Source organism: Girardinichthys multiradiatus, chromosome 3 (genome assembly GCF_021462225.1).
Source record: "Girardinichthys multiradiatus isolate DD_20200921_A chromosome 3, DD_fGirMul_XY1, whole genome shotgun sequence".
NCBI classification, from domain to species: domain Eukaryota; kingdom Metazoa; phylum Chordata; class Actinopteri; order Cyprinodontiformes; family Goodeidae; genus Girardinichthys; species Girardinichthys multiradiatus.
This window is the reverse complement of record NC_061796.1, coordinates 48,176,482-48,310,872: the sequence shown is the minus strand read 5'-3', so window position 1 is coordinate 48,310,872 and position 134,391 is coordinate 48,176,482. Positions and strand designations below refer to the sequence as shown.

Genomic DNA, 134,391 nt, shown 5'->3' with positions numbered 1-134,391 from the left:
GTCAGACATGTACTGTCATGGTGTCAGATATGTACTGGTCATGGTGTCAGATATGTACTGGTCATGGTGTCAGAAATGTACTGGTCATGGTGTCAATATGTAACTGGTCAATGGTTCAGATATGTACTGGTTATGGTGTCAGATATGTACTGGTTCATGGTGTCAGACATGTACTGGTTCATGGTGTCGAATGTACTGGGTCATGGTGTCAGAGATGTAACTGGTATGGGTTCAGACATGTACTGGTCATGGGTGTCAGACATGTACTGGTTATGGGTCAGACATGTACTGGTCATGGTGTCAGATATGTACTGTTTATGGTGTCAGATATGTACTGGTCATGGTGTCAGACATGTACTGGTTATGGTGTCAGACATGTACTGGTCATGGTGTCAGACATGTACTGGGTCAGGGTGTCAGATATGTACTGGTCATGGTGTCAGACATGTACTGGTCATGGTGTCGAGCATGTACTGGTCATGGTGTCAGATATGTACTGGTTATGGTGTCAGATATGTACTGGTCATGGTGTCAGATATGTACTGGTCATGGTGAGGGTCAGATATGTACTGGTCATGGTGAGGGTCAGGTATGTACTGGTCATGGTGAGGGTCATACATGTACTGGTCATGGTGTCAGACATGTACTGGTCATGGTGTCTGATATGTACTGGTCATGGTGTCAGATATGTACTGGTTATGGTGTCAGATATGTACTGGTTATGGTGTCAGATATGTACTGGTTATGGTGTCAGATATGTACTGGTCATGGTGTCAGACATGTACTGGTTATGGTGTCAGATATGTACTGGTTATGGTGTCAGATATGTACTGGTTATGGTGTCAGATATGTACTGGTTATGGTGTCAGATATGTACTGGTCATGGTGTCAGATATGTACTGGTTATGGTGTCAGATATGTACTGGTCATGGTGTCAGATATGTACTGGTCATGGTGTCAGATATGAACTGGTCATGGTGTCAGATATGTACTGGTCATATATTTATGGTACATGGGTCAGACATTGTACTGGTATGGTTTCGTCATGTACTGGTTATGGTGTCCGATATGTCCTGGTTATGGTGTCAGATATGGTACTGGTCAATGGTTCAGATATGTACTGGTCATGGTGTCAGATATGAAAATCTTGTCATGGTGTCAGATATGTATGGCATTGGGTCGATTATTACTGGTCATGTGTCAGACATGTACTTGTATGGGCTCAGATAGTCTGGTATGGTGTCAGATATTATGGTTATGTTGCAGACTGTACTGGTCATGTGTCAGATCGTACTGTGTCATGGTTGGTGCAGATATGTACGGTCATGTTGTCAGACATGTACTGGTTATGGTTGCAGATATGTATGGTTATTGGTGTCAGATATGTACTGGTCATGGTGTCAGAATTGTATGGTTATGGTGTCAGACTATGTACTGGTTATGGTGTCAGAAATGTACTGGTCATGGTGTCAGACATGTACTGGTCATGGTGTCAGATATGTACTGGTTATGGTGTCAGATATGTACTGGTTATGGTGTCAGATATGTACTGGTTATGGTGTCAGATATGTACTGGTCATGGTGTCAGATATGTACTGGTTATGGTGTCAGATATGTACTGGTTATGGTGTCAGATATGTACTGGTCATGGTGTCAGATATGTACTGGTCTGGTGTCAGATATGTACTGGTCATGGTGTCAGATATGTACTGGTCATGTGTCAGATATGTACCTGGTCATGGTGTCAGATATGTACTGGTTATGTGTCAGATATGTACTGGTTATGGTGTCAGACTATGTCCTGGTCATGGTGTCAGATATGTATGGTCATGGTGTCAGAATGTACTGGTCATGGTGTCAGATATGCTACTGGTTCTGGTGTCAGATATGTACTGGTCATGGTGTAGATATGTACTGGTCATGGTGTCAGATATGTAACTGGTCATGGTGTCAGCATGATACTGGTCATGGTGTCAGACATGTACTGGTTATGGTGTCAGATATGTACTGGTCATGGTGTCAGATATGTACTGGTTATGGTGTCAGATATGTACTGGTCATGGTGTCAGATATGTACTGGTCATGGTGTCAGATATGTACTGGTCATGGTGTCAGATATGTACTGGTCATGGTGTCAGATATGTACTGGTCATGGTGTCAGATATGTACTGGTATGGTGTCAGATATGTACTGGTCATGGTGTCAGATATGTACTGGTTATGGTGTCAGATATGTACTGGTTCTGGTGTCAGATATGTATGGTCATGGTGTCAGATATGTACTGGTCATGGTGTCAGATATGTACTGGTCATGGTGTCAGATATGTACTGGTCATGGTGTCAGATATGTACTGGTCATGGTGTCAGATATGTACTGGTCATGGTGTCAGATATGTACTGGTCATGGTGTCAGATATGTACTGGTCATGGTGTCAGATATGTACTGGTTATGGTGTCAGATATGTACTGGTTATGGTGTCAGATATGTACTGGTCATGGTGTCAGATATGTACTGGTTATGGTGTCAGATATGTACTGGTCATGGTGTCAGATATGTACTGGTCATGGTGTCAGACATGTACTGGTCATGGTGTCAGATATGTACTGGTTATGGTGTCAGATATGTACTGGTTATGGTGTCAGATATGTACTGGTCATGGTGTCAGATATGTACTGGTTATGGTGTCAGATATGTACTGGTTATGGTGTCAGATATGTACTGGTCATGGTGTCAGATATGTACTGGTCATGGTGTCAGACATGTACTGGTCATGGTGTTCAGATATGTACTGGTCATGGTGTCAGATATGTACTGGTCATGGTGTCAGATATGTACTGGTCATGGTGTCAGATATGTACTGGTCATGGTGTCAGATATGTACTGGTCATGGTGTCAGATATGTACTGGTTATGGTGTCAGACATGTACTGGTCATGGTGTCAGATATGTACTGGTCATGGTGTCAGATATGTACTGGTCATGGTGTCAGACATGTACTGGTCATGGTGTCAGATATGTACTGGTCATGGTGTCAGATATGTACTGGTCATGGTGTCAGATATGTACTGGTCATGGTGTCAGATATGTACTGGTTATGGTGTCAGATATGTACTGGTCATGGTGTCAGATATGTACTGGTCATGGTGTCAGATATGTACTGGTCATGGTGTCAGACATGTACTGGTCATGGTGTCAGATATGTACTGGTCATGGTGTCAGATATGTACTGGTCATGGTGTCAGATATGTACTGGTCATGGTGTCAGATATGTACTGGTCATGGTGTCAGATATGTACTGGTCATGGTGTCAGATATGTACTGGTCATGGTGTCAGATATGTACTGGTCATGGTGTCAGACATGTACTGGTTATGGTGTCAGATATGTACTGGTCATGGTGTCAGATATGTACTGGTTATGGTGTCAGACATGTACTGGTTATGGTGTCAGATATGTACTGGTCATGGTGTCAGATATGAACTGGTCATGGTGTCAGATATGTACTGGTCATGGTGTCAGATATGTACTGGTCATGGTGTCAGATATGTACTGGTCATGGTGTCAGATATGAACTGGTCATGGTGTCAGATATGTACTGGTTATGGTGTCAGATATGTACTGGTCATGGTGTCAGATATGTACTGGTCATGGTGTCAGATATGTACTGGTTATGGTGTCAGATATGTACTGGTCATGGTGTCAGATATGTACTGGTTATGGTGTCAGATATGTACTGGTCATGGTGTCAGATATGTACTGGTCATGGTGTCAGATATGTACTGGTCATGGTGTCAGACATGTACTGGTTATGGTGTCAGATATGTACTGGTTATGGTGTCAGATATGTACTGGTTATGGTGTCAGATATGTACTGGTTATGGTGTCAGATATGTACTGGTCATGGTGTCAGATATGTACTGGTCATGGTGTCAGACATGTACTGGTTATGGTGTCAGATATGTACTGGTTATGGTGTCAGATATGTACTGGTTATGGTGTCAGATATGTACTGGTTATGGTGTCAGATATGTACTGGTCATGGTGTCAGATATGTACTGGTCATGGTGTCAGACATGTACTGGTTATGGTGTCAGATATGTACTGGTTATGGTGTCAGATATGTACTGGTTATGGTGTCAGATATGTACTGGTTATGGTGTCAGATATGTACTGGTCATGGTGTCAGATATGTACTGGTTATGGTGTCAGATATGTACTGGTCATGGTGTCAGATATGAACTGGTCATGGTGTCAGATATGTACTGGTCATGGTGTCAGATATGAACTGGTCTGGTGTCAGATATGTACTGGTCATGGTGTCAGATATGAACTGGTCATGGTGTCAGATATGTACTGGTTATGGTGTCAGATATGTACTGGTCATGGTGTCAGATATGTACTGGTCATGGTGTCAGATATGTACTGGTCATGGTGTCAGACATGTACTGGTTATGGTGTCAGATATGTACTGGTTATGGTGTCAGATATGTACTGGTTATGGTGTCAGATATGTACTGGTTATGGTGTCAGATATGTACTGGTCATGGTGTCAGATATGTACTGGTTATGGTGTCAGATATGTACTGGTCATGGTGTCAGATATGAACTGGTCATGGTGTCAGATATGTACTGGTCATGGTGTCAGATATGAACTGGTCATGGTGTCAGATATGTACTGGTCATGGTGTCAGATATGAACTGGTCATGGTGTCAGATATGTACTGGTCATGGTGTCAGATATGTACTGGTCATGGTGTCAGATATGAACTGGTCATGGTGTCAGATATGTACTGGTCATGGTGTCAGATATGAACTGGTCATGGTGTCAGATATGTACTGGTCATGGTGTCAGATATGTACTGGTTATGGTGTCAGATATGTACTGGTCATGGTGTCAGATATGTACTGGTTATGGTGTCAGACATGTACTGGTCATGGTGTCAGACATGTACTGGTCATGGTGTCAGACATGTACTGGTTATGGTGTCAGATATGTACTGGTTATGGTGTCAGATATGTACTGGTTATGGTGTCAGATATGTACTGGTTATGGTGTCAGATATGTACTGGTTATGGTGTCAGATATGTACTGGTTATGGTGTCAGATATGTACTGGTCATGGTGTCAGATATGTACTGGTCATGGTGTCAGACATGTACTGGTCATGGTGTCAGATATGTACTGGTCATGGTGTCAGACATGTACTGGTCATGGTGTCAGATATGTACTGGTCATGGTGTCAGATATGTACTGGTCATGGTGTCAGATATGTACTGGTCATGGTGTCAGATATGTACTGGTTATGGTGTCAGATATGTACTGGTTATGGTGTCAGATATGTACTGGTTATGGTGTCAGATATGTACTGGTTATGGTGTCAGACATGTACTGGTCATGGTGAGGGTCAGGTATGTACTGTTCATGGTGAGGGTCAGACATGTACTGGTAATGGTACCTGTACGTGTGCCTGTTATGTGATTTTACTTCAAATCTAAACTTTAAGGGATGTTTCCAGAAACTATTTTCCCTCTGAAGGCTATTTAGGGTCAGGATGTGGTTTTGGATTGGATCCCAGCATGCAGACAGGCAGGAAGTAGAACAGAGAGTAGAATGGTTTAAATGAATGAAAGTGACAACTTACAGCCAGGCTTACAGCAAACATGGGCAGGCTTGGCATAGCATGAACAGAAAGTATTCACCTGTGATGAGTGAATGAAACTGACTCTATGTGTATGGTAAAAGTAGAAAGTAGGAAACAGAAATACTAGGACTTAAACTGACCAAGGGAAATGTTTTTACAGATAATACTAACTAACTAAAATGCACCATGAACAGGACACAAGAATAAAATAAGGCAATTAACGTTTAAGAGAATATGACAACCAGCGGAGGCAGGACTCATATCATGAAAGGTATATTCAGTCATATGGAGAGAAACTTCACGTTTGCAAAATATTGAAACCTTCAATGATGGAAAAACTGGAACAGGAAATGAACAAAAAATTGCTTAAATTAGAATAAATGAACTTGAATGAATTATGAAACCAACACCACTGGAAGGTTTTTACATTTTAAGATACTGAAGTACAAGAAATCATACTTCAGTTTTGACAAATAATGATTGTTTGAGATGCACAGTTACTCTCCATATTTCTAAGATAAAATAGTTTACTTGTTTTCTGTAGAAATGTAATTTTAATAAATGATTTGCTTCAGAAGGGAAGATATTTAAGCCAAAATTGCATCCTAGTAACAGAGCAATGTTACTAGGATGTTTTTCAGTGATTACATTGTTGACTGTGTGAACGAACAGTTATAAATTATCTTTAATTTTCTTTAGTGTAAAATACTGCGGTGACATTAGACGTGGCTCTTTACAGAACACGTGTCTTAGACTATCAGTAAACTCTATGAGCTGTTTAGCAAAGTTTATGTAACTTGGATTTAATGTTTAAGTTTAATAATAATCTCGAACTGCCTCCCTTGGAAACAAAGAGGAGTTCTTGTTTATCTGCCGTCTTGACAAGTTCCAGACGCTGGAGAGGCAACAAACCTTCACTTTCCTGACACAGCACAGATTTCCAGGGTCCTGTATGTTTTTGCACCCTGTATATAGATGCATAAGGATTAATCACTTGGATTAGAAGTTAATATTTATCTTTTAATCAGAGACGATGTGTAGAACAACGTCCATCTGCCAACTCTGGCAGGTGAGAAGAGGTGTCACAATAATTCAAATGTTAATACAGAAGCAATGGTTAAAGGAAGTTAGGATTATGAAGATAAAACAATATTCAAAGTCCAATAATACAGAATGTATACAATGTAAATTATATGCATAAACACGAGTACAGATCTCGAGAGCAATTAATGATCAAATAACTGAATAATTGATTTGTTTAAGATTTCTTTGTGTAGTTCTTAGTGATTTGTAAAATCAATTGGAATTGATTCCATTCTTTATGGACTTGAAGAGAAGTTTTCCTGAGAGGCAGGATTAGGATTAGGGTTGCTATATTCCCCTCTAGTGAGTTTAATTTCTGCTCATGTATTTTGTTTTCTGTGATTCCTGAACTTGGGCTGCAGTGTGAAGACTATCACTGAGTGGGACTGTTAAAGATGGACATTAAGGGAATACTGAGAAAAGGTGATTCCATCGATATCCACTTCAAATATTTTACTTCAGTTACGATTATGATCCGAACAGTGTACATGATGTTCTGTTCAAAGGTTCAGTGTTGCAACTAAGAGGAGATCATTTTAAGGGTTTAACTGTCATTTTGTTGTTTTTTCCAGTTTCTGTTCATTTAGGAAGGTAAGATGAATGTATGTGATTTCTGTTTCTTTGATCAGGTAAGTTTCTTTATAAAAGACAGATCTGTTTGTTATGTTGGCCTGGGTTAGGTAGTCTGAGTTACACTGCTTTGCTGCTGAGAATTTAACTGATGTTTTTAATTTCATGATATAACCTCAAGTTTTATTTATTTTGTTTAAATCTTTGGATGTTGTCATCTCTAAGCAGGCCCGGTTCTAGGCATGCATATATGAGGACTAGGCAGAGGTGTGAAGGGGGCATCATCATGTTTATTGTTGTTGTTGATTAGTCTTTTCTTTATGGGATTGGGGTGTAGTGTCAGGTTTAAACAACCTAACAATACGTATAACAACACAAAAAGAAGAGAGAGACAAAGTATTAGTTATTTTACTCGCTTTGCAAGGAGAACAGTCAGAGATATGTTCAGTTACAAGTCTCCCAACCGCTCTGAAACCCATCTAACCGCTTCCTCTTTTTATTGTCTTTGGGGGGTCCCTAGTTAACAAGAACATTAATCTCTAAAGGATGGAAAAACAACAGCTGCATCGTAAACAAGTCATAAACATCTTTATCCATTAAAAACACATTTCCACAGTCCTCTTTCAGCTTCCAGGGTCAGTTGCCTTTTGTTCAGTGCACTCAGCCTTCATCTTTATGACCTCCTCAACTGGACTGCTTCCTTCTCTGCAAGCTCAGCTCCATTTATGATCTTTGCCTGCAGACAACTCATCAGATCATTTACTCACATACATCTTGAATGATTATAAGATCAAATAGTTATGTTAAAAAATAGGAGAAACTATAAGACAAATCTTTATTCAATTATTCCAACATGTAGTGCTGTGCAAGTTGCCAGACTGCACTGGTTTTCCCCCAGTTGGGCTTTTTTTGAACATGTTTGGGCTGCTTTTCAAGACATTTGGAGGGTTTTTAGAAATTATTCCTGGGAAAATTATATCAAAATTGTTCTCATTGGTAAAAACCTCCACATTTCAACATGTTGTGTCTTTTTCCTCATATCAATAGTTCATTTATTTTGAAAAAGAGAATCTGTTGAACTTGACATCATCAATCAGTGATGGTCATTGGTTCATCAGCTGTCACTGTGAAATTATATTGGTCAAATGTTAACGTCCAAAATGCTGTTAATAGTTCATCTAATATAGACCTTTACTTTAAGCAACTTGATGTTGAGAGACGGCTTCATGCTGAAGGGGAAAATACAAAAGATATGCAGAACAGCACCACATCCCAATTGGACCTGGTGCTGGTCAGAACATGCATGGGCATGTTTGGAGGCAGGTACTCAAGCCAAAAATAATAAATTGCCAAATTTATTTATAAAATTAAAATAAAAAACAGGATATATTTATGCTTTTATAGCCTCACTTTTCTTGACATTTGGTGCAAAATGTGTAAATGAAATAAATCAATAGAGATTGAATCTGGAGAGAAAACAGTAAACATTATTTGACTGTTTTCAGACAGAGTTGCAACATTACATTAATAATAAACCATCACCAATATCAATATATCTCATCACACTTTCATGGAGCTCAGCTTAAGACCTGCCTTTCATTTCAAATCTCAAACCTACTTTAGGTAGTTAATGTTAACACCAGCTCTATTATTATGCTAATCAAACAGACAGCTAAGTCACATTTTCCAAGTGTAGATAAGGATGTGTTTCCATGTGGAAAAGACTGAAGAGTTATTTCAGACAAGCACATAGGCCAGTTCAGAAACAGTCTGGATGGGAATAATCATATCGGGTCAACTTGACATTAGAGTCCAGAGTGACAGAACCTTTACGTAAGTTTCAAAATGAGAGTAGATTGGCTGGAATTTTCACATAAACACAAATGATATGACTTTGTATAAATACACACTTATTCGAATAACATGTTGGGATTCCTGGGGATACTTTGGTGACATGTATCCAGTGTTGTGAATAAAGGACCCTTGTGTTGGTTGAGAGGAAAGAACCATTTGTCTTTTTATCCTTTTATGCAAGAATATTTTGTGCCACTGCCTTGTCCGACATGATAAACATGAAATACTTTATGCAGGCTTCCAACAAAGTTCTAAATCCTGATGAACCCAACCAGTTAGATAGACTACAAGCAGGTCTTGAAGATATAAAAACTTGGATGACTTTAAAATTTCTGTTTCTAAATTCAGACAAGACAGAAGTTGTCATCTTTGGACCGGAGTCTTTAAAAAAGAAACTGCTTAGTCAATCACTTAACCTGGATGGCATTAAATTGACCTCCAGTAATAAAGTAAAAAACCTTGGTGTTAACTTTGACTAGGACATGTCATTTAAATCCCATATTAAACAGGTTTCTAGGATTTCCTTCTTTCATCTCCGAAACATTGCCAGAATTAGAAATATCCTATCCAGGAGTGACGCTGAAAAACTAGTCCATGCATTTGTTACTTCAAGGCTGGACTATTGTAATTCTTTACTATCAGGATGTCCACAAAATGCAGTTAAAAGCCTTCAGCTGATTCAAAATGCTGCAGCAAGAGTTCTGATGAAAATTAAAAAGAGAGATCATATTTCTCCTATTTTAGCTTCCCTTCATTGGCTCCCTGTTAAATCCAGAATATAATTTAAAATTATCCTCCTCACATATAAAGCCCTTAATGATCTAGCTCCATCATACATCAGAGATCTGATTGGTCCATATGTTCCTAACAGAGCACTTTGTTCTCAGACTGCAGGTTTACTGGTGGTTCCTAGAGTCTCTAGAAGTAGAATGGGAGGCAGATCCTTTAGTTATCAGGTTCCTCTCCTGTGGAACCAGCTCCCAGTTTTAGTCCGTGAGGCAGACACCCTGTCTACTTTTAAGGCTAGGCTTAAAACTTTCCTTTTTGATAAAGCTTATAGTTAGAGTGGCTTAGTTTATCAAGGAGGGAGCCTTCCTCCCTCCCTGTTGGATGGAATAAGGGGGAGTCAGGTTTAGCCTAAACCGGCTCAGTTATGGTTGAGGTCCAAACACACCCTCCATTTCTGCTACCTGTATGACCCCTTCTCTTTTCCAATGGTTATAATCAGTCTGACAGAGAGAGGTATCCCAGTCATTGTGGTTTTTGGTAGAACAATGACCATCAGTGGGACCCTTTGTGAGGTTCCTTGAGACGACATTGTTGTAAACTTTTTATCCAATTTGAATAAATAACTGAATCTGACTGAACTGTTCAATGATTACGATTAATTAGAATGTATGAACCTGACTGTTGTGAATTGGTGTTATATAAATAAAATTAATTGAATTAAATGTCAAAACTCCAACATCTCCCTGCATATTCTATATTTTTTGAACCAGAAAAATAAATGGTAAAATTTTCTACAAAGGCTTTAAATATGGAACCTGTAAAAATGACGGACGGATGGAACTTTCAGATTATGGAATACAGAACAAGGTCAGAAAATTAAAAAAATATTTTCCCATTGCTGTAATTAAAGTTTTTCTGATGAGGCTCAGATAAAAAAGGTGGAATCAGCCTTTAATTTCTAAAACACACACCTGTACAAGTCTAACTGTACCTGCAGACATCAGACATCCAACATCAGACATCCATCAACAGACATCCGACATCAGACATCCAACATCCAACATCAGACATCCAACATCCAACATCAGACATCCAACATCAGACATCCAACATCCGACATCAGACATCCAACATCCGACATCCGACATCAGACATCCAACATCAGACATCCATCAACAGACATCCAACATCCGACATCAGACATCCAACATCAGACATCCAACATCCGACATCAGACATCCAACATCCGACATCCAACATCAGACATCCAACATCAGACATCCAACATCCGACATCAGACATCCAACATCCGACATCCGACATCAGACATCCAACATCAGACATCCATCAACAGACATCCAACATCCGACATCAGACATCCATCAACAGACATCCAACATCAGACATCCAACATCCGACATCCATCAACAGACATCCAACTTCAGACATCCAACATCCGACATCCATCAACAGACATCCAACTTCAGACATCCAACATCAGACATCCAACAACAGACATCCAACATAATACATCCAACAGACATCCATCAACAGACATCCAACTTCAGACATCCAACATCCGACATCCATCAACAGACATCCAACTTCAGACATCCAACATCAGACATCCAACAACAGACATCCAACATAATACATCCAACAGACATCCATCAACAGACATCCCACATCAGACATCCAACATCCGACATCCATCAACAGACATCCAACTTCAGACATCCAACATCAGACATCCAACATCAGACATCCCACATCAGACATCCAACATCAGACATCCAACATCCGACATCCATCAACAGATATCCAACTTCAGACATCCAACATCAGACATCCAACATCAGACATCCAACTTCAGACATCCAACATCAGACATCCAACATCAGACATCCCACATCAGACATCCAACATCAGACATCCAACATCAGACATCCAACATCAGACATCCAACATCCGACATCCATCAACAGACATCCAACATCAGACATCCAACATCAGACATCCAACATCCGACATCCAACATCAGACATCAGACATCCAACATCCGACATCCATCAACAGACATCCAACATCAGACATCCAACATCAGACATCCAACATCCGACATCCAACATCAGACATCCGACATCCAACATCAGACATCCGACATCCATCAACAGACATCCATCAACAGACATCCAACATCCGACATCCAACATCAGACATCCGACATCCAACATCAGACATCCGACATCCATCAACAGACATCCAACATCAGACATCCAACATCGGACATCCAACAACAGACATCCAACATCAGACATCCAACTTCAGACATCCATCAATAGACATCCAACATCAGATATCCAACTTCAGACATCCATCAACAGACATCCAACATCAGACATCCGACATCCATCAACAGACATCCAACATCAGACATCCAACATCAGACATCCATCAACAGACATCCAACATCAGATATCCAACTTCAGACATCCATCAACAGACATCCAACATCAGACATCCGACATCCATCAACAGACATCCAACATCAGACATCCAACATCAGACATCCATCAACAGACATCCAACATCAGACATCCAACATCAGACATCCGACATCCAACATCAGACATCCGACATCCATCAACAGACATCCAACATCAGACATCCAACATCAGACATCCAACATCAGACATCCGACATCCAACATCAGACATCCGACATCCATCAACAGACATCCAACATCAGACATCCATCAACAGACATCCAACAACAGACATCCAACATCAGACATCCAACTTCAGACATCCATCAATAGACATCCAACATCAGATATCCAACTTCAGACATCCATCAACAGACATCCAACATCAGACATCCGACATCCATCAACAGACATCCAACATCAGACATCCAACATCAGACATCCATCAACAGACATCCAACATCAGACATCCAACATCAGACATCCGACATCCATCAACAGACATCCAACATCAGACATCCAACATCCGACATCCATCAACAGACATCCAACAAGAAATATCCATCATGACTGTTTGGTAAAGAATCGGACATCAGAATGAATCATGATCGGTTCTGATTCTTTTATTAGAGTTTCTGCAGCAGCACATTACCTATGTTCTTAGTGTTCTGGTTTCAGTATGAGCCACATGGCAACAGAACCTGTCAGAAAGTTTGGACATAATTCTACTCAGTTTCAGGTTTTAGGACGTGATGCTCAGACTGTGAGTTCTAAAGTCTGGTCTGGGTCCTAAATCTTTTTCTTTTTGATGGTGTTTCAGTTAGTAACTCAACTGGAGCAGTTCAGTTCCTGACCCGTGAGCACAGATGGATCAGTACCAGCTGTTTGAAACCAAGAAGATGAAATACTGTTTCTAGCAGGGTGACCAGAGCAGGTCAGTATTGGTAAGGATTGTTACACCTCTCCATCAGCAGGGGTGTGCATCTTCATCACCAGTGCTGTACAGACAGAACCAAAGGGGGCGCTGTTGTTTTCACTAAAACACATTCCTGACTGATCCTGATCCATTTACAAGAATATTTTTTATCGAATCCAACATTTCAGAGCTGATTTACAGAAACGCTTTTATTTCCTTCAAACATTAAAATGTGAACAGATGATCTGCGGATAAACCTGCTTTCATTAAAATAGCACCTGATCCGAGGACACACAGGAGAACCGGGACAGTGAGTCTGTGGTAACGGTCTAACGGGAGGCCCTGAAGGGTCACACAGAGTATTTTCCAACTAAAGTTCCCAAAACCTTTAAAGAACTACACAGTTCCAGCAAAGATCCGTTTGTTCTAAGTTGCTGTTTGGAAGCTGCAGGTTTGGATTGAAGTTCTTCTGGATTTCTGATCCTACAATTAAAACATTTCTCTGATCCAGTCAGATGGCTTGATCTGAACAGCAATGATGGAAAAAAATGGGAACTGTAGCTGAAATGCTTTGGGTTAAAGTTTCTGAAAGTTGTGTTGAAGGTTTCTGCTGATTCTGGATTAAAAAGCAGCTGAAGCCTGAACAGAATCCGGATGAATCCAGACTCCGGACCAAGATCATCCCTTCTCTTAATGAGGTTCGCTCACCAGCTCTGTATTTATCCTCGGATCAGTTTGAACATGAAATGACTTGTTATGACAATTGTTCCACTTTTCAGAGTTGGTTGGGTTTTCCTACAGACGCATTTCAGATGATGAACTGATGAAGATATTCCGGAATGTAAAGGAGTCTGTTCCTCTTTCATAATCTCTGATGGCTTCAGCAGGTTAGACCTCAGACTTCCTGAGATCCACCAGGAGAAATCTGGTATCATTCATCAACTGTGAAATGCTCCGTACTGATGAGGAGGCAGAATTTCCGATGACTGCGTTTGTCCTCATGTTGGGAATGCAAACAGGAATAATCTGGGTTGGAAGGATGAGCAAACTGCTGATGATAAATACAGATTGGTGAACAAAGGTCTTTAGGTCTTCACAAACCAAACGATTTCCTTTTGCAGATCAGAGGGAACTTTTGTTGAAAAACCTGGAAAAACCTCCTCAGTGTGACCCTTCAGGGGCTCTGTAGTCCAAGTTTAAAAAGAAAACGCCTCCTGCTGGTGACAGGAAGTCCCGCAGTTTCCTCTCCAGCTGTGACCTCCATCCTCCTCATCATGTCTGCGTCAGACACAACTTTTCGCACTCCTCTCTCGTCTGGAAGCGGTTGGCGTTCCCTTCGCATCCACCGTACCAGAACTGGCTGCACTTGTTCTGAACGATGTCAAAGAACCACTTCGTGGTGTACTCCTGGCAGCGGCCAGGGTCCTGATGGAGGAGACAGGCGTCTGCATGAAGAGACCGACAGTTAGAGGTGAAAGAGCACAATGTCATGGTTTAAATGTCTCTGCAGTCTGATTCTGAGGAACATGGAGCGATAGACTGGGCTGCAGATTGAGAGAGGCCACCATGAATGATCCATCACTCTTCTAATTCAGTATGAACCTCAGAACATCTCAACTTAACATTCACACACCAGTAGGAGCTGAAGCCTCTGGGGTTTCTGGACAAAATGACAGACTAGATGGTTTCTGTTAAGGATCTGTAAGAGAGAACCTGTCAGGATCATGAGGACCTCCTCTACCTTTTATACCTGCAGCTCTAAACACCTGTAGCTGTTCCTGGTGTCTGATGGATCATCTGTTTGAAACATGGAAGCTAAGGTCGGTTTGGAGCTCAGAGTGAAATGATCACCTTTAGAGAAGACAGTGATCTCCGTCTGCAGCCTCATGCTGGGTTCTGTGAGAGACAAAACTGTCACTAATGGTCAGATCTCGTCAGAACATCTAAACATCTCACAGCAGCAATAGTAACTTCTACATAATCTGAAGAGCAGCTTCAGAGTCAAACATCTGAGCTGTGCAAACATTGAAGAGAGAAGCTGGTCATGTTGAAGCTGTGAAGATGCCACAGAGAGGAGAGGCAGCCTGAGCTCAGCTTCATGCAGACTTGTTTGTGGAAGCAGAAAGGAGGAAATATTGCAGCTTCACATTAAGATTCCTGTGGAGACATGAAAACTTCAGCTGATGTTCTTCTCAGGTTGTTGAACCTCTACCATCTTCTCTAAGCTTTCAGCTCTCCCTCACACAAATGTTTCAGAAACTTCAGCTTCACTGTGTGTCATGTTGTTTCAGATGCTGATTCATTACAGCTCAATGAGTTTAAACCCATTTTCTCTGTATCTCAGCCCAATCTGATGATGTAACCTTCTGTGAGTACAGTCACATGATCAGCTCAGGTGAAACTGTGAAACAGTCCAACAGTCTGATCAGCAGACTGATGCTATACCAGAGGAGCAGATAAGCTGAGATCAATGTGTTCTGGTGTCATCAGTGGTTGCCTCCAAAGCAAAGCTACAGGAGCATCGAAACAGCCTCACATGCAACTGAGAACTGCAGATGAACGAGATCTTCAAGCTCAGAGGTTCAGCTGTAGAGAAGATGCTTCAAGACATCCAGGAGGATCCAGAAATCAGAACCATCTCTTCCTGAGGAGGGCACTACAGAGTCATGTTGCCACCAGGGCAGAGCTTGCTGAACATTAGCAGCAGGTGGGTTTGACTGAATCTGACAGTACGGTGAGGAGACTTTTAGACAAGAAGGGCAGCAAATCCAAGACAGACTGAGATCCTGCAAAAAGTTATTTTCTCTAAAAATATCTGCCTTTGATTGTTTGGAACATCTGGAGAACATGAAAATGTTGGACATGTGGTCAGGAAACTCCACAGATCTGAAACCCATCTGAGAACCTGTGGTCAGTTTTCAAAAAGCAGGTAGAGAAACAGAAGCCAACAAACTGGACAAAGAAGGCAAGAATGGGTCACCACCAGTCAGGATCTGTTCCAGAGGTTCATATCCAGCAGGTCAGAGAAAACTCCAGGGAAGAAGAAGAATGAAGAATATTGACTCTAAACTGAAATTTTATAGATATAGATTTCAAAAGTCAGACAAAACTGTTAAAAGTTTTTATTGTACCTCATAGCCGAGCCATAAAACAGAACATTTCTGTCACTGGTGACACGTTTGGCTGCAGAACCTGCTGAGGAACTTAAGATGTTTATGTTTTGGTACATGCGTCCACCTCAGAACCAAAACCGGTAGCTTCTGTTATCTGACTGTTGGACAAGAGAGTGCTCAAGGTGTTACACAGACACACATTAAAGCTGAGACAGATCAAGGGTTGGAGTGGGTCGGTGAAGGGTCAGACTGGGACTTACTCTGGACGCCACATGTCTGGAAACATTCATGTTCCGTGCTAAAGCGGTTGGCGTTGCCGCCACGCCAAGAGAAGGCATGCAGCGATGGTTTTGTCAAAGAACCACACTTGGACATAGTCAGTACACTGGAAACCAAAATCAATATCCAGCTGACAGCGAGCTGCAAGCAGAACACACACATTTACTGACCAGAACACACACACAGACACACACAGACTGCAGCTCCACAGAGAACACGTGCAGCTAAACACACAAGACGATGACATGCATAAAGTGAATCACAGAGGACATCTTGAGTCTGCTGCCGAGAAGAAGGACTCTAACTGATATACAGCACTTAATAAAACACAGAACTGATGAGCTGCTGGTCCTGTCTTTGTACTGAATATGTGTTTGGACTGGGCTGTGTGTTGCTACCCTTCAGGTCCAGTCCCAGCTCCCGTGTCTGACTGTCTCCTCTGCCCGGAGTCTGGATGATGTCCAGCAGGTCCGTCTGAATCTGACCCTCTGTCTGCTCCTGAAACGTCTCCTCCTTAGTCTGTCCGGCATCAGCAAGCACCCTGGAGACAACAACATCTGGGTTCACCACCAGGAACTAGAGATCCCTTATCTTAGAGAAGATAGACGAGTTTTTCTTAGACCTCGGTTGCTTTTTCAGTTCACCCAGTTTAAATGATAAAAGTCACGTCTTTATAAAAAAGTCCTACTTTCCGTCCAACTGTCCTATCTTTAGGATTTCTGGTAGCTGGTTGGTCGACCACCTCTCACTTGACCCTAACTGAACTAATCCTTGGACCAGTCAGCAGATCCAATCTGGACCGATTCCTCAGTTTGGATGTGTTTAATGTCCTGTTTGTCAGGAGGATACGGTTAGTTTGTTTTGGGCATGTTTCTTTAGCATTAATCAATGTCCCCAACACTATGTCTGAGCCTTACCCTCTCAGCCACCAAACATCTTCAACAGGTGTGGGCATCAAGGCCAGTTGGCATGAATGCATCAGACCAGCTTCAGATTGACCCAGCAGGGTTATGTAGGATCTTTTCCCCTTTTATGTGGAGACCCATTCAGCCATCGTAGATATTGTCCCATTTATAATAAAATTACCTCTTTATCTAATTGGTGATAAAGTCTGAGGGACACAGAAATCTCCCTGATCTTTAATGTGGGACAAAAGTTCCTTTCACAGAACACTTCAAGGCGCCTTTTAGCTGTTTCCATGTGGTTTGTTGAATTATCGATGCAGCGAGGGGGGTTAGTCCACCCGCCTGTGTTACAGTCCTGACTCGCCCAGTGAGGCAGTCACAGCATCAGCTGACTGGTGCAGGGGTAGGCCGGCTTCGCATGTCGAGTGAGTGATATGGTGATGCTGTGTTGTTTGTGCGACTGGTCAGCTGCAAGATTGAAAAGAGTAAACGGGACTGGGAAATCATTTCTACCAGGAACAGTAAGAAGGTCAGATAAATAAATTAAATTTGAATCTTTTTCTGGGATAAGCCATGGAGAAGACAAAGACTGAACTACACAAAGAGAACTAAAGGCTGGTAAAAACTCTGGCTCCGAGAATGCACTGGATTAACCTGTTTTTATGACAGTTCCTAGGAGGGTAGAGTCACAGCTGGAATCCCAATGATGTCATAGAGCATTTTTCTCTCTTTGCCAGCACCTCTACACAGGCTTCAATGGGGAGAACATGCGCCTGAACATCTTCATCAGGAGTAAAAGACTGCGTCTTGGAAGAAACTGTGGATCCAAAATAAAGTACAGGCTGCTTCTTGTGTATCCAGTGACCATATGGCTGCTGAAAAAAAGACTAGCTGTCTGAGCTTCTGCAGAAAGAATCTGAGCCAAAGATTCTCCAAAATGAGACAGGTTGTCTCTACTTTGGAAGCAACTTTTTCTTCTACTGCCCTGAAGAAACCCAAGCAGACGCTTGCTCCAGTCGCTAGACAGAGAGCAACCATCCTGTCTCCTCTGTTCCTCGAACCTGCTGAACTCAACGTGCGCTCCTGTCCATCAGAATGGGTCACAGTAAGAGGTTGCGTCTGGGCAGAGAAAATGGGCATAGGGTTAAATATTGTTCATTTCATTCTGTTTTGCTTTGTTTGGGGTGCTTAACTGCTTGAGTGCTAACAAGCCACTGAGCTCAGGGGTACAAATGTGTTCTGGTTTATGCTTTAAGGTTGCGACAAACTTCATTTCAGTGAGTTGTTTAAACATTGATAGTCCGGTAACATGATCATTTTCCATTTAATGGGTGTTTTCCCTTCATCTCCTCTCACTAACCTGCATTAAATATGCCCTCCTTTGCCTTATAAACGTGCTAAATCATGTTTGTTATCTCAGCTGCTAAAGCTCCGCTAATGTGAAGCCACCATTGGTTCTGCTGCGTTTACGAGCAACTCGTTCAGTTTGCGCTGCGATCAGCCGACACGCCGCCAGCGCTCATTCACACATTATTATTTGTATTAATGGGACTTAGAGGTACATGTGGGTTGCTATATTTTCTTTGTTGTTTGCTGAGCTGCTAATTCCAGATAAGACGTCGCCATGCCCACCGTGCGTCCGCTAAATTGTGAATCCATAAAGTTTTTCACCGCCATCTTGGTGGTCCATCATTCCATTCAATCAGTCACTGTAATGGGTAGTTAACTCTTCAGTAAGAATCAATTGTACATCATGTTATTGATTTCTGGTTCAGCAAACGATTTAAAAACATTATTTCATTAAAATCCTATTTTGTTTTTCATTTCTGCTCTGCATTGTGACCCGGTTGTTTGAACACAGAAAACTGTTGTTTCCTGTTAGCTTCAAAGCTAATTGGACCTAATTCCCAGTTCCTCAAACCAACCCTTGGTTCTTAAACACATTAACACTGAACTGTGATGTCACTGCATCAATTTATTGGTTTCACTTTTATGTTTTGTTGACCGTAGTATTTTACGTGGAAGTCGGATTACAGGAAGAAACACCAAACAGCCCAGCTCCACCGTTATGGCTCAGCTGATTCAAATGCCGGTGACCCACATCCAAAAAGGTAAAGTAAGGTAAGGTAAGTTTATTTATCTAGCGCTTTTCAGTAACGAGACACTCAAAGCGCTGTACATACAATTACAATGCAATCACAAAGAAAATAAACAGATACAGACACAGAAAAACAAATCAAATGATACTACAATCCTTCTAAGAAATCTAAAAATCTATGAATCCTTCTGAGAAATCTAAAATCTCTGGCCAACATTACAATGATTCAGATAACATTAATAATCCTTTGGGTTTTACTGGTAAGAGCTGGTTCTAAACCAATCTTTCTAAAGAGGCAATTATATCATAAAGTCCTCTATGTAGAGGAAAGCATCTTGTGCTAAGAGAGAATGATCCTTGGGTTCGCTGGTATAATGCAGTTGTAGTCCCATAACAACAGTCATTTGCATCCATTGAAATTTAAGCAATCACTGAGTTCTAACTACGGAAGCTGAGTCACTGGTGTGAAAACAGCTTTTGTTAAAATTTTTAAGAAACTGGTATTATTTTCCTTTCACTAGTAAATCTAAAAATCAATGAAAAGGAGAAGAAATGAAATCCACATTTAGGTTAAAAAAAAGGAGCATAGGAAAGCAACACACATAAGCAAAGATTTTGCAGGGGCATGGTGGACTTGTGAGGGTGCCAATATTTAAGTATGATCATGTGTGCAAAGAATTAGACGGTAAACACTGACAAAGGTGCCATTGTCCTTGAAAAAGAGATGGAAGTTTTATCAAACGTCCATACAGTTCAGTCCAGAGATGAGGGGGTTGCTGGGGCAGAGCGTCGTGTTTACAGAACATCCAGGAGAAATGTGTTGATAAGAAGTCTGTGAAGGCCATCTCGGGGCGCCTGAATTAGACAAACAATAAATGTTTTGGTTCAGGCCGGCTGTGATTTTCCGACTGCCTTCAAAGTCTTACTGGCATTCTCAATTTCAAATCCAAAAAGCCAAGTTTCTGGTACTTTCAATAGATCCTGAGCAAACAACTTTCTCCAAGATTAAATCATATCACCTTTGAGTCCGGGAAACGCACCCAGCCTGCGATTCTGTTCAAGGATCGCGTCCATCTTGCGATTCTGCTCTCTTAACATATCAGTCTGAGTGCTGAGAGCTCTAAAGATCCCTTCAAACATCCCAGGCAGCTTTGGAGTGCTTTGAACAGCTGCCGATGTTTTACAAATCTTTCGATAAGCCAGGTAACCGCCAACTCCAAAAAGCAGAAATCCTGTTATCAGAAATCCAATTATGTACAAATCTTCCACGTCCTCGACTGACATTGTTGTCAGGCACACAATCTTCCACTGCTGCCAGGAATTCATTGCGTATCCGGAGAAGAACGGAGAAGAACGTCCCGTCTGGACAAGAGACACAACCCCCGCACCAGGTACAAGATGCGCTTCACCGCTCCAGCCACCCGCGACCACAGACCGACGCCAAGGCCGGGGGTTAGAGCGACAGAAGAAAGCATCAGAGAAAGGCCACCAAAGATAAAGACTGGGAACCCCACCCCCGGAAGTGCCCCAGCATGCCGGTGGCACACAATCCTGCACGGCATGCCCCGCCGTACCAAGCAGGCTGTCCGGACAGCACCTCCACCAAAGCGAAGCCACATCCCAATCACCGCCACACACTGCCCGGCCAAGAGCCCCGCTGCCAGAGCCCCCTCCCACTCGATGGACTGAACACCGAAGCCAGGAACCGAGATCTGAAAAAATCAACGCCAGCCCTGGCACCAATCAACCCCAAGGCCAGACTCCAAAACATCAGCTTTAAATGAACCTAAACTGTGTTTGTTGGCATTTCTGCCGATTCTTACTCAGTAAAGGAGGTCTGTCCTTGTTCCTGACCACCAAGCTCTTCACAGCTCTCTCTCAGGGAAGCAGGAGGATACGAGTTTATTCCCTCTGGAACACATTCATGGGAAACTCATCAGGACATGGATCACACCTGATTATTAGTGATGAAGTCATGCTTGCAGTAAGTGCACATAGAGCAGATTTTTTTAATCTATAGATTTAATCACTGATTCTGTTTTTAACAGGAAAAAAATTAAGAAGATAATTAGCGTAAAAACAAAATGCAGTAGAAAAACATAAGGATATAATAAAAACAGCTCTTGTTTGGGTTGTTCAGCAGCAAACATCAGCTCCATCAGAGTAACATCAGCCAACTGATGCTGTAGCAGATCCACAGATCTGAGTGTTTCCTCCTGTGACCACATGATCTTACTGTTGAGGACGGAGAGGAAGACTCTGAAGAAGCGCTGAACGTAGCCCTGCTCCTCAGCCTTCAGCTGGCTGACATGGATCAGGTGCTGATGGACAGGTGGACCAGCCAGCTCCTCCACTTGCGTCTGATTGTACCGATCTCCGACTGCCACCACAAACATGGCCACACCTTCACACTTGGCCTTCAGGGAGATGTAGTGCAGCTTGGCCCGGTCCCTGTAGGCTGTCTGGGTGGCCACCACGGTCAGCAGAGCCCTCCTTTTGCGCGCCTGGCCAGTCTTCAGCAGCACCTCGTTCAAGGTGAAGTCCAGTGTTCGACCCAGAATGGAGGTACCGCTCTGCTGCTTCATTTTCTGCATCAGATGTGTCTTCATCAGATCCTGGTTCTGGTAGGTCTGCAGGTTAAACTCCACCTTAGCAGTCTGAGTTTCACTCTGCTGGACCACAGCAACTCTAGCCTGGTTTCCAGGTCTGCGGGGCTGAGAGCTTACAGCCAGCTGCTCCACCACAGAACCCAGCAGCTGCTTAGCACCAACATATTCATCTGCCTGCATCTCCCGGGAGCCGTCCAGAACCATAACAAGGTCCACGTCTGCTTGCTGAGGCAGTGCCGGGTCCTGGATGAAGGAGCACTCCTCTGAACGTCTGCAGGGGTCTGAAAAAGAGGCAGAAAACGTGATGCTGGATTTACTTAGAAGCTGGATCTAACCAGACAGTTTCCATATGCATGATATATTAGTGAATCTCACTACTTTACCAATAAAGGCAAATCCAGAACTTAGGAACAGAAAAGTTCTGATCCAGTCCTCATTTCTATGTATTTTCTTTCATATGAATCTTTTTTTTCCATGAGTCTTTTCTGTAATTTTATAAAAGGGTCTTGATCAGTAGCTTTCCATGTTTTCTGAGGGTTTTTCAGAGTTTATATTTGGACCCTGACTGCTTGTTTATTCAGTTTTCATCCAGTCTTGTAGAGAAATTAGATTGAGACTGACAATTTGGTTTCTGGTTTAAAACAGGATCAAGCTCAAGGTTCTGTTTTGTACCGTGGCAGATTGCACAATTCTTGATCTTCCTCAGGTCAGTAGCCAGGTTGTCCTGCCTTGTCAATGCCATGAAGATAGAGTTACCTGAGTCATCGACCTGTGAGAAAACAGCTACTGTCAGAGCTCTGAGGGACAAATCAGAAAGAATCACGTTGCGCAAACAGAATTGCATCGTCTGCAGATAGAGTCACATCAGCTCATAACAGAATCTACGGTGGCCAGGAGGTGCAAACCAACATTCCAAAATCTGAAACACTTTTACGAAGCCTGAGATAAATTTAATTCAATTCAATTCAGTTTTATTTATATAGCACCAATTCACAACACATGTCGTCTCAAGGTTCTTCACAACAGTCAGGTTCATACATTCCAATTAATCGTAACCATTGAACAGTTCAGTCAGATTCAGTTATTTATTCAAATTGGATAAAAAGTTTTTCTATCTAAGGAAACCCAGCAGATTGCATCCAGTCAGTGACTAGCAGCATTCACTCCTCCTGGATGAGCATGTAGAGACAGTGGACAGTCACTGGTGTTGACTTTGCAGCAATCCCTCATACTGAGCATGCATGTAGCGACAGTGGAGAGGAAAAACTCCCTTTTAACAGGAAGAAACCTCCAGCAGAACCAGAACCAGGCTCAGTGTGAGCGGCCATCTGCCACGACCGACTGGAGGTTTGAGAGAACAGAGCAGAGACACAAAGAGAACAAAGAAGCACTGATCCAGGAGTACTTTCTATGGGAAGGAAAAGTAAATGTTAATGGATGTCGCTCCTTTAGTCGTTTCATCTAGAAAGAAAGAACAGATAAACTCTGAGCCAGTTTTCAAGGTTAGAGTCTGAAAGAGAGAACATAGAGTTAGTCACAGTAGAAGCTCAGTCAGTAGCCATGTCTAGGAGAGAGAAAGGGTTAAACACTGAAAGACAGGGCCATGTGGATCATCTGTAGAAGGTGAGCATTAAGTTGTTGCCAGCAGAAGCTTGGATGATGCTGCTCTCCAGAAAGGTGTCACAGGTAGACACAGAGTCAGGCCAGGTGTACAGTGCCTTGCGAAGGTACTCGCCCCCCTTGAACTTTTCAACCTCTTGCCACATTTCAGGCTTCAAACATAAAGATATAAAAGTCTAATTTTTTGTGAAGAATCAATAACAAGTGGGACACAATCTTGAAGTGGAATGAAATTTATTGGATGTGTCAAACTTTTTTTAACAAATAAAAAACTGAAAAGTGGGGCGTGCAATATTATTGCGTTAATACTTTGTAGCGCCACCCTTTGCTGCAATTACAGCTGCAAGTCTCTTGGGGTTTGTCTCCATCAGTTTTCACATCGAGAGACTGAAATTCTTGTCCATTCTTCTTTGTAAAACAGCTGGAGCTCAGTGAGGTTGGATGGAGAGCGTTCATGAACATCAGTCTTCAGCTCTTTCCACAGATTCTCGATTGGATTCAGGTCTGGACTTTGACTTGGCCATTCCAACACCTGGATACGTTTATTTGTGAACCATTCTATTGTAGATTTGGCTTTATGTTTTGGATCATTGTCTTGTTGGAAGATAAATCTCCGTCCCAGTCTCAGGTCTCTTGCAGACTCCAACAGGTTTTCTTCCAGAATGGTCCTGTATTTGGACCCATCCATCTTTCCATCAATTTTGACCATCTTCCCTGTCCCTGCTGATGAAAAGCAGGCCCAAACCATGATGCTGCCACCACCATGTTTGACAGTGGGGATGGTGTGTTCAGGGTGATGAGCTGTGTTGCTTTTACGCCAAACATATCGTTTTGCATTGTGGCCAAACAGTTGGATTTTGGTTTCATCTGACCAGAGCACCTTCTTCCACATGTTTGGTGTGTCTCCCAGGTGGCTTGTGGCAAACTTTAAACGAGATTTTTTATGGATATCTTTGAGAAATGGCTTTCTTCTTGCCACTCTTCCATAAAGGCCAGATTTGTGGAGTGTACGACTGATTGTTGTCCTATGGACAGACTCTCCCACCTCAGCTGTAGATCTCTGCAGTTCATCCAGAGTGATCATGGACCTCTTGGCTGCATCTCTGATCAGTCTTCTCCTTGTTTGAGATGAAAGTTTAGAGGGACGGCCGGGTCTTGGTAGATTTGCAGTGGTCTGATACTCCTTCCATTTCAATATGATTGTTTGCACAGTGCTCCTTAGGATGTTTAAAGCTTGGGAAATCTTTTTGTATCCAAATCCAGCTTTAAACTTCTCCACAACAGTATCTTGGACCTGCCTGGTGTGTTCCTTGGTCTTCATGATGCTCTCTGTGCTTTGAACAGAACCCTGAGACTATCACAGAGCAGGTGCATTTATACGGAGACTTGATTACACACAGGTGGATTCTATTCATCATCATCAGTCATTTGGGACAACATTGGATCATTCAGAGATCCTCACTGAACTTCTGGACTGAGTTTGCTGCACTGAAAGTAAAGAGGCCGAATAATATTGCACGCCCCACTTTTCAGTTTTTTATTTGTTAAAAAAGTTCGACACATCCAATAAATGTAATTCCACTTCACGATTGTGTCCCACTTGTTGTTGATTCTTCACAAAAAATTATAATTTTATATCTTTATGTTTGAAGCCTGAAATGTGGCAAGAGGTTGAAAAGTTCAAGGGGGGCGAATACTTTCGCGAGGCACTGTAGCTTCTAGGAAGAGAAAAGAGAGGACATAAAGTTAGAAGCTGAAATAACAGCAAATTACAAAACAAAACAAAACACAAAAACACATGTACAAATAGCAACAAAAAAAAAAATCTAATGGAAAAGGAATGTACCAACTCCGAGGCTGACCCGGAAGTGATAACGGGAGCACTCATGGCGACCCAAGATGGACAGCAATCGAGTGGCGTTTTGCCCGTTTTGTGGCACACATATGAGTAGATTAACGCAGTTTTGTTTTTTGTGTGGTTGGTTCTTAGAATCTGAGACAAAGCAAGCTCAATTCATGGCAGTGGCAAATAGAAATGGTTCTTCCACCACCAGTGGTGCAACAGGGTGTCAGCTTTAAAAGATGCTGCCACGGCGGCTACCTCTGTTTTTGTGTTAACCAATGCTGATTATCGGCAAACAGGATGGCATTATAGTTATTAGCTATTGACTGATAGTCAGTAATTACTTTCAAATAATGATGTCATTATTCATCATTATTTAATAAACAGTGTTAGACCCATAATATAAGGTGGCTATATTTACTTGAGGTGGAAACCATGTCCTAAATAACATTATGTGGATGTATAACAGATAATGAAGAGACATTCCACAAACAGTCGGTTTTTTATAGAGCATGAATGGTTACTGTGATGTTACTCACAGAAAACAAAATCAATTAGTTAAAAACACGCTGGCACTCTGTAGAGTCCCTGGCCATGAGGGTGCCAGACCAGCTGTAAAAGCCTTTAAGACGCTGCTACGGCGGCTGCCTTGGTTTTGCTGCAGTCAAGGCAGCCTCAACTTCGAAAATAATGGTCAAATCAGCCTTGATGCAGTTTTGTTGTGCGTGAAAACATGAAAAACCGCAGTGGCGCTTGCTGAGAAATCAATAAGTTTTAAATGAACTGACTCGTGGTGGATGATGTCATTCTTGCTCTTATTTTAATTAGATTTTTTAAGTCCATCTGTGAATATGTAGATATAGAATTTTTTATTTTTGTCACTGTTTTATGTGGGAATTTGTGTGTTCATTATTTGAGAATGTCCTTTTATATTCCCTAAGCTTCCACACTTAATAAAACAAAATAGTTTCCAGTGACCAGTCTCACTTCAGGATGACAGAAGAACACCTCCAGATGTCACTCATCAAATTTCACCTACATCTGAAGTGGAATTTCAAAATTAAAGACCTTAAAAAGTAGACATTTTACGTTTATTTTCCCTAGGTTTCTGTGTTTATTGCAACAAATAAAGTGATTACTCTTAGTTCATGATGACAAGAGAACACTTCCAGATTCCACTCATCGAATTTCATCGAGATCTGAAGTGGAATTTTAAAATAAAAGCCCGTCAATGTTAGACATTTCTCATCTATCTTTTACGAAGTTGCCGAATACATTCATGATATTATCTTTAATTGTCCAATCATTTCTGATCTCTTAGTCATCCTTAAAACATATTTCAAGTGCTATCTGCAACTGCCACACGTATTGCCGTCCAGAAAACGGATCACCATGAGCGCTCCTGTTATCATGTCCGGGTCAGACTCGGAGTTGGTACATTCCCTTTCTGGTGGATTTTGCCAAATGTAAATTTGTTTTGGGACTTGTAAAAGTGTTTTGCATGTTGTTAAATTGTTTTCTGAAATCTTAATTTGTCTTAAGGTCCAAAAAAAGTGTTTCAGACTTCGTAATGTTGGTTTATGCCTCCCGGCCACCATAAGAATCACATTGTCTGCCAATGAATAACTTCACCCTGCTTTAAAGTTTCTGTCATAAACAAAGATATATAATTCTAACTCTGACTGTGATCAGAAAAGTCTTCTTGGATAATGTCGCATTCAACAGGTTTAGGAAAAAATCTTTGACTACTATTAGCAAATAAACCTCAATGCAGCAGAGACCAGAACTGACCAGATGTTTAAATAGCCTAGCCAATTGTTGGTTGGATCACTGAGTGCTGAGACCTACCTCTATGGAACTTCGAATCTCAGGAGCTCTGCTCAGAGAAATAACTGCTGGGACGATGTTCAGGGCTCGGTATTCCATTACAGCGGTCACAATGTCATTAACCTCCTCTGAACGCCCGCTAGAAAAGAAAACTGCCACCTTCCTCAGCATCGTTCCAGCTCGCACATGTTTGAAGACATTCTGACCCACGAAGCGCATTGAAGCACCTAAGAGCGGCTTGTTGGACGTCCTCTCCAAGGCAATATTTTGTACTGCTTCTTTCAGCTGGGCCTTCCGGCGGTAGTCCTGGAAGCGGATCAGGTATTTGGTGTAGCTGCTGAATCCCACCACGGCGACACGGGCACCTCTTGGACAGTTGCTCTCTGCAATGTTGATGTCCTCCAGCAGAGACAGGAGGGCGGAACGCTGCCTCTCGAAGGCACTTGGAGTCACACCATCAGACATATCCAGACCAAAGACCAGCTCTGTGGGATATGCCGGGCACTCTGAGTGACCTTAAAATCAGCGAAGAAGAATTTGAGTTTAGCAGAACTGAAAGAAAGAAAATTATGAAGGAATTTGTCCAGCCATGATTAATTTCTTTAATTAGGACTGAAGCACATTTATCACTTCAGTAGCTTTACACTTTTAGTTCTGTTGTCATCATGATTTTACTTTGACTGCTCCTCCATAGGTCAACTTTCTTGTGATCAGCTCGGAAAGTCTAGCATGCCCAATTTGTTAAATGCATCAAAACTAAGAAATCCCACCGTGTCCAGTCTATCTATGAATTAAGCAGCAGAATGTATCGTCATGCTCTTCTTCTGAAGAACTCATATAAAGGTTTGAAGCTGATGCTGTGATGCCAAAATGGCCAAACATCTAGTAACGTCCCTTTCTTTGAAACTTTATTTTGAATTTTTCTGCAGGAACAAACAGTAGAGGGTTAGGGCATACACAAAGGAAAAGATGCATTATGTTTAACAAGTAACACTTTCATTTCTGTTGGACTAATTAAGACCATGCAGCTCATTTTCATGTTTTATTAAATTAGAACTCTGAATACGTCAAAATCAACAGGTCAGAACCAGAAATCGTTACCAGCCAGACTCTAAATAAATAAAGTGTTGCTGTTCAACCAGCCAAGCAGGGATTCTGTGTTGTGGCTGTAAGCACCCAGATTCAACACATGCTGCACAGTTTCCCTCCTCTTCCCTGCAGATGCTCTGCCTCTTATGAAGTCAGGAGGGACCAGCAGCAGGTTTGTGACCGTCTGAGTGGAGATACGTACCAATGGAGCAAGCTGTGAGGAAAGAAGAGATCAGCTGCACGTTTTATGTCCTGATGTGCTTTGAGGAATCTCTGGAGGAGCTGTGAACTTACCACAGTTGTCTCTGATGTAGGTGACCAGCTGACACTCCTGACAGAACAGACAGCAGGTGTGAATAGTGGCTGCAGCTTTAGACAGAACCAGGTAAGAACATTTCTCAGGTGGACTTACAGTCATAGACTTGAATCCAGGAGGACCTCGGAGACCCTACAGAGATCCAAACAGAGACGATCATAACATTTTCTTTATTTGATTTTGTTTGTCATGTTTGTGCGAAAACCTTTCAGCTTAATCTCTCATGTCCTGTTCGTTTACTGGTAATTAATGAGAATATTGGTAACATTTGTACAGAACTTCACCTTTTTTGAACCTCAAAGTTGATGTGGTTCAATTGTTGATCTGAAGCTTCCTTGTTATTATCTAATAACTTCTTGTCTCTCCGTGTCAAACAGGGATGGAAAACATTTCATATCTGTCAGACTTTTACATATAAATGAAATCTACTGCTGTCGCTGTGGAGGAGTTCTGGTCCACTTTTCTGTCTAATGTTGCTTAAGGTTCCTGCTCTGCTCTCTGAAGGACCCACCACAGCATTTCAGTCAAGCCGAGATCTGGACTTGATACTTCTGGTTTTCTGTCATTCTGTTTTAGATCTGCTGCTGTGTTTGGGATCATGGTTCTGTTGATGACACAGTTTGTCAGAGTCTGGGTCTGTGTGTGTTTGGTGTACTTGTCTGCATAACCATCCAGTGTTTCACAGTTGGTGCTGGAGCTCTCAGGTGCTCTGGATGACAGGTGTCTCCTATCTGCTGATTGCTTGGAGGAGTACTTAAGCGGGACGCTGCCAGCATTTCGACGCCAGAGTGTTTGGCTTAGTGGTAACAAGCTCAGCTTCTATTGATTTTTCCGCTTCGTTCATTTAAGGATTGTGCCTTAAAGTCTGCATTTTTTCATGCCTTAGACAAGGTTCTAAAGTATGAGTTAGCTCTGGTTGAACCTCCCACATTGGATGAAGTATTTTCTTTGGCCACAAGAGTGGATAACAGAATAAGGGACAGAAGGAGAACCAGAACAGAATGGTCTAGTAATAGACCACAGACTAACTTTTCACCCATTGCTAAACCCTTTCAGCCCTTAGCTACTGGGTCAGAACCTATGTTGAACCCTGCCAAAAGACAGGGTCCGCTAACCATGAAGGGGGGGTTGGCGGACCATTCTTTAAATAGTGAAGCCCCTAGACTCAGCTTGCCAGCAACTATCATAGTTAACCAACAAACTTTGACTATGTTCGCCTTGGTCGATTCTGGAAGTGAACAGAATTTAATTGACTCAGGATTAGTACGCAAAGCCAGAATTGAAATAGAACCACTTGCTTCCCTGCGATCTGCATTAGCCCTTGATGGACAGGTTTTACAGCGAATTACAGATCAGACTAAACCCATTGACCTTTTGTTATCAGGAAACCATGGAGAGAAGATATCCTTTTTTGTATTTCCAGTATCACAGGGCTCCTTGGTCTTAGGTTGTGAAAACATAATACTCATCTTGATTGGTTGGAGGGTCGCGTTGAATCTTGGTTCATTAGTTGCCACTCATCTTGCCTCCAGTCAGCGTTCGTTCCGAGCTTTTCAGAACAGAGTAGTGAGGAGAACGAGGACATTGATCTATCACATGTACCCCCAGAATATCATGACCTCAAGGGAGTCTTTAGTAAGAACAAGGCTTTGTCCTTACCACCCCATAGGCCTTATGACTGCGCTATCGACCTCCTCCCTGGCGCCCCCTTACCATCTAACAGACTATATAATATCTCTCGTCCCGAACAGAAATCAATGGAGAATTATATTAATGAGTCCTCATCTGCAGGAATAATCCGACCATCTTCTTCACCTCTTGGGGCCGGATTTTTCTTTGTAGGGAAAAAGGTTGGGTCATTAAGACACTGTATTGACTATAGGGGTCTTAATCAAATCACTGTCAAAAACAAGTATCCTCTTCCACTACTTTCCTCAGCTTTTGAACCGGTTCATGGTGCCACAGTATTTACTAAACTAGATCTGAGAAATGCTTACCATCTTGTTAGGATCCGCCATGGGGATGAGTGGAAGACGGCCTTCAAGACTCCACTCGGTCACTTTGAATACCTGGTCATGCCATTTGGTCTATGCAATGCTCCTGCTGTCTTCCAGGCCCTTGTTAACGATGTGGTTAGAGATTTTCTGAACATTTTTGTTTTTGTATATCTAGATGACATTTTGATCTACTCAAAGGACATTGAGGAGCATCGTCGCCATGTTCGCCAAGTACTTCAACGTCTTCTAGAAAACCGCCTCTTTGTGAAGGGTGAAAAATGTGAGTTTCACCAAACCTCTGTCACCTTTTTAGGATACATTCTCGAGGGTGGACAGGTACAATCTGAGCCCGAGAAGATTAAGGCAGTCTTGGAGTGGCCTGTACCGGACACCCGCAAAGCATTACAGAGATTCCTCGGATTTGCAAACTTTTACAGACACTTCATAAGAAATTACAGTCAGACAGCTGCACCTCTTACTGCCTTAACCTCTTCAAAGGTTTAATTTTCATGGCCACCTGAGGCTGAAGAAGCATTCCAGGCACTAAAGAGGAAGCTCTCACAAGCTCCCATCTTAATTCACCCTGACTCTTCAAAACAATTTATTTTAGAGGTTGATGTCTCTGATATTGGGGTTGGGGCAGTGTTATCGCAGAATTCAGAGGATGGGAGACTACATCCTTGTGCTTTCTTTTCACACAGACTGAACAACGCAGAGAGAAATTATGACATTGGAGATAGAAAACTATTAGCTATTAAGTTAGCTCTTGAGGAATGGCGTCACTGGCTTGAGGGCGCGGAACATGCAGTTCAAGTCTGGACGGACCATAAGAACTTGGCTTACATACAGTCAGCTAAAAGATTGAACCCACGTCAGTCCCGGTGGTCTTTGTTCTTTTTACATTTTGATCTTTATATTTCTTTCAGACCTGGACCTAAGAACACTAAACCTGATGCACTCTCCAGACAGTTTGCAGTAGATGATTCAATAAAGGAGCCAGTTGGACGGTCGGGGCACTTAGGTGGGAGATGGAAGACATAATCCACAGAGCACAACAACAGGAACCCGACCCTGGCACAGGACCCCCAAATCGTACCTATGTCCCACTTCAGGTTCGTCATAGACTCATTGATTGGTTGCACACAGCTAAGTTTTCTGCTCATCCCGGAGTTAGCAGGACAATAGCTCTCATACAGAGAAGAGTTTGGAGGCCTTCAGTTCATAAGGATGTTAAACACTTTGTTCAAGCTAGTTCCACATGTGCCAGAACGAAAACCAGCAATCAACCACCCGCTGGTCTCCTCCAACCACTCAACATTCCTGGTCGTCCCTGGTCGCATATCGCTTTGGACTTTGTTTCCGGTTTACCCTTATCTTCAGGTATGACTACAATTCACTAAGACATGCCATCTCATCCCACTCAGGAAACTTCTGTCAGCTCTGCAAACAGCCAAACTTCTCACCAAACATGTTTTTCGTTTGCATGGAATACCACATACTAGCTGCCTTTGTTTTCTGCCGATGAGACAGACATCACGGATCCCTCGGTCCACCATCACATCCGACGCTGCAAATCCATATGGAACTTCACCATCCAAACCCTCCAATGAACGGCAGAACAGAAAAAATTATTCGCTGATCGACGACGCCGACCTGCCCCGGAATATCTGCCCGGCCAAAAGGTTTGGTTATCAGCACGTGATGTACCACTGAAGTCTATGTCCTGAAAGCTTTCAACTCGTTTCATCGGACCTGATGAGATTGAGACAGTGATCAGTCCCTCAGCGGTTCGTCTCCGTCTACCTGCAAGCCTTCGCATAGATCCTACGTTTCATGTATCACAGATAAAGCCTTGGATCCCTGGTGCTGCAACTTCTTCTGGGCCGCCAGGCGGCGGCTATTGAGGGGGGGATGATGTCAGAGTCTGAGTCCGTGTGTGTTAGTGTATGTGCTGGTGTGTGTGTGTGTTTGGTGTACTTGTCTGCATAACCATTCAGTGTTCCAGTTGGTGCTGGACTTCTCAGGTGCGCTGGATGACAGGTGTCTCCTATCTGCTGATTGCTTGGAGGAGTACAGCATTTCGACGCCAAAGTGTTTGGCTTAGTGGTAACAAGCTCAGCTTCTACTGATTTTTCCGCTTCGTTCATGTGCTTCTAGTAACTTTGTATTTTGCTCCCTCGCAGGTTTTTACTTGAGGCTTTGTTTACTTTGCTGAGTTCTGACTTCGTTCCAGAGTTTCTCTGAACATCTGGATAATCAACTACTGAGTTTCGGATCTACCTTCTTGTGGATTTCTCTCACTACTGTCTGAACCTTTTGGACATGGACCAAGCTGGCGGCTTCCCGTTTCCTTCAACTCCAGGACCAAGGCATAAGCGTACCCTGTTCCATCCTCCATCACAAGCATCGGCACCTGAGCTCCATTTGGTTGGCACCAAGACCACAACTAAAAGACAACTGAACGATCTCTCTTCGCAAGTTAAGACACTGGATCTCTGTACCCCTGGTGGTTCAAGCTACAGCAAATTAGTAAGCCATTTCTCAGATCTAAGTAATCAGTTGCTTCATATTATTTGTTTGTTCACCAGTCCATTCTTCTTCCTTCCCGTACAGTTGGTGTTTCCAGTCCTCGTCCCTGATTACGTTGCTGACAATAAACCCGTAAAACGTTTACTTCTGAGTGTTCTCTGTATGTGGATCAAAACTGTACTGAAAATGACACAGTTTGAACAGAGCTTCAGCTGGTGGACAGATGGGCTCATCTTTGATTCCAGAATACTTTGGTATACAGAGGACATCACGGTCCACTCAATGACTGCAAGGTGCCCGGGTCCTGTGGCTCCAAATCATTATCCGTCCTGCACTAAGCCTCACATCTGTTTAAAGGTGCTGATCTGCTGTGTTTGGTTTCCTCCATCATGGTTATGTTCATTATGGTCAAACATCTGTAATTTGGGACAGAGGACATTGTCCTAGGATTCAACCCTCAGTGTTTTTCTAATTATCCTGTAATGGCCTTTAACCTTTAACCTGCTAACTGAGGCCAGTAACCAGCTGACAAATCTAGATTTTTTTTTTCTGGAAATCAAATATTTCTTCAGACTTTTCAACCTCTGGATATTCTCTCTCTCCACAGGACACAATTCACCATGAAGGTCTGCTGGGTTTAAATTAATTTGCACACTCACTCTGTGTCCTGAATATCCCGGTTCTCCAGGCACTCCAGATTCTCCTGCCAGGCCTGAGTTCCCCTGCATCAATGCAAACACAAAAATCACAGACCTCCTAGCAGAGGAAAACCTTTTATTCTGAAGTCCTAATGGGACAGAACTCACCGCCCGACCTCTGTTCCCTTTGCTTCCAGGTTCACCTTTTGGTCCCTGCAGCCCGTCCTCCCCCTGCAGAGAAAAAACCTTTTGTTAACATTTCCAAACATCATCAGGAAGCAGTCGGAGTATCTTTGAACACATCTCATCCTGACAGAGAGCAGCTGCTGCAGGATTTGACAGGAAACTGAACAATAATCCATACATCCAAGGAAAGGTTTCCATCCACATACACCACAGGGAAATAAATAAAGCTGACTGGAACCAAAAGATTCCCAACTGCTAAGGATGTTGGGTCACAGCTGTTGCACATCAGACAACTGAAGGTGAGTAACCCTAACCCTGAGCTCCAGTCTATGTTAAAATGTTCCAAACTAAATCGGATTCTCTAGTTCACAGAAGAACCTATTTCAGAATCACCTGAATGGTTCTAAAATCCTGGTTTCTTTCTAGCAAACTGTTATTGTTAATCAAAGAGTGGGAGCCTGGAAGTGAATTAATAAGGAAAAAGACTGGATAAAAATTCACAACAGGACTGGAGGTCAGAAGAGTTCAGATCAATCAGCCTCCAATACTGATAGTTTTGGTATTGGATCGGATGCCAGGCTGAGGCTGATCCAGACCTTCGACTCCATGGTCCTGTGCTGCCGAGGACCATTTTTACAAATGTTACTCAGTACGTTTAAACCTGCAGCCATATTGTTCTTGGCCAGTCAGATGTTAACATATACATAGTAGTTCCATATGCACTACCTGGCCACTTTATTAGGGACAGGATCATCCCCTTTTACCTGCAGAACCGCTGTCATTCTTTGTGGCATGGTGTTAACAATGTGTCAGAGACATGCCTCAGAGAGGTTGGTCCATATTGACAGGTTAGCATCATACACGTAGTTCTTGACTGAAGTCTGATAATTGAAGCATTTTTGTCTGGACAGCTGCTGCTAACTAAAACGTTCTCTGTTTCAGTCCATTCTCTGTGAACCCACGAGATGGTTGCAGCATCAACACCTTCAAATGCATTGAGCTGCTGTCATGTGATTCCCTCTCTGTGTTAATATGCAATTAATCTGCTGAACCTATTGCAATAGCAAAAACATTAAGAATGCTCGTACATTATTTGCCACGGTCGACAGGTTGTAACTGTAGCATCTGAACTCCACTCTACCAGGGCCTTCTGTTAGGACTTGCGAGCTCTGGTGTGTCGTGGCGCGTGTCAGGCTCTGGTGTGTCGTGGCGCGTGTCAGACTCTGGTGTGTCGTGGCGCGTGTCAGGCTCTGGTGTGTCGTGGCGCGTGTCAGACTCTGGTGTGTCGTGGCGCGTGTCAGGCTCTGGTGTGTCGTGGCGCGTGTCAGACTCTGGTGTGTCGTGGCGCGTGTCAGGCTCTGGTGTGTCGTGGCGCGTGTCAGGCTCTGGTGTGTCGTGGCGCGTGTCAGACTCTGGTGTGTCGTGGCGCGTGTCAGACTCTGGTGTGTCGTGGCGCGTGTCAGACTCTGGTGTGTCGTGGCGCGTGTCAGGCTCTGGTGTGTCGTGGCGCGTGTCAGGCTCTGGTGTGTCGTGGCGCGTGTCAGACTCTGGTGTGTCGTGGCGCGTGTCAGGCTCTGGTGTGTCGTGGCGCGTGTCAGGGTCTGGTGTGTCGTGGCGCGTGTCAGACTCTGGTGTGTCGTGGCGCGTGTCAGGCTCTGGTGTGTCGTGGCGCGTGTCAGACTCTGGTGTGTCGTGGCGCGTGTCAGGCTCTGGTGTGTCGTGGCGCGTGTCAGGCTCTGGTGTGTCGTGGCGCGTGTCAGGCTCTGGTGTGTCGTGGCGCGTGTCAGACTCTGGTGTGTCGTGGCGCGTGTCAGACTCTGGTGTGTCGTGGCGCGTGTCAGACTCTGGTGTGTCGTGGCGCGTGTCAGACTCTGGTGTGTCGTGGCGCGTGTCAGGCTCTGGTGTGTCGTGGCGCGTGTCAGACTCTGGTGTGTCGTGGCGCGTGTCAGGCTCTGGTGTGTCGTGGCGCGTGTCAGGGTCTGGTGTGTCGTGGCGCGTGTCAGACTCTGGTGTGTCGTGGCGCGTGTCAGGCTCTGGTGTGTCGTGGCGCGTGTCAGACTCTGGTGTGTCGTGGCGCGTGTCAGGCTCTGGTGTGTCGTGGCGCGTGTCAGGCTCTGGTGTGTCGTGGCGCGTGTCAGGCTCTGGTGTGTCGTGGCGCGTGTCAGACTCTGGTGTGTCGTGGCGCGTGTCAGACTCTGGTGTGTCGTGGCGCGTGTCAGGGTCTGGTGTGTCATGGTGTGCGTCAGGCTCTACAAAATCAGTCATAAAGTCTGGTGCATAGTCAGTGAAAGTCAAAGAGTCAGTCCGTATTTCCAGTAGCACCCCCAAGAGGAAACTGAGCAGGTGCTCTGGACCAGGTCGTGGAAGCAGCCCGACCACGGGCTCCACCGGAACTAGGCGAGGTTCAGATGACCCTGAAGAGGCCAGCTGTGGCTGTTGTGGCTTGGCTGCATGCTGTGGATCAGGATACTTGGGGCTCTGTGCTGCTTTTACGGCCACCAGAAGAGGGTCGAAGGGACCTCCAGCAGAAAGAGGAGCTGGAGCGTCGAGCCATCCCTCCGCAATGAATTCGGCCTGAAGAACAGAGTGCACCAGGTCCAGATCCTCTGGGTGATCCATTAGATGGAGCATGAATCCACAGCAACGATTCTTCATGGACTTCCTCTTCATTTCCTCCAGCCCGGCTTGAACCCAACTCGGGGCTGGAGGCTGCACCGGCGGCTGGAGAACTGCAGAGGGCGCTGAGTGACCATCACCCAACTCAGGGGAAAACAGCTGCGAGGAAACCATGGCTGGCGGACCCTCCGTGGACGGGTAGGAGGCGTCCACCCGGAAATCCCCAATGGCGACTGCTTTGTGGCGACGACGTCGGCGGCGTGAGGAGGTGGCCGAGACTGTCGGAGGTAAACTGGAGCGCTTCCGACCTGGTATGAGAAATGGCTGATTCCAGCCTCCTCCATTTCCTGGAGCAACAAGGGCGAAGGTAATATCTCCACCTCTTCACCATGCAGTTTCCTCAATTCCTCCTCCTGCTGTCGTATCCATGTTTTCAGCTCTTTAGCTCTGTCTGCTTGGTCCTTTTGGCTGGTTCCTTCTGTCACGTTGTGGTTTTGGATTGGACCAAAGTGCAGACAAGAGCTCAGCAGACAAATCTACTCTGCAGAACCAGAACCAGAACCAAACATGGAGAAGCAGCTTTTAGTTCTTATGCTCCACTAATCTGGAAAAAAACTCCCAGAAAACTGTAAAAGCGCTGAAACCCTAAGTTGCTTTAAATCAAGATTAAAAACTTATTTGTTTAGCGTGGCCTTTGACTGGGCCATCTAAACATTATTAGTTAAGTTTTCAGTCCAACTTTCCTTTCATTTTCTTGTCAATCATTCTATTCTCTTTATTTTATTCTTTTTTAATTACCTCTGTTGTTTGATTTTATCATTTGATTTGTTTTTCTGTGTCTGTATCTGTGTATATTTTCATTGTAATTGTATGTACAGCGCTTTGAGTGTCTCGTTGCTGAAAAGCGCTACATAAATAAACTTACCTTACCTCACTGAAGGATGCTGTTTTTCTTACCCTGTTGTTAGGATCCAGGGCTAATTAGAGGAGCACTGAAGAAATCTACCCCACAGAAAGCAACTCTTTGTAGGGAGGATACATTAAATAAAACAGACTAAACTTACAGGACACAAAGGAACCAGTAGTAACAAGACAGCAGGTTTAACAGAACCTATACAACTGTAAAGGAAGCATATCATGCTGTCACCAGGGCTGCTGTGGGACTTTCTAACCACTCTCTGGTCCATCTTATCCAGACCTACAGGCAGAAATTAAAAGCTTCCAAACCTGTGGTTCAGACTGTTAAGAAGTGGACTGATGAGTCAAACCACATGTTACAAACCTGCTTTGACTGCACAGATGGACTGTTTTTGAAACTTCAGCCACTGATTTAAACCAACTTACTGAGGTGGTGACATCATACATCAGTTTCTGTGAGGACATGTGTGTGCAGAGCAAGACCTTCTGCACATACAGTAACAATAAACCTTGGTTCACTTCTCATCTGAGGCAGCTGCGCAGGGATAAGGAAGAGGCTCACAGCAGTGTGGACCGGGCCCTGTATGTGCAGACCAGGGACAAACTGACCAAGGAGATGAAAGCAGCGAAGAGAAGCTAGAGAACAGCTTCTTGCTGCTTGAAATGGTTTGAAAAACCTGACTGCCTACAGGAGACCTTCCCCCAACCCTGAGCAGAATCCTCACCTGGTAAATCAGGTGAATGGCTTCTACTGCAGTTATGAAAAGCAGCAGTTCAACCCTTAACCCAACTCCTCCACATCTCATTCAGACACTAATTCTCTCCATACACCAACCAACCCCTACCTTCAGACCCCCTGCCTGCACTAAGGATCTCAGAGGAAGATGTAAACAGGCTCTTTCAGCGCCTGAAAACAAAGAAGGCCTCAGGACCTGATGATGTCTCCCCATCATGCCTGAGAGCCTGCGCCGACCAACTGGCCCCAATCTTCACTGAGATCTTCAACAAGTCTCTGGAGCTGTGTGAGGTTCCCTCCTGCTTCAAATGCTCCACCATCATCCCAGAACCCAAGAACCCCACCATCACAGGACTAAATGACTACAGGCCTGTCGCCCTGACATCTGTGGTCATGAAATCCTTTGAGCTTCTGGTGTTGAAGAACCTGAAGGACATCACAGGCCCCCTGAGGGACCTCCTGCAGTTGGTGGGCAAACAGGTCGGCAGATGATGCAGTTAACCTGGGACTACTCTTCATCCTGCAACACCTCAACCACCCAGGAATGTACGCCAGGACTTCAGCTCCACCTTCAACACCATCAACCCAGACATCCTCCACCAGAAGCTCATCCAGCTCAAAGGTGTGTTCTCTCCCCACTCCTCTTCTCCCTCTATACTAATGACTGGACCTCAGCGGACTCGTTCGTGAAACTCCTTAAGTTTGCAGATGACACCACTGTCATTGGACTGATCCAGGACGGTGATGAGTCTGCATACAGACAGGAGGTGGATCGGCTGGTCCACTGGTGCGGTCAGAACTACCTTGAACTTAACCCACTCAAGACTGAAGAGATGATGGTAGACTTTCGGAGAACACCACCCCCATACACCCCCCTCACCATCCTCAACAACACTGTATCGGCCGTGGATCACTTCAGGTTCTTAGGAACCACCATCTCTGAGGACCTGAGATGGTCTTCACACATAGACACTGTTCAGAAGAAGGTCCAGCAGAGACTGTACTTCCTGAGGCAACTCAAGAAGTTCAACCTTCCACAGGAGCTGCTGGTCATCTTCTACACTGCCATCATTCAGTCTGTCTTGTCTTCATCCATCTCAGTCTAGTTTGGATCATCCACAAAACAGGACAGGTCCAGACTGCAACGAATAATCAGGTCTGCAGAGAGAATAATCAGAGCTGACCTTCCCTCCATCCAGGACTTATACAGGTCAAGGGTCAAGAAAAGAGCTGCTAACATCTCTGCAGACCCCACACACCCTGCACATAAACTGTTCAGAGCTTTACCTTCAGGTGGCGCTACAGAGCACTGTTCACTAAAACCAGCCGCCACAGAGACAGTTTCTTCCTCCAGGATGTTTCTCTGATGAACTCTTGACAGTCAGAGGTCCAGAACAACACCAAAAAACTTGGACTGATCTCATGTTATATTCTATTGGAAAGTCAGTTGTGTTTATATGTACATTTAAAAAGATATTATTTATTATTGAGAGCAAAGTGGACCAGAGTCAAATTCCTTGTTGGCAATAAAGCTGATTCTGATTCTGGATAAATAGACGACCCGACAATGAGGGAATAGAGAACAGAGACTTAAATACAACAAAAATCAGGTGAGTGCAAACAAACACAAAACAGGTGCAGATCATGACAGTAGTAACTTCTGGATGGACCCTGGTCTAAAGGTAGAGTTTTGTGGTGGGAGGATGTGAAGCAGTTCATATTTTCTATTATCTTTCATTAGAACAGAGTGATCTGTGTTATTTATCAAATAAAACATTTAAACCCAGTCACTCATGTTAAATATCAGTGTTTACCTGCAAATATATGAAGAAAATGTTTTAATCTCAATGAAAACATTGATAAACTGAACTAAAAGAAGATCAGACCTCTGCTTCCAACATCTGTGGAGGCTGAGGGAAGAAAAACCATTTCAAGGATTTAAATGTTTTATGATGGTTTTATGTCCGAGATACAAATAAAACTCTTCATATCTGAAGTTATAATGAAGCAGACGTCAGCTGCATTATTACAAACTTCATCTGACTTTAAAGTGATTTTAATTGAGTTTCAGGTGGAGCTGCTGTGAAATAATGAGGTGTCTACAGATCACCAGGTTGTAATCTTGACTGCAGCTTTATTCTCTATTCTTCTCGCTCCACAAGCAAGTAAACATATCACCCTTTAAAGTTTGTCAAGAGTTGGAGGACATATGTTATAAAGTTTCTGCTGTGACAGAACATCCGTCTCTCCTCGGCAGAAACTCAACAGTTGGGATCTGTGACAATCCTTGGCCTGTAATCCATAACTGATACGAAATAATCTGAGATTAATGCTGTATTGGTCTGTTTTAATCCTAATCTGGACTGTGTTCTGGGAGAAGATCTTTGTCCTCAGATCACTGAAGGTGAAGCAGCAACGCTCCTACAGGAGAACGACCTCCAGGCTTGAAGTCCACAGTGGAAACACCACAGCTGATGCATGGCATAAATCACAAGATTCCATGAAATTAAGTTCAGAGAGAAGAACCTTCTGGGTCACACAGTCCAAGTTCGCCTTTCCAGAGTCTTCTGGATGCAAGTCCTCCCTCCGATCCTTTCACCAACATAATTTCCTCCTTAAAGGTAAAGTCACACCACCCTTCACCCATGCGTCTGACACCAGCCAGCATTAACACACCACAAAGACCAGTGAACAGATGTTCCTCCACAAGTTGGATCAGAACATGGCTGCCTGCTCAGAACATCAGAGAGAATCAAGCAGCTCTTCTCCACATGCAGGCAAGCACTGCAGCAGCCCATCAGGTGTGTAGTTGACTCATGCTGCCTTCTTCAACAACAGAAACAATACAAATATTCTGAAGCAAAATAGCTGAGAGAACATAGCAGAACATCAGCAGATATTTCAATCCAGGTATCAGCACCAGATTAAAGCCAGTGATGTTTAATCTGGTTTAATCTGATCTGAGGTCAGTGGAAACAGACTCACCATTAGACCAGGATAACCAGGGAATCCAGGGTCTCCCTGTACAAACACAAACATTATCTTATTCATCTAAGCTGAAATAAAATCAGATTTTCAAAGTGATGAAACAATCAGAGCTCCTGATCTCTCTAGGATCAGCCCTACCTTTGCACCTTGAGATCCTGCAGGTCCGATACCATCTCTGCCATCCTGACCCTGAAACAGAACTCTGTCAGAACCAGAACCATATTTGCATCATCCAGTTTAAACAAGCAGGCGTCTCATACCGGCGCTCCTCTGGGTCCCTGTGGTCCTGGAGCTCCTGGAACACCTGGATCTCCTGGTTGGCCCTTGAACAGCAGCAACAGCTTGTTATTCATTTAGTTTGATAAGATCATCTCTGATCCATTACACTGGCTGCAGATTCTGAACAGCCGACATATCACTGATCCATTCTGGGGTCAACAGCAGCTGAACCACTGAAATGGTGTCAGGCACCTTTGATCCAATCGCTCCGCGACGTCCAACAGGTCCCGATTCTCCCATTGGTCCTGGTGCGCCCTGCAGGAAACCACAAGTAGCAGAATCAGAGCAGGTGACTGCTCTCTGATTTCGGAGAGTCCCTGAATGCGTCATTAAGAGTCATAGAGGAGGAAACAGCAGTGAGTTAGCTTGTTGGTCCACATCTGCAGACTGATCCTCTTAGTTCTTGATGACATATTTAGGAAAACATTTTTATGTTCTGAATCAAATGTTAAGAGACATTAAAACAGTGGGGCCCAAAGGGGCCCCTTGTGGAGTCCCCTGTTCTTTTTGGGGTGCATATTAATAACATTCTACAAGTGGTCAGAGGAGAACTGGGCAGAACTCTAAACAACACAGTGCAGGATGATGCACCTCAGTGAAGGTACCACTTAGATGATCCAACCACTGAGCGTCATCTGAGCCCACAGAGCTGATGTGTCTACCAGGCATCCTCTGGGCCTGCTGACCTTCACTCCCAGATGCAGATGCTTCAGCCCTCTGTTGGCTGTTCTAGACATGCAGGCTCCAAGTCAGTCATTGCATCATGATCTCTGCATTTCAGTAAACCCTTCTTCTACCTGCAGCCTTTATGTTGACCTGAACTACAGAACATCTGCCGCTGTCTCATCTTCTACATCATGCAGATCCCTGTTTAACTCAGTGACTAATTAGTTCACTGGTCTCTAGTAAAGAGACCAGTGTTCTCCAGGATTTATGATGCAATTAAAGGCAGAAAACAAGCAGACACATTCTGTAGTGTTGACAGCATGATGAAGATCTGGTGACTGAAAGGTCTCCTGAAGTTCACAGAGGAACATGGAGTGGAAATTCCCATTTCTGTTCCAACTCGCAAATCTTTGGAAATATTTTAAACATAAAGTCAAGATTAATAATATAAAATATTTTTGATCTTATTCTCATGTTTGCAGAGTTTGTTGTTTAGATAATTATTGTTTTGACCGATGATGGGCATCATTATTTATGAATAAAAAGAAATCATGACAACAAAAAATTCAAATAAAGCAACATAAAATAAAACAAGAAGATCGTTTTAATTTCTGCCTGGATTCATTCAAAGTGAAGTAAGGAATGTTTAATGAGAGCAGCATGAATACATTTACTTGTTGAGTGTTTTTAAGAAGCTGAGGAAGAAGAAATTATAAAGTCAAAACAAAAAGCATGTTAGTTTAAAGTCTCTTTATGAAAGTGAGAGGAAATATCCCAGCTGACCTGGGGTCCGGGAAGACCAAGGGCTCCTCTCGGTCCTGGTGGACCTTGGACCCCTCCGGGACCCTGCAGAGACAATAGCAATATTACAGAAGCTCACCTTCCAGGTCTCACTCTGAGCACTCTGAACAGTTTTGAAAAGTATCTTTCTTTTCAGGAAATGTGTCAGAAACACTAATTTGTAGTCCTGTGTAAAAGAAAAGTTTGTAAAATTAGATCTTAGCCTAAGAAGCAACATCTGCAGAACCTGGTTGACTTAAAAGTTCTAAAACTGGGCAGTTCTCAGCACACCAGGACTGCTTCAGTGGATAAAACATATAAAAGATGCTACTGGCTGAGAGTTGCTGAATGGCTGCGTTCGCACCTGAGGACCGGAAGCACCTTGGATACCTTGTAGTCCTGGAGAACCACGGGGTCCAGTTGAGCCCTGCAGGAACACAAGCAGTTTTAAATGGGTTTCCTGGTGTTTAAAGCAGCATCGATGACACTGAGTGTTGGTTTTATTACCTTTTCACCTGGATCTCCTCTTCTTCCAGTCTGACCCTGCACAGCAGAGATGTTGGAAGAAGAACTGATGACCTCATGTCAATTTACAGCTTCATGATGTTTCTAATTTCTTATTTTACAGAGCTGGACCAATCAGGAAGAAGGAACTAATGTGACTGGATTAAATATGGATGGATGGATGATGGATGGATGGATGGATGGATGATGGATGGATGGATGATGGATGGATGATAGATGGATGATGGATGGATGGATGATGGATGGATGATGGATGGATGGATGGATGGATGGATGGATGGATGATGGATGGATGGATGGATGGATGATGGATGGATGGATGATGGATGGATGGATGATGGATGGATGATGGATGGATGATGGATGGATGGATGATGGATGGATGATGGATGGATGGATGATGGATGGATGGATGGATGGATGGATGGATGGATGATGGATGGATGGATGAATGGATGATGGATGGATGGATGATGGATGGATGGATGATGGATGGATGATGGATGGATGGATGATGGATGGATGGATGGATGGATGATGGATGGATGATGGATGGATGGATGATGGATGGATGATGGATGGATGGATGGATGATAGATGGATGGATGATGGATGGATGGATGATGGATGGATGATAGATGGATGGATGGATGATGGATGGATGGATGATGGATGGATGATAGATGGATGGATAGATGGATGGATGGATGATGGATGGATGGATAGATGGATGGATGGATGATGGATGGATGGATGGATGGATGATGGATGGATGGATGGATGGATGATGGATGGATGGATGGATGATGGATGGATGATGGATGGATGGATGGATGGATGATGGATGGATGGATGATGGATGGATGATGGATGGATGGATGATGGATGGATGATGGATGGACGATGGATGGATGATGGATGGATGGATGATGGATGGATGGATGATGGATGGATGGATGGATGGATGGATGATGGATGGATGGATGATGGATGGATGGATGAATGGATGATGGATGGATGGATGATGGATGGATGGATGATGGATGGATGATGGATGGATGGATGATGGATGGATGGATGGATGGATGATGGATGGATGATGGATGGATGGATGATGGATGGATGATGGATGGATGGATGGATGATAGATGGATGGATGGATGGATGGATGGATGGATGGATGGATGATGGATGGATGATGGATGGATGGATGATGGATGGATGATGGATGGATGGATGGATGATAGATGGATGGATGATGGATGGATGGATGATGGATGGATGGATGATGGATGGATGATAGATGGATGGATGGATGATGGATGGATGGATGGATGGATGATGGATGGATGATAGATGGATGGATGGATGATGGATGGATGATAGATGGATGGATGGATGATAGATGGATGGATGATGGATGGATGGATGATGGATGGATGGATGATGGATGGATGATAGATGGATGGATGGATGATAGATGGATGGATGGATGGATGGATGGATGATAGATGGATGGATGGATGATGGATGGATGATAGATGGATGGATGGATGATGGATGGATGGATGATAGATGGATGGATGATGGATGGATGGATGATAGATGGATGGATGGATGATGGATGGATGATAGATGGATGGATGGATGATGGATGGATGATAGATGGATGGATGGATAGATGGATGGATGATGGATGGATGGATGATGGATGGATGGATGATAGATGGATGGATGGATCCAGATTAAAAAGTTTGACATCAGAAGGAAACAACAGGAGTGAGCAGGTGTCGGGGGAGTTCTGACCAATAGAAAGGTTTTTAAAGTTTTAAAACATCCATGAAACAAATGATGATCCTGTTTTGATTTTCCAACATTATTCCACCAGATTTCACAATTGAAATGACTTGTTTTAAATCTCCTTTTTATTCAAGAATTCATAATATGTCTGAGATTTTGTTGCTAGAAAATAGAGCAGAATTTTTCAAATAAACCAGTAAATGTGGTCCGGAACTGATGGCTTCAGTTTCTCACAGTTACACTGGACTTCAGACGAGGAGCCTTTAAATACTGGTGGAGAAAATGTTTGGATCAGAACCTGGAGACTATTCCATAGACTTCAGCTGCATTGTATCCAACACACTGCAAACTGGAGCAGCTCAACTGCTCATAGTTGCTATAATTAAAAAAGAAACATTTAAAAGATGGAACATTTCACAGGATTATTAGAAATTTCAACAAAAAAATGATCTTTTAGCTACACTTCTGTCAAACATGATGGCATTTTCCAGCTGAGGACCAGACGGTGCTGCAGAACTAGCAGAACTAAACCAAGTCTCACCGGGTTGCCAATATCGCCGCTCTCTCCTCGCGGTCCATCCGGTCCTGCAGGCCCCTGTTGGTTCAAACACAAAACACAGACTCTCTGGACTTAAATGACCCGGAAACATCAGAATGAACAGTTTTGTTCTGGTTCTGCATCAGGGCTGTAAGTCTCCATATGGACAGTTTATCCATCAAAGGTATTTTCTACTTTTCAGACACTTCAGGCCTAAACTCAGCGGGACGAGCTTCCTTTGGCTTTTGAGTCAGGACTCATTTAAGAAGAACTATTTATTCAACTGGTTTTTCCTTGAAGATCTCTTTGAGTGTTATTATATTTTGTATGATTTCATATGTGTCTTTTGGATCATGTTTTACAGACCATGTCTTTGGTTTTTATTGGGGAAAGAAGCTTTCAATGATTTCCTCTTAAACTTTGTAGTTTGAGGTTATTCTCTCACTGTTCTGCTGAGTTTAATAAACTTTATTTAATCAACTTTATTTAATCAACTTTATTTAATCAACTTTATTAAATAAACTTTATTTAATAAACTTTATGTAATAAACTTTATTTAATAAACTTTATTTAATAAACTTTATTTAATCAACTTTATTTAATCAACTTTATGTAATAAACTTTATTTAATAAACTTTATTTAATAAACTTTATTTAATCAACTTTATTTAATCAACTTTATTTAATCAACTTTATTTAATCAACTTTATTTAATAAACTTTATTTAATCAACTTTATTTAATAAACTTTATTTAATCAACTTTATTTAATAAACTTTATTTAATAAACTTTATTTAATCAACTTTATTTAATAAACTTTATTTAATAAATTTATTTAATAAACTTTATTTAATCAACTTTATTTAATAAACTTTATTTAATCAACTTTATTTAATAAACTTTATTTAATAAACTTTATTTAATCAACTTTATTTAATCAACTTTATTTAATAAACTTTATTTAATCAACTTTATTTAATCAACTTTATTTAATCAACTTTATTTAATCAACTTTATTTAATCAACTTTTTTTAATAAATTTATTTAATCAACTTTATTTAATAAACTTTATTTAATCAACTTTATGTAATAAACTTTATTTAATAAATTTATTTAATAAACTTTATTTAATCAACTTTATTTAATAAACTTTATTTAATCAACTTTATTTAATAAACTTTATTTAATCAACTTTATTTAATAAACTTTATTTAATCAACTTTATTTAATAAACTTTATTTAATCAACTTTATTTAATCAACTTTATTTAATCAACTTTATTTAATAAACTTTATTTAATAAATTTATTTAATAAACTTTATTTAATAAACTTTATTTAATCAACTTTATTTAATAAACTTTATTTAATAAATTTATTTAATAAACTTTATTTAATCAACTTTATTTAATAAACTTTATTTAATCAACTTTATTTAATCAACTTTATTTAATCAACTTTATTTAATAAACTTTATTTAATCAACTTTATTTAATCAACTTTATTTAATCAACTTTTTTTAATAAATTTATTTAATAAACTTTATTTAATAAACTTTATTTAATCAACTTTATTTAATCAACTTTATTTAATAAACTTTATTTAATCAACTTTATTTAATCAACTTTATTTAATAAACTTTATTTAATAAACTTTATTTAATAAACTTTATTTAATCAACTTTATTTAATCAACTTTATTTAATCAACTTTATTTAATCAACTTTATTTAATAAACTTTATTTAATCAACTTTATTTAATCAACTTTATTTAATCAACTTTATTTAATCAACTTTATTTAATCAACTTTTTTTAATAAATTTATTTAATCAACTTTATTTAATAAACTTTATTTAATCAACTTTATGTAATAAACTTTATTTAATAAATTTATTTAATAAACTTTATTTAATCAACTTTATTTAATAAACTTTATTTAATCAACTTTATTTAATAAACTTTATTTAATCAACTTTATTTAATAAACTTTATTAAATAAACTTTATTTAATCAACTTTATTTAATCAACTTTATTTAATCAACTTTATTTAATCAACTTTATTTAATAAACTTTATTTAATAAATTTATTTAATAAACTTTATTTAATAAACTTTATTTAATCAACTTTATTTAATAAACTTTATTTAATCAACTTTATTTAATCAACTTTATTTAATCAACTTTATTTAATAAACTTTATTTAATCAACTTTATTTAATCAACTTTATTTAATCAACTTTTTTTAATAAATTTATTTAATAAACTTTATTTAATAAACTTTATTTAATCAACTTTATTTAATCAACTTTATTTAATAAACTTTATTTAATCAACTTTATTTAATCAACTTTATTTAATAAACTTTATTTAATAAACTTTATTTAATAAACTTTATTTAATAAACTTTATTTAATCAACTTTATTTAATCAACTTTATTTAATAAACTTTATTTAATCAACTTTATTTAATAAACTTTATTTAATAAACTTTATTTAATAAACTTTATTTAATCAACTTTATTTAATCAACTTTATTTAATCAACTTTATTTAATCAACTTTATTTAATAAACTTTATTTAATAAACTTTATTTAATAAACTTTATTTAATCAACTTTATTTAATCAACTTGATTTAATCAACTTGATTTAATCAACTTTATTTAATAAACTTTATTTAATAAACTTTATTTGGGACTGGTGCAGCAGTGGCGTGGGGAAAGACGTGACCAGAGATATGGAGGCCACGGATGCAGAGGTTCTGGGTTCGAGTCCCTCTTGCCCCTCTATCTCCACCCCATTTCCTGTCAGTCCACTTTCAAAATAGAGGCCACTAAAATGAAAAAACTTTATTTGAGCCTCAATGAAACGCTTCAGTTTCCTTCAGGCATTTACTGCTGTGTTTTATGGTGTCTTCCTGTTTTTTACCATTCTGTGTAACATGGTTCTGTTAGGATTCTTCGGGTTTTGGTCTGAGACAGGTGCTAAATAAATATGTATCTGCACACAGATATTTCTCTGCAGAGACAATAATCTTCTTCATTAATTGGATGAATATCCTCTTTCTTCAGCTGACTCACCTGGTTACATAATGGAGGGGGAATAAAACATTTTACTGTAATTATATTTATCCTCGTTAGCTTTAAACTGATGGCTCACAGCCTTGATCTCAACATCTGAACCGCTTGGTGTCTGTTACCTGTAAACCTGGGTTCCCCGCTTGTCCTTTGGCTCCTGGAGACGTGTTATCAGTGCCTGGTTCACCCTGTAACATGGAACAGATGTTGGACTCATGTGAAGTAAGTTTGGTTAAACACTGTAAATCACTGAATCAATGACTTTATTCTCTCAGTTAAAGCTGCTGGTTTTCTTCAGGTTCTCCTGCTTCCAGGAACATTTATACCAAGGTAACAGGTTGTCTGATGATCTGCTCCTCATCCTATAACTGAGAGACCACCAAGAACATCTTTCCTACAGTGAAGCATGGTGGTGGAAGCAACATACTGTGGGCCTGGTGAATGAATCGGTTAAATGCAGGAAAGAGAAATGAGTGTGGGATGGATGTTTTCTCTTGATAAAGACATTTATTCTGAACATGTTGCTAACGTTGCTTCTCCTACATGAACTTCTCCTGCTTCATCATCGGAAGGAAGATTTTTTCCTTAAAAAACCACCAAAACTCAAAAATTCCAGAGGCGCCAAATTTAAAGAAACATAAGGAGTCTTGCATGTAATCTTTAGATAAACTGGTTCTGAAGTTTCTTTTTCCTACCTTCTTTAACAATCAAATTGGATTTGGGATGTTGCACCAGGAAATGCATCGTTATTTCAGTGTTCCAGAAAGATCTCAACATCTGCTGCTGGTTTACTCCCTGCACATCCGGTCTGTTCAGCTGGATCCCTTCGTGTTTTAACTGGCTGCTTCTTTACGGAAAAATAAAACCAATAAAGACAGAAGCTGATGTCTGGTTTCTTTAAAGGATTTTTAGGCTCTGAAGCTCTGAAAATGTATCAGTCACACTGAGTTCTGGAATGTTTCTAGAAAGATTCCTGGTGAGTTCCAGGAAGGTTCCAGGAAAATTCCAGGTGAACTCCAGAAAAGTGAGTTCTGGATCCTGTAAGTCGAGGGGTAGTATATTATGGGGTGCTACTAAACATCTGTATTTTGTCTTCTCTAACCACACAGGATGCTTTGTTATATTTTCTTATTCTCATCTTTCTGATTTTACACATTTATATGAATTATTGCATAGAATTATGGTTACATATTTATCTCATCATTGTGTTAGAAGAGTCCAGTTAGTCTGACTCTAACCAGCTCCTCAGGTGGATCTGCCTTCTGATTGGACGGTTTGTAATGGAGTTGTCACTGGGAGAAGATTAGAGTTTAACTTTCTATCTTCGGAGTCCCACAGGGAGTTGTGTTTGGCAGCTGGAAAAGTTTCACGGGATGAGGGAGTTAAATTAAAACCACTGAAAGCTGAAAATATTCTGGACTGTCGCTTGACTCCATCTTCATGCTGCTTCAATTCAGGTTTTAAACTCACCGGATCTCCTCTCAGTCCTCGCTGTCCTTTCAGTCCCAGTTCCCCTCTGATTCCCGGGGTACCCTGTGGATGACAGGGTCAGAGGTCAGTGCCTCCAGATTGACTGAGACCCACCAATCTGAAGGTGAAACACCAAACAGCAGCTCCTCTGATCCAATCAGAGGAACCGAGCAGTTTCAGGTCTCCAGATGAATTATCAAGTGTATTTAATGAGTTATAAGTTGTTGGTTCCAGGCTGGTTCCTCCAGCAGGAAGCCTGTCTGATAACTTCAGTTTCACTGCTTCATTTCTTTGTTTTCAGTGTTTCAGAATCAGAGATCTGTGTTGAACAGTTTAGAAGTTATTAGGATGAACTTATTCCATAAAACCCGATCGGTTCTGGTGGAGGAGATGCTCTCGTTACTGAACTTCTCCTGGGATCAGTAGATACCTTCTGCTTCTTCTGTTGTCATGAGTCCATTTTTATATGAACATAATTTTTCCTGGTTTCTAACATTTTAAAGGTAATTAACTTTAACATTTTGAGCCTTAGCTTCAATTGGAGGAGCTGAATGAAGGAAATGAGGTGTTCAGATGCAATCTGATCCAAACAGAGATAAATTCTGATCAGGGAAGAGTTTACCGGGTTTCCTGGTTGTCCACTTTCTCCTCGAGCTCCACCTTTTCCCGTCTCTCCCTGCAAACAGAAGCAGAAAACCGTTTTAGCCTGAAGAAATCCCTCCAATCAGCTCGTTTCCTGATTTAATCAGAGATGAAAACCAGAACAGAGGACGACTGTATTTATGATCCGCGAGAGGCACCACCCATGATCCGGCTGTTGTCCTCTCAGTGTCTTCGTTTCTCCTCAGAGATCATTCAGACAGGTGACCACGCCTCAGCATGTTACATCTGATCCACACGCCCAGCTAACAGAATGAGTTCTGAAGATTTCCACACAGAAAACTGAAGTCTCTTTTGGAACCAACTGGGCTTTCAAACCTGACTGAGAAGCTGAATTTTTTGTTTTTATTGCATTGAAAACAGCTCATAAAACCTTATTGTTTTACAATAAACACATTGAGGATACACTTTCAGTGTTTAACCCTTTCTCTCTCCTAGACATGGCTACTGACTGAGCTTCTACTGTAACTAACTCTATGTTCTCTCTTTCAGACTCTAACCTTGAAAACTGTCTCAGAGTTTATCTGTTCTTTCTTTCTAGGTGAAACGACTAAAGGAGCTACATCCATTAACATTTACTTTTCCTTCCCATAGAAAGTACTCCTGGATCAGTGCTTCTTTGTTCTCTTTGTGTCTCTGCTCTGTTCTCTCAAACCTCCAGTCGGTCGTGGCAGATGGCCGCTCACACTGAGCCTGGTTCTGGTTCTGCTGGAGGTTTCTTCCTGTTAAAAGGGAGTTTTTCCTCTCCACTGTCGCTACATGCATGCTCAGTATGAGGGATTGCTGCAAAGTCAACACCAGTGACTGTCCACTGTCTCTACATGCTCATCCAGGAGGAGTGAATGCTGCAAGTCACTGACTGGATGCAATCTGCTGGGTTTCCTTAGATAGAAAAACTTTTTATCCAATTTGAATAAATAACTGAATCTGACTGAACTGTTCAATGGTTACGATTAATTGGAATGTATGAACCTGACTGTTGTGAAGAACCTTGAGACGACATGTGTTGTGAATTGGTGCTATATAAATAAACTGAATTGAAAGGAATTGAACTTGGTGGGAATAGTTGTAGGTATGATATGATTAATAATCTAATAATTAACCTTCTACTACTTCCTGTTGTCTTCTATGTCATCTATAAAATTTCTCTGTTGCTGACAGATGTGGTGTCAAAGTGTCTGGACAGAGACGTTTGCCTCTGATCAGGCTGTAAATTGAACATTTACTGTCAGAGTATATGTGTGAGCTGGGACATGGATACAGTGCTGCAGATTGTTTATGCTGCCTGTAGTCCTTTTTCTTAACAGTAAGGGTCACTGTGGATAAATTCCACGCAGCAGGAAGGACAGCAGAATAAAACATCTAGAAAGTTAATCAAAGTCCACATTCTGAAGTTATCAGCGGCGGTTTTTAAAGACGTCGCTGATCTCAGGTGTCTTTATGTCTCCTTGGAGGTACCAGCTCCCTGCTGCAGGTGTTAAATCATTTTCAGGAATCTCAGTTATGTTCACAAACTGAGAGAACATCAGGAAACCCTGAAGAGGACCAAGAATTGGACCTACATGCTTCTGTCATCTCAACAACCCTGAATAACAGCTCTGAGGTTCTGTTCTGTTCTGTCATCTGGGTTTGGTTTCCCTTCCCAACAGTATTAGTGGCCCCCATGTAACCAGCCCTGACTAAACGCCTCTGATCCAGAGCAGAACGTTCTGTCTTCAGATGTAACGGCCTATTTCAAGTGATTAAAAGCTGATTCATTGAAGTAATGACTGATAACTGACCTGTTTTCTCATTTAAAACTGAAAACGTAAGAAAATGTTAAGGTCATGCTGCCGCAGACCTGCTTCTCTGGTCCAGATCCAATGTGAGCCTAAAAGTTCTTGAGATGACCTGAAATGTTTGACTCTCTCAGCATCTGCAGATCCCACAGAACCTTGATGCTGCTGCTGTGAGGTGTGATGTTGGTACCTGTTCTCCGTCTACTCCATTCAGTCCATCCTCTCCATCTTCACCCTGCAGCATTAGAACCACAGTCCTCTAATGAGACTTTGTCTGGATTGAAATGTTTATCCAAACATTCCTGAGTCCGTGCAGCTCATCCTATCGCCTCCGACATTCCAGCTGCTCTGAGTCACTCACCCTGTTTCCACGAAGACCTCGTCCACCCTGCAGAGACAAGCAGCTGCAACAGTCAGTTCTGTCAGGGTTTACAGAGATGAAAACTCAGAAGACTGAACTGAGATCTGTTGTACCTTCTGTCCTCTGAGTCCAGGACAGCCTTGGACTCCCGGAGGTCCGCCGGGCCCAGAAGGACCTCTTTCACCCTGCAGAGACAGAGCTGATTCAGTCCTGGTCATGTCCATGCAGGCAGCATGTTAGCCTCCACATGTGGGAACTTAGAGGTTCTGTGAAGATTCTTCTAGCTCCAACATTGGCTCAGCAGGTTTGGACCAAATATAAAAGCTGAGAGCGATTTTAACCCGCAGCTCACCAAGTTCGGTCTCTGTTGGACACTCTGGGTTACAGGGGACTTAAATGCAGCAATATTTAGATTCATATGGACTCTTTGTTTGAGAAGAAGAATGAAGAAACATGATGAGACCAGATGAGCAGAGAAGAGACAAAAGTGACAAAAAAGACTAGAAGAATCCTGATGAGATGGGACACATCAAGAAAAGACAAGACAATCAGGAATAAATAGGCAGGAGATAAGATGAGACAAGAAGAAAAGAGAAAGGATGAGTTCGGCCAAAAAAAAAAAGATACAAGTCAGGCTGAGATGAGCTGAAACGTGATGGGACATGAAAAAAGAGACAGGAGAAGACAGCTGGACAGATCAGAGTGTAAAGCTGAATTTAAAAGAGAATAAATGAGAGTAAAAAGGTTGAAAGTGACTCACAGCGACACCTTCCTCTCCTGGGAAGCCTGGGTACCCCTTCTGTCCCTGAACGCCCTGGTTCATGAAGACACACCACAGAGTTAGAGACAGAAATGTCCATTGCAGCTCACAGAAGACAGAAAGCTTCATGTCTCTACGTGTAGTACCTGCATCCTCTAATAATACACACGTTACAGTTTATCACCATTCAGCACAGAAATGTTCATCCTCAGCAGGAAGCTAACAAACAGAAGAGCCACTGCAGCTAAATCAGTGTTATAAATCCAAGATGGTCACACTACAGCATGTTCGGACTTTCTATACAATTTCCATTTCACTAAACAGACAGACAGACACTTTAAAACGTCTGAAACCACAGACTGCAGGGCTGTAACAGGGATCAAAACTTCCACCCACCAGTTTATGGTCTAAACATCAACCGTCCACAACATTACCAGGACCGGTCCTCCACCTCAGCACTGGTCCAACTATCTCATGCATCTACAAGCATCTTCTGTGTCTGACTGCGGATGTTTTAGTGACTGCCTGATAAGGTTATTGCTCCACTCATGATGCCACCACTTCTGCTCTCTGGTGGTTGTTTTAGACATTGAGTCGGATCTCTGACATCCGCATGGCTGTTCCTTTGTTCCTGACAGTGAAGGATTTATAAAATGTGAAGATAAATAATCCACTGGATCTACATTTTGTTTCTGAGTTTCTCGTCATTTGAATGAAAATGTTTCCAGAAGCAAAAGGCTGAGGAACTTTCTATTCCTGGGAATTTTCTCAGTAAACTTCAGGGTTATCTGCTAACTCTTTGCAGTGCAGCTGCAGGTTTGAATCATCAGGACAAACATTCCTATTTCAGAAACTGTGATTCCTCTCATGTTTAGGGAGGAGATGTTTCCCTCTCTGTGTGTATTAGTAAGTGTTTATCCCTGGAATGCAAGAAATCTGTCCTGCTTCTCTTTGAAATATAAACTGCAGGTTTCTGTTTAGATGTTTCTGACACACATTAAGTCTGGAGTTCAAACGTGTGCAGACCAGTCACCTTTGACCCTGGGGGGCCCCGAGAGCCACGGATTCCTTCTGGTCCTGAACATTTGCACATGACGTTGCAGCACTCTCTGTCCGACACCAAGTCCTGCAGAAGGGACAGGAAACAACACACAGGTTGTGATTCAGATCAGAAGAAGTGGTTTCATATCTAAGTCATGAGGCATGAAAAATAAAAACAGACGTCTGCCGATTTTATTCGTTTAAATTCATATTTAAATCTTCCCGTAACACATAGAATCTGCATCTTGTTGGTAACAAATACAAAGTCAAATTATTTGCAATGTTTTTAAAAACCTCTATTAGAAGATTTCTGAAGAGGAGTTCTCTGACTGTTTCAGGGATTAAAATGAAGCTTTTTTTTTTTTTTTTGGATTCCTAACTGGAGTCATTCAACAGCTGCTGCACCAATATAGGTTCTCTTCAACTGTGAGAGACGGAATCTGATTTTTAAGTAATTAATCAGCATTTTATTGCATGACATCAGTATTTGATCCCCTACCAATCAGTAAGAATCCCGGCTCTTTCAGGCCTGTTGGTTCTTCTTTACGAAGTTCTCCTGTTCTCCACTTATTACCTGGATTAACTGCACCTGTTTGAACTCATTATCTGGATAAAAGACACTTGTCCACACACTCAATCAATCTCCAACCTCTCCACCATGACCAAGACCAGAGAGCTGTGTGAGGACATCAGGGATAAAATAGTAGATCTGCACCAGGCTGAGATGGGCTACAGGAAAATAGCCAAGCAGTTTGGTGAGAAGGTAAGAACTGTTGGAGCAATGATAAGAAAATGGAAGAAGTTCAAGATGACGGTCATTCTCCTTAAGTCTGGGGTTCCATGCAAGATCACACCTCATGGGACATCAATGATCATGAAGAAGGTGAGGAATCAGCCCAGAACTACATGGCAGGACCTAGTCAATGACCTGAAGGGAGTTGGGACCACAGTCTCAAAGAAGACCATCAGTAACACACTAACACATTAGCATGTCCAAGCTTAAAATTACATAAAATCACACAATATCAGCAGTCTGCAGAAAAGGCTGTTCACCCTGCTGATAGCTTCAGTAGGCTATGGTCTAAGGTGGTGTGGAAGGAGCTGAACTGAATGGAGAAAATCTAATGCTTCATATCTATGGCCTCTCTTTGGAAACTTTTCCAGACATGTTCCACTGAGAAGAGCCCCAGACGAGGAGCCAGAACTCTCTTGAGAAGCTACTTGTCTCTTCTGGTTTAAGAAGACCTTGAGATCCTTCAGGACAAACTGTGTGAAGTCATAATGAAAAGCTCCTGATCATCATGGCTCTGTGGGGATTTCTGTTCTTCTCGTTGACTCCTTTGGTTGTTCCAGGAATGAACTTTCTCATCCTGAGTTATTGGAACTCCCAGAGACATGTCTATGAGTTGCAACAATGTGTTTATCTGCCAGGGAGAGCCAACCCAACATCAAAGCCAACATCTCCACCTGCAGACCTTTTGTTTAAGAAACTATTAAAGCAAAAGCTGGGCAGATGGAGCTGGCGAGGGGTTCTGCAAGAGTTTAACTGGTCAAGGATGACACCCACCTCTGTTTCTTGGTTTCTCTGGTGTTTTGTCTTTGCCAATGGATGCTTGGTGAAAAATCATTAATGTTTTCTAAAGTAAATGAGACCCTGAGGGTTTTTCCTTATCTGATTCACAGCAATAAGACACACGAGGAGAGGAAAACATTTTGCTGCCTCTTCATCCAGCTGTGGTCTGCTAGAGTAACCTTGATACATTGGGTACAGGTGTTGGATCAGAGGCCAAAATAACGCTTATTTACATCATCTTCTGTGGATTTGTTGCAGCAGCTCTTGGCTGGAGAAGATGTAGCAAAATCTTGCCTTTATTAGTGATCTGCAGGAGAAAATGTTTGTTTTCCTCAACCACAGCTGCTGATCTGTCAAGAAGAGATGAACATTTGAATGTAGATCACAGAAAGACCAGAAAGGCGGGATCACAGGTTTAAAACTGAACATACTTTGTTTTTTTTAGCCACTCTTTTATTTTAACATTTACAGTTATTTTAGAGGGCTGCGTGGAGGAGCTGTTGTCATTCCTGCTGTCTTGAGTTTGATCTCTAGTTGTGGATTTTCTATGTGTTTTTCTCAGGTTCTCTTTGTGAACTTGAGATTCTTCTGAATGTCAGATAATGTACCCTCAAACAGAACAAAATGGATCAGGAATGGACTAAGGTTTGAGGTGTTCATTTGGCCTCCAGGTTCCCCTGATCTCATTCCATCCGAGTATCTGTGGGATGTGCTGGAGAAACAATTGCATGGAAGCCCCAGCCCACAACCTGCAGGACATAATCCAAAGTGCTGAAGTAGAAGACAATTGGACATGTTCTCATCAGAGAGGAGTAAAAGAAGCCATCTATGTTAAAGATAAACCAACACAAATCAGATGAGGTGAACTCAGGTTTCATCTTTCAACATTTACAATCCAGCCTAGACTCATCGTGGTTTTACATCAAGATTTGTTACCAGAACAAATCACATGACATTGTTAGGGACATGTTTGGACCTTCAAGTGACAATGACCCAAACACTGAACTGAATAAAAGGCCAGTGACTCATGTGATCATAACAGCCCTATGAGTGACCTTAACGACCCTATTAGTGGGCTTAACAGTCCCAATAGTAACCTTAATGGTGCCATTAGTGGCTTCAGTATCTCTATTGGTGACTTTAATGGCCGTCTTAGTGTAATTATTCTGACCATAATTTATGAGGTTCTTCCTTTTGCAGAAGAAGCCCGGCATCATCAATCCATCAGACTCCACTTAAGGCACAGATGGACCCCTGACCACAAGGAAACATTATTTTCCAAACCCTTGGAATGCCGGTTGCCTGGCAGGATCAGGGCCTGGATGTAATGTTTCCTTTGTAAGGAAAATGCATTCGAGGACTCATTGTATGAGCTGCTAAATAGCTTCTCCTATTGACTTGTTTGGCTTAGTTTATTGGATTGAATTTAAATTTCAAGAAACAATTAAAGAATAGATTCATTTGACCAACAGGGGCCTCGGGATTGCGTGGAAAAAATGTACACAACCCCAACGTGCTGGTCACCAGCTTGGTCACACACTACTGTGGGAGACCATCACATTCTTCAACCAGCATTTGTTTCAAGTCAGTCCATGGGGTTCTGTTGGTCAGTCTCTGACATGACAGCAGCCCCAAGCTGATCCTACAAGTGTCTAATGGGGCTGAGGTCAAGACTGCAGGCGGACCACTGTTGGGACCATACAGCCATGGATTTCGACACCAAAACTCCAGTACATACTTTTCTGGAACTTTTCAAAATAAAGTGCATTAACCTTCTTCCGGCACAGCCAGAAAAGGGGATAACTGCCGACTTCCTGCGGTGCCATTACCCAAATAAAAGCCCCCACCTTTCCACAAGTCTTTCTCTTCCACGCAGCCTTCCAGAGGTACCGGATAGGAGAGGAAAGCGCGCTGATAAATTCAACTGGATCCAAAGCCATACGATCATCGATCATATGCAAAGTTAAGTAGAATGAAATACTGTCTGTGTATCCGGTATTTTCATTCATGAACGGGAAAATTAAGGTGTAAGAGTTGCTTACCTTTTCTCTCCGAAGCCCCGCAGAAGCAAAACTGTGTCGCAGAGAAGCTGTTTCTACAAGCAAAGTCTGAAGGACGGACTACGGCCTGCACCACCGTGTTACGGTAACGGAACAGCCGCCCAGTTCTCCGGACCTAACGCTATTGTTCACGGAGCGAACGCAGAGGTTAGCTGAAAGCCAACCGCTTGTTGACTGTGGACGTTTATCCGAACTTCATCGCCCTTGGACAACATTCCCTCACCATGGTCAGAGGTTAGGTTTGGGCAGATTAACAGATATGTTTAGGATGAAATGATCTAAACGTTTTCATGTTATGAAGTTTGTTTTGTGGAACTCGGCTATCTTTGTGCTAGCATGCTACCTGTAGCATGCTACCTGTAGCATGCTACCTGTAGCATGCTACCTGTAGCATGCTACCTGTAGCACACAGGCCGGTTCGTGTTCTTTGTACAGTTAAGATAAACTTTATTTAAAGGGTGGTTTTAAACGGAACATTGCTCATAACGCGCCGTCCGCGCTTATGCATTTTAACCCTTTTATTAACCTGATATTTTAAAGGTGTGTTTGATTCTGTTGCTAAGCTATTAGCTTCTTTGTTAGCCCAACGGCTAACCGGTAAGAACACGTGTGCTAGCATTAAGGCTAGTCGACAGAAAGGTTGTTGGTTTTCAAGCTAGTGAATAATAGTCCCTGAACATCATTTACTAAAGTTGATAACTAAGTAAACATCATTAAGCCCCATTTCTCCAGAAAGATTTGGCTCTTTTCTAAAATATTCCCTTAATAATATTTATTTAAATATTTTAACAACTAAAGGCAGCTAATGAGACACCGTTGAGAAATAGTCATCCAGAAGGTTGGTTTTATTCAGCAGATCATTATTTAAAACATTATTTTATTAAAATAATATTTTATCTGATCTTACATTATGAATGGTTGTCTAAACGTTGCTGATTATTGTCTAAGTTAGTTCTAAGACTAACTTAACTTCATTTCCAGATTCTTCAAGATAATCCTTGGTTCTCAAACATAAACATTGCATGGTAATGTTGCATCACTCTTTTGGTCATAATTATCAATCATCTTTAATCAACTTGTTTATATTGTACATAGTCCATTAGTCTTCATTATTCTTTAATTCTGCTTGGTAGTTTAGTTGGATTGTTTTAGCAAAGTAAAGAGTTTGTTGATTGAAATATGTTTGACTTTGAGTTGACTTATTTTTGTTAATAAATTCTTGTATTTTAATAAATTGTGTGAATTTATTCCATATATGTGCAGAGTTTATGCTGTTCAATAATGTCAGAGCTCGTCTCATACCTTTCTATTTTGTCCTAATACCATCGCCTTACTGGGCTGGTATTCACAGGACAACCCTTAACAGACCCAAATATTATTTGATAAAATATTAAAGTATTAATATTAAATAATATTCTCAGATTCATATTTACAACACCACTCCACCCTCTCCACTCCTGCAGGTTGTTTCTGGAAGTTAGACATATTGTAGGACAGAGTTTAAACCCTAAGAGTGGAGATAAGGGATTGACGCTGGTTTCATGATCTCATCTTGCTTTCTCTCTACTTTTAGATTGCAACCAATGATAGGTTTGGTTTTTTCAGTGCGCGAGATGCTGCTCCAGACCATCAAACTTCCTCCACCAAAAAGTTTCTGTGCTCAATCCATAGATGCATCTTCCTTACAAATGTGGCTCCATTCAAGGTAAATAAGCATAGTTTCCAATATTAGATTTATTGCCACGAAACATTGTTTCAACAGAGAAGAAAATCTACCAAACAGAAATGATCTCATGTTTTGCTAAATATAGACAGAAGATGATTCATTAAGGTCAGATAAAAGCTGCTCTCCAGCCTAAATATGGATGTTTTCACTATAAATGCTAATGTGCTGGAGTGTTTTGTTGTGAACTGCGTCACCTTCAGTCACGGTAAAACATGGACAACTTACGATCTGTTTGAGGATGGTGTTGCCGATGCTCGGCATGCCGATGCTCAGAGGAAGTTTGTATCCGAACCCTCGGCCGAACTCGACCATGTGCAGCTGAGCGGCGTTACGAACACCCTCCAGAGCGACAATGAGCAGAGAGCTGATCCCTGCAAACAAATGTACAGATAATTCATTTCCAGTTTAAGTATTACCATGGCAACGGCGTCATTATTCTGTGTCCATGTGTACCAGACTGCCGCAGCTTCTCGGATTCGTTCTCCAGAGTCATGACATCTTCATCAAGCCCATCTGAAAAGATCACCAGCACCTGGGGGAAGATGTTGGTCAAAGGTTAGACCACCTTCATGAGGAAGAAAAACTACTCATCTGCAAACTCAGTTACTGTTACTGCTAGCAGTCACTCTGTGGTGAGGGATTTGGGTTTTATTCTGGAATTTTCTCTCAAGTTAGGTAAAAAGATGAGTGCTGTTAAGTCAAACATTTTCCAACAGTGACTAATTGCTAAAGCAAAGCCTTATTAGTCTTTTAGTGAACTCAGGAAGGTTATTCATGCTTTTATCACCTCTTATCTGGACTGTTGTAACTCTTCATGCGGCAGGCTAGATCAATCATCCCTGCAGCATTCACTAATAGTTCAGGACACTAATAGTGCAGCTCGTCTTTTAATACTTTTCTAATTGTTGTTTTGCCTCACTTATCTCACAGTTTGACAACCATGGATGTAGAAACCTCCAGTCCAGGTTTGATTAGTCCACACTGTGTTATAAAAAACATAAATATAAAAAAGATGTCATAAATCTCAAACTGTGCATCAGAATCAGAAAAGCTTTATTGCCAAGTACGTTTTTGGACATACAAGGAATTTGTTTTGGCGCAGTCGGTGCAATACAATACAAATTAAACAGTATAAACATATCTACAATATAATATAAATATATGTGCACAGTTTTAAGTGAGTGAGAGTAAATATAGAGCAGTATAAGATGCAAGAGCAATACAACAGTGCAGGTGATCATTGTGCAAGTAAAGCAGGAGTCCAAGCTGAGCGTTAATGTAACGCATAGAGTTACAGGTTACAGGTGTCCTGTCAGCAAAAACAGGGGGGGTGTCAGGGTGGTTTCTGGGCTTTGTTAACCAGGCTGGTGGCAGATGGGAAAAAACAGTTCTTGTGGCGTGAGGTTGTGGTCCTGATGGACCGCAGCCTCCTGCCAGAGGGGAGAGTCTCAAAGAGTCTGTGACCGGGGTGGGAGGGATCAGCCAGAATCTTCCCTGCCCGCTTCAGGGTCCTGGAGGTGGACAGTTCCTGGAGCGACAGTAGACTGCAGCCAATCACCTTCTCAGCAGACCGAATGACACGCTGCAGCCTGCCCTTATCCTTGGCTGTAGCAGCGGCGTACCAGATGGTGATGGAGGAGGTGAGGATGGACTCAATGATGGCTGTGTAGAAGTGCACCATCATAGTCTTTGGCAGGTTGAATTTCTTCAGCTGCCGCAGGAAGAACATCCTCTGCTGGGCTTTCTTGATGAGGGAGCTGATGTTTGGCTCCCACTTGAGATCCTGGGAGATGATGGTTCCCAGGAAGCGGAAAGATTCCACAGTGTCAATTGTGGAGTCACAGAGGGTGATGGGGGCAGGTGGGGCTGGGTTCTGCCTGAAGTCCACAACCATCTCCACTGTCTTTAGAGCGTTGAGCTCAAGGTTGTTCTGGACTGCACCAGTCCAAGAGATGGTCCACCTCCCATCTGTACGCAGACTCAGTCACCATCAGAGATGAGTCCGATCAGGGTGGTGTCGTCCGCAAACTTCAGAAGCTTGACAGACTGGTGACTGGAGGTGCAGCTGTTGGTGTACAGGGAGAAGAGCAGAGGAGAGAGAACACAGCCTTGGGGGGAACCGGTGCTGATGGTCAGGGAGTCAGAGACGTGCTTCCCCAGCCTCACGCGCTGCTTCCTGTCAGACAGGAAGTCAGTGATCCACCTACAGGTGGAGTCGGGCACACTCAGCTGGGAGAGCTTCTCCTGTAGCAGAACTGGGACGATGGTGTTGAAGGCAGAGCTGAAATCCACAAACAGGATCCTGGCGTAGGCTCCTGTGGAGTCCAGGTGCCGGAGGATGAAGTGAAGGGCTAGGTTGACTGCATCATCTACAGACCTGTTGGCTCTGTAGGCAAACTGCAGGGGGTCCAGGAGGGGGTCGGTGATGTCTTTTAGGTGTGAGAGCACAAGGCGCTCAAAGGACTTCATCACCACAGAGGTCAGGGCGACGGGTCTGAAGTCATTAAGCCCTGTGGTCCTTGGTTTCTTGGGAACAGGGACGATGGTGGAAGACTTGAAGCAGGCTGGCACATGACATGTCTCCAGTGAGGTGTTAAAAATGTCTGAAGACTGGAGACAGCTCCGGGTACCATCACAGAAGACCGTTTTAAAGCAAAATGAATTAATGAATGCTCAGTGCAATTTTCTGTTTCAGGGTTTTAGGTTTTACACAAGTGTAAAAACTGTGAATAGCTCTTTAGTTTATCAACCAGAAGAAGCTTCAAAGTAGATGCTAATTATAGCTTCGTTAGAGGCTAACGGTTAGCTAATTGCTGTACTCTCATCGTGTTGATTTATTTTTCCTCACAAAAACCTGGCTGCAGCAAGAGAATTACATTACTATAAATGAGTCAATTCCTACTAATTATAATAATTTTCACATTCCTCGAAATACTGGGCGAGGAGGAGGAGTAGCAACCATCTTTCAGTCCGATTTATTGATTAGTACCAGACCAATCAATAGCTACAACTCTTTTGAATATTTAATCCTTAGTTTTCCTCATCCAAATTGTAAAGCACTAAAACCTCTTCTGTTTGTTGTTTTGTACCGTTGAGAATTAAAATCATGTACATTCTTGCTATTAGTTTAGTTTGCATGTGGGAACATTAAACTGAGATTTAACATGTGTGAGCCTTGAGGAGAGATCACAGATCACAACAGGGGTCAGGATGGCACAAGGGTGAAATAGGTTAGAAAGGTCTCAACAGCTGCAAGCAGTAAAAGCTGGCTGTAGGGACAATAAAGCAATAAATGTCAACTTTTAGGCCTGGTATAGATGCCACAAGGGAGCTGGGCTGATTTACATCACCAGACTGTAAAAGGGGAAGTCAGTCAGTAAGCTTTGAAGTCAACAGTATAAAGATGTTCTGGAACTTGTAATGACAGAGACATCTGGGTAAAGACAGCCATGCTTTGCTGAAATCTGCGATCTCTCTCCGTAAGGGCCTTTATGTAATTTTCCTTCATTGTGTTATTCTGTATGTATTCATTTTGCATTAGAAATCATTGGACTTATTATCTTCCAAATTAAACTTGCGTTAATCTTAATTTCCTGCTCTTCATCTGTTCTTTCTCACGACATCCGGACTGAGGAGAGGTTGAGGCCGCAATAATATCATTGATAGCATTATTTTGACTCAACAATTTGGTGCCGTGACCCGGATGTCGTGAGCATAACCGAAGGAGATCGCATCATCAGCGGGGACGAAGGTAAGTGGTTTTTACTTGGCTGTTTCCCCGCTGTATGATGTGATGAACCTGAGGTGTATTTAAAGGGCCACGCTGAGGCGGTTTAGAAAAGCAGTTAGGATAAAAAACTGTGCCCCAGAGCTGGTCGCTTCTACCGGACGCGGAGTTGCGGATCGTGCTCAGAGTTCCACACTTGGGATTTTGGGCTCACCCAAAACGTGGATATAGTTTAGTTGGGGACGTTTGGACTTAGGAACGGGTTGGCTCACCTGGAGGTTTGAGCTCACCTCAAACAGGATGCAGTTATAGGACGGTTTGCCCCGCCAGAGTCGAGAGCGACAAAACGTGTGGCTGTTGAGGTACGGAGTAACTTATTTGGTCAGGATCTAAATGTTACACTCAGTTAACTGAGAATCTTTCTCTTTGTTGCTGGTAACTGTAGGGTTTAAACTGTCTGCTTTGCTTTCTTTTATTTCTCTTTTCTCTCCTTGCTGTGCACAGTGTGTGTGTGTGTGTGTGAGAGTTTGGCTGCGAGTGAGACGTGACATCATCACATGAGCTGTGTGTGAACTTTTGAGGAAACAATTATTGTGATTCGAACACTGGTTGGTTTTGTGCTGCAGTTATCAAATAGTAACATGGAGGAGTATTATAGGGTGTTTGAGGATATTGACAGGGGTCATGGTTGGAAACTTCTTGCAGAACAAATAGATGAATTGTAGCATATTTGGATTAATCATAAAGATTCACACGACATTAATAAAGTGAAAGAATGTCTGGAAAATGCTGTCAAAGTGAAGGGAAAAACGTATAACCAGGCGCATAGTTAGACCTGGGCAGGCTTCTTGATAAAAGACATTTAGAAATATAAAAAAAAAATGCAGCCACAAAATGATATTGGACTTCATATTTTTATTTAAAAACAATCAGCTTTTTAAATTGTGTTCCATATAATCACGTCCCGCTCCACAATAACCTGACAATGAGGTAAAAGGAGAAGACAAAAAATAGTTATTTGCGAACTTGCGGCTCATTTCAGAGCAACTGCGGAGCCAACCGAAGAGTGGGAGGCTGGTGTGTTCAGGAACAGGTGGAAGCAGAGCGGTATAACCCAGATGAAGATAGTGATAAAACCTAAATGCTAACTCGGAATGGGCTAAAACTTTTGTCAGCAAAATTCAGATTAAGTTCTTTTCTAAATACTTCAAAATGTGTCATTATTTGTTTCAGTTATTCATTATTTTTCTTCCGTCCTAAACTCTTTCTCCTTGTCTTTCATTCAGCTTCTAACAAAAATAAACAGTACAATTATTGCAAACCTTTTATGTTCACAATAATTTACATTCAGTCTAAAACCAGCCGAGACAGAGAACTGGTACAATATGTCCTATATTATTTTAATGTTAAATTATCTATAAATTGTCAGAGGGTGTGTTGAATAAGGGCAAATATGCATGAAATGTGGAGGACAAGGCAGAAAGAAATCAGAAGCGTTTAATGCAGCTGCTTGTGTGACAAGGAACTAAACACAGACACCGAGGTGTCGCCTTCACCACCGTACATCCACCCTAATAATCCATTTACTGAGGCCATGATTAGAAGAGTTAGATTATGAGCTGGTATAACTTTAGCACTGGGAGATTTCAGACACCTTTTGGGTCGCAGCACTACATGTAGTAATCTCTAGGTTATTGAGAAGGCGGCCCGCACCTCATTAATGCAACGCAACACCTTATTTTACTGTAGCTGGAGATGTGTGACATGTTCCCATCTAGAATTCAGACACCGTGCTTTAATTTTTCTGAGACGGGCGAACACGTGTTGTTTCTTTATGAGGCGATAGAAACTTGTATCAAACAGATAGTGACTCGATGGAGTTCAATATTTTAGACAAACTGTGATGGATGGAAGACCTGAAGGAAAACAATGTGAGGAAACCCAGATTTAGGAAGGTTTGGTCACGCAAGGTGGGACAGACATTTGGTACACCACATGCAGAACAAATTGGATAATGGCTCCTGTTACATCTCTGCCCACTTCAGCAGCTCGGGGTAAAACCTCCTAGATCCTAACAATGTATATCAACTGGTTCCACCTATCTAGTGGGAGTCACACTCATATAGTCCTTATGGCCGGGCCAGTGGTGGACCGTTTGGAAAGAGGGCCGGACGAAGGAGTGGACAGGGAGGAGCTGGTTCCTCCTACCTAGTATGTGGGCAGACGGATCATGGACCGCAGCTGCCCTCAGCGCTATGGGGCACGTCCAGAAGGAGCTCCTCCATCCTTGCATCAACCTCCTCTGACACAACAAGCTCCTGTCACCACACAATGCATCAATCATACCACAGTGACACACCCCCCAGAGAGGTCCAGACAACGGGAAAAAGGCAGAACCCATTGTTCCAGTGGAATTAAAGGGACACATTGCTATTTCTTGTGAACACTGAAGCCATGTTTTCCACGTTGAACATTCCTCCGTCCAATAAAATGTCTTCTCTGATGGGATGAAACAGACTCTGGCTGTATTTACACCTCTTCACACTATGGTTGGAAAACAAAAACTGTTGCATACATTTGTTGTTTCGCCTGACACACCTGTGAATCTACTCGGCAGAAACATTTTGATTGCAGTGGGAGCTACAATACTATGTTCCATGGATGGGTTGGTTGTGACTTTTCCAGATGGAACCTGAAGCACATCAGTATTTACTGCAGTCTGTAGAGGAGCCTTGTGTGGACATTTATCAGGGCTTCATTGAGCCTGAAACCCCTTCTGGTGCTGGGGTGAGGACCCTGGATTTGGGCCCTGGCTCCTTTCAGCCCAATACCTGCTCGGCCACATGTGACTTTGTTTTATGGCAGAAATGAGAAACAGATTGGTTTCAGGAACACTTTGAGGAATATTTAGAAGGAAAATATGGACCATTTCCTCTAAAACATTTGTGAAATGTCTGATGAAGCTGTATCTCACATATCTCTAACCTTGCACTCAAGTCATCAGACTAAAGAAGAAGGAGTTGTAACACAATTTACTGCTGTCTCAGTCCTTTCTGTCTCTGCCTCCACTAACATTCACTGTGTTGATGTTATTGACTCTGCCGTTTTAGAACATCATCAGCTATCTAGATAACACGGCAGAGAATTAACTGATCACTTTCTGACTGAGGCTGTTAATCCAGTTGTCCACCACATGTCTTCCCCATCTGGAGAAACCAGTACCCACACTCTTCTGCTGCAGAGGCTGGAATTGCTGACACCATTGAGGGGCTGTTAAAAGCAGGCAGGTCAGAACCCTGCCAGTCTGACTGGAACACCCCCATTTTGCCTGAAAAAAGGAAAGTTATAGGTAACTGCAAAATGGCTCACGATTTAAGATAAATTAATAGATCTGACAGCTGACTAGCTGAACACTACAGGGATGTCTTCTCGTTCACTCATAAGAATCAGCAACTGAGAGACACCAGGTTGCCTCAAGAATTTGCTTGATTGCCGGGTCAGGTTCTCAAACAGCAGCTCCAGGACTGCATGTTGCCAGCGGAGGTGGTTTCTGATTACAGCCCGAACAGCAACCGCGTTTATTGAAGCTACCAACTCTATTTTACATCTTGCAAAAAAAAAAAAAAGGTATTGAAGTGAGTAAAATGAAAAACAGATTGAAGAATACAGGTTACTTTTTAGGATTTCAATAACAGGAACCCATATTTTTTCTGCACAAAAATCTTTACATCATACCAAACAAAGATTTGTTATCATTTTTGGGTTAGACTGCCAATAGCAGAAACTATGTCCCTGAGTACACTGGTTTGACAGCACCACTGAGTCTTGGTAAAAAATCTTAATGCATCAATGAATTGGAACACAGACGCGAGGAATCATTCATTTAGTTTAAACAGCTGCAATAGTTTGCTGCATAATTGCTCTTTCAGGATTACTGTCTGCCTTTTTTATTTAGATGTTTCTGTAACAACAATGTTGTTGCAGAAAAGGGGGATATAGAGGTGATTCAGTGTGTTAGCTGTATGCTAGATCATATGGAAAAAGACATGTTGATATGAAACAATAGTTGAGAAGTGGATTTGTGACTGCAGCACAGAAGCCAATCAAACATGAAAATTAAATGAGATTTATGGCTCAAGCCTTGTTGTTACCAAATTGAAGCTGCATGCATAACCTGCTGCTTTTTAGGCAAGTGTTGAAGCTGAGACCTTTGAACATCTAAACTTGGAAAAAATCAAACAATATCACAAAAGGGGTTCTCCACTTGAGGAACTTACTGTGTGGAAGAGAAAAAGCCGTGGTGATAAAAGTTGTGAAGCCACCAAACATGAGAGAACACATTTCGGAAGAGGCTCATGGAACATCACATGTAGGTATTTTGCAGGTGCCTATCAATCCAGAACAATGGTGGCACCCATATTTAAAAGATATGCTGAGAGAGAAGATCAGGAACTGTTCTATTTGCGGACAATTTAATCCAAAACCTACTATGCATCCATTTCCAGGTAAGTTTAAAAACTACACCGAAGGAGATCATGGTATCCACAGCGAGAGCATATAGATACAGGTTGGTCTGTGTGGATGGATATTCAGGATGGCCTGAGGCATGGCCCACAAGAAAGGAAGACAGTAAGTATGTGGTAAAATGTTTAATTAATCATTATATTCCCAGACATGGCTTCCCAGAAAAGATAAGATCTGATAATGGAACTCATTTCAGGAGCAAAGATCTGCAACAGGTAGAACAAATGTTGGGACTAAAACATGCTTTTGGTAGAGTATATCATCCTCAGTCAAAGGGCAAGGTTGAAAGAGTGAACCAAACATTGAAAACAAAATTGGCTAAAATCTGTGCACAGACTAAATTAAATTGAGTGGATGCTTTGCCAGTTGCTTTAATGTCTGTCAGGATGTCTGTTAATCAGTCCACAGGTTACACCCCACATGAACTCCAGACTGGGAGACCGGGACCAGCAAAGCAGATACCAGGACAAACAGGTGAATCTACACAATTATCTTGTAACACTTTCTTTAATGAGTTGCAGACTCTAGTGGCAGAATTTTCCAGAGAACCTGAGGTTTCTTCCTGTTAAAAGGGAGTTTTTCCTCTCCACTGTCGCTACATGCATGCTCAGTATGAGGTATTGCTGCAAAGTCAACACCAGTGACTGTCCACTGTCTCTACATGCTCATCCAGGAGGAGTGAATGCTGCAAGTCACTGACTGGATGCAATCTGCTGGGTTTCCTTAGATAGAAAAACTTTTTATCCAATTTGAATAAATAACTGAATCTGACTGAACTGTTCAATAGTTACGATTAATTGGAATGTATGAACCTGACTGTTGTGAAGAACCTTGAGATGACATGTGTTGTGAATTGGCGCTATATAAATAAAACTGAATTGAATTGAATTTAGAAATCGTTTGTATCTCATTTGACACTATCAACTTTTCTTTGTTCCACTGAGTTTCCAAACTGCAACCAAACAAACATTTTGAGAAATAGTGGAGGTTTCTTCAAAGCACCTGTAGCCGATAAGGACCTATTAGCTGACTGCATCATACAGACACAACTCAACAACAACCTCCTGCCTTCCTTCAAAATAGGAGCCTCAAATATAGAGACGTGTAAAGCACACTCCATCAGCCATTAAAACATCAGCCAATGTCTGTAACAGTAATTCTGACCCAGATTGATAGGCACCAACAAATTATCTGTATAATGATAACAGTTGTTGCGTCAACAAACTATTTGGAGAGCAAGAACAAGACGGACTCACTCAAGGCAGAGATGAAGTAATGTTGTATCCCCACAAAGGATGGTGTAAGTTCTCACCCACAGACTCCACCCTTCACCTTTTAAACAAATCTTTGTTTTCTATCGTATAAAACATGTTTGGTGATCGATGCCTCCTCTCTGGGATATTGTGTGTACCTTAGCATGTGCAGTTGGTACAACAGAGACGGGGCCATTGTGCAACCAAACCCTGAACCTCCATTAAATTCCTATTGCAGAGAAGTAGTTTGTGGTCTGTCTCACATAAAGGAACACGCAGAGAGCTTTTTAACTCAACAGACTGAAACAGCAAACAAATACATGTTGCTTTGCAAGACAGACTTCTCTCTGACCAGACATATTGTGAAGTTTTATCATCACAAATCTTCTCCAAGATCTCGTTAAAGCCCTGGTCCCCAAACAGAACCGAGTCCCCTAGGAAAAGGATTAGGAGGTCTCCAGTGTCGCTGACTCACCTTTACACCTGCTCTGGACTCAGCCCTGAACTTCTCCTCGAAGGATCTCAGCAGGGCCGTGTTGAAGTAAGTGGGCTCCCCCAAACTGGAAGTCATGACCTTTCTCACCACGTCCTCGTTGTATCCCTCAAAGTTGAAGTCGTACAAAATCCGTCCCTCCCTACCCACCAGTCGGTAGGCCAAGTTGGGCGTGATGGGTGTGTTGGTGCAGCAAAGACGTGGCACTGAAGAAAGGTAGTGGACAATCTCTGGCAGGAAGACCTGGAGCTTGTTTTGGCTGCTGACTAAAGTCTCACCACTTCTTTGAGAGATATCAAACCCTATGGCGATGTCGATGGTGCAGTCTGCAGTAAAATACAGTTCATGTTTACTTCTGCTGCACAAACATTAATGGAAAATAAAACAGAGGTTCAGATTGAACGTGTAACTCACCAGTTGGATCTAAGGGAGGTTTGGACTTGCATATGGTGTTCACTACCTTTTGTTTGATGGCATCCAAGCTGCCAAAGTTCTGCACGGTGAACAGCTTCCTGGGATCACCAGTGATCTGCAGCAGCTCCAGGTCATGGACATCACCAATGCCAATGGCAAACATCTCAATTCCCAAAGCTCTGAGACGATCAGCTGGATCCTCCACGTCATCCTGTGAATCTCCGTCCGTGATCAGTACCAGATTCTGTGAGATTCCTGAAGATCTACGGCTGCCACGAGAAGCCTCAAAATATTCCCCGATGGAGTCCAGAGCCAGTCCAATGTTGGTGCCTCCACCCACCTGCCTCATGTTGAAGATGTGGCTAGATACCTCCTTCTCCTGGTAGAACTGGTTGAGGTAAAACTCATGCTGGAAAGAGCTGCTGAACTGGGCGAGTCCAACGCGAACCAAATCCTTGCTGACTTTAAAGCTGTTCACCAGTGCAATGGTGAAGTTCTTCATGACGGAGTAGTCAGTGGTGTAAATGCTGCCAGACTGGTCAACAAGGAAAACCAGGTCAGCCTGCTGTTTCTCGCAAACTGCAGAAGCAAGGAGAGGAAATGTGAAGATAAAGGCTGCACATATCAAAGAGTTCAATGTTTCGTTTTCAGGTCTGCATCACAATGAGGTCAGGTAAGGCAGAGATGAGGAGGATAGAGATGGATCAGGAGCTTGATCTCTATCTAAATCTCCGGACTAATACACGGAAACAAGGAGATTCTGAGCAGGGGTGGAATGAGGACTGAAGTATACTCAAGAGTTCAGAACAGAAACAATGTATGTGAGTTCATACTGTATATGCATTTTACAGTTTAGAGTGTCTCAGCACATGTCAAGACTTTAAAACCATCTTTTAACCTTATCTAGGACTGGGTCGCGGGGGCAACAGACTTAAGCAGACACCTCCTCCAGCTCCTAAGAGGGAAGTCCGAGGCGTTCCCAGGCCAGCCGAGAGACATAGTCCCTCCAGCTTGTCCTGGGCCATCTCTTGGGCCTCCTCTCGATGGGACAGCTGAAGGCTGACGGCATCCTCCTTGAACTGCCACCTTAACGTGGTGGAGGGGTTTGAGTACTTGAATGATCCTAGAGGCTATGATGTCTGGAGCTTAAATACCCCTGGTAGAGGGCAAACAGGCTCTGGGTGACTGGTCAGATGATGAATGGCTCAGAAGTCTTCATGAGAACTATCACAATGAAGCATATGATGTTGCCCGATACGGCAGAAACGGGGCCCCACCCTGGAGCCTGGCCTGGAGTCAGGACCTGTTGGAGAACACCTGGAGGCCGGGTTACTCCTCGTGGGAGATGACAGGCCATCCTGCAGTGGGCCCAACACCTGGAGGGGGAACCATGAGGGACCCGTGCAAAGAGGATCAGCCAGCGGTTGAAGGTGGGACCTCGACGACGAGATTCCAAGATGCTTAAACTGGCTCTTTTAAAGTAAAGTTAAGATTTCTCTTTTTCTTAATCTGCCTCTGTTGTCTCTAATGTATTAATATTTTATCTGGGAGTGAGGTGGCCTCTATGACTGTTTAGGTACAGAAGGATTAATAATCAGTTGAGTGCATCCACTAAGGCTGAAGGCCAACGATCCATCAGAAATTTCCTGACTATTCTTCTAAGGCCACTGTTCCTGCCCAGATCTTAGATCAGTGTGGGAATATTAATATTTTAATCATGCTTTATAATTTTGTCAGTGATAGAAAAAGTGTGTTAATCCAAACCTCATCATTATTGAGCTTCCTTTAAAAAATGTTTCCATTTTTGCTGAAACTTGCCTGGAAACTGGTACTGGTTTCAGTTCTTAGTCTTATTTAGGTCAAGCTTTGAAGTATTGGAAGCTGTATTTTGCCCTATTCTGGGAGGTATTATAAGGCCCACAAAGGCTCTGAAAACTCTAACTCTCTTACCTGGCTTGGTGGAGTTGCAGAGAACCTGAGTTATATTCTTGTAGAGAGTTTCCAGGGCTTTGAAGTTGTCCACGTAGAAAACCTTGGATTTATCATGACCCGCCATGATCTCCAGCTGGGTCACGTTGGCTCCTTCCACTCCGATACTGAACACGTGGACTCCTTTGTTCCTCAAAGCCAGAGACGGTTCAGCCAGACTGAAAAGGTCAGTAGCATCTCCATCTGTGATCACCATGAGGATCTGAGGCACTTGCAGCTCTGCCCGACCTCCATGCTGAGCACTGAAGAACTGTAAAGAATACTTCAGAGCCCGTCCAGTGTAGGTGTCACCATATGGGGACTTCAGGTCTGCTATTGCTTTAACAACCTCCTGTCTGGTGCTGTACTGGTTCAGAGTGAAGATAGACTTGGGGTTGGTGGAGTAGAGGATCACACCAAAGCGAGTCAGGTCTTTGCCAACCGTGGTTTGGTTCACCATTGACTGCATGAACTTCTGCATGCTTCTAAACTTGGACAGGGTTATGCTTGTGGAGCCGTCCACTAGGAAAATGATGTCTGCCTGCTCAGTCTTCTTACACTCTGGTAATGAAAGGGGAAAACTGGCAGATGAAAGAAAAAACAACCTGACACTACATATGCGAAAAAGTAATTACACCCCTTCTTATTTTTCTGATTTAACTGTGATTATTCACATTTTATTGTTCAGTTTCACATGTCAAACCCAGGCCTGATAACTGTCTGATCTGTAGAATCAAGAAATTACTTAAACAGAACCTGTCTGACAACATGAAGTAGGCTAAAAGATCTCAAAAAGCAACACATAATGTCCCAATCTAAAGATGTTCAAGTTCAATACTGAAATAGATCAGTCTGGAAAGGGTTACAAAACCCTTTCTGAGGCTTTGGGACTCCAGAGAACATCAGTGAGAACCATTATCTACTCACGGGGTAAAAAACCGTGGAGAACTTTCCTAGGATAGGCTGACCTACCAAAATTACTCCAAGAGCTCATAAACAACTCATCCAAGAGTTCACAGAAAAACCCAGAACATCATCTAAGGCTCTGCAGGCCTCGCTGCCTCCGTTAAGGTCAGAGGTCATGGGTTAACAATAGAAAAGAGAGACTGGAGAAAAATGATCTCCACAGGAGAGTTTCAAGGCCAGAACCACTGGTGACCCAAAAGAACTCAAAGGAAATTAGTTTTTTCACACATTTTCTTTCCTTAATAAATTAAATCATAATTTGAAAGCTGCTTTTGGATTCAATCAGGTTATCCTTGTCTGGTATCAACCTTAGTTTTATGAACTGGGACAAGAAAGCAAAAACAGAAGAAATGTTTTGGGGGTAAATACTTTTCATAGCACTGTATGAAAAAATAAGCCTGGAGACAAATATTTTGCTCACCTCTCTCTGGATCACACAGCTCCAAGGACACCTGTCTCTCCAGATCCTTCAGAGCATCAAAGTCCCTCTCAGCGTACATCCTGTCTGGAGATCCGCTGATGTCCAGCAGTTGGGTGGTGTTGGCTTCCTCCACTCCAATGGCATAGACCAGAACTCCCTGAGCCCTCAGCGCCTCAGCAGGTGCTTTAACTTCGTCTTGGGCCTCGCCGTCAGTGATCACTACAAGCCTCTGCTGCAGGTCTGGACGTCCTCCTCTGGCTGGATCAAAATACTGAGACACCTCTGAGATGGCTCCACCTGTGAGCGTTCCTCCACCAATCTGATTCATGCCATCAATGGCTGTTATCATCTCTTTTTTGGTGAAGTAGCGATTGAGGGGGAACTCTAGCCGCTGGGCACTGCTAAACTGCATGACACCAACATGAACCTCATTCTGGCCAACAAAAGACTTATTGACGACAGATTTCATGAACTCCTTCATTTTGTTGTAGTCCTTTGGGTAAATACTTCCAGAGCTGTCGATGAGGAACAGCAGGTCCCCTGGTACATCTTTACAAACTGTAGACAGATAGGCAAAGAAATGGGATGAGAAACATCAAGGTGGCTGAAAGTTTAAAAATATTAATCATGACCTCTAAAGATCCTCTAAAATCCACCTAGAGACTTTTACTGAACATTTTTCATCAAACTTTTAGGAAAGAGATCAACTTTCCTCTGCCCATGAAAGATTTTAAACCCTTCCAAATATAATTTTTCTGCCCTTTAATCTTACCGTCTGTAGTACAGATATCAGTGATTATATCGTCCTTGATTAAATGCAGAGCATCAAAATTGTTGACAAAGAACGTCCTCTTTGGGTTGCCAGACATCTCTCCCAGCTCCTCCACTTCCGCCTCCTTGACACCGATGGCATAGATGGTCACACCCTGCAGCCTCAGAGCCTCTGCAGGAGCCTTGACTTTATCTGTTGACCTCCCATCAGTGATGACCACCAGGTACCTAGGAACGTTGTGCCCACGGCTTGTCTTGGCTGTTGTAAATAGCGGACCCATGAACTCCAGGGCTTTCCCAGTCTCTGTACCGCCTCCCAACTGTTGAATCTCTTCCACTGCTTTCTTCAGCGTGTCCTTATCCACGTACCTCGTCAGATCAAATTCCATGTTTGGTGAATCCGCATATTTTACAACTCCTAAACGGACGTATTGTGGCCCGATACGGAAAGTGTCAATAAACTCAAAGATGAACTGCTTCATATCCTCAAAGTCTGATGGGTAAATACTTCCCGAGTGGTCGATCAGGAAGAAGATGTCTGCTTCATCTGTTTGAACGCAGCCTGTGAAGGAAACACAAAGATGAGCTTTGTTCCGATTAGGTTAACAAAATGCTCGATGAACTGCAAATATTTCAAAGTAGATTTTACAAAGAATCTAATTGCAGATCTTATGAAACGGTGTTGCAGACCTTCCTTGATGCCGGTTCTTCTCGCACTGACTGAGACCGCCTGGTGGATGATGTTGTGGCAGAGGGTTTTCTGCAGGCTCTGCTCCAGGGATTTAAGTTTGGCAAAGCTGTCCACGATAAACACATGTTTCTGTGGAGGATAAGAAGCCATCTGCCTCAACTCGTGCTCGTTAGCGTTTTGGACACCCACTGAGTAAACAGTGACTCCGGCACGTCGGAGATCAGCTGCTGCTTGGGTCACATTGTCTTGAGACTCTCCATCTGTGATTACCACAGCTACCTGCTCCACACCTTTATCCTTCCTGCTCCCTTTCTCCGTGATGAAGACGTTCTCACGCGAGAAGTTCAGGGCAGCCCCTGTATTTGTACCACCTCCATTGTAAGGCAGGATGTTGATAAAGTTTAGCAGTTCGTCTTTCTTCTTGAATGTGTTGAGATAAACCTGTGCTCTAGGTTCATTGTTGTACATGACGATACCCACTCGGACTCTTTTTGGACTGATCTCCAAGCCGCTGATGATCGAATACAGGAAGGAGCACACCAGCTGAAAGTTTTGGTCTCCGATGCTTCCCGACTCATCAACAATGAACACAATATCAGCCAGTTTGGCAGCTCTGCAATCTGCAGAGAAATCAGAAATTATTTTAATCAACTCTGTTTTCAAATGCTCAGCTTGGCATAATGTGGAACCTTATTAAATAAACTGACCTGACCAAGACTGTAAATTAATCAAACTTTCATTACTTTTGTTCATTGTTTATAAAACAAAATATTTTTTATTTTATATTGGTTTAAATCGGAATTGAACTGGATAAAATTCATCCTTACAACAAGCTAACCATTTCGTTCTGTGTACATCCTACAGAAATATCACAGTAGATGTTAGCCTGCAGAATCGGGTATTGCAAAGTAGGGCTAAGGCACTGAAAATATCTAATTCAGATTTTGTATTTTCAAGTATATAACTACATTTCAGAGCAGGAACAGCATCATCCGCCAGGAGTGCTGAGAATAATTGATGAGCAGACAGACGGATGGTGGGTCCAGTAAACCACTGAGCCTCACCAGGATTGCAGCTGATTTTAAAGGTATGTTATTCATTACAGCACGAAGAGTGAGGAGTGGCACAGTAACAGAACATTAACATGTGATTCAGATCTACAGGTCCTTCTCAAAATATTAGCATATTGTGATAAAGTTTATTATTTTCCATAATGTCATGATGAAAATGTAACATTCATATATTTTAGATTCATTGCACACTAACTGAAATATTTCAGGTCTTTTATTGTCTTAATACGGATGATTTTGGCATACAGCTCATGAAAACCCAAAATTCCTATCTCACAAAATTAGCATATCATTAAAAGGGTCTCTAAACGAGCTATGAACCTAATCATCTGAATCAACGAGTTAACTCTAAACACCTGCAAAAGATTCCTGAGGCCTTTAAAACTCCCAGCCTGGTTCATCACTCAAAACCCCAATCATGGGTAAGACTGCCGACCTGACTGCTGTCCAGAAGGCCACTATTGACACCCTCAGGCAAGAGGGTAAGACACAGAAAGACATTTCTGAACGAATAGGCTGTTCCCAGAGTGCTGTATCAAGGCACCTCAGTGGGAAGTCTGTGGGAAGGAAAAAGTGTGGCAGAAAACGCTGCACAACGAGAAGAGGTGACCGGACCCTGAGGAAGATTGTGGAGAAGGGCCGATTCCAGACCTTGGGGGACCTGCGGAAGCAGTGGACTGAGTCTGGAGTAGAAACATCCAGAGCCACCGTGCACAGGCGTGTGCAGGAAATGGGCTACAGGTGCCGCATTCCCCAGGTCAAGCCACTTTTGAACCAGAAACAGCGGCAGAAGCGCCTGACCTGGGCTACATAGAAGCAGCAATGGACTGTTGCTCAGTGGTCCAAAGTACTTTTTTCAGATGAAAGCAAATTCTGCATGTCATTCGGAAATCAAGGTGCCAGAGTCTGGAGGAAGACTGGGGAGAAGGAAATGCCAAAATGCCAGAAGTCCAGTGTCAAGTACCCACAGTCAGTGATGGTCTGGGGTGCCGTGTCAGCTGCTGGTGTTGGTCCACTGTGTTTTATCAAGGGCAGGGTCAATGCAGCTAGCTATCAGGAGATTTTGGAGCACTTCATGCTTCCATCTGCTGAAAAGCTTTATGGAGATGAAGATTTCATTTTTCAGCACGACCTGGCACCTGCTCACAGTGCCAAAACCACTGGTAAATGGTTTACTGACCATGGTATCACTGTGCTCAATTGGCCTGCCAACTCTCCTGACCTGAACCCCATAGAGAATCTGTGGGATATTGTGAAGAGAACGTTGAGAGACTCAAGACCCAACACTCTGGATGAGCTAAAGGCCACTATCGAAGCATCCTGGGCCTCCATAAGACCTCAGCAGTGCCACAGGCTGATTGCCTCCATGCCACGCCGCATTGAAGCAGTCATTTCTGCAAAAGGATTCCCGACCAAGTATTGAGTGCATAACTGTACATGATTATTTGAAGGTTGACGTTTTTTGTATTAAAAACACTTTTCTTTTATTGGTCGGATGAAATATGCTAATTTTGTGAGATAGGAATTTTGGGTTTTCATGAGCTGTATGCCACAATCATCCGTATTAAGACAATAAAAGACCTGAAATATTTCAGTTAGTGTGCAATGAATCTAAAATATATGAATGTTAAATTTTCATCCTGACATTATGGAAAATAATGAACTTTATCACAATATGCTAATATTTTGATAAGGACCTGTATATGTTCTCCCCTCTGTGCATGCATTCTGCAGAGTGTTTAATGTTTGTTTCTTGGTATCCCTGCTGAAATCAATCAAACCCAAAATTCTTAAGACGGTCTTGATGCTCGTCACTGATTGTTTCAGCCACTGAATCCATGTTGGCATCCATCATAATTTTGGATCAATCCATGTCAGAATTTGTTCAACTTTGGACGTCCTGCAGAGTATTTTCTGCAAAGGCAATAAATCCCAAATTGCTTCTTTGTGTCAGCTTTCTTCATGACCAGTTTTTCTGGCTGACTCCTGTCTGTTCTTACATTCCTCTATCACAACAGGTGGCATACTTGGAAAACGGTAGTTTTTAATGAAAGCTTTTGTTGAAGAAAATGCACCTACAGCCTTTTACCTTAAGAAACTGTTTTGTATTCTTGCTGACAGAACAACAGCTGGACAAGATACATCAAGTTTGAGTTCAACCCTAATTCCAGTGAAGTCAGGACGTTGTGTAAAATCTAAATAAAACCAGAGAACAATGGTCTGCTAATCCTGCTCAACCTCTATGCAACTGAATCCACCACAAAGACAAGATATTTAAGGTTCTAACTGATAAACTATTGTTTTGTTGCAGTTATTCGCTCATGATGAATTTTTACAACACGTTCCATCAAAGCTGGACCGGGTCATGTTCTTCACTGTGTTTCCTTTCCTTCTAACACTCAGTCAGTGGAGGAATTGGGTTTGTACCTTGGGTTTGTTGGGTCAGTCCAACAACATGATTTGCAAATCATTGTATCCTGTTTTTATTTACATTTACATAAGGTCTTACATAACTTTATTGGAATTGGGTTTGTACCTTTAGAAACCTCCTGAGGAGCTAAAACTGCAGATTATTTGTAGATGAACCGATCAGATTCACTGACGATACTGTCAGAGAAGACACCAGGCAACGTCTGAAATCTTTCCTGGATTAACTTCAGCAGCGGGTGACCACTAAAACAAAAACAAAAACTAACCTCCAGTTAGAAAGGTCTCCGGTTCCTCAGATATAAAGATCTGTTTGAGCACAGGAACAGTAATGGCTTGGATCTGGTAAATATATGGTGTAGTGGCAACCACGCGTAGCTCTTCCATTGAAGCTCCAAGACCTACTCCCACCACAGTGATGCCTGCTGACTTGATCAGACGGGATTCCTTAAACACAGGGTCACTGGAGTCTTTTCCACTAAGAACAACCAGGAACTGTCTGTAGCCTTGATCTGCTCGGCTTCCCGCCGCTTTGGTGAAAAAGTTATTGCTGGCATAGGCCAAGGCGGCGCCCAGGTTGCGTGGTTCAGTAGATGAGAGTCGGAGATGCTGGAAGCGCTTCACCGCAGCCTGGATCTCTTCTTTGGTTTGGTGCTGGTTGAGGAGAAACTCCAACTGCACGTTTTGACCATACTGAGCCAAACCCAGACGATGGGCTGAAGCTCCAAAGTTGAGCTGATTGGCGAGTCGGGTGAGGAAAGATTTGACCTGCTGGAACTGAGCTGGTGTTATACCGCCATCCAGGAGGAAGAAGATGTCTGCAAACTTCTCCGCCAAAGCTGAAAGAAACAAAAACGCTGAGTGAGTTCTGCATTCAAGGTCAGACATGTTTAACTGGTAAATTTCAACAAACAACTCTGTACTGGAAACAATAAAAGAACAACTCTGGCACAAATTATTGAGTTAAATACCAAAGAACCAAAAAAAAAGGATTTGCGTCTGTTTTATTTTGCAGATTTTCAAATGCATCAAAATATTGTGATATTTTTGGCTGTTTTTGTCGTGAAGCGACATCTTTGGTCTCTGTTGTGGTCTTGTGTTTTCGACCTTTCATTTAGTTTGGGTTTCGTCTAAGTCCCTTTAGTTGTTTCTTTTCTATTACTTATTATGGTTTTCTTATGAGTATTATTATATTCGTTGTTATTCTAGCTCCTTTGTCTTCCTTGTAGTTTCTAGTTTAGTTTCCAATTTAGTATATCTGTGTTTATTTATGTTTTGGTATTTGTTTACCTGCGCTCTTTGTTTATTAGTTTATTTTCTCTGTTCTTCCTCGTCCTGGTTCCCTTTCTGTGGTTTAGGTTTTATTTATTTACGGTCAGGGTTTCTTTATGGGTTCTTTGTTAATTATTAGGTTTTGGTGCTTCCTCTATTCCCTCTAGTTTCTCAGTTTACTTTAGTTAATGATTATTCTACGTTCTTATGTATCTTTTGGTTTATTATCTTCGTCTATAGTTTTGCTTAGTTCTGTTTCCCTGAGTTTTGTTCCCTGTTTGTTTTGTTCCTTTGGTTATGTTATTGCCTAGCTTCCCTCATGTTCCCTTTGTAGTCCAGTTCGGTCACCGTAGCAACCATCCAGATTCCCTCAGTTCTCTATAGCCTGGTCCACACCTGATTTCCATTCTCATCTGATTACCTGCCTCAGTATCTCACTGGTCCATACTCCACTTCCCTCTGTTCTTAAGCTCTCTGTTTTTGTTTGTTCTTCGCTGGTTCCTTGGTTCGTTCATTTATCCTCGTCTAAAGCTTTGACTACTATGTTGCTGCAGAGTCAACTCTGTAAGGTTTTGGAGTTTCGATTTGTGTTTTTGTATCTGCAATGATTTTGCTACTGTCAAAATAAGGTGAGATCTTTCCATGTAATCCATGCAACATTTAGTAACTGCTCACAGTTAACTCCATAAAAGTTACAATAAAAATCCTTATATCCTTATGTGTAATCCATGCAATAATTATTAAAACACACAGTTGAAACAGTGGGGAGTGAAACAAGCATGTTCTCATATTCTGGAGTTGAGAGGCTGGAGAAGCCTGTGTGGAGCCACATATTATCTGTCTTATCTTTTGTAAAAATATAAACAAGTATATCCAAAGAAATGATGTATGATGATTTTACATTCTTTCACATGTATTAAATAAAATTAGTAATCTTTGATTAACAAGTTAAAAGATGTATGATTGAAATGTGGTTAAGAACTGAGAATTAGAGGAAAAACATTAAGGTTTGACAAGAAATAAAACATTAATCATGTGTGAAGCATGAATAAAAAGAATGAAGTGATGGTTTTGCAACTGTGTTTTAAAGTAAATGCTGAAAGCTAAAGAATTAAATGTGTAATAGTGTGTAAAGTTTAAAACTGAGCAGATTAGGGAGAGAACTGTAGGATGACTAGGAGTGACGACAGCCAGCTGCATGCTGACAGCGACAGGAGGATGCGACTACAGACCAACGTGGCTATTTTTGGCATCTCCAAGGCTGAGAAGCAGAATCAGTAGGTCACAATGACCATGACTAAAGTATTGAGCAATAATCAAGAAGCTGAGCTGAATAGGTTGCGCAATAACTAAGAAGCCTACTAAGGGCCTGACTGGTGAAAGCATCAAGCGCTATAAAAACAATGATAGCAGACACGGGGTTGTTTCCTCGCAGAAGACCAGTGAACAAGATCTGATGGAGAAAATAAGCTTAGATGGAAAAGGAACAGAGACACAGCCCCACTGATCGACTGCATTAAAAAGAGGATCAACCCGTGAGCCCAGAAAGGACTGCCTAAAAAATTAAGAATCTGATTTAATCTAAAGCCTTTTTATCCAGACAACAGAAGTGAACTTGATCAGTGAACAGCTGATTGCTCCCAGTTTCAGGCTTCTGGAAGTCCTGAATCAACCTCATTTATGTCTCCGGGTTTCCTTCAACTCTTCAGCCTCTAGAAACTACTTTCTTCGGAGACATATGACAACAAAGATCCTGTTTAACCATCAAAGCCTGGAGCATCAGTGCCTGCCACTTAAAGGAAGAAAACTGAAGATTGAGTCGTATTCCCTTCAAGAAACCACTCGTTACCAGAAGAAACATCTCCATCAGGTGCATGGATGAGCCTCCGTCTTCAAAGCCTCTTCAAACCCACTAGTTTCAGCATCAAGGAAAGACAGGTTGAGTTGATTGATTCGTTTCTATTATTGAAATTATTTTGTGTTGCCGAATTTAAGCTGTTACTGACCCCTGCAAAAGCATTACTAATTAAAGAAAGCATATAAAATTCTAGTTAAATCGTGGACATTCAATTATTTGAGTCACCGTATTTTTTTGGTTTTTCATTGGTGGTAAAAAGTCTTGTTGCCTGGTTCTAAGATATTTTAGGAGGTTTTTATAGGTTGCCTTAGCCAAGTTTGTTAAAACAGTGCCTTGGGGCTCATGCTGAGCTACTAAAATTAACCTAGCCCATATACCAAGAGCCAGTTGTAAATTAGGGAATGAGCAGCCGTGAACAAAAGTGACTGTCGAAGGTGTGGATGACTGCGAGAGGCTACTCAGTCGCCCGGACCTCCAGTTGAAGAAGGACGAGACTTTTGGATGAAGGTTGTCAGAGGCTAGGCGAGTCATTTCCCGACACCAACTTAAACAGAACTTTCAGTAAACCTGCTCAGTAAGATCGTTCAGGTTTAGGGAAGTCCGGACCCGTTAGATGGAGAGCTGGATTGAGCAAACCTTTAGACATGGGGAAGTAGGAGGGAGCGGTTAGCTCATCGGACAAAGAAACTACGTTCTTGCTACGTTTGGAAAACCTTCTGAACTTATCTTTGAATAAAAGAAGACTCCTTTAAACATGCAGCTACCGAGCTCTTGTCTGTGCTTTGGTCACTCTAAACCTCAGAACGCGACGGTTTTAAAAGATTTTAGAGATTTCTTCTAATAAAACAGGAAACCAGTGGTGTCTGTGCTGAATAATGGATTCTTCTGCTTTACATGGACCATGAACCTGGACTGGTGGTGAAGTTTGAGGCTGGAGAACAGTTACGGTGTACTCAGTTCAAATATTTAATAATTATTAGATATTTAATCATTAAGGTTGTATAATTTAGGCTGCTGACTTATCAGTTTGACCTTGCAGCTCTTTGCCTCACCTTGTCTTTGATCCTCCATTGAGACACAGACAGTTTGCAGCAGACCCCTCGTCAACTTCTGCAGGGCCTGAAAGTTGTCGATAGTGAACAGGAAGCGCTGTGAAGGCTGGTTAGCGATGTTCTCTAGCTCCTCCAGGTTGACTTTTCCCACCCCAATGGCAAAGACAATGACCCCCTGCTGTCGCAGTCGCTGGGCGGGCTCCTCTACATTGTCTGTCGAGTCTCCGTCAGTGATGACTACGGCGATTTGAGGCACTCTCTGACTCGCTCGGCTCCCTGCCTCCTCCGTGAAGTACTGAGAAATCAGGAAGTCGATGGCCTTGCCGGTCTGGGTGCCTCCAGTCCGGTAGGGAAATTTGTCTATTGCATTCAGCAGAGACGGAGCCTCCAGGTACTCCTTCAATAAGAACTCTTTGTGAGGCTCGGTACTAAACTGAGCCAGGCCAACCCGGACTTTGTCTGGGCCGATGTCAAGGCCCAAGACAACGCTTCGCAGAAACAACCTAACTTGCTGAAAGTTAGCGAGGCCGATGCTGGAGGAGCCATCAACCAGAAAGACGATGTCGGCCATGCTGGCTTTGGCACATTCTGCAAAGGAAGAAGGAGAAAGTCAGAAACTGAGAAAACTGGTTCTGCACCGAGTGTCTGAGCACCGAGTGTTTCTTAAGACCGAGTGTGTCTGAGCACTGTAAGAATTATGATTATTGATTAATTAATATTTATCAAGAATTATAATTTAAAATCATAATTTGAAAGAAATTAATTGCTAACCAAAAAATCATTACTTACGAATCGAAATCAGAGATGACTTCTGGTGTTGTAATTATGGCTCAAAGCCCTTAATAATTACAATTATTAAATTCTCAGTAATAATTGATAACTATTTCTAGATGTCACTGTTTAAACAACCGTTTCACCGAAGGTGAGGGAACTTTGACCTTATTTTGACTGACAAATAACTTGCTCAAAATAAACACAAACGCTTTCTCTTTATCTACTTGAATATTTATTAAATCAACAGCCTGATACACCTCACTATTCTGATTCAATAATCTTCACCTAATCAAGCATGCAAAGTTCTACACAAAAGGGTAAAATAACTAACTAAACAAGATAAAACATCGAGTGTGTATGAAAGTCAAAGTAGCAGTTATGGCAAAACAATAGAAAATAAAGTACTGAGCAAAGCTTTGGGAGCGGCCTCCACCAGGCTGCAGTCATAAAACCAAGTTGGAGCTCAGTGAAACACAAAGGGTCATAAAGCTTTTAGGCGGCAACCAGTGGAAAAACAAAGAGTGAAGACCATGGAACAGTGAGTTTTCACCATGAGGTTCTAGCAGTCCGACTTTAAGTTCACCTGAGTCTGCGCTCAGGTGTTTAAAAACACCGTTAGACATGCACAGCTTCAAAGCGCGGCTTTCAGAGTCTCAATAAGACATTTCATGCACATACAACTCAGAACACATTGGACTATAAGTGGCCATTCTAAATCGCCCTTAAATCCTACTCTATCCTGCCCAAGCTATTTCTAGAAAAAAAAAAAAAACGGGATTACTTGATGTCGTCTTCTCTGGAGTGTGTGTGTGTGTGTGGGGGGGGTTGTTACGCATCCGTAACAAACTCAAAAGACGTCTGGCCTTCCTCCTTTGGCAAAAGGAAAAAAAATATGACGGATCGTCAGCAGTTGACTGAAAAAAAAAAAAACAAAGGAAAATTTCGTCTCCTTGGAAAACCTCAGTGGGTTTTGCTTGGTTACGTGTTAAATTCATGTCTTCCATCGGTAAAGTAAAACTTGCAAATCTTCCTATCCCTGCAAGCTTAACCTGTTGAGTTTCTCATGAGTTTTGGTCAGTGGGGAGAATTAATGAAAACCCATGTGTGAATTTCTTCTCCAGAAGCATGCGTGCCACCGTTGTGTGGTAACCGGTCTCGGTTTCCAGCGGGTAAAAGCAAAGGGAAGAGGCCTCATATTCCTTATATAGTCCACTGTGACATCAGAGCTGCGACGCCCCTTCCTATCAGCAGCAATGTCTGCTGGGAGTTGTGGTAGCAGACCATCCTGGGGTATATAGTAGCAAACAAATGGTCCAACAGCACCGAGTGTGTCTAAGCACCGAGTGTCTCTGAGGACTGAATGTGTCTGAGTACCGAGTGTTTCTGAACACCGAGTGTGTCTGAACACCAAGTGTGTCTGAGCACAGAGTGTTTCTTAAGACCGAGTGTGTCTGAGCACAGTGTTTTTTAAGACCGAGTGTGTCTGAGTACCGAGTGTTTCTGAGGACCGAGTGTGTCTGAGCACGGAGTTTTTCCGAGGAGTGTGTCTGAGCACCGAGTGTTTCTTAAGGCCGAGTGTTTCTGAGCATCGAGTGTTTCTGAGGACCGAGTTTTTCTTAAGACCGAGTGTGTCTGAACACCAAGTGTGTCTGAGCATCGAGTGTTTCTGAGGACCGAGTGTTTCTTAAGACCGAGTGTGTCTGAGCATCGAGTGTGTCTGAGCATCGAGTGTGTCTGAGGACAGAGTGTTTCTTAAGACCGAGTGTGTCTGAGTACCGAGTGTTTCTAAGGGGCCGAGTGTGTCTGAGTACCGAGTGTGTCTGAGCACCGAGTGTTTCTGAAGACCGAGTGTGTCTGAGTACCGAGTGTTTCTGAGGACCGAGCGTGTCTGAGCACAGTGTTTTTTAAGACCGAGTGTGTCTGAGTACCGAGTGTTTCTAAGGGGCCGAGTGTGTCTGAGTACCGAGTGTTTCTGAGGACCGAGTGTGTCTGAGCACGGAGTTTTTCTGAGGAGTGTGTCTGAGCACCGAGTGTTTCTTAAGGCCGAGTGTTTCTGAGCATCGAGTGTTTCTGAGGACCGAGTGTTTCTTAAGACCGAGTGTGTCTGAACACCAAGTGTGTCTGAGCATCGAGTGTTTCTGAGGACCGAGTGTTTCTTAAGACCAAGTGTGTCTGAGCATCGAGTGCGTCTGAGCACCGAGTGTTTCTAAGGGGCCGAGTGTGTCTGAGTACCGAGTGTGTCTGAGCACCGAGTGTTTCTGAAGACCGAGTGTGTCTGAGTACCGAGTGTTTCTGAGGACCGAGTGTTTCTGAGGACCGAGTGTTTCTGAAGACCGAGTGTGTCTGAGTACTGAGTGTTTAATACCGAGTGTGTCTGAGTACCGAGTGTTTCTTAAGACCGAGTGTGTCTGAACACCGAGTGTGTCTGAGCACCAAGTGTTTCTCAGGACCGAATGTATCTGAGTACTGAGTGTTTCTTAATACCGAGTGTGTCTGAGTGCCGAATGTTTCTGAGGGCCGAGTGTGTCTGAGTACCGAGTGTTTCTTAAGGCCAAGTGTGTCTGAGCACCGAGTGTTTCTTAAGACCGAGTGTGTCTGAACACCAAGTGTGTCTGAGCATCGAGTGTGTTTGAGCATCGAGTGTGTCTGAGCACAGTGTTTTTTAAGACAGAGTGTGTCTGGGCATCGAGTGTGTCTGAGCACCGAGTGTTTCTGAGGACCGAGTGTGTCCGAGCACAAAGTGTTTTTTAAAACCGAGTGTGTCTGAGTACAGAGTTTTTCTTCAGGCCGAGTGTTTCTTAGGACCGAGTGTGTCCGAGCACAAAGTGTTTTTTAAAACCGAGTGTGTCTGAGTACAGAGTTTTTCTTCAGGCCGAGTGTTTTTTAAGACCGAGTGTGTCTGAGTACTGAGTGTTTAATACCGAGTGTGTCTGAGTACCGAGTGTTTCTTAAGACCGAGTGTGTCTGAACACCGAGTGTGTCTGAGCACCAAGTGTTTCTCAGGACCAAATGTATCTGAACACCGAGTGTGTCTGAGTACCGAGCCTTTCTTTAGACTGAGTGTGTTTGAGTACCAAGCCTTTCTTAAGACCGAGTGTGTCTGAGCACAGAGTGTTTCTTAAGACCGAGTGTGTCTGAGTACCGAGTGTTTCTTAAGACCGAGTATGTCTGAGTACCGAGTGTTTCTAAGGGGCCGAGTGTGTCTGAGTACCGAGTGTTTCTGAGCACCGAGTGTTTCTTAAGCAAAGGCAAAGTTGATAATGCTGGCAGTTCAAGATGTTTCTGGTTCTGGTGAAACTTTCTTCCTGTTAAATTGGTTTGTTCCTCTCCACTGTCACCCTGTACTTGCTCAGAATGATAGATTACAGCAACGCCAAGGACTGCAATCTGCTGGTTTACTTGGACCAAGTTCTACTCTTATCTGTAGAAGTAGTTGGGACTAAATTTTGTCTTTGTTTTATCACGTTCCAACCTCAACCTTTAACGTATTTTATTGCAGAAAAATAATTTATGGTTTTTTAACAAGTGTGGCATGAATTTGTTTTCAGCCCTCGTGAGTCAATACTTTGTAGATCCACCTTTAGCTGCAGGTCCAGATGCAGATCTTTAAGGGTATTTAATTTCTGCCCATTCTTCTTTGTCAAAAATCTCAGGGTCCGTTAGTTTGGATGGAGAATATCTGTGATCCGTTTACAAGTCATGCCACAGATTCTCAGTTGGATCTTTAACTGGGCTTTGACTAGGCCCTTCTACCACACAAATCTGCTTTGATCTAAACCATCTCATGATATCTCTGGCTGTATGTTCAAGTTACTTGTCCTGATGGTAGGTGAACCTCCACCCAAGTCTCAGGTCTTCTGCAACCTCTAACAGGTTTTCTTCCAGGATTGTCCTGGATTTACCTCCATCCAACTCCCCATCTACTCTGACCAGCTTCCCTGTTCCTGCTGAAGAAAAGCATCTCCACAGCATGATGCTGCCATCACCATATTTGACTGGGGATGGTGTGTATATGATGATGATGTGCAGTGCCAGTTTTCCTCTAGAAGTTTTACCTGTAGACCTAACAGTGTAATTTTGGTCTCCTCTGGTCAGATCATCTTCTCCTACATGTTTGCTGTGTCTCCAACACATCTTATCACAAACTGCAAACATGATTTCTTTAGTTTTGTCTGTGAGGAAAAATCCTAATAAAAACGTATTTGTGGTTGGAACATGTGGAAAAATAAAACATTGCTGTAACTGTGTAACTGGATATGTCTTGACATTTTGTTGTGATTTGTTGTGATTTTGCCTTGTATGAAGATGAAGGACTGATCTGATCAAATAATCAACCTGAGGAAAATGAGGGTGGAAAGTAAAACATCTGTGAAGATAGACTTAAAGAAGAACTGGTGAACAGAATGTCTTCACAGATAGTTGATTAAGACCTCAGAAACCATTTTTTATCTCTTGGGTAAAAGGCTTTTAGGGACCATGGGATAGAGCTTAAATGGTTTCATTATAATGAAAACTGACCAATCAAAGCTTTCTCTGTGAACTTTCAGTTAAATGTCTAAAATCAGACCTCTGCATGTGCAATCAGACCCATCTCTGTGATCTGCAGCTCTTTACCTTGAGACACCTGCAGGAGTTGTCTCTTGACTTCCTCCACGGTGGTGCAGAGCGTCTGGACGATGTTCTGAGAAATCCCCTGAAGGGCTGTGAAGTCTGACACGCTGTGGACGTGCTGACTATGCGGCCTGTTCGCTATTTGCTTCAGCTCATCTTTGTCTGCATCTTTGATACCAATAGCATACAAAATAATTCTCTTGTTCCTCAGCTTCTCCGCATGGAGCTCCACTTCGTCCTGAGATTTGCCATCGGTGATGACCACGGCAATCTGTGGCACGTTCTGCTCCGCACGGCTCCCAGCTGTTTCCACAAAGTGGTTACTCAGCATGAAGTCCAAGCCCTTCCCAGTGTTGGTTCCTCCTCCCCGGTAAGGTAAGTTCTTGATGTATTCCAGGATTCCCTTCTTGGTATGGAAGGTGTTGAGTTTGAACTCTGTACGTGGTATGGAGCTGTACTGGACCAGGCCAACCCGGACATGATCAGGACTGATGTCGAAGCTGTCAACCAGGGTGTAGAGAAACTGACGGATCTGATCAAAGTTCTCTGTGCCAATGCTCCACGAGCCGTCCACCATGAAGACCATGTCAGCTACGGCCTCTTGGGTGCAGACTGAGGGTGGGGTAGAGGTCATGGAGAAGTCTTACAGAAACAACAGAAACAAATTGGACCCGAGCGTCCAAGTGTATTAGCCACAGGTAAGGAAGTGTCAGCGTGATTTCAGGAAAGAGATGGTGAGGTGATTGTGCTGTAAGAAAGCTGGAGGAATAATAAGCAGCGTGATCCGATCCAGTTCTGGATAGTTTCTGGACAGCACCAGGTGTCTCAGCTAAAACGTGTGATGAAAACAAGCTTCCAGGTGGTGCTGACATCTTTCAGACAGCAGTAGTGAAACACTGACAGCTTCCCTCAGCTTTAACTGCTTCTTCACATCACTTCATATTACTGCTTTAATTTAGGTTAATCTGAGTGGACTTTATGGAGTAGCTCTGAGCAGACAACATCCTACCGTCAGCAGACGGTAATCAGTTTGATTTCAGGTTGGAAAATCTGTTTTTTAGACAAATAATCCAAACTGGTGTAAAAACTAGAGATACCAAATTCTCATAATCTTAACAAAGACCTTAAACATTTACAGCAGTTTAGGCAAGCTAAGACCAATTTGATACAAAGCAGCACAGTCTGCAGCACAAAGCTGACTGAAATCCTCACATTTCAGGTTGCTTTGTTCGAGGGTCGAGGATTCAACCCTGTTATTCTTGGGGGACTCCTCCTTAATCCTGCAGACTGGGACTCCTCTGACTGGGATCTACAGCAGGAAACATGCTGACTGCTCAGTGCTACACCAGCTAACCCCACTTTAAGCCTGTCTGGGTTAGTAACTTTGCTCCTAAAGCTCAAAGTGAAGTCAAACCTAGCTCACCACATGGTATTGGTGGGCTAAGTGTTGACAGTGTTTTCTGCTACATGCAGGTCAGGCTGAGTTTATTACTCCTGCAGATGTTACGGCTCGGTGTGATGCAGAAGCGTGGGCACGTTCTCACGTGAAGCAAGGCAGCGTAATCGCACCCACCTGTCGTTTGAGCGGCGTTGCCATGGAAAGATGCTGCTACAACAAGGCAGAGCAGCAGACTCCGCCTCCTCTCCATGCTGGAACAACTCTCAGGTTCTTCTTGAGCTGCAACAAAGAAGACTGTAGGTAAGGAGGAGCAGTCTGCTCAACATCTGGAAGGGGAAGGTTCAACCAGAGCTGGGGGGACGCTGAGGGACTGACATCAGAACATCAAACCATACCTCACTTACCAAAAACAAACTGAATCACACATCAAATAATAAAATGTCTTGCACTTAGAAAAGTTTCTACCTTCTCAACCTGAAGCACCATAAGCCGGACAAGTTCTGGACTGCAGGACATTCCCTCATGAAAAACGTTTCCCACTTTGTACTTATCCCATTCTTTCTCCCAATACATTCCTGCAGTAGGACTACCAATCCATGAAGAGTTGCAGGTGGAAACACATCTTCAACAGTCTGGGGTTGTCGTGTCTTGTTTCTAGTTCTCCAACAGTCCCTGCTGGGTTTCATCCTGTCCAGCAGCTTTACCCTCCTCTTCCTCAGCCAGGCCTTTACAATAGGGTTTTCCATCATCTTGGTGGAAAATATCTACAGGTCCTTCTCAAAATATTATCATATTGTGATAAAGTTCATTATTTTCCACAATGTCATGATGAAAATTTAACATTCATATATTTTAGATTCATTGCACACTAACTGAAATATTTCAGGTCTTTTATTGTCTTAATACGGATGATTTTGGCATACAGCTCATGAAAACCCAAAATTCCTATCTCACAAAATTAGCATATTTCATCCGACCAATAAAAGAAAAGTGTTTTTAATACAAAAAACGTCAACCTTCAAATAATCATGTACAGTTATGCACTCAATACTTGGTCGGGAATCCTTTTGCAGAAATGACTGCTTCAATGCGGCGTGGCATGGAGGCAATCAGCCTGTGGCACTGCTGAGGTCTTATGGAGGCCCAGGATGCTTCGATAGCGGCCTTTAGCTCATCCAGAGTGTTGGGTCTTGAGTCTCTCAACGTTCTCTTCACAATATCCCACAGATTCTCTATGGGGTTCAGGTCAGGAGAGTTGGCAGGCCAATTGAGCACAGTGATACCATGGTCAGTAAACCATTTACCAGTGGTTTTGGCACTGTGAGCAGGTGCCAGGTCGTGCTGAAAAATGAAATCTTCATCTCCATAAAGCTTTTCAGCAGATGGAAGCATGAAGTGCTCCAAAATCTCCTGATAGCTAGCTGCATTGACCCTGCCCTTGATAAAACACAGTGGACCAACACCAGCAGCTGACACGGCACCCCAGACCATCACTGACTGTGGGTACTTGACACTGGACTTCTGGCATTTTGGCATTTCCTTCTCCACAGTCTTCCTCCAGACTCTGGCACCTTGATTTCCGAATGACATGCAGAATTTGCTTTCATCCAAAAAAAGTACTTTGGACCACTGAGCAACAGTCCAGTGCTGCTTCTCTGTAGCCCAGGTCAGGCGCTTCTGCCGCTGTTTCTGGTTCAAAAGTGGCTTGACCTGGGGAATGTGGCACCTGTAGCCCATTTCCTGCACACGCCTGTGCACGGTGGCTCTGGATGTTTCTACTCCAGACTCAGTCCACTGCTTCCGCAGGTCCCCCAAGGTCTGGAATCGGCCCTTCTCCACAATCTTCCTCAGGGTCCGGTCACCTCTTCTCGTTGTGCAGCGTTTTCTGCCACACTTTTTCCTTCCCACAGACTTCCCACTGAGGTGCCTTGATACAGCACTCTGGGAACAGCCTATTCATACAGAAATGTCTTTCTGTGTCTTACCCTCTTGCTTGAGGGTGTCAATAGTGGCCTTCTGGACAGCAGTCAGGTCGGCAGTCTTACCCATGATTGGGGTTTTGAGTGATGAACCAGGCTGGGAGTTTTAAAGGCCTCAGGAATCTTTTGCAGGTGTTTAGAGTTAACTCGTTGATTCAGATGATTAGGTTCATAGCTCGTTTAGAGACCCTTTTAATGATATGCTAATTTTGTGAGATAGGAATTTTGGGTTTTCATGAGCTGTATGCCAAAATCATCCGTATTAAGACAATAAAAGACCTGAAATATTTCAGTTAGTGTGCAATGAATCTAAAATATATGAATGTTAAATTTTCATCATGACATTATAGAAAATAATGAACTTTATCACAATATGCTAATTTTTTGAGAAGGACCTGTAGATTGATTCTATTTGACTTATTTCTGTTATTTTTTCTGGTTTCTGAATGGAAACAAAAAATCTTGTTTTATTACTTCATTATTTTTTATTCCAGTTTGTGACACTAAAATATTCATACTTGTACTCGTCGCTTACACTAAGATATAATTTTTTATGAAATGAAATGAGGTTATTTAAAGCAGATATTAAACTGTGAAAGAGGCCGTTTGTAAAACTGTCTCAGTGACATGTCCCAGCCTCTCCCACAGATTAAACACTTATCTTCTGGTTGCTTCATCATATTTCAGACCATAATGACTTTAAGCATCCAAATAATTACCTAAGTTAAGAGTTGCTGATCTAAGACAGTAACCGCAGCTCAGAGACAGAGAATAAATCGGCTGCCGAGGCACAGGAAGTAGCTCTACAACAGCAGGAGATGATTAAACCTCAGACTTCGGGCGAACTCTGTGTGCAATCATCGCTGAAGGTACCAGGTCCCTTAGTCAGATCCAGGTCTCAGCCTCTGAACTTCTGTTCCATCATCATAATATAAATCCAATAGAGCTGTTTATTTTGTAATTTGGAGTAAATGTTGCTGCTTTGAGGATCTGCAGCAGAGGATCAGAGCTCTCTCCATCGTATTTATTGATATGTTCTGGTAACTTAAATGTTCCTGAATGGGAACTGCTATTTCATGAGATTTAATATTTTATTCATTAATTTGCACCCATAAAGATAGATATTTTTACAATATCTTCTTGAAAGGACCTAGAAAATGTGATATATTTACAGATTAAAGCAGACATATCAAGCTTTTAAATCCTTCATTTCACCTTAAACCCTCCAGCTGTGGTCTATATAAAGTGGAACCTCAACGCTTTGGTCTGAACTCCTTGTTCTTGTAGCTCCTCAGGCTCCTCTTCTACCTGTTCTGAGGAGCATCTGAGAGCAACTCGTTTTGGTGCCGTCTCTTTAAATGCTGCTGAGGCCCTTCACACCCCGCCCACCTCCAGGTCAAAGAGCGCTGCACTTTAACCTGTTCAGCCATTGTTGTAGTTTGATAATTATCTAGCTACGCAGAAAAACAATGAAACCTGTTAATGTAACAATAATATTAAAATCTGCAGTCTGGTTCTGTCCTCCAGGAGCTAAAAGCAGCTTGAGTTGCTGGATGGTTGTGGTCCTACTTTCTATGAAAGGAAAATGGTTAAAACAAGACATCCAATGTTTTCCACTTTACGAAGGTTTTAATTTTTTATCTTTATTGAATGACAAAAAGTGTATCTGTGTCAACTGCTTGTGCTCGTAACCAAGGTTATTATTGAATTATGGTTAGAGGCCACAAAACAAATCCTTCTGAGGACAACTGGCTCCCAGACCACACTTTGGACTCCCCTATGAAAACCCAGCACAATGTAGATGCCACTGGCTCCACTTGGCTTGGCTTCGCTCCACTTGGTCCACTTTGGGAGCCTTTCCATTATTGTTTATTCGTACCAGTACCAAGTTTTTTGGTCCTTGCTCCTGCGCAGGTCCAACCGAGGCATAGTCGGGACCACATGTGACATGAACAGACTGCTGTTCACTGATTGGCTGTGAGACCAGGAGAAGTGAGAAGGTTTTTTAAGAGGTAGTGCAGGGAGAAGGTAATAAAACAATATTAAAGAATACAAAGGCCAGAGCGGGTCAAACCCAAATATAATTTTACTATTTACTAACCATAAACCAGCTTGAAGGCTGGAAGAAAAGGAAAAGGACACCTCAGCTTTCTGAATTACACGCAGGTAGGGGGCGCTGTAGTTTATAACATCCTAACCTGATCACACATGAAATCAGCTGTTCAGACACACAACCATTTCCTCCAAAACACACAAACAAAACCACCATGAAGCAGGTTTAGTTCTGATATTTACTGACGGTCCTTCAGAGAACCAGCGTCTACAGGAGGAGGGAGCAGGCAGAGAGCAGCTGCCTGTAATCAGACTGCCTTCATCGGGTCAAACTGGAGGAAGACCCGCTGAATCCATGGAGCACAAAGATGCAGCATCCAACCTAAAACTAACTTCACTGCGGTCAGAAGCCTGTGGTTCCGGGCTTTAGAGAGAAGAACTTCCTTAAAAAGCACAAAATATTGACTTAGTCAAACTTTGGAGCTTCGCCATCCAGACAGCAGCGCCTCTCCTCTCGGCTTCTCCTGACCCCCCCCTACTTATTTATCATTTTTATTGTTTCACGCATATTACTTTAATGAGACAATGTCACACAGTAACAGCAGCACAGCGACTCGACGGCTGGAGGCATAGCTCCAGCCGTTAGTGGGTCCATGAAAACATAACAGGGACCGTACCAAGTACAGCGAGACCCAGTGGACCGCACAGCCTTAATAGAGCCAGTGTAAAAGGGGCATAATTGTATTGAACCCCCTGAGTCTATACTTTGTAAAACCATCTTTGGCTGCAGGTCTTTGAGGAGTTCTGCCCCAGACATGGGATGAAACAACCAAAGGTTAAGTAATCATCTGCAGGCTAATGCAAACAGGCCTCTAAGTCTCTTTATTCTATATTGTGTTTTAAAATTCAGACAATCCTTATTTCAATGAGGTGTTTTAAACATGGTCCATTAATGTGAGTTTGCTCCATTTAATCTGTGTTTTACCTTGACCAGTGTGGTTACCAGGGGAACGCGATCTGAAAAGTTATTTGCTCTGTGTTTTTCTCCTCGCCTGGACCAAAGCTTAACTTGTTCTTTCTGAGTGAGGATGGATGGATGGATGGATGGAAAGATGGATGGATGGATGGATGGGTGGAAAGATGGATGGATGGATGGATGGGTGGAAAGATGGATGGATGGATGGATGGATGGAAAGATGGATGGATGGATGGATGGGTGGAAAGATGGATGGATGGAAGGATGGATGGATGGAAGGATGGATGGAAAGATGGATGGATGGAAAGATGGATGGATGGATGGATGGAAAGATGGATGGATGGATGGAAAGATGGATGGATGGATGGATGGAAAGATGGATGGATGGATGGATGGGTGGAAAGATGGATGGATGGATGGATGGGTGGAAAGATGGATGGATGGATGGAAGGATGGATGGATGGAAGGATGGATGGAAAGATGGATGGATGGAAAGATGGATGGATGGGTGGAAAGATGGATGGATGGAAGGATGGATGGATGGAAGGATGGATGGAAAGATGGATGGATGGAAAGATGGATGGATGGAAAGATGGATGGATGGGTGGAAAGATGGATGGATGGAAGGATGGATGGAAAGATGGATGGATGGGTGGAAAGATGGATGGATGGAAGGATGGATGGATGGAAGGATGGATGGAAAGATGGATGGATGGGTGGAAGGATGGATGGATGGAAGGATGGATGGATGGAAGGATGGATGGAAAGATGGATGGATGGAAAGATGGATGGATGGATGGATGGAAAGATGGATGGATGGATGGATGGGTGGAAAGATGGATGGATGGGTGGAAAGATGGATGGATGGAAGGATGGATGGATGGAAGGATGGATGGAAAGATGGATGGATGGAAAGATGGATGGATGGATGGATGGGTGGAAAGATGGATGGATGGAAGGATGGATGGATGGAAGGATGGATGGAAAGATGGATGGATGGAAAGATGGATGGATGGATGGATGGAAAGATGGATGGATGGATGGATGGATGGAAAGATGGATGGATGGATGGAAAGATGGATGGATGAATGGATGGGTGGAAAGATGGATGGATGGAAGGATGGATGGAAAGATGGATGGATGGAAAGATGGATGGATGGAAAGATGGATGGATGGATGGATGGATGGAAAGATGGATGGATGGATGGAAAGACAGATGGATGGATGGAAAGACAGATGGAAGGATGGATGGATGGAAAGATGGATGGATGGATGGAAAGATGGAGGGATGGATGGATGGATGGAAAGATGGATGGATGGGTGGATGGATGGATGGATGGATGGAAAGATGGAAAGATGGATGGATGGAAAGACAGATGGATGGATGGAAAGATGGAGGGATGGATGGATGGATGGAAAGATGGATGGATGGATGGAAAGATGGATGGATGGATGGAAAGATGGATGGATGGAAAGACAGATGGATGGATGGAAAGATGGATGGATGGATGGATGGAAAGACAGATGGATGGATGGAAGGATGGATGGAAAGACAGATGGAGGGATGGAAGGATGGATGGATGGATGGAAAGATGGATGGATGGATGGATGGAAAGATGGATGGATGGATGGAAAGACAGATGGATGGATGGAAAGATGGAGGGATGGATGGATGGATGGAAAGATGGATGGATGGAAAGATGGATGGATGGGTGGATGGAAAGATGGATGGATGGATGGATGGAAAGATGGATGGATGGAAAGACAGATGGATGGATGGAAAGATGGAGGGATGGATGGATGGATGGAAAGATGGATGGATGGATGGATGGAAAGATGGATGGATGGAAAGACAGATGGATGGATGGAAAGATGGAGGGATGGATGGATGGAAAGATGGATGGATGGAAAGACAGATGGATGGATGGGTGGATGGAAAGATGGATGGATGGATGGATGGGTGGATGGAAAGATGGATGGGTGGATGGAAAGATGGATGGAAAGATGGATGGAAAGATGGATGGATGGGTGGATGGAAAGATGGATGGATGGGTGGATGGATGGAAAGATGGATGGATGGGTGGGTGGATGGAAGGATGGATGGATGGGTGGATGGAAAGATGGATGGATGGATGGAAAGATGGATGGAAGGATGGATGGATGGGTGGATGGAAAGATGGATGGATGGAAAGACAGATGGATGGATGGATGGATGGAAAGATGGATGGATGGATGGATGGATGGAAAGACAGATGGATGGATGGAAAGATGGATGCATGGATGGATGGATGGATGGATGGAAAGATGGATGCATGGATGGATGGATGGAAAGATGGATGGATGGATGCATGGATGGATGGATGGATGGAAAGATGGATGCATGGATGGATGGATGGAAAGATGGATGCATGGATGGATGGAAAGTTGGATGGATGGATGGATGCATGGATGGATGGAAAGATGGATGGATGGAAAGATGGATGGATGAATGGATGGATGGAAAGATGGATGGATGGATGGGTGGATGGAAAGATAGATGGATGGATGGAAAGATGGATGGAAAGATGGATGGATGGGTGGATGGAAAGATGGATGGATGGGTGGATGGATGGAAAGATGGATGGAAGGATGGATGGATGGGTGGATGGAAAGATGGATGGATGGATGGAAAGATGGATGGATGGAAAGACAGATGGATGGATGGATGGATGGATGGAAAGACAGATGGAAAGACAGATGGATGGATGGATGGATGGAAAGACAGATGGATGGATGGATGGATGGAAAGACAGATGGATGGATGGAAAGATGGATGGATGGGTGGATGGAAAGATGGATGGAAAGATGGATGGATGGGTGGATGGAAAGATGGATGGATGGGTGGGTGGATGGAAGGATGGGTGGATGGAAAGATGGATGGATGGATGGAAAGATGGATGGATGGAAAGATGGATGGATGGATGCATGGATGGATGGAAAGATGGATGCATGGATGGATGGATGGATGAATGGATGGATGCATGGATGGAAAGATGGATGCATGGATGGATGGATGGATGGATGGATGGAAAGTTGGATGCATGGATGGATGGATGGAAAGATGGATGGATGGATGGATGGATGGAAAGTTGGATGCATGGATGGATGGATGGATGAATGGAAAGATGGATGCATGGATGGATGGAAAGATGGATGCATGGATGGATGGAAAGATGGATGCATGGATGGATGGATGCATGGATGGATGGAAAGATGGATGCATGGATGGATGGAAAGATGGATGGATGGAAAGATGGATGCATGGATGGATGGAAAGATGGATGCATGGATGGATGGATGGATGGATGGAAAGATGGATGCATGGATGGATGGAAAAATGGATGGATGAACGGATGGATGGCTGGAAAGTTGGATGGATGGATGGATGGATGGATGGATGAATGGATGGAAAGATGGATGGATGGGTGGGTGGATGGAAAGATGGATGGAAAGATGGATGGATGGATGGATGGAAAGACAGATGGATGGATGGATGGATGGAAAGACAGATGGATGGATGGCTTGAAAGATGGATGGATGGATGGAAAGATGGATGGATGGGTGGGTGAATGGAAAGATGGATGGAAAGATGGATGATGGATGGGATGGAAAGACAGATGGATGGATGGATGGATGGGTGGATGGAAAGATGGATGATGGAAAGATGGATGGATGGATGGAAAGACAGATGGATGGATGGATGGGGGGATGGAAACATGGATGATGGAAAGATGGATGGATGGATGGAAAGACAGATGGATGGATGGGTGGATGGAAAGATGGATGCATGGATGGATGGATGGGTGGGTGGATGGAAAGTTGGATGGATGGATGGATGGAAAGATGGATGCATGGATGGATGGAAAGATGGATGCATGGATGGATGGAAAGATGGATGGATGGATGGAAAGATGGACGCATGGATGGATGGATGGATGGATGGAAAGATGGATGGATGGATGGAAAGATGGATGGATGGATGGATGGATGGATGGAAAGATGGATGGAAAGATGGATGCATGGATGGATGGATGGATGGAAAGATGGATGGATGGATGGATGGATGGAAAGATGGATGGAAAGATGGATGGATGGATGGATGGATGGAAAGATGGATGGAAAGATGGATGCATGGATGGATGGATGGATGGAAAGATGGATGGATGGATGGATGGAAAGATGGACGCATGGATAGATGGATGGATGGATGGATGGATGGAAAGATGGATGGATGGATGGATGGAAAGATGGACGCATGGATAGATGGATGGATGGATGGATGGATGGATGGATGGATGGAAAGATGGATGGATGGGAACCCCCTCAGAGGCTCTCTGACCCAGTCTGCAGTGGTTAGGGTTAGCTAACTAGGTGTTTTGTGTTAGCAGAAGATAAGAGGAACCAACAATTTTAACGACTCCTGACGCCAAACATTTGACTACTTGCTGGTGAATCAGAGAAGCGGTTCCGGCTGTTTCTCCATGGGAGCACAGCGATCTGCAGCATCTGGCTCTACTTACTGCCAAACTCTGTGCCCTCCAATAGCAGCTGCCCACATCACAGCCAGGATGAGCTGGAACTGTTTTACTGTCATTGGATTCGACTTGATGGAGAAGTTCTTCAGATGAAGCAGCTCCCTGCTGGTTTATAACCAGCGCTCTGCCCTCTCTGCTGCAGTCAAAACATCTCTGCTGCTCTAATTCCAACCTTTTCCCCACTTCTCTCTTTCTGAAGTTATTTGAACATCAAGACACACTGGAACAAGTCATTCTCAGAGGAAACACATCTGCATTTTATTACATAGTTGGAAACTGAGGTTTAAACATCTCAGACAGCTGCCAATTTTCTCAGGAGTGGATGTCCCAGCAGATCCAGCCTAAGGTCAGAGCATGAAGCAAGGAGAAATGACCAAAAACACACCCATCTCAGACTCTCCAGGGTTCAGTTAGCAGGTAAAGGTCATGACACTGAACCAGTGTGGCTGCTCAAAAGGGTTGAAGAAGAAAGCCTCTTCTCTATACAAGATGGCAGCAGGACTTAGGTCAGAGGACAAGTCTTCTGGGACAATGTTCTCTGCACCAAACATCAACAGGACAATGATACAAACACAGACCTGTAACTAAATGGCAAAAGACAAACCAAATCAATGGGTTGCAATGGACTAATCAAAGTCCGATATTAGGGTTCTCCCATAATTTACCCTCCTGAGGTGACCTCCTCCTAGCAGAACAGAAAGCCTTGAATCAAACGATTCTGTGTTCAGATTTGAACTGAAGACGCTCAAAGAGCAACAAGAAAAACTGATTTTCTTTGAATATGAGAGCATTTGGCCCATTTCCATCAGTGTGTTCATGCATCACCATATGTGCACAGATGCTGCGCTCTCAGAAACATACTTCATGCCTGTGTTTAATGACCTGCCAGAAAGCTGGGGCCCAGGGAAGAAGGAAAGGCTTCTTCTAATGTGGAGCATCTGAAGCCAATCACAGGAATGAGGGTCTTTAAGGGTCTCTGCATCATTTAACCATCAGCTCTATTTACAAGAACCTCCACACGGACCTCCACTCTATATTTATGTAGTCAGAGTTTGGGTATTTTTTTCTCCTTCGGCTCCGAAGTTGGACTGTTTGAAGTTAAAGAAAGAGGGCCCTCTCTGTTTGGAGTCCTGGTCCAAACAGAAAGAATCTGAAGGACATTTCAGATGGTTCTGAGGCCAAATGAATGTTCTACAGACCCAGGATGAGTACTACTTAAGCAACAGTCCCAGCTGAGCATCTCTCCTGCTTTATTCCCGGCTTTGGTCCAATCTAACACAGGTCCAATTCACTGAGAACAGTTCCAGCATCAAAGGGAGCATCTAAACAAATGTTCATTCATTTAAACCCAATTATTCTTTCTAGTGTAATAACCTCGGCCCGATTTGGCTCGGTTCAGCTTGGTTCGGCCCGTAGGCTTCACTGGTTCAATGCATGGAAAAAAAGTAATGTGAACAATGCTGAGCAGCACCAGCATCACACCAGCCATACAGTGTTTCCATGTCTCCAGTGGGAGATCATGTTCAGCATCAGCATCTAAAGTTAGTAGGATGGATGTTAGATGTGACAATTAAAGCCTTTCTGCAACACTAGATGACAAATAAAACCCGTTTAGTCTGAGGGGTTCTGTTCGGGGCTGCCGACCGTCTCCCATGGCAACTGTCTCCACGTCAACCTGCTGATGTAGATTCAGAGCTGGAGGTAAATGTTGAACCTCCAGCTGTGGAGATCAGAAAAGAAGAATCAGAAAAGCTTTAGTGTCAAGTACGTTTTTGGACATACAAGGAATTTGTTTTGGCGTAGTCGGTGCAATACAGTGGATAAAGGTAGGAAACGCTTCGGACAACATTTCTCTCAAACATTTGACTAAAAACCTTCAAATCTTCATCAGCTTGGGAAAAACCTGCAATATGTCTTCAGAAGAAGAGACGTAAACAGTCCTACAGGCTGCAGAACTCAGAGTTCTGTTTAATGCTTGTTGAGGCAGATTAACCGTAACAAAACAGAACACATCAGGATGGGTTTAGGCCCAAACAAACCTATCTACCAGAAGAAATGTTACAGTTTAGGGGTTTACCTCTGATCCCATCACGTTTGGAACCAGACGCAGCACAGACAGGACAAGGAAGACCAAGTTCAGAACAGGCTGCTGTAGATGAAAGCTTTCCTCACACTGTGGCTGCTCTGAAACATCTCTAAAACCTGAGACTTCCTGTAGCTTCACAGCGTTTCATTTCACTCAACATGGAGGAGATAAGGTGTCAGACTGCGTCTTCCAGGGATCTCCAGCACAGCTGGAACAAATTCAACTCCTCTGAACTCTGGGTTCAATTTCCTGGTTAAATTTCACAAGGAGAACAAAAATCTGGGCATTTAAATGTTCCCAGAGCTGCTTTCTCTGTGTTTGTCTCGAGCTGTCGGAGAAGTAATTTCTTCAGACCCACCAAGAGGAAAATCTGCCCCTGAGGCCCACTAGTTCCACTTAGGAACAACCACGGAGGAGCCGGAGATTAGTCCGACCTCCACGCTGAGATCATCTTGCCACCACATGCTTGAGCAGACGGAGTTCTGAGTTCCCCTGTCTGCTCAGTCAGATCATCGATCACACGTGGGAGCTGCGGATTACAGCCCTGTGAGAAGCAGAACCTGGATGACTGCAGTCTGACCTGATCCGGATCAGAACACCACACCTTTCCTTCTAAACTCCAAAGCAAAACTTAAGTTCTTCAGCAACACATGGACCAAAGTTCTGCTTGGTCCAAATCACAAAGCAGATAATAAAGAAAATCCTACAAATATCAAATTAATGCTTAAAAGGAAAATAAATCTTCTACTTCTGGGAAAATTTGATATTTAAAAAGTTTGGATTCAACATTTTTGTATTTGATTTGAATCTAAACAAATTTCAATGCTTTAAACCTACGTTGAATCTGCTTGAGTAACAAGAGGCAATGATGCTACAGAAAGGCAATCACACAGGTCTGGTTCTGATGACAAACGGAGCACCCTGCCAGCTGTTGCCATAGAAACACATGTTGCACAGAACCGATCAACTGTCCACATCTTCTCTGTTCAAATTTGTCTATGAAACAGAAATGAGTGGTTCTGCTGAAGAACCGTTCAAACCTTGCATCTGCAGGACAAACTGAACCAGAGACAGGGGGATCAGTTCAGTTTGGGTCAGCAGTGTTGAAGACTAATATGCATCTATGTTCTGTAACGTCTCTGTCAAACACCAAGGTCCGCCCTGGCCCCCTGGTTTGGCCCCAGCTGATGTGGACTCCCCTGAGGGTCTCTGATTGGACCGTTGAGGGACAGATGTTTTCTCTCTGGGTAATCTAAACACAGATTGTATAGAACATATACGGGACCGTCTGTTTGGAGCAGCGCTCAGAGTAAACTGCTGTCAGGATGTGATTTATACCTGAGCTGTGAGGTCCAACAGAACCAAATATGTCCACTAACATGCTGAGGTTCCCGGCTGTGAGCAGTGAAACATGATTGTGATCATCCTGATCCAACACAGATGTTTCTGATGCTGTTCTAAGATACCACATCACAAAGAGAGTTAACATGAAGTCACACACAAGAAGTACTCCCAGCTGTGAGAAGGTGACTGAGAGGAACCGCACTGAACTAAAACCATCAGAATTTCACTGATTTGCGTACTCAACCACAGCCGCAATGAGGCCAGCTTTACACAGCGGCAAGAGGGGGCAATGCCCCCTCAAATAGATGCCTGATCCCTCAAATCAATTCAATTCTCAATCACACAAGCCCCTGCCTCTCCCTCCTCCTCCTCCTTCACTTAATATGAGTAAAAACAAACATTTTGAGATTTTACTTTTACTGATACTTTTCTGCCACCAATAATAACTATTTTGATATAATTTTCCCAGGAATAATTTCTAAAATCCCCCCAAATGTAGTGAAAGCCCAAAGCTATTCTTTTTCAGCCCAACGTGTTCAAAAGAAGCCCAACTGGGGGAAAACCAGTGCAGTCTGGCAAATTGCACAGCACAACACAGTTTACCCCAATCCCATAAAGAAAAGACTAATGAACAACAACAACAAACATGTTGGAGTATAATGTGCATGCAAGATGATGTCCCTTTACATTTCTGCCTAGCCCTCATATATGCATGCCCAGAACCGGTCCTGGTCTGGAACGGTGCAAACACTGACTGACGTGACAGGAGAGCTGACCTGCTTCTTCTGGGATGTCAGTGTAAAAAAGTCCCACCTCCACCTCTCCTGTTATTTACCTGAAATGTGTGAATGGGTTAATGTGACCTGTTAGGTTGAGGCTCTTTGAGAACTTTTTATCTTCTAATCCAGATGTCCTAACAGTTGTTCAACATTCAGACCAGAGATGAGGTTACAAATTAACTGGATTCAATGTACAAGTACTTAGCCAGGTAGATCCAGAACCAGCAATAGAGAGCATGAATGGTGGCTTCAGGAGTGGAATAATCAGGAAGTTATCGGAGCGTCTGACGATCTGAAGGTAGCAGACATAGAGCACGCTGCTGCCCCAGACCACTCTGCAATGTGGGCTTGGAAGAAGCCTGGTGGTCTCAGTGGGCAGTTCCTCTGTGTGAGGAGATATGCAGCTGATGTTGGAACCAGAGGATAGTAGATCATGATCACCTGGCCTCATGTCACATGGTGGTGGTACCAAAGACCCGAAGATGAAATATAGATTTTATTCTTTGCTCAACAGAACCCGGTTCTGAATGACTCACAGGTCAGAGTTAAATTCTTCCCTCTTAAAAACGCCAGGAGCTGGACTGAAACTGAGTAAAAAAAGGCCCCTAGAAAGCCTGGAGAACTGTTCATCAGGACCACTTTCACAGATTAGAAGAAACTTCGGATAACAGGAAGGAAAACAGAATGAAATGAGGACAGTCTGCTCAATGAGGTTCTACAGATTGATGCAGGTTCTACAGGCCGCTGAAGGAGGTTCTACTGGCTCCTGGATCAGGGATGTACTTAGTTGGTTACTTACATCTTGGTTTTATAAATGATGAATTGGATCCAGTCCAAACCTAATCAGTAGATTACAGATATAATGTTCCCCTTCTGTGTTTTTCAGTTGTTGAGACCAGAGTCGCTGTGTTTGATTTGTTTAGTCTGGACTCAGAGAAAAGCGGTCAGACTGTGTTCTGCTTTAATGACTGTAAAATATTCACTGTGGTTCTGTTTGTGCAGCTTTGTGTTTGGGTTTATTCTCCCATGACAAAGAAGAATATAAAAACATATTTGTGTGGAGTAGGGCGTCTGAGGGAAGCATGTTAACTCTGGCCTGCAGAAGAAGAACAATCTAATCAAACATGCTGCTTTTACACCAGCTCAGTTCGGTCCATTTTAAACTGACTGAAGTTTGAACCAAACCAGCCAATTATGGTCCACCTGAAAATGTAGGTCTCAGTTAACTTGGAGGAGAACCCTGATGCAGTTTGCCTTCTGTGAGAAAACAAAGAGACTTTCCAAGGAACCAAAGAGAGGAAATGACAACTCCTGTTTGCATGATCCATGGACAGATCTGAGAACCCAGCAGCATGCCGTAATCTTTACCGCTTCGTTTTCTCCACACTGCTTCACCGGGTTCAATAGCCTGCTGTCTCATTATGGCGAGATGTTTTATTATATTTATTAGCCAGACAGGATCTTTAAAGTAATTCTACCTAATTAAGAAACAGCTCAGATATCCAGAAAGGCACTCTTCCTGTCCACAACTAAGCTTGCAGCTATTTCAAACATCATTGTTGGAGGAAAAGAGGAAATTTCTACTTCAGATATCTCTAATTCAAATGTTAATTTGCGAGAGGTGTGTTTTTAATTAAATTTAAATGGCATGCCATATATTTGCTGCTGATACTTTTCAGTTTCTCCCCAAACTAGCAGCCGTTGTGTCTGCATAACGTTACACAAGTGGTTTGGTCCAATTTCCAAAGCATGAAACCAAACTATGAAGACAGTTGGAACCTTCAGGCAGATCAGGGGCTTTGGATCTCTGAGCTGACCTGAAAACATTCCAGATCTCCACACATTATAACCAGGAGTTTAAATGAATCAGCTCAGTTCCCCAAACACAGAAAACGGGCGGAAATATTTTAAATGTGCCTCAAATGAGAGACATCAGTTTGTGCAGCTGTTAAAATAATTCTGGGAAAAACCAGCTTCAGCAGCTTCAACACCATAAAATGAGGATGTTTTTCTGACCAGAACCAGGAACACTGTATAAGTCTGAAGATGTTCAGGGGTTGGACAATGAAAGTGAAACACCTGTCATTTTAGTGTGGGAGGTTTCATGTCTAAATTGGACCAGCCTGGTAGCCAGTCTTCATTGATTGCACATTGCACCAGTAAGAGCAGAGTGTGAAGGTTCAATTATCAGGGTAAGAGCACAGTTTTGCTCAAAATATTGAAATGCACACAACATTATGGGTGACATACCAGAGTTCAAAAGAGGACAAATTGTTGGTGCACGTCTTGCTGGCGCATCTGTGACCAAGACAGCAAGTCTTTGTGATGTATCAAGAGCCACGGTATCCAGGGTAATGTCAGCATACCACCAAGAAGGACGAACCACATCCAACAGGATTAACTGTGGACGCAAGAGGAAGCTGTCTGAAAGGGATGTTCTGGTGCTAACTCGGTGCAAGGAGCGCAAATCTTGGGCTGTGGACAATGTGAAACATGTATTGTTCTCTGATGAGTCCACTTTTACTGTTTTCCCCACATCTGGGAGAGTTACGGTGTGGAGAAGCCCCAAAGAAGCGTACCACCCAGACTGTTGCATGCCCAGTGTGAAGCATGGGGGTGGATCAGTGATGGTTTGGGCTGCCATATCATGGCATTCCCTTGGCCCAATACTTGTGCTAGATGAACGCGTCACTGCCAAGGACTACCGAACCATTCTTGAGGACCATGTGCATCCAATGGTTCAAACATTGTATCCTGAAGGCGGTGCCGTGTATCAGGATGACAATGCACCAATACACACAGCAAGACTGGTGAAAGATTGGTTTGATGAACATGAAAGTGAAGTTGAACATCTCCCATGGCCTGCACAGTCACCAGATCTAAATATTATTGAGCCATTTTGGGGTGTTTTGGAGGAGCGAGTCAGGAAACGTTTTCCTCCACCAGTATCACGTAGTGACCTGGCCACTATCCTGCAAGAAGAATGGCTTAAAATCCCTCTGACCACTGTGCAGGACTTGTATGTTTCATTCCCAAGATGAATTGATGCTGTATTGGCCGCAAAAGGAGGCCCTACACCATACTAATAAATTATTGTGGTTTAAAACCAGGTGTTTCAGTTTCATTGTCCAACCCCTGTAAGTCTGAATGAACTTTAAGATGCAGGTTGGTCCTCAGGGCTTATGTTCTCTACGTGCACACCTGATTTAAAGATACCATCCTCTGTTGGATTTAATGAAATAATAAATAAAAACACAGCTGGGTTATGAAGTATGGATTTGCATCGCATGATTTCACAAAGTTAAGTTTTAAAACTGACACTGAAAACAAATCTGCCAGTTCTCCTGTGTGTGTATTTGATGACATCACAAGAGGCACAAGAACCAAACTGATCAGCTGGGATTGGTAAACACAAGGTGAACTGATTCTGAAGCTTTCCACTTGCATTTGAGCTACAAATCATCCAACCTTTCATGTCTGAGTTTGACCTCCAACCATGATGGATGCTGCCGTTGAGGCTGATGCTGAAGCAAACTGTAACAACAACAACAACGGACTTCAGACTGAACCTAATGTGTTATTTTGGGTCCAAAATTTGCATTTTTCTGTAGCTATGCATTTAAACACATTTGAGGGTGAATTTGATTAAAAGCAGTTGAATAAATAACATAAAAAACAGAAATAGAAGAACTCTGATCAGTTACCTCATACCTTGTGTGATGTCACCAGAGGCAGGTGGTGCAGACATGTTTTGAGCAGGGAGATTTGATCTTCATTGAATAACTGCTGTTCTAGGATTACATGAATCAGCTATGTTGGACTGGATCTAAAGCATGCAGAACACCACCCACCTGGACCAGTGCTGGGAACCACTGGTGTAGGTGATAGAAGTGAAAACTGTACCTGGTGCAGGTTCAACGTCTGGCTCAAAAGCACTTCACCAGGACAACAGGGGACTCCAACTGTCCTGCAGGACAAAACCATAGAGCACCAGTTAACAAACAACATTGGATCAGATCCATGTGCAAATGTATCGGTTTAAATGGTGAGATTTCTGAAATATTCGCTTTTGTAACATTTATGCTGTAATTAACTGCACCAGTCAGTGAAACTCCTGAAGTTTGCAGATGACACCACTGTTACCGGACTGATCTAGGACAGTGATGAGTCTGCATTCAGACAGCAGGTGGATCGGCTGGTACACTGGTGTGTTCGGAACCACCCAGAACTTAACCCACTCAAGACTTTGGAGATGGTGTTGGACCTTTAGAGAACACCACCCCCACATACCCCCCTTACCATCCCCAGCAACATTGTGTCTGCTTTGTACCACTTCCGGTTCCTAGGAACCACCATTTCTCTGGACCTGAGATGGTCTTCACACATAGATAATGGTCAGAAGAAGGTCCAGCAGAGACTGTACTTCCTGAGGCAACTCAAGAAGTTCAACCTTCCACAGGAGCTGTTGGTCATCTTCTCCACTGCCATCATTCAGTCTGTCCTGTCTTCATCCATCTCAGTGTGGTTTGGTTCATCCACAAAACAGGACAGGTCCAGACTGTAACGAATAATCAGGACTGACCTTCCCTCCATCCAGGACTTATACAGGTCAAGGGTCAGGAAAAGGGCAGCTAACATCTGTGCAGACCCCACACACCCTGCACATAAACTGTTTAGGGTTTGACCTTCAGGTGGCGCTACAGAGCACTGTCTGCTAAAACCAGCCGCCACAAAGTTTCTCTGATGAAGACTTGACCAACATGCATCAACCAACATGCATGCTGTTGGCGGAGACTTTTCTGGACAGAAAATGGTCGCAGGTCTCCTTTTTATTAGTGTTTTGGAGAACAGAAAACGTTTAACTTAATGCACAAGTGAACTGCACAGAAATGCTCTCCATCTAAAAATCAACCTTTCCTTAAATTGTCACAGAGTGTCAACATGACAGAAACATCTGAAACAAGCATGTAAACAGGTCCAGCTGGGAACCATCAGGGTTCTGGTGACTAATGTTACCCAGGTGAGCTCTTTAAAACTGTAAATAACAGTGAGATGAAAACAGGACCTAAACTCCATGAACATGGTGTTTAAGTCTTTAGAATGAAATAACAGCTGTTGTTAATGAAAAAGCGGAGGGTAACACGGTTTTAATGAACCACAGAAAGTGAAAAAAAAGAAAAAACAGGAGATAACTGGAGGCAAATGCGACAGAACATGAACTTCGGCAGCAACAAAAGCAAGATTCAGAGAACAGTCTTTAAGCCCTCATACAAAGACTCTGTCCGCCGTGCATCTTGCTCTCCGTCGCAAATAGAAAATGTTCTAGTCAATGTGATGTTTCAGACTGGGGTGCTGCAGCGTGATGGAGAGCCCTCCTCCGACAACAGAGATAGGGACTGAGTACATTTTTGACAAATGACGGTGATATGATTTGGGGTTGTTTGGTTCTTGGTTTCGGGTTTTTTCTTATGTTTTTCACAGTTAAGGTTTGACTCGTTCTTTTGTTCATTATTATTAGTTATTCTTCTTAGATTTTGAATCATGCTTCTGTTTATTATTTTTCTGGTCATGTTTTAGTCTTGTTCATGTTTTGTCAAGTTTGGCTTTGTTTGTATATTAGAGTCTCTGTTTTTGCCGCAGCCACATTTTGTTCTGTCTGTCAATTAAGTTTATTCTGTTCACCTGCTCCAAGTTAATCTGTCTCCTTGCTCCACCTGGTTTTCACTCCATATATACACACCTGTTCAGTTAGTCGTCGTGGAAACATTTCTCATATCATGTCTTGTTTTTTTGATCATGCCATGCCTGTCTCGCCTGCCCGTTTGTTGTTTTATTCCTGCCTCCTGCTGTGAGTGAGTTTTTGTTATTAAACCTTTTTCACTTTTACCATCCCGCTGCCTGCTCGTCTGCATTCTGGGGTCCTATATCTCGCAAAACCTTAACAGACAGAGCTGTTGCCAGGCGCATCAACACATCCAAAGTAAAAGAGGGGTAACTCTTTACTTATCCTTCCAGCTCCTCTCTTTAGGGGATCTACAGCACAACATCTGCATCTATCTCTTCCTATCCTCTTTCCAGCTAACCTTCCGATCCTTCCTCTTCCTCCATGTCCAACACCCTTCATCTGATCAGTCAACTAACCAGTTCAGTTTATTTATGCAGCACCAGTTCGCAACAAATGTTGTCTCAGGACGCCTCACAACAAGAACAGAACCGGTTCATTTCCAGAAATATATGTAATCAGGTCAGTCCAGTCACACAAACATCCAAAGGCACTTCCATACGTTCCAGTTTGATCCAAGCTGGGAAGCAATGCGGTCAGATTCAGTTTAGTATTCCAGTACTGACTTTACAGCATTCCCTCCTCCTGGCCAAGCATGAGGGTGCAGTGGACTGGAACAACAGTCCCAGCTCTGGACACCTCATCTCCACACTGAGCTGTCCTAATATCCTCATTGTAGGATCTCAGCTCCTCTCCTCCTTGTTGGATCTGGCAGCTCGTTATCAGCAGCTGCAGCTCATCTCCTGATGAGCTCACTGGGCTTCTTAAGGCAGCTGCTGGAACAGGTCTTCGCTGGAACAAAACCTCAGTTATGTGGACTGCCTGCACCTGGTAAATACTCACCTAAGACTGCACTGTAAATATACTCACCATCAGCACTCTCACCTTGGATTCCTGGATTCCGTCCTCCTCTAAATGTTTAGCTAGTTGAGTTTTATTATCTGTTTGTTGCTTGAATCCTGACCCAACATCACGCTGGGGTTGGCTTGAAACTCAGCAGTGTGGTAAAGGGTAATTTTCCTGCTCTTCTAGCATCTGAACTTAGATCAGCTGGAGTTCAAAATGCAACACTTTTATAACGGGATTGGATTATCCTCAACTAACCATATAATTCATGACATTTTTGTTGTGTTTTCATATATATTTGTTTGCTGCACTAGAGGCTTTATTTTTCATTTTTCAACAGTTGGTAGACAGGAAAGAGGGCAAAGAGAGGGGGAGACATTTGGCAAAGATTGTCGGGTCCGGGACTCAAACCCGGGACAGCTGCACCGAGGACTGGTGTTTTAAAACCCCAGATTTCAGATTTTCGACCGGGTGTTTATTTATCTCTAAGCTCTCTGTGGTGAATCATTGGAGGCTTTTTAAATAAATTCCTGATCAAAATATTAAAAAAATTAAAGAATATGCATTTTGCACTTTGGATCTTAAGAAGGTCCTAATAGAGCTAATAGAAGAAATGGGAGCAAAAGACAAAATATTTGAGCAGAAATTTTATTACCAGCTGCATTTAAACCCAAATGTGCTTTTGTCAGTTTAAGACCACAGGCCCCTTGTCATTTTCTGATGGGTATTCACAGTGTGAGGACCTCCTGATGGCAAAGGCAGAAAGCTCTTTGTCTTTGAACGTGGCAGGATGGTTGAGCTGCAGAAGCACGACCTCTCACTAGCTGCCATGGCTGCTGAGGACAGACGCAGTAAGACAGTCATTTCAGATTTCTTAAAAGATCCTGAGGATTATGAAACAAAAAGGTCTAATGGTGGACCTAAAGACATTTCACCGCCGCTGAGCTGTAAGATCCGATTGGGTGTTGTGGAAATATAAATGCCTTATTATTAGTAGCTAAGACTAAGATATATTTGGGACTTTGCTGCTTACAGATTGATTATTATTAGGAGTTTTTAGTTATGATAGTTAAAAAAAACATAAAAGTAGCCTTTAGTATTATAGAGTCCAGTTTTTACACAATGAGTGTTTATTATCCAAGGTTAAAGGTTGCAGGTGTTTTCTGTCTGTATCGTGAGAAGCTGGCAGTGGATTAGGGAGGCATGGTAACTCCTCTCACTGAAGATTCCTGAAGACGTGTGGGAAACATTTCTTTAATTAAATGATGAAATGTATCTCTGTTTCTTTGATACTGTTGCTGGGGAGACATCCACAGACAGAATGATTGTGTCTGTGTACTGCATAGCAGCGTGGGGTATAAAATGTAATGTAACGCAGCCCCCAGTGAGACGACACACAGACGTTTCCAGGTACCCGTGTAAGTATGATGTTTCCCTCTCTAAATTCAGATTGGTTTTAATTAACTTGTGGAAACGTACAACTGATCTCTGACTGAGGATTGTCCTTTGGGTGCCAAATAAAAAGAGTTGATGAGAGGTGAGGAGTAATGTAAGAGTTAACGGACGGTCAGTAAAGTTTTCCTACCTCGACAGTGTCCTTCAAGACACGGGTCGATCCTTGACCCAAATTAAGGCCTTTACTGGTGCTGACTGCCCAGTAATCATCAGACAACATCTGCGAGGAAATGGCTTCAAAAACATCTTTAAACATCTTTAAAGGCCACGTCTCCTTCAATGCCACCAAATGGCCTGTTTGGACTTTGCAAAGAAGCACCAAACATGGAGTAAGAACGTTTAATTCTCTGAGGAGAAAATATTTCACCATGAAGATCCTTATTGCTTCCAACATTACTGGCATGATAAGGAGATCCCACCTGAGATGTTTTCTAAGTGGCACAGTGGAGGGAGCATCATGATTTGTGTTGATTTGTCCTTCAATGGAAGAATGGAGCTTCAGGTTTGCAGGGGCGTCAAACATCAGCTGGCCATGTGGAAATATTGCAGTGGGCCGTCGTCTGTGTGGTGATGACTGGGTTTTTATTCTATTGGACCATGCTGCAGTTCACAATGTCTGCCTGACAGAGAACTTCTTTCAGGAGAAAAAAGTCACTCTAGTGGACCATTCTGTGTGTTCCCCTGATCTAAATCCGACTGGGAACATTTGAGGATGGATGGCAAAGGAAGTTTACAAGAATGGACATGAATGGCAGACAGAACCTCTGTGGGCAGTGGATGCCCTTCATGAAGCCATCTTCAGCAACGTTCCCACTGGCCTCCTGAAACCCTTACATAAAGCACGCCTAAACAACTGAAGTCATCAACAAGAATGGTGGAGCGTCTCATCACCGAGTCCTTCTTTGACTCTTTAGGTTTTGAGGGTTTTCATGTTTTTTGGAGCTGTGGTCTTAAACTTTTGCTCAGCTGATAAACAGCCTATTTCAATTAAATTGTTGTTGTCAATAAATTCCCTGCTCAGATGTTTGGTTTCTTGCTCCCATTTCTTCTTTTAGCATTTTAGCTCTACTTGGAACCTTCTTAAGATCCAATAGTACAAAAGGCAAATTCTAGCAATTTCTTAACTGGTCTTTAGATTTTGGTCAGAAGTGTAATAATCATGACAGAAATGCAGATTTCAGGGATTAATCTCTCATTATGAGGGTTAGAAACTGAATTCATGAGGAAAAGGAGACAGCTTTGGGTGAGGTCCTGGTTGGACCGAAGAGAACCAGAATCAGACATCCAGCTGCACAACCTTCCCAGATTATTTCCAGCACTGCTTCGTATTTGCAGCTCATCTTCATTGTCAGAGAGCTAAATCAGCATTTGGTGCATCTGTTGCAGTGAGGGACCACAGCTCAGAAGTTCAAGCTTGCAACCAGAGATCTTCTCACCATCTAAGATGATCCTACATTGTGAAGCCAACTTCATTTCTTTCTGCTGAACATATTCTACTCCAGTTATTCCACCGACTGTGATGCAATTTGCTTTTACTCAGCAGTAATTCATGTGTTTATTTTCAGGCTTCTTTTATGACTAAAAAGTCCAAATTAAATGAAATTCTTTTTAAAACTTGGACCTTGTGTTTAAAGGAAGCTGAGGATGTGTTATCTCACATGCTGCAGACGGTAGTAACACGGTCTTCTCTCTGCTTCTGGACCACCAGGACCAGAGTTTACAGTAAACGGCATCATTTCTGCATGTAGACCCCCCCCCCCCCCCACACACACACACACACTGAGCTCTTCTGACAGTGTTTGTGCTGATCCATCAGTACTTATACACAGCATGCACTCAGAATGCAGAAAGTGTTTATCAAAAGTAGAAAAAAGCACAGTGTCTTCCTGCCCCGAGACAAGTGTCCACCCTGAGAGCAGATAAACAGGAAAACACACATCAGACATGGTGACGTCTGCTTTGTGCACATTATATTCACATGTGACAGCTTGACAGCGTCCCTTACTGCTGGTGTCCACCACCAGGTTTGGGGATTGCCGCTGTGACAGGCACTGCAGACATTACGGCCACAGCTACAGGCAGCAGCATCGACAATAGATGCGGAGAACATGTTCCACTCGGACTCTATGTCTCTGCGTGGTGGACACCGACAGTAAGAGATGCTGTCAAGCTGAAGAAGGAGTCTTATCGGCTGTGGTTGGCTTGTGGGACTCCTTAGGCGGCTGACGAGTACTGTGAAGCCAAGCGTGCCGCGGCCCGGTCTGTGGCAGAGGCAAAAAGTCGGGCCTGGGAGGAGTTTAGTGAGGCCATGGAGAAGGACTACCGGTTGGCCTCGAAGCGGTTCTGGCAAACCGTCCGGCGCCTCAGGAGGGGGAAGCAGTGCTTCGCCAACACTATTTACAGTGGGGTTGGGGAGCTGCTGACCTCGACTGGGGACATTATTTGGCGGTGGAAGGAGTACTTCGAGGATCTCCTCAGTCCTGCCATCACGCATTCCCTGGTGGAAGCAGAGGCTGGGGACCCGGGGTTGGACTCTTTCATCACCCAGGCTGAAGTCATTGAGGTGGTTAAAAAGCTCCACGGTGGCAGGGCTTCGGGGGTGGATGAGATCCGCCCTGAGTACCTCAAGTTTCTGGATGTTGTGGGGCTGTCATGGTTGACGCGCCTCCCTGGTAAGGCCTACGCCAGGGTATTGGAGAGGAGAGTCCGACCGATAGTCGAACCTCGGCTTCAGGAGGAGCAGTGTGGTTTTCGTCCCGGCCGTGGAACACTGGACCAGCTCTATACCCTCTGCAGGGTACTCGAGGGTTCATGGGAGTTTGCCCAACCGGTTCACATGTGTTTTTGTGGACATGGAGAAAGCATTCAACATGGTGTCCTGTGGGGAGGTGCTCCAGGAGTATAGAATCGGGGCCCTTTATTAGGGGCCATCCGGTCCCTGTACGAGTGGAGCAGGAGTTTGGTTCGCATTGCCGGCACTAAGTCGGACCTGTTCCCGGTGCATGTTGGACTCCAGCAGGGCTGCCCTTTGTCACCGGTCCTGTTCATAACTTTTATGGACAGGATTTCTAGGCGCAGCCAAGGGCCAGAAGGGGTCTGGTTTGGGGACCAGTGGATTTCATCTCTTCTTTTTGCAGATGACGTGGTCCTGCTGGCCCCCTCTAGCCAAGACCTACAGCATGCGCTGTGGCGGTTTGCAGCCGAGTGTGAAGCGGCTGGGATGAGGATCAGCTCCTCCAAGTCCGAGGCCATGGTTCTCGACCGGAAAAGGGTGGCTTGTCCTCTTCAGGTTGGAGGGGAGTTCCTGCCTCAAGTGGAGGAGTTTAAGTATCTCGGGGTCTTGTTCACGAGTGAGGGAAGAATGGAGCGGGAGATCGACAGACGGATCGGTGCGGCTGCCGCAGTAATGAGGGCGCTGTGCCGGTCCGTTGTGGTGAAGAGAGAGCTGAGCAGAAAAGCAAAGCTCTCAATTTACCGGTCTGTCTACGTTCCTACCCTCACCTATGGCCATGAACTTTGGGTCATGACCGCAAGAACGAGATTCCAGACACAAGCGGCTGAAATGAGCTTCCTCCGTAGGGTGGCCGAGCACTCCCTTAGAGATAGGGTGAGGATCTCGGCCATCCGGGAGGGGCTCGGAGTAGAGCCGCTGCTCCTCCACATCGAGAGGAGCCAGTTGAGGTGGCTCGGGCATCTATACTGGATGCCTCCTGGACGCCTTCCTGGGGAGGTGTTCCAGGCACGTCCCACCGGGAGGAGGCCCAGGGGACGGCCCAGGACACGCTGGAGAGACTATGTCTCTCGGCTGGCCTGGGAACTCCTTGCGCTCCCCCTGGAGGAGCTGGAGGAGGTGTCTGGGGAGAGGGACATCTGGGTGTCTCTGCTGAGTCTGCTGCCCCCGCGGAAGCGGAAGACGACGTGTACGAGTACGAGAACATTCACATGTGAAGATCTAAACCCCATCTCAGCTCCATCTGGAGGATCACCTGCTCACTGGGAGAGCAATCCTGCACGTTATCTCAGTTGGTTCTCAAACAGCTGACTCAGATGCTGAGAACTGTTGCAGACTGAGATGTTTGGACAGGGTCTCATCATGAAGGAAACAATCACAGCTGAAGAAATTAAATCCAGACCAACAAGCATCTCTGGAGCTCATTTCTGGACAAGATCTGGTTGGAGTAGGAGCAGAAACAACAGAACACGGACAGAACGGCTGTCTGAGGTCAAACTTCAGAAGATTCATGACTACAGAAAGTTTCTGCTGGCTTGGTGTGCCACCAACGGACTTCAAACACATAAAAACTGACTTCACAGCCAGATAAGGCTGCTTCTGAGCACTTCTGAACACCACAACCAATGGTCCTTTTATTCAAACCTCCATGCCTCCTTCCACTGAAACTTCTTCTGTCACCTCCAGATCTTTCTAAAGGAAAACTCCTGAAAACAAAGATGCTTTTATGGGATTCAGGGTGTTACTTGGTGAAACAGATGCAACTTCATGCATTCAAGTGCAGAAATAAATGCACATCTTAATGAACTTGGTCCCACAGAAGGAGACCCGCTTCAGAAACACGTCAGGTCTGAACATCAGTAACAGCAGGCAACTCGGAGCTCGTTCTTTTAGAACTGACTAACAGTTAACTTAAATCTCCTAAATGGACTTCAGACGTGGAGAAAATGGGAGGATTTAGGAAACTTATCCGGTTCCTTCCGTCTTCTGCAGATTGTTTGGAAGAAAATCAAAAAACGTTCCAGACAGCGAGCAGGCGGTGCTGAATGATGGGAGCGACCTTCATCCTGAAAGATCAAACAGCCCTGATCCTAATCTGATCCTCTGATTGGTTCCTGGCTCCGCTGGCGCTCCCTGCTAATGACTGAGGGTCTGAAAACATGTAACTCTGACCAAATAAAGCCCCTGACACACACACATACACACACACATACACACACACACACACACACACACACACACACACACACACACACACACACACACACACACACACACACACACACACACACACACACACAAGCAAGCACAGGAACAATGCAAACAATTCATGAAATGGGAATACAACTATGAAATAAACAGATCCAGGATAAAATCAAATGTGTGAACATTTATACAGCAATGACCTGTTTGAAGAGTTTCAGTCAGGTTTCAGAGCTCATCATAGCACTGAAACAGCTCTGCTGAAAGTCACTAATGATATTCTTATGGCCTCAGATAATGGACTTGTGTCTGTTCTGGTTCTGTTAGATCTCAGTGCTGCATTTGATCCAGTCGACCATAATATTCTCTTAGAAAGGCTGGAATATGCTGTAGGGATCAGGGGAACAGCGCTAGGCTGGTTTAAATCTTATCTGTCTGACAGATTCCAGTTTGTTCATGTAAATGATAAATCATCTTTAAACTCCAGGGTTAATTGTGGAGTACCACAGGGTTCAGTACTTGGGCCAATTCTCTTTACTATATATATGCTTCCAATAGGTCAAATTATCAGGCAGCATAGAATATATTTTCACTGTTACGCTGATGATACTCAGCTTTACTTATCCATAAATCCTGATGAGCCCAACCAGTTAGATAGACTACAAGCATGTCTTGAAGATATAAAAACTTGGATGACTTTAAATTATCTGCTTCTAAATTCAGACAAGACAGAAGTTGTCGTCTTTGGACCGGAGTCTTTAAAAAAGAAACTGCTTAGTCAATCACTTAACCTGGATGGCATTAAATTGACCTCCAGTAATAAAGTAAAAAACCTTGGTGTTAACTTTGACTAGGACATGTCATTTAAATCCCATATTAAACAGGTTTCTAGGATTTCCTTCTTTCATCTCCAGAACATTGCCAAAATTATAAATATCCTGTCCAGGAGTGACGCTGAAAAACTAGTCCATGCATTTGTTACTTCAAGGCTGGACTATTGTAATTCTTTACTATCAGGATGTCCACAAAATGCAGTTAAAACCCTTCAGTTGATTCAAAATGCTGCAGCAAGAGTTCTAATGAAAATTAAAAAGAGAGATCATATTTCTCCTATTTTAACTTCCCTTCATTGGCTCCCTGTTAAATCCAGAATAGAATTTAAAATTCTCCTCCTCACATATAAAGCCCTTAATGATCTAGCTCCATCATACATCAGAGATCTGATTGGTCCATATGTTCCTAACAGAGCACTTTGTTCTCAGACTGCAGGTTTACTGGTGGTTCCTAGAGTCTCTAGAAGTAGAATGGGAGGCAGATCCTTTAGTTATCAGGCTCCTCTCCTGTGGAACCAGCTCCCAGTTTTAGTCCGTGAGGCAGACACCCTGTCTACTTTTAAGGCTAGGCTTAAAACTTTCCTTTTTGATAAAACTTATAGTTAGAGTGGCTTAGTTTATCCTGAGCTATCTTCCTTATTTTTTACCTCCGTCTTCCTCCCTCCCTGTTGGATGGAGTAAGGGGGAGTCAGGTTTAGCCTAAACCGGCTCAGTTATGGTTGAGGTGCAAACACACCCTCCATTTCTGCTACCTGTATGACCCCTTCTCTTTTCCAATGATTATAATCAGTCTGACAGAGAGAGGTATCCCAATCATTGTGGTTTTTAGTATAACAATGACCATCAGTGGGACCCTTTGTGAGGTTCCTTGAGACGACATTGTTGTCAATAAGCGCCGTTTAACTAAATAATCTGAACTGAAACTATGTTCTCTCTTTCAGACTCTAACCTTGAAAACTGGATCAGAGTTTATCTGTTCTTTCTTTCTAGATGAAACGACTAAAGGAGCTACATCCATTAACATTTACTTTTCCTTCCCATAGAAAGTACTCCTGGATCAGTGCTTCTTTGTTCTCTTTGTGTCTCTGCTCTGTTCTCTCAAACCTCCAGGTGGTCATGGCAGATGGCCGCTCACACTGAGCCTGGTTCTGGTTCTGCTGGGTTTCCTTAGACAGAAAAACTTTTTATCCAATTTGAATAAATAAATGAATCTGACTGCACTGTTCAATGGTTAGGACTAATTGGAATGTATGAACCTGACTTTTGTGAAGAGCGTTGAGACGACATGTGCTGTGAATTGGCGCTACATAAATAGATTGAATTGAAAACTGACAGGACAAACTGACTCGACCTTCTGTTTAAAGGAACCAAAGCTGCAAAAGATGCTTTAACTACAGGACAACTTGTGCTCTGAAGAGGCTCCATTTATAGAATCTGTACAGATGATTTATTCCACATTAAGAAATCTTCTAAATGCCACTTTTAGTCCAGAGAAAAGATCAGCGTCTTATACATTCTATGAAGACCATCATGAGGACTTCACTTCTCTGGCCTCTGAGGCTTCTGGGATGGACCATCACTCAGTAGCAACATGGATCAGATGGATCAGTTGCCCAGATGTTTGTTGGAGCATCAAGCCTTTTGTCAGGCCCCAGTCCATGCAGCCAGGCTCGGTGATGGGAGGAGGTTGCATCATGTTATGGGCTTTGATCATTTCCTTTTCTCTTTGAAGGCCTGTCCCCAGCAGAGAAGGTTGCCAGACAATGAAGACAAGTTTGCAGGAATAATGGGACAGAAAAAATACCCAAAACACTTCATGCTAGGTGTCCTCAGTGCCAGAATGGCTGGGAACGTTAGAGAAAGAATGGGAACGTTAGCAGGGTGGGAAATTAGGGACAGGTTCTTCTTCTGCAGGTGGCCTAAAATATAAGATTAGATGATATTAAGAGATGAAATGAAATACGAAAATAGTTGAGATTCTCCAAAGCTGCCCAAACATTCCTCATAAGGAAGCTTTTATTTCCAAATTTGTTTTTGTTGTCTGACTGAAAAAAATGGGCGGAAAGCAGACAAAGAGCCTCCAGAGAGAACTGAGGTCACAGCAGACAGTGCTGGATGATACTGATTTATGATCACACAAATATGCTGAAGCTGCCAAGTACACATGATTTGGCGCCATGGTTTGGGGAGAAGGCTGTTGCTTCAGCGTGATTCCCCTGATAGAAGGAAATTTCAACCGAAACAGATGAAGAAATGGAAATAAATAGCTCAACAGCATCCAGTTAAGCAGTGGAAGCAAATCATTGAGATTTTCCAATGAAACTGAGTCACTGAATGAAGAGGAAATGACTGCACAAAGTACTCCTGGTCCCAGTGGGAGCAGAAAGGCAAGAAACTGTGGAGAGTGTTGTCCAAGCTGGATGGAAAACAGATGAAGCATAGATAGAGTAGGTTCTGTTTTTATTCAAATGCACATTTAAAAGCAATTATCTGGATCATAGGTGCACAAACTTCTGGCTGAGAACACCTCATCAGGTCACTGACTACACAATCAGTTCCAGACAGAGGAGCAGTAAATTAAAGACGAAGAACAAGTTAATATTATTTATGATGTAAAAGCTGAGAGTAAAGAAGAACAAGAACAGTCTGACTGATGCAGTTTAGTTAGTTTATACCTGCAGCCTTCAGATGGCAGGAAGATTGACAGCAGGAATAAGAGCAGCGGAAGGAAAAACTTAGATTTATGCACAAATTCTGAATTTTAGAAATTGGGATAATATGAACACTAATGTGTCTGCTGCTGTTTCACAAAGAAGATCTTTCATGTTTGAAGAAAATACAGCAGCTTTAAGGGGATTGGCAGTAATCAATATAGGTCATGTCATTCAAAAAGCTTCAGCAGCCAGAAGATATACAGACATGTTAACATTTAACATGTTTTACCTTAAAAGGACAAGAGAAAAACAGCCTCACTTTAAGTAGTCTTACATTTCCTGAAGAATTCAACCTTTAAATGTGTTTAAAAAACAGACTATTTACACTGAAAACCTTCAACTGGTTTAATTAAGCACATAAAAGTATTAATTTCATAAACATTTTATTTAAGTGTTGAACATAAAACTGCAGGTTTTAAAGGCGAGTCGGCAACAAACACACAGCTGCACCTCGCTCTGCAGCTTAGAACCAGTTTCCTCTGCAACATTCTTCATTCAAAAAGTCCAGAGTTACTTACAGATGTGCCGCTCTGCGTCCGCTCCCTCCACACAACAAACACCCGAGTCCTACAGCCATGTAGGGAGGTTCAGGCCTGATTCTGCAGGAAACACCTCCAGCCGTCTGCCCCTCCCTCTGCTCTGCTCCCTGAGCCGCTGCAAACTGGAGGAGATCCGCCAAACACCCAAAGATCAGCGAGCAGCTGCAGCAGTGCTGCATGGAAAACATACACCTGCTCACAGCTGCTCTCCTGCAAACTTTAGTTTCTTCAAAGGTTGGAAGGTTGCGTCAAGAATGTTTGTAAGACTCCTGCTTGTCCCTGTGGGACAGAGAGACAAAGGAGATGTCCTCTGTGGACTTGATTGTTGTAGATTCATGTTCTGAGGAAGACATCCACGTGTGGATGGATAGCGTCCTGCTAAAGCAGCTGGAAGAACCAAGGGGGTTCTGGTTCCCAGTATGATTATCAGCACAGGTCCTTTCAGCAGCTGATTGTCTCTCCTTGAAACAGACCATCCTATTCATCACACCAGGTTCTACAGCATGGACCACACAGATGTCACAGACAAATCAAATGGACCCTCAGCTTCCAGCAACAATCAGAGAGAGGAAGTCCAACTCTGCAGTGCTTGCAAAGGTTCTGTTTGCCGATACGAGTGAGAACTCTTCATTGATCTGGCAGAAGTTGTCTTCAGTGTTGAAAATCATTTTATTCAGGATGTGGTTTTTTTGTGTCATGCAGTAAAAATTGAGGTTTGATTTGTCTGTCAGAATGAAAGCTGCTGATTCTGAAACCGAGAAAACTATTTGTCAACTGAACTGGAAACTGACGTTTGAAAATGTGATAAAACGTGTTTTAAAACCGGTTTAATTGCGGATTTATGGGATCTTAATGGATAAGACAGAGTTAATTTCCTCTAGTCTCAAATAATTCAAAACAGACAAAGATCTTTTTTTTCATGCAGGATCATGTCAATAACTTAGAATATCTTTAAAAACTTACTTTATTCAAAAGTTGTACTGGAAAAGTGAAATTAATGTAAGATTTATTGCACACAGAGTGAGATATTTTAGGCATTTTCATTTACGCACAATTTGCACACAACAGATAATTCAATTAAATTCAGTTTTATTTATATAGCACCAATTCACAACACATGTCGTCTCAAGGTTCTTCACAACAGTCAAGTTCATCCATTCCTATTAATCGTAACCATTGAACAGTTCAGTCAGATTCAGTTATTTATTCAAATTGGATAAAAAGTTTTTCTATCTAAGGAAACCCAGCAGATTGCATCCAGTCAGTGACTTGCAGCATTCACTCCTCCTGGATGAGCATGTAGAGACAGTGGATAGTCACTGGCGTTGACTTTGCAGCAATCCCTCATACTGAGCATGCATGTAGCGACAGTGGAGAGGAAAAACTCCCTTTTAACAGGAAGAAACCTCCAGCAGAACCAGAACCAGGCTCAGTGTGAGTGGCCATCTGCCACGACCGACTGGAGGTTTGAGAGAACAGAGCAGAGACACAAAGAGAACAAAGAAGCACTGATCCAGGAGTACTTTCTATGGGAAGGAAAAGTAAATGTTAATGGATGTAGCTCCTTTAGTCGTTTCATCTAGAAAGAAAGAACAGATAAACTCTGATCCAGTTTTCAAGGTTAGAGTCTGAAAGAGAGAACATAGAGTTAGTTACAGTAGAAGCTCAGTCAGTAGCCATGTCTAGGAGAGAGAAAGGGTTAAACACTGAAAGACAGGGCCATGTGGATCATCTGTAGAAGGTGAGCATTAAGTTGTTGCCAGCAGAAGCTCGGACGATGCCCCTCTCCAGAAAGGTGTCACAGAGTCAGGCCAGGTGTAGCTTCTAGGAAGAGAAAAGAGAGAACAAAGTTAAAAGCTGAAATAACAGCAAATAATGCAAAATTGGAGAGTAGTGTGAGAATGTAGCGAAGAGGGTGAAAGTGGTCATTATGTCCTCCAGCAGCCTAAGCCTATAGCAGCATAACTACAGAGATAGTTCAGGATAAACTAAGCCACTCTAACTATAAGCTTTATCAAAAAGGAAAGTTTTAAGCCTAGCCTTAAAAGTAGACAGGGTGTCTGCCTCACGGACTAAAACTGGGAGCTGGTTCCACAGGAGAGGAGCCTGATAACTAAAGGATCTGCCTCCCATTCTACTTCTAGAGACTCTAGGAACCACCAGTAAACCTGCAGTCTGAGAACAAAGTGCTCTGTTAGGAACATATGGACCAATCAGATCTCTGATGTATGATGGAGCTAGATCATTAAGGGCTTTATATGTGAGGAGGAGAATTTTAAATTCTATTCTGGATTTAACAGGGAGCCAATGAAGGGAAGCTAAAATAGGAGAAATATGATCTCTCTTTTTAATTTTCATCAGAACTCTTGCTGCAGCATTTTGAATCAGCTGAAGGCTTTTAACTGCATTTTGTGGACATCCTGATAGTAAAGAATTACAATAGTCCAGCCTTGAAGTAACAAATGCATGGACTAGTTTTTCAGCGTCACTCCTGGACAGGATATTTCTAATTTTGGCAATGTTCTGGAGGTGAAAGAAGGAAATCCTAGAAACCTGTTTAATATGGGATTTAAATGACATGTCCTAGTCAAAGTTAACACCAAGGTTTTTTACTTTATTATCGGAGGTCAATTTAATGCCATCCAGGTTAAGTAATTGACTAAGCAGTTTCTTTTTTAAAGACTCCGGTCCAAAGATGACAACTTCTGTCTTGTCTGAATTTAGAAGCAGAAAATTTAAAGTCATCCAAGTTTTTATATCTTCAAGACATGCTTGTAGTCTATCTAACTGGTTGGGTTCATCAGGATTTATGGATAAGTAAAGCTGAGTATCATCAGCGTAACAGTGACAATTTATCCTATGCTGCCTGATAATTTGACCTATTGGAAGCATATATATAGTAAAGAGAATTGGCCCAAGTACTGAACCATGTGGTACTCCACCATTAACCCTGGAGTTTAAAGATGATTTATCATTTACATGAACAAACTGGAATCTGTCAGACAGATAAGATTTAAACCAGCCTAGCGCTGTTCCCCTGATCCCTACAGCATATTCCGGCCTTTCTAAGAGAATATTATGGTCGACTGGATCAAATGCAGCACTGAGATCTAACAGAACCAGAACAGACACAAGTCCATTATCTGAGGCCATAAGAATATCATTAGTGACTTTCAGCAGAGCTGTTTCAGTGCTATGATGAGCTCTGAAACCTGACTGAAACTCTTCAAACAGGTCATTGCTGTATAAATGTTCACACATTTGATTAGCAACTATTTTCTCAAGAATTTTAGATAAGAATGGAAGATTGGATATAGGTCTGTAATTTATTAAATCATCTCGATCAAGCGAAGGTTTCTTAAGTAAAGGTTTAATTACAGCTAACTTAAAAGCCTGTGGTTCTGATCCATTTACTAAAGATAGATTAATCATATCTAAAATGGGGCTGGTAATCAGAGGGAACACTTCCTTAAATAATTTGGTTGGGATTGGGTCTAACATACAAGTTGAAGGTTTAGATGAAGCTAATATTTCTGATAACTCAGGAAGCTCCACAGGATCAAAACAGTCCAAACACAGATCAGGTTCTGCAGTTATTTCCAATGTTATCTCACTTGCTGAGGATGAAGTAATCATCTTCAGGAGTATGTCAAAGATTTTATTTTTAATAGAATCAATTTTATTTAAGAAGAATCCCATAAAGTCATGTCTGCTAAGAGCTAAGGGAATGGATGGCTCAACAGAGCTATGACTCTGTGTAAGTTTAGCAACTGTACTAAAGAGAAACCTAAGATTATTCTTGTTCTCTTCTATTAATGATGAGAAATAAGCTGTTCTAGCTTGGTGAAGTGTCTTTTTATACAACAGTAGGTTATTTTTCCAGATTAAGTAGGAATCCTCTTGGTGTGTAGAGCGCCATTTTCTCTCCAATGTTCTAACATTGTGCTTTAAAGTACGCAGCTCTGAATTAAACCAAGGAGCTAGCCTCCTATGAATGATTACCTTCTTTTCAAGGGGGCTGCATCGTCTAATGCATCACGCAATGATGAAGAAACACTATGAACAAGAGAATCAATTTGTGAAGGGGAAGAAACAGAATTATTGCCCTCCATTGTGTTTTTCAGTGATAATGAGAAAATTAAAAGTGGAACAGATTCTTTAAAGGTTGTTACAGCATCGTCTGATAATGATCTACTATAATGAAATTTTCTTTCAGGTGTGGAGAACTCGGTTAAATTATAAATAATAATAATCCAAACCAAAACACCCTAGATTGTTACAAGATGGAGGAGACAGAATGAGATGAAGACATCTGCTTCAAGTTTATGTGGCATCAACCCAGTGGGGAGAAGGAAAAGCTTCACTCGGTGAAGCTGGTCTGGTCACTTCCACACAAAGAAGAAACATATTGAAATGAATAATTTGATCCCACTGCAGACCACTAAAGCTGCATATTCACACACACCAGGGACAGTAATAATTTACTCTAGACTCAGAGTCTCTGTAAACATGTAGTTTTACACCAACAGCCACATTAAAACCTTAAGTGATGAAGAACTTACCATCTATGGAAGGCGAGAGATGTCGTTTTCTGCATAAACTTTTTCACGATGGTTTTCTCAAGATAACAAGTTAATTTTCTTCTTATCTAAAGATAACTGTTGGGATTATGATTATTGATTAATTAATATTTATCAAGAATTATAATTAAAAATCATAAATTGAGAAAATTAATTTCTTAACCAAAAATCCTCATTTATGAATTGAAACCAGAGGTGTCTTCTGGTGTTGTAATTGTGGCTCAAAGCCATTGATAATTACAATTATTAAAGTATCGGTAATAGTTGGTAACTATTATTAGATGTCACTGTTTAATCAACCATTTCTGCCGAAACGTGGGGAACTTTAACCTTATTTTGAGTAACAAATCACTCTTGCACAAAATAAACACAAACGCCTTCTCTTTATCTACGTGAATATTTATTAAATCAACAGTCCTGATACAATCCGCTCTTCGATTCAATAATCTTCACCTAATCAAACATGCAACGTTCTACACAAAAAGGGTGAAATATCTAACTAAACCGAATAAAACAAAACAGCAGTGGGTGTGTATGGAATCAAACCAGCAATTATGGCAAACAAGGGATAATGTGACGCTGAGCAAAGCTCCGGGAGGCCACTCCCCAAAATATAGCTCAGCGGGACACAGGCAGTCATAAACGTCCTCCAAGCAAAGTTGTAAACCCAGAGGACAAAGGGTAATACACTTTTGGCGGCAAGCTAGTAAAGCACGAAGTTGAAGACAAAGAAAATGGTTGATTTTCATCATAAAGTTATTATAGCAGTTCAGTTTCACAGCTCACCTGAGCTTGCTCTCAGGCGTTAAAACAATACAGCAAAACACACACAGATGGGAAGCACAGCGGCTTTCAGATATCCAACTGCAGTAAAAGTTTCAATAAACAATGGCATGCGCATACAATTCAGAACACATTAGACTATAAGTGGCGACTCTAAATCGCACTAAAACCTACTCTATCCTGCCCACGCTATTCCTAATAAAGAAATAAAAATAAAAGGATGGATTTTACTTGATGTTGTCTCCTCTGAGCAAAGGGAGAGAGAAGGAGGGGTTGAAGAGTTCCACGCGTCCGCGGATACTCAGCAAAGCACTCCATTTTTTGTCCTTTGTGACCTCCTTGGCAGAAAGGTGAAAAAATATGACGGACCGTCACTAGTCGACTGGAACAAAAAAACAAGGAGGAAGAATTGCGTCTCCTTGAAACTCTGTGGTTTTTTGGTTACGTGTTAAACCCACGTCTTCAATCGGTAAAGTTGAAAACTTACAAGCCTTCTTATTCCTGTAAGCTTAATTCACTTAGTTTTCTCGTTGGCCAACGGGGAGAATGACTGAAAATCCACATGGGACTTCTTCTCCAGAATGCTGCTTCAGATGCCAGTAACCGCGTCTAGGTCCCAAGCTGAAAAGCAATGGTGGGCCCTCTCATACTCTGCTATATAGTTGACTGTGGCATCAGAGTTGCGATGCCCCATCCTATCCGCCGCAGTGGCCGCTGGGATTTGTAGTAGCGGACTGTCCTGGGATACAAAATGGCCGAAAACGCTGGAAGGCCTGGTGGCATCCAGCAACGTGCAAATGGTCCAATATTCAGTAAAATATGGTCCACAAAACGAAGATTGTTTTCTTTTGATAACAAGATGATTATTTCTGTTATCTCAAAAAAACATTAATTGTTTTCTCTAGATAACGGATTCATATAGTTTTTTCTTGAATGCTCATGATCAGTTTCTCAGTGTTCTTGCAAACTTGACAAGAACGGACTCAAGCTGAAAATGTCAGATTGTGGAGAAAATGGCATTGATCAATGCATCAGACTTTACTTCTCTCAAGGTCTAACTCAGGCTGAAATAGCAATTTGTCTGTCTTGTAGAGATAACTTTTATGTCAGTCTTCGTCATTTATGGAGACGACTGGGCCAATTGCAGCTCAGCAGATGTTTACTCTTAAGTGATCCTGCCGATATAGTAAACTTACCCTTATATGTCCTCTCTCGCTGTTGTGACATGCCTTTGAAGGATGGAATCAAGTTTAACACACACACAAATTATCTCATGATCTTGAGAAAATGAAGTTTGTTTTCTCAAGATAAATCATCCCTTTATCACGAGAAAATGGTCTTCCTTAATCTTTAGAAAACGAGAAAATTTACTCGTTATCTTGAGAAAACCATTGGGAAAACGTATTTGCAGAAAACGTACTAATTAAATCTAATTGAACCCAAACTGCTTTAAGTCCCATTCACTAAACACTGCAGTGTTTTGTTGAAGCATCGTAGCAGTGAGGAGGGATTGAAGTCAACCCACCTCTGTTATGCCCTTATTACAGAAGGGAGGCAGTCCCACACCACAACTCTATATGTCTGGTTGTGCAGCCAGCCAGCAGCAGGATTTAAACACCTCAACAAGACTCATCAATCATTTCAGATGATAGGAGGAAGAAGGTGCGATATATAAAATAAATTTGAATCATTGCTCCTCCATTGTTGTCTGAAAAGGTATGTTGAGACTTTACGGGTCATGGGAACTCAGAGGCAATACAGAGGGAACCTTAGAGGGAACACAGAGGGAGCACAGAGGGAACTCAGAGGGAACACAGAGGGACATCAGGTGGTACTCAGAGGGAACTCAGAAGGAACACAGAGGGAGCACAGAGGGAACTCAGAGGGAACTCAGAGGGACATCAGGTGGAACTCAGAGGGAACACAGAGGGAGCACAGAGGGAACTCAGAGGGAACACAAAGGGAACTCAGAGGGAACTCAGAGGGACATCAGGTGGAACTCAGAGGGAGCACAGAGGGAACTCAGAGGGAACACAAAGGGAACTCAGAGGGAACACAGAGGGACATCAGGTGGTACTCAGAGGGAACTCAGAAGGAACACAGAGGGAGCACAAAGGGAACTCAGAGGGAACTCAGAGGGACATCAGGTGGAACTCAGAGGGAACACAGAGGGAGCACAGAGGGAACTCAGAGGGAAAACAGAGGGAACACAAAGGGAACTCAGAGGGAACACAGAGGGACATCAGGTGATACTCAGAGGGAACTCAGAGGGAAAACAGAGGGAACACAAAGGGAACTCAGAGGGAACACAGAGGGACATCAGGTGATACTCAGAGGGAACTCAGAGGGACATCAGGTGGAACTCAGAAGGAACACAGAGGGAGCACAGAGGGAACTCAGAGGGAAAACAGAAGGAACACAGAGGGAACTCAGAGGGAACAGAGAGGGAGCACAGAGGGAACTCAGAGGGAACACAAAGGGAACTCAGAGGGAACACAAAGGGAACTCAGAGGGAACACAGAGGGACATCAGGTGGTACTCAGAGGGAACTCAGAAGGAACACAGAGGGAGCACAAAGGGAACTCAGAGGGAACTCAGAGGGACATCAGGTGGAACTCAGAGGGAACACAGAGGGAGCACAGAGGGAACTCAGAGGGAAAACAGAGGGAACACAAAGGGAACTCAGAGGGAACACAGAGGGACATCAGGTGATACTCAGAGGGAACTCAGAGGGACATCAGGTGGAACTCAGAGGGAGCACAGAGGGAACTCAGAGGGAAAACAGAAGGAACACAGAGGGAGCACAGAGGGAACTCAGAGGGAACACAGAGGGACCTCAGGTGGTACTCAGAGGGAACTCAGAAGGAACACAGAGGGAGCTCAGAGGGAACACAAAGGGAACTCAGAGGGAACTCAGAGGGACATCAGGTGGAACTCAGAGGGAACACAGAGGGAACACAAAGGGAACTCAGAGGGAACACAGAGGGACATCGGGTGGTACTCAGAGGGAACTCAGAAGGAACACAGAGGGAGCACAAAGGGAACTCAGAGGGAACTCAGAGGGACATCAGGTGGAACTCAGAGGGAACACAGAGGGAGCACAGAGGGATCTCAGAGGGAAAACAGAGGGAACTCAGAGGGACATCAGGTGGAACTCAGAGGGAACACAGAGGGAGCACAGAGGGAACTCAGAGGGAAAACAGAAGGAACACAGAGGGAACTCAGAGGGAACACAGAGGGAACTCAGAGGGAACTCAGAGGGAACTCAGAAGGAACACAGAAGGAACACAGAGGGAGCACAGAGGGAACTCAGAGGGAACTCAGAGGGAACTCAGAAGGAACACAGAGGGAGCACAGAGGGAACTCAGAGGGAACTCAGAAGGAACACAGAGGGAACTCAGAGGGAACTCAGAGGGAACTCAGAAGGAACACAGAAGGAACACAGAGCGAACCCCAGGAAATTAGAGGTGGTTAGAGGGATGTTAAAGGGACCTTAGTGGTGGCTTGTATTTGTTGGTTAATGACTGTAATGTAATGAAGAGGCTTCAGATGATGACAGAAATTTCCAGGGGTTTTCCATTATTCTGGAATCTTCTGCGATGGACAAAAAAAAAACTTTTGGACCCTGAGATTACAGTTAAATTCACCCTGAAATCTGTTTTAGTCACAACTTGCTGTGAAAGCTGTGGCACCACAAGCTGTGGTGTTCATTCCCGTCATTCCATTCAGAAGAATAAAAGGTGTTTAAGCAGTGTGTGTGGAGATAAATGTGTGAAGGTCTTAACTTCCTTGTAGGGGAAAATATTTGTCCTTGATAGATTAAACTAAAAGTTTTCTTTGGAACTGAATGTGAGTAAGACTCTTTTTTTCCTCTGAAACTGAGAGAAAGTTCATGTTTTCCCATCAGGATTCATTCCTGCAGATGTGAAAACACAGGGATCTTCTAACGGACTGGACTTGGCCGCGGAGGAGAACCGGAGTAAATGGTGGGAAAGAAAAAGGGAACAAGTCTCTCGTCGTCAGGCTTGATCATGAGAACATGTGACTTTCAAACAAATCTTCAAAAAATTCTGCATCATCACCGCATACATTACCACAGAATAAGAAGTCATTCCCCTAAACCTAAACCGTTATTCTGGGACACACAGCTTGTTCGATTTCCAAAAACAAAAATTCTGTACAATTCAAACTTTTTGAGGGCAGAGATGTTCTCAGGGTAAATATTTAATAAGCATAATTTAGGACTAAGAGGCACTACCATACCCACAGTCTGACTAGCCAAGCCAACCAGCCTCTGCCAGAACGTAGCTCCCATATGAGGACACTCCAACATACAACTGCAGTAAGATACCTTTCTGATCTTTACATTTGGAGCAAGGTTCAGGTTTGTTGCAGCTGAAGTAGCTGGAATTATATAAACCCAGCTGACATATTTATATTGTATTTAGTTTAGATTTGTATTGATGGATTGAGTCAGAGCAAGAGTACATGCTTCCTCCTCTGTTAATACAGCATGCAGACCTCCAGTCTGTTCTCCATGCTCGTAGAAGATGCTGCGACGACTCCTTTGAATTATCCTCCAACATCCGATGGAATAATATCTGCCCCACAAGGAGGACAGGATGAAGCTAAGTTGCAAATATTTGAAATAGTGTTTGGTAGGAATCCCAAATTTTGATTGAAGTTCTTCAAAGGAACTAATGTAACTTTAATATAAAGATCAATTATCTTGGCTATGCCTTTTAATGCCCATATTTCATATTTTTAACCCCTGCCAGGCTGGGAGAGAACTGTGATAATTTTGGGTTTTCTTCAGTGAATGCAAGTACATTACAACACACCTCAAGAGAGCTTTTAATTCATTTCAATTCAATTCAATTCATTTCAGTTTTATTTATATAGCGCCAATTCACAACAATTGTTGTCTCAAGAAACTTCACAACAGTCAGGTTCATACATTCCAATTAATCGTAACCATTGAACAGTTCAGTCAGATTCAGTTATTTATTCAAAGTGGATAAAAAGTTTTTCTATCTAAGGAAACCCAGCAGATTGCATCCAGTCAGTGACTTGCAGCATTCACTCCTCCTGGATGAGCATGTAGAGACAGTGGACAGTCACTGGTGTTGACTTTGCAGCAATCCCTCATACTGAGCATGCATGTAGCGACAGTGGAGAGGAAAAACTCCCTTTTAACAGGAAGAAACCTCCAGCAGAACCAGAACCAGGCTCAGTGTGAGCGGCCATCTGCCACGACCGACTGGAGGTTTGAGAGAACAGAGCAGAGACACAAAGAGAACAAAGAAGCACTGATCCAGGAGTACTTTCTATGGGAAGGAAAAGTAAATGTTAATGGATGTAGCTCCTTTAGTCATTTCATCTAGAAAGAAAGAACAGATAAACTCTGATCCAGTTTTCAAGGTTAGAGTCTGAAAGAGAGAACATAGAGTTAGTTACAGTAGAAGCTCAGTCAGTAGCCATGTCTAGGAGAGAGAAAGGGTTAAACACTGAAAGACAGGACCATGTGGATCATCTGTAGAAGGTGAGCATTAAGTTGTTGGCAGCAGAAGCTCAGCCGCTGTCCCTCTCCAGAAAGGTGTCACAGGTAGACAGATTTTAGATCAGTCTGCAGGTGGAACAGAGAAGCAGATAACTGCATGTTCGGCATCATACAGCTGCTTCTTGCCTGCCTGGAATCTATCACCAACAAACTGGGGAGATTCCTCAAATGAAGTCAACAGACAGCATGTAAAGGCTGAGCATGCCCTGTTGGTTAGTATGTAGCCCTGTGGAACTGCTGGAAACCATCTTCCAGAGGAGAAACTTTCAGGGGAACATGGACTTCTTCAGACTTCATTATTTTTTCCAACGTAAACCTGAATCATATTCCAGAAGATAACTAAACCTCACATCTCCGAAATGTTCGCACAGGGTAGGACAGTGTGGGACATGTTCAGACAGGGCCGGAGTGAATCTGACTCTAGAGCATCACATCGTTCTTTTCTTTCATGGCTTCAGTTCTTTAATGTTCAACCATGAACGGTGAAGATTTAGAACAGCAGTAAAGGTAGACCTGGATGTATTTGGATCCACCTGCACACCACCGACTGGGATGTTTATAAGTCTATTTATGGGCTGCACAGTGGAGCACTGGCTAACACTGTTGTATTACAGCATAAATGTTGTGGGTTTGAATCCAAGGCAGGATCTTTTTGTGTTGAGCTTGCATGTTCTCTCCCTTAAAGTGTGGGTTCTCTTCAGGTACTCCTGGTTCCTCCCACAGTCTAAAAACATGCATTTTGGGTTAATTAGTCTGCCTAAAATGTCCTTAAGAGTGGATGTGTGTGAAAGGTTGTCTGTCTTGTGTGTCTCTGCATTGTCCTGTTATGGACTGGAAACCTGTCCAGGTGTACCCGTCTATCACCCACTGACTGCTGTAACCCTGCATGGATTTAGCAGGTAGAGGAAATTAACGGATAAATCTTCAAGGAGCTGGTATTCGTAGCTTTGTCCATGGAGGCCATAAGTGGTGCCAGCAGGAGTGGAGCTACGGTGCTATCAGGCAGTGGTTGGAGCGACTGATGGTGAGTCAGAACAGGGAGTGAAGGTCAGCAGGCACAGAGGAGCACTGATGGAGTTTTATAGCATTCATTGTGCCTTTGGATGAGGCTGGGCGGCAGAACTGTGGGGAGTCCAGATGCTACAGTGACCCAGTAAGGGAACCAGTGGGTACACAGAGACATTCTCATGTTCTCCTGCCTTTTGTTTTCAGGAGTTCACCACACATACTGGACATTTCCCACCATATCGCATCCAAACCCAAAATCAAGCCTTGAAGCAACTTCCTGAAGTTCAGGTAAGGGTGTCCTCACTGTCTCTATTTGTAATAGATGTCCTGTTTCTGTAATTTGAACCCTCAACTGAATGTCCTCCTGGGTTCCTCAGCAGGAACACTGACAGGTTAAAGTTCAGCCGATCTGCTGAAGCTGTTAATACAGTTTTCCTTGCAGCTATTGGCTGTTCTACTGCTTTTATCATATAGAGTCAGAGGTAAGCCTGCCCCTACAGTGGAAAAGTAGATAAATGTGCCATGGCCTCAAAAAACTTCATACAGGTATTTAGCAACACCTGCTGGACAGCCATTAAATGTCATTGGTGACATAATCTGTTGTCATCCTGCAGAACATCAAACACATGCATCCCTGAAGATGCCTTTTAGGCAGTTACCCAAACCATGACATCATGTTTTACCTGAGTTCTGGATTCAGGACCAGTGACTGCAGTCTGCAAGGAGCCACATTTACAGCAATAAGAAAAAGAAACCAAGCAGGAACTGATATCCAATCTGCTGGAAAGATTGGGCAGATTTCCCAGACACTCAGTGAGCCAGCTTGGCTCGGTTCCTCCAAGCTACACTTGCACACATAAATCTTTATGTCAGACAATCATAAAGGTTCACAGGCGAAACAAATCTCCTGGCACAGTTTGATGCCTCCATCCATAAACCTAACATCTCACAGTCTCAGGACCTGGCAGGATTCATTAAAGTTCTGACTAACATTCAGTCTCACATTAAACGAGGAGGGGAGTCGTCCACAGCCCCTCTCTTAGCCTGATAACACCAGAAGCATGCAGTCCAAAGGTGAAGAACTGAACCATGCATCTGTGCCTTTAAAGCTGGACCACTCTACAGACTTTCCAGCTTGTCCACTCTCCAGAAGCTCTTCCTGCTGGCTTCACAAATAGACATCTTATTTGTCCAACAATAAGG

At 42.8% G+C, this 134,391-nt stretch overlaps 1 protein-coding gene across 5 annotated transcripts; it reads right to left on the bottom strand.

The window, feature by feature from the left end:
• Positions 1–12,968: 12,968 nt before the first annotated feature.
• col6a4a (collagen, type VI, alpha 4a) lies at positions 12,969–121,310 on the bottom strand. 5 transcript variants are annotated; one of them, XM_047361402.1, is made up of 42 exons: positions 121,237–121,310; positions 108,007–108,122; positions 90,540–90,644; positions 88,970–89,578; positions 83,582–84,169; positions 79,669–80,238; positions 75,902–76,522; positions 75,213–75,773; positions 74,441–74,998; positions 73,036–73,614; positions 71,086–71,664; positions 70,654–70,997; positions 61,128–61,206; positions 60,900–61,045; positions 55,308–55,400; positions 54,275–54,328; positions 53,628–53,699; positions 53,515–53,541; positions 53,344–53,388; positions 51,338–51,391; positions 50,716–50,778; positions 49,368–49,433; positions 46,175–46,228; positions 43,816–43,851; positions 43,673–43,735; positions 43,312–43,374; positions 42,055–42,117; positions 41,844–41,906; positions 41,722–41,772; positions 41,581–41,616; positions 34,308–34,370; positions 34,161–34,223; positions 29,072–29,107; positions 28,954–28,990; positions 28,862–28,873; positions 27,592–28,085; positions 22,953–23,049; positions 21,908–22,561; positions 21,495–21,582; positions 17,067–17,209; positions 15,128–15,172; positions 12,969–14,721 (listed from the first exon to the last, which is right to left on the bottom strand). In XM_047361402.1, exons 1-42 carry the CDS (start codon positions 121,293–121,295, stop codon positions 14,549–14,551), a joined length of 8,322 nt encoding a protein of 2,773 aa, XP_047217358.1. In that variant the 5' UTR covers positions 121,296–121,310; the 3' UTR covers positions 12,969–14,548. The 5 variants fall into 5 exon arrangements, with proteins under 5 accessions (XP_047217358.1, XP_047217361.1, XP_047217360.1 ...); XM_047361405.1 differs by having other exon boundaries at positions 108,059–108,122; XM_047361404.1 differs by lacking the exon at positions 15,128–15,172.
• Between the last annotated feature and the right edge of the window lie 13,081 nt (positions 121,311–134,391).

Bases quoted from the DNA above. Each gene is read 5' to 3' on its own strand.
- col6a4a (XM_047361402.1), bottom strand. From the start codon at position 121,295: ATGGCTGTAGGACTCGGGTGTTTGTTGTGTGGAGGGAGCGGACGCAGA. The intron at 76,523-79,668 runs GTTAGTTTTTGT...ATTTCTCTGCAG, and splicing joins GGAGACCTTTCTAACTGGAG to ATTGCAGAGCTGCCAAACTG. The intron at 46,229-49,367 runs GTAACAGACACC...TTGAACCAACAG, and splicing joins CGGGGAACCCAGGTTTACAG to GGGCCTGCAGGACCGGATGG.